This window comes from Lampetra fluviatilis, chromosome 27, assembly GCF_964198595.1.
Source record: "Lampetra fluviatilis chromosome 27, kcLamFluv1.1, whole genome shotgun sequence".
Classification (NCBI taxonomy): Eukaryota; Metazoa; Chordata; class Hyperoartia; order Petromyzontiformes; family Petromyzontidae; genus Lampetra; species Lampetra fluviatilis.
In genome coordinates, this window is record NC_136301.1 from 6,878,372 (window position 1) to 7,022,240 (window position 143,869).

Here is a 143,869-nt window from a genome sequence, read left to right on the forward strand (position 1 = left end):
CGGCCGGGCGTGGTGCCTGGCCAGCCACTCCCCCCCCCCCCCCCTCTTGTGCCACAGTGCCAGCCTTCATAGGTTTGCTACTCGCTAACAGCACTTGCCCCAACAATCTGTCCCGGCTATACGGGGGGTAGTGCGGGACGACGACCTTTGTCTTTGTTTTGTGTCACGCGCGTTTTTTGTGTGTGCGAGAGCCGCCCACCTCCTGGAATCACGATTCCGTATTAGAGTCGCAAACTCTCCGCGAATCGCGATTCCGTCGTTAGAGTCGCCCCTGGGCAGGAATCGCGATTCCGTTAATAGGGCAGCGCGCTGGGTAAGCGAATCGCGATTCTGTGGCTCCTCCCCCACCTCCTCGCTGAGTATAAATAGAGAGAGCCTCAGCTTCGTGCGCCACAGTCGAGCTGCGTTCCTGCTTCAACAGTGTTTGAACGGAACCACCACTTCGACTCTCGCCGCCTCAACGCTTCGTAAACGAGCAGACGTCAATAACTCCTGTTCACAAGCCAACCCTTTGGGCCTGTTTGTTAAAACAGCTCTTTGTTTATTTGTTACGCTCGCAAACGAGAAGCAAGAAGCACGATGACTTCCCAGGTTCGCCAGAATTACGCGCAGGATGTGGAGGCGGCCATCAACCGTCAGATCAACATGGAGCTGTCTGCCTCCTACGTCTACCTCTCCATGGTAAAGCACACAAATAACCCAGCTGTCCACGTAGGGGGAAGAAGCCCTCTTTATCGCGTGGCGAACGTCAAGGGCGTGTGGTGAGGCAATGGCGGGCTTTGTTAGAGGGGACGGGCAAAGCGGTGTTGGCGTGTTTCGGGCGACGGAATTCATTGGGGTTATCGAGGCGGGTTTCGTTCGTTTGTTTGGTTGAGGAGGGTTTCGTGTGTGTGTTTGTTGTTTTATTGGCGAGCGAAGAGGCTGTGGCGGTGTTGGTGAAGATTAACTTTTAAGGGGAGGAAATAGGTTTTGGTGGGGTGGCAAGGGCTCGTTAACCGAGCCGTGCCACCATCTGGAACGAAGTTTGTTTTTTTTGTTTCGAGGTGGATGAGGTGTGTTGTACTGGTGGTGGTGGTAGTAATGATGAACGAGGGGGGGGGGGGGTTGTGGTGGTGGTTGTGGGCGATGAGGTGGCGATGAGGGTCGGTGGTGACCGAGGCGGGTGCGAAATGGCGGCCGTGGAAAATAAATAAATAACGGCTGATGCGGAGCGCGTTAGTTAAAATTTACATTTTTACTAAAACTTAAAAATAAAAAAATCTTGAGTGGTAGCGCATTGAATCGTCTACCATTCTGCTTTGTATCGTCGTCTGTGAAATGTGAACGTTGTTTTGACGCGTTCCCGTCTTTTTTTTGTTGTTAAATGTAATTTTACATTCGTTTGCGTTGCGAACACGCAGCATTCAAAAAAATCTCTCCATCGGCTCTGCCCATCGACAGCAGCCGCTAAAGCTTTCGTTATTTTGGTAATTTCCCCTCCCCCACTTCCACCCAAGCCACTCGTGCACATGAAGGACTAATCGTCGTCTCACAAAGGGTTGCGACCGACCCTCCGGTTAAACAAACTCTAATCCACTGCTGGATGAATCCACCACCCTTCCATCTCGACGATGCATTGTCACCTTACTTGAAGGTCACGACTCGATTGAGATACATTTGGGGTTGTGGATGTAATTTAGGACAGTTGGGGGGGCCAGGGGGCTAATTGATAGACAACGAGCAGAAATTACCACGTGGAAAATAAAACGTCTCTCGGTGGCCGGAGAGAAATATTTGCGAGCAGAGTAGTTTCTTCAATAAATGAAGCTTACCAATGTGGCTAATTAAGCAAGTGTTTGTAGTTAAACGAGAGTTTGTAGATGCCTCGGGCCAGCTGGCCTGGGAAGGGTTTAGGGGGGCATTGAATGGAGCGAGATGGGCGTTGGCTTGCCACGGAGAGAGGGTTCGCGTGACAGGCAAAGAACACTTTGTTACTTGGGCAAACGTGGGTCAATAATAGGTGGCGTGTGGAAACGTGCTCGAAATGACCGCATAGGGGAGAAGCTGTTTACGCTTACAGTATGTAATTAAAAAAACTCGTCTAGCTGGCTTACAGCAGAAATGTTTTTATTTCAGTCATTGGCTGGCTTTTTGGAGAAAATGCCCCTTAAGAGTTGGAAAGGGGGGTGAGGGCAGAGCGTTTTTGCCTTAAATAGTTGGGAGATTTGTCCATGGATACTTAATGCAAACATTCGTGTAATGTTTCTGCATGTAATTCCATGGGTAGCCACATGGGGGTGACTTGTGATTTTAGTCAGAAGCACAGGTCTATTGCTGTAGCGCTTGGCCCGCAGCATACACACCCAAGGTGGCGTCTACAATAATAAAAGCTCGTAAAATGACTGAGAGCGTCGTGAATAATCCTGTTGTTGCTTCGTATTTGCAGGCATACTACTTTGACCGTGATGACGTGGCGCTGAACAACTTCTTCAAGTTCTTCAAGGAACAGTCCCACGAGGAGCGCGAGCATGCTGAGAAGCTGATGGCCTACCAGAACAAACGTGGCGGGCGTGTTGTCCTCAAAGACGTGAAGGTATTATTCAAATATATTTTTTGGTGAAGTTTCGCCTACACGTTGACTTATCCCGCACCTCAGATTAGCACGGTTAACTACATACGGTGCGTGCAAAAGAAGGCCTGCATGCATCTTAGTAGCGTTAAAGCTATTGCACAAAGCGTGGGGGGGGGGGTTGTGGTGTTGAAGGTAACGTAGAGACGTTTCACATTTCCCTTGTGTGGGTGTGCGTGTAGAAACCTGAGCGTGACGAGTGGGGCAGTGGGCTCGAGGCCGTGCAGCTGGCGCTGCAGCTGGAGAAGAACGTGAATCAGTCGCTGCTGGATTTGCACGCCCTTGGCAGCAAGGAGAACGACCCTCAGGTACGCTGCTGGAGGGATAGTGGAACACATGTGCCTCTCAACCTTTCCCGTTCTGATGACGTACTTCGTTTTGAATCTGGTTTAATGTTTTGATTAGCATCTCTTAACAATGCTTTAACTATGTCTTGTGGTTTTTAATGTTCTGCAGCTCTGCGACTTCCTGGAGAGCCACTACCTCGAGGAGCAAGTGGAGGCCATCAAAAAGCTTGGGGATTTCGTCACCAACCTCAAGCGCCTTGGAGCATCGCAGTCTGGCATGGGAGAATATCTGTTCGACAAGCTCACCCTTGGCAGCAGCAGCTAAATCTCCATCATAACGTTAACACATGACAACGCGTTAATGTTTAGTTGCTTTGCCATATTTGCTTCCTAACGTAGCAGGGAGTTAAATGTCGATTCTTCATCCAAAGTGCTTTTGTGATGGTTCTCCCCCCCCCCCACCACCTCTACCAGTTGCTTTCGCTGCATGTCATGTGTGTAACATTCTAAGCAAAAATAAAAATTGACAAGCATGATAAATTGTGTTGTGTTTGACCAAGTATGCTTTAAGTATGGAAATTTAATTATGAACGTTGACTAATTTAGTTTTTTTTATGACATTTTAGCGATGTCCTTTTGACTGTCCAGCATTGAAAGAGATACCTATTAATGGTGCCACACGAGATGTGCAGACATTTTGGGGCTGCCTACAGCATTGCCATATCCCATGTGCAATGGCGTAACTAAAAGGGTGGCCTTCAATGTGCTGCCCCCCCCTCCCCGACAATACTCAAATGTGAAAACACTCCTTACAAGGTGGTGGTGTGGACCTCACTGATGTCTTATTGCAAAAGTGGGGCCTCCCTCTGAAAATTAGTGAAGAACACGGCACTACATGCTTGGCCAAGATGTGACCAGTCCAAATGTCACTTCGGCTTATCGTGGCAGACTGATCCACAAATGGTGTGATGTGGCCCACGACCTTGTTAGGTGTGTAGTGCAACAAATATAATTACATTGTTACGCTGATGTGCATCAGATCATTGCGATTCAGAAAATGGAGCACATCCACCTCACCAACCAGAGTTGGCACCAAATTACTGAGTTTTTTTGGATTGAAGGGATTTCAGGATTAGGCCAACCATTCAAAATTAAATTCGGGGACTGAAAAGCCATGCCCCAAAAGAACAGAATTAGAGATGCCACGACGAATGGCAGGACCGCTGGGATTTCTGCGTTCGATCAGGACCAAACTACTTTGAGGGTGTTAAATTTGATCAGGTATGTCCTTTAATTTTGTCTCAATTAAAATGGCACCCGGTGCTTTTTTTTTAATCAACCCTCGTAAGTTGGAGCTTCTTTCGCAAGCCGTATACGTGGCCAATCGTGCTAATCGGCATACCTGTCCAACCCCCGAGTGCCTCCCTTATTACAGACCAATTCAGAACGAAGGCAAAATGTTAAGGTTAAGTGTCTCGTGGCACTTTATATAGCACATCACTCCCATATGTTTCAATAAGCAAAAGGTGTCGGGCTGGACAATGAGTGCATTTTTTTAATCCTTTATATTAAGTTCACTTGCGCGCTTACGACCGTGCAAATCTTTCGGTCGTTTTTTAACCCTCTTCCCGTGATCCAATCGAGCTGACATTTTGCACACAGACTCGTTGTGCGTGATAATTTATTTTCGTGAAATTTTTTTTCATAAATTTTCAACTTTTTAGGAAAACATTTTTTTTCATTTAATTCAAAATACCAATGTGATAAAAATGAAACTCTTATTCAAGAAAAACAGAAATGAATAATAAAATAAAACCGATGCCACGCATATAAAGGATTTATAGTGAAAAACTTTGTTTTTACGGGTTAATTTTTTCCCCTCCAAAATGAATCTTCACATGTCCGACAGGCAAGGGATACGCAGCGTGCTGACGTCTGTTTTGGTTGTGGTTTCCTCTAAGTGTTAATCCCGCTGTCAAATCTCTATAGCTGTCAACCCCTTACCAGTGCCCTACCTAAAGACCAATTAAGACCTCATTGGCCACCCCGTGCCCTTATAAATCTCAATTTTCATCCTAAAAAATCCCATCGCAAGGGAAAAAAAGTTGCCCGTATTGCAACAGGTGTACGGCGTATGGACCTGAAAACTCTAAAGAATACGGGGTAAACCCTATGGGTTGGTAGCTATGCAATCAGAGGTGCGGGGTTAACTCGTTAGCAACAAAAAATACACGGTAACTGTAAAAGGAGCAAGGCCGTGCGTTTTGGAGTTGTAAGCAAGCACGATTTATTCACAAAGTCACGTACATCTAGGAAGTGAACAACATAACGTACTGCTGGGGTCAATCCACCCAATTTAGTGGAATGTATACACAAGCGAGTGGCAATTTTAACCAATAAACCATCGCGACGATCGGCAAAATCACTGCCGTCGCATCGAGTGTCACCTAATCAACATCGTTAGGGTCACTGTGTCAGAAGCCACGCCACGTAGACACGATCGCGTGAATTGGCCGTACTTCGAGCAATCACCACAAGCAACCTCGGCAGGTGTTCGTACAACGGTATAAAATGAAGCGTCGCGCGCAAGCGGTGTGTATTAATTAATGCCACCGAACGCGTTGACACAGAACGTTTTGAATCACGTGCAATTGTGGGGCACACAACGTGCTACTTTCCGACGAAGACCCAGAATGCCACGGGCAGCCACCACTCGTTACAAAAAAAACTCACAATTGTCGTCATTCCGTACGAAACGCACCGTTTGCACGGAACGGATGTTTGGCGCTTTGCAGTTACGGGTGTTTTTTTAAATCCTTTATATTAAGTTCGCTTGTTTGCTTAGGACCGTGCAAATCTTTCGGTCGTTTTCTAACCCACTTCCCGTGATCCAATCGAGCTGACATTTTCCACACAGACTCGTTGTGCGTGACAATGAATGCTCGTGAAAATGTTTTTCCAAAATTTTACACTTTTTAGGACAAAAATATTATATTTAATTACCAATTGCTTAATGGTGCAATGCAATCATCTGACCCATAGGTGGCAGCCATCTCAAGCCAGAGGACGAGAGGACTCTAGCCGCCACGCATATAAAGGATTTATAGTGAAAAACTTTGTTTTTACTGGTTATACTTATTTTGCGAATGGACTTCTTTTGTTCAAATAGGTGTCGTTAATTCAATGGAACGTCGCTTGGGAAAAATTGACAAGACAACTACAAATGCCGACGAGGTTTCCCTCGTTATTCGCGACGAGGAACGCGTTCCGGAAATGCTCGTGAAGAGTAAATTTGGCGGATAATGATATTAGCCAATGAAAATCTTTTAAATGAATTACCTTAAATAAATGCATAGCTAAGCTTTATCTCTCATCATTGTATCTCTTCATCACTTTATCTCGTCGCATTCTCATTACTTTATCTCATACCTTTATCTCTCATCACTTTATCTCATCGCATTCTCTCTTATCGCTTTATCTCTCATCACTTTCGCTCTCTCTCGACGCAGTCGCGTAGCATTCCAGATGCGATTCGCGGATGGCCAACATCGCGGATGATAGCGGGTTCGCGAATAACGAGGGAATGCAATCGGCCATTAAAAAGCGTATCCTACTCGCCGACGGAATGAAACAGCAACGAGTCCTTTGTATTTTGTCGAAACAAAAAGCGTTTTAGGATGCAGCGAATGGGTTCAACGTCAGAAAATCAGCGAATCGTAGTGGATTCTACCCCACTTGCTGTCACGACCGGGACGCAACAGGAAAACAAAATAATGCGTCGAGTACACACGTTGAGCCAGTACTGCAGTTGGCTGACGATGAGAAACAATCAACATTTTTGTAAAACCATAAGTTATTCAACGTTTTTGTTGTTGTTTAAAGAAGACCCAGCACGATGCAATTCATTACCGCCAGGCACCATCGACGGATCACCCGTTACAACAACACCACCCGTTTAGCGCACAGGTGAAACAAAACATGTGGCAACACGAACCACCACCCTGACACACGCCTCAACAACACTCCCACGGCGCCTTACAGGAATTTAGCTTTCTTGCCACGCCGAAGTGCGCTCGACGTTTCCGCGGACGTGGAATGGCGCTCGGAGCCACTGAGTTCGTTGGTACCTTGAAAGCCACCCGAGAGACCGTGGGGGCCTCTATAGAGTGTCGCCTGCCTCAAAGTCGCTGTGGATTGAACGCTGCTGCTGCTGCTGCTGTAAATATAACGATGGTCGTGTTAAAAACGGCGGGGGCACACCACACGGCAGAGGTCGCAACCGGGTACCCGATACCCGTTCCCTACCCGATACCCGGCTACCCGTACCCGGCCGGGTACGGGTACCCGTTTGCGACCCTGGTGCGGCCGGGTACGGGTAGGCCGTGAGTCACTGGTGAGTCACCGTTTGTCACTCATTTCCCAACGTCTTGTCTCTTCTCACGATTCAAGTTCCTAGAATCAACCCACCTGCGCCTGCAACATGGCTTCATCCCAGAGGTCGCAATCAGGTACCCGATACCCGTACCCTACCCGTACCCGGCCGGGTACGGGTAGGGTACGGGTACGGCCGGGTACGGGTACCCGTTTGCGACCCTGGTGCGGCCGGGTACGGGTAAGGAATCAAAACCCGTTTGCGACCTCTGCCACACGGAGAAGCCAAGCAAGGCAGTGAGACGACCCTGGCTTTGATACGATTTACGGTACCCTAGTTACTACAATATTGCAGATTAATCAGCGGTTTTAACTCCAGCTGGACTGGCACCTCCGGGAGGAAGCAACACCGCTAACAACTTAGTCCCAGCGTTTCCATCCGTTGGACAATCGTGCGCCACCGGTGCAAAGTTGTGCAGCTGCGGGCAATGGAGTACAAAATTGTGCTTTGACTGTGCAGCCGTGGCCTAAGGGGGCATCGCCGGAACGTCTAATTTTCGTGGCGCTAACGAGAGCAAAGCGAGTGCTCGCGTGCGAGATGTTTATCGCGCTGGGCGGCGGGGGGGGGGCAGAGTGAAAGTCACTCCAATGATTGCTTGCTATTCATTCGCAAGAAGATGCACAACTTGGTTGTAATCAGAGATATCCAGGCAATCACGTTTTTGTGGAATTACGTTTTAAAAAAAATGATTTTTGGGAACGGCTTGGTGGCACGAATGATTGCTCGAGCATTGACCGGGCCTTCGACCGCCTCGCTCATTCCGCTCGCTTCGGAGTAATGTTTTAAACGAGTAAGACGTCTTTTGATGCCGAAGTGCCCGATGACGGTGTGGTCATTAGTATTTGCTCTCTGTTAGGGGATTTATAAACGATTTGGTTTAGAGCAGTAGTTTAAATGGAAATGTCAGGCTTCCTCAGTCGTTTTGCTTAGGCATCACAACGAGCAACTTGGGAACGGACAGGCCTGGCTTCCCCACGCTGTGGGTGTTGCTTTGACCATACTTCACCAGGCTGGTTAGTGCGGGCTGGTGCAGGGGGTGCCAGCCTCGAACCAATTGAAAATTCACTCGCCACTTATGTTAAGCCGTGGCCGGGAATTTAACTTAGGTCCCTGGGTTAACCAGGGGGCTCTCTCCAACCGTCACTGGCTATTGGCTTAATAAAAGTGGTTGTGCAGTTATGGGGAAATACTCTCCATACTGACCTCCATATTTATATATCTAATAAGCAGAACAAAAATATTACTCTTAATACAATGAACTTAAATACAACAGCTGTCATTATGCGTTAACTACTGGCAGATGGCTGTGTGTCACGACTAATGTGGAAAGCTGGAAAAACTTGAGTAATTACAGTAATGCTGAGTCTGGGGTCGGGCCAAAACCATAAGACGATGTAGTTTTGGCCGATAACACTCAATTAAAACCACGTCGCATCAGTGCAGGGATCACGTGGCTTGCTTGAGCCACAGGGCAAAGTAACTGTTGCAAGTTCATTGTCAAAAGAATAGTTCCGTAGTTTTTTTGTTTTCAAAGTTTGGGGTGCACACCGTTTGTGTGTGCAAGGTTCTCGCTGATGCGTGTCACAAATTCACAGCTTTGTCGCGTTTTGATCGTTTTTCCACCCCCCATCGCTCTGTTTGAAAAATATTCTTAAAATTCTGACAATGCCAGGAATTAAAGGAATTACACAAAGGAATCTTTCCTTTGGAAATCATCTCCGGTTTTTTTGTCATTTGCCCTGCTAATCCGAGCATTTGAGAAAGTGAAAAAAACATCGGTATATTTAAATGCAATGATGTTAACTGTGAATGTGGCATTTTTATAACTGCTGATGAAAATATTTTTCGGTGAGGTACAAAATCTAACGCAGTTGGATATTAACACTATCGCAACGATAATTTACATCCGTAAAGCTGTTGTTCAACACTGGCGTCTATAACATGCTTGACATTTGCAAAGATTAATTGCTTGCAAAGATTTAATTGAGCTACGCTTGCAAAGTGTGTGTGGATGTATAATTGCTTTTAGATTTGGACGAATTTACATTTCACGGTTTTGTTATTTTGACAATCTTCTGAAAAACATTCATCTAGCCGCACGGGAAAGTATTTCTTCTTCCGTTTAACACGTGGTAGGCTTACACGACCAATTTTAGCCGTAATTGTTAAGGGTTGTCACGTAAACAAAACGTGCTAATTAGTTACTAGTTCAGAACACCTGTATGTCGGACAGTAAACCCACAACATTCACAATTCGACGTTTCGCCGGTAATTACAACCAGCCTCGTCAGGTGACAGCCATAATTGTGGAGAAATGCTCCTGTTTCTGTCTGTTTGGCCAATATTTCTACATTTGAAGCTTTACATCAACAGCACCTTAACAACTCTTGGAACCTCCCATTTCAACCAGTCTACACAACAAAGGCTCATTCCTTGCAGCGTGTTTCAGCCGCACCGGACCTCACAATGGCTCCTCCCACCCTCAACCAGTATATATACAAGGACTGTTTTCTTGGAATTTCTCTTACTTGATGCAGCAGTCGTGCTATGACGGTTCCACCTTGAGACGGAAGCTTGTGTTGCCTCCGAAACGTCGTGATTTTTATTTTATTTTTTATTTAACTTTTATTAATTTATTTATTTTACCTACGTGACTTTACCGAAAAAAACCTAAGAATATGAATTTTCATCTTCTTGTTTTTTTCGGTAAAGTCACGTAGAATGGAAATAAAAAAATAATAAAAATAAAACATAATAAAATAATTCTCACGACGTTTCGGCCACAACGCAAGCAGCCGTCCTCAGGTGAAGAACAGGTCTGTCGAGAAGACAGAATATTGGCCAATATTGTTCACGATGATTATATGACACAGAGGTTCAAGGTGGAGTGAGTTCATGGTCTCAGCTCGGTCACAAATGAATGCACAATAATAACCCCTGCACTTAATTTGCCTATAAATTGCCGGATCTGAGAATTTCAAACAATGGTTTCACTGTCATGAAATGATCATCACTCTCAGTGGCCGGGCGGGTAAGCGCTACCCCCTACCGTGCTGACCAGAGATCACTTTAAGGGATCTCAGAGGTAGCTATTATGTAACAAAAGAGTTGCCATATCAATTAAAACACAATTTGCTCAGTCAACAAGCGCTGGACTATCATTCTACGAGTGGCGCAAATTATTCTCATTTCGTGTCAAGAGTAAAAGCCAAGCTCAAAATGTGTTAAATATACTGGGGGAAATATAATAATACGATTCTGTTTTTTTTCCGTACGTAACCCGTGATCTGTTCAATTAATACCAAGGTCATTAAATTTGCCACAATCGATGATGTTGCCTTTTATAAAGTTACAAGTTAAGGAAAATGCAATGTTTTCACCCGTAATATCAATGTTTACTTTGGAAGAAAATAGGTGAAGAGCGTTTTGAATATATTATTTTACATTTAAATTGTATTAATAACCTCGTTTTCCATCATGTTTTTGTTTATTTTAATGTATAGTTTTGTATAGATTAAATATAATCATTTAACTGTAAACATCGTGTTTTTAATAATTGGCATATAGGGTGGCTTTATTGCATTTATGTTACACAGCGGCTTTTTTTAAGGGTGTATATTAGCGATTTTTTTTTACTTTTCAAATCTTTACTATTTGCTTATTTCCCTCCACTGCTTGATCGCTGGCTTTTGCTTTCAACAAATAGCGTGGAGTCGCCACCTCCACGCGACGAGCAAACGAACTTGACCGGTGTGCGTTTTTGTTTTTTAATGATTTTTCATAAATTGCCATTGGACATTCAGAAGAAAAAAAAAACTCGTATTCATAAATGAGTGACTGTTTCAAAAAGGTTACTTTGGCCTGTGTCTTTTCAGCCCAATGTTAACGCCCTCACGGCGGCTTTACGACCCACGGGGGTTCCTCAAAAAAAACAACGAACTCGTACGAAACTTAGCGCGTTGCTTTTCACGCGAGTTCTTGTTGTTGTTGTTATTTTTCCCTCCCAACGCCTTTCGCTCACGTCGCACACAGGGAACCACACACAGAACGGGGGCCCAAACCTAGCCGCGAGCGTCGCGACTCCGAATCGGCGGCTACGCATCCGTGCCGGGGTCCACGCTGCTCGACCACCTCGGAGGCGACGTCCGGTCGAGTGGCCGTGGGTGGGTTTCACTCGCAGGCCAGCTTGCCGTCGAAGCTCGAGAGGGCGATGGAGAACGCTTGCAGGGCGCACAGCGGGTAGCTGTAGTCCATGGTGAAGATGTCCTCGGCGACGCGGCCAAACTGCATGATGATGTACTCCGCTGCAGGTGCAAAAACAAAGACAGAGAATCCGAGTGTGCCGTGTAGCCTTTTGAAACAGTCTGTTGTTGGGGCCGGGTGCTGTTCGCGGGTAGAACCTTTGAAGGCCGGCCGACACAGCGCATGGTGTGTGTGGGAGACAGGTGGCCAGCACCACGCTCGGCCACCTTTGCGGGCGAACAAAGACAAAGATCCCCGCGTACTTGCGTAGCCTTTGAACAGAATGCCCGGACGAGTGCTATTCGTGAGTAGCACCTATGAAGGCAGGCTGACCAGGGCAAACGTACGGTGGTGGGGGGAGCAGGGGGCGGGGGTGACCAGTATCTCGCCTGGACGCCTGTGCCGATGTTTACACACCGCACCGGGTGCTCATATAAAGCCGAGTCGAACGATGGCAGGCCCGTTACTGGTTCAGATATTCGTCACCGATGATGGCCCTGAGTGGGAATCGAACTCGGGTCTCCGTTGCTCGAATTGATCTTGATCCCGACTTTGCAGCCTCCTAGACAGAGTTATTCTAACGTTTTTCCGTGGTTCATTTCCATAATTGACTGCATAATGACGACGCCATCAGCAAATATACGATGGCTGATGCTTTCTCCATTTGTATTTATGCCGTAAGTACCTGCATACATCGTTTAACGTGGCGTAATCGAGGCACATTGTTAATATTCTTAGGTTTTTTCGGTAAAGTCACTTAGGTAAGCGTGCTGTGACGGTTCCACCTGAAGACGGAAGCTTGTGTTGCCTCCGAAACGTCGTGATTTTTATTTTATTTTACTTTTATTAATTTTTATTTTAATTTTTTACCTACGTGGTGACTTTACCGAAAAAACCTAAGAATATGAATCCTTGCAGTCACGAAAGCTTCAAATCTACACATTGTTAATCTTCCTTCAATAAAATGTATCCTGAAGTAGAATCTTAGCGCCAGATACAGCCACATTTGCCAGTGTCTCTTTGAACTTTGAACCTCACCCATGCATTGAATGTGCAGTGTAATTGATGGACTGAGTGTTGTCTTGGTGTGGCCTGGGACTGTTGTTGTTGTTGTTTTGCTGCCTTGTTCAAGCTTGCATTTGGTGTTGACAAATCGGCAGGAATTGTACGTACAGTACTTGTGTAATTCGTACTTCTAAACTTTTACGGATTTATTTTTAATGACTTTCCTTTATGATGGGACCTTTTTGGCAGCATCAAAGTATGAAGGCTCTGATACGTGCATTGTGTTTGTACTGTTCACCTTTTGGCGTTCTCTGGTCTGACACTGGTGAGACTAGGCCATGAAGAAGGTTGTCTCTGGTGTAGGCCAATGAGTTTAAAAGACTGCCATAATATATTACCAGAGCACTTTGTTTGCATGCTCACCACAAGTGCCATGTGGTTAATGCAGACTTGATTCCTTGCAAAAGGTTTCTGTTTGGTGTTTGAACATCTTAACACCTCCTGTTTTATTGTCAGAAAGGGTAAAAGCTATTCTTATTTTTCATACCTTGCCTACCTTTTCTCCATCTTGCACTCATATCGCCTTTTGCATTGTTTCTTAATGTAACTCGCCCTACTGGACATCTGTGAAAAAGAGCTTCATAGCTCATCGGATTTCTCCTGCAGTCTAAAGAAAGATTCTGATACGGACCAAGATACAGAAGCCTGCTATTCTAATAAAGCAAAAAAAAAACGCACTCATAACCCGACCCACGTGTTAGCGAATGTTCAGGGCTCTGACCTCTGACCTGCGGGGCTCATCATCATCGTCACCACCACGATCCATGGGCAGATTTGCCCCGTAGCTGTCCACTGCACATTTCGTCATTTGTTTCCACTTTCCTCTGTCTTGTTGCCAATACGCTCAAAGTAGTGGCCACATCTTTCCGTCGCAAATCTCCTTACGTCGTCGTCATCGTCAAGCCATTCTCTATTAGGCCTTCCTCTCTTTCCGATTCCTTACATTTTTCCGAACAACAAACAACAAACAACACTTTTACGCATCTACTACCGTCGTGGTGTACTTTGTATTTTAGCCAACGACGTGAGCTCACGGTCGTTGTAGTGCACGATCTGGAAGTTCTTGACGGAGGCCTGGGTGACGCGGCCGTGAAAGTTGAGCACGTAGGACTGCGTGTCGTCGTTCCACACGGGCGCCTTGTTGTGCAGCTCCACCGTGTGCTCCGTGTTCTTGTTGTGCCAGCGCGACACCAGGGTCTCGTGCTCCTGGGCGCCACACGCCACACAACGCACAGACAGGGGACGTCACACACGGTGGTGTTCTAAATTTAGATTTAAAGCTTTTGTGACTGCAGGGATTCATCTTCTTGGTTCTTTCGGTAAATTCACGTAGAAGGGAAATAAAAAAATTATAAACATTTATTTAGTTTTTTTATAATTATTTTATTATTTCCCTTCTACATGACTTTACCGAAAGAACCAAGAAAACGGTGGTGTTCTTTCTTGATTTGAAGCTTTCGTGACCGCAGGGATGCATACTCTTTGGTTATTTCGGTAAAGTCACGTGGGTATAAAATAAAATAAATCGCGACGTTTCGATCGCAACACAAGCGGTCGTCCTCAGGCGTAAAAAATATAATCCACCAGTGGTGGAACTGCTGGTGTTCTTGCTGTGCCAGCTTGACACCAGGGTCCTGGGTGGCACACGTCAAACAAAGAACCCCTCCCCCCCTTATCGCCTTCAACAGACCTGTTGGGGCAAGTGCTGTTAGCCAGCAGCACCTATGAAAGGCAGGTACGGGTACAGGAGAGGATGGGTGGCAAACACCTCGCCCGACCGCCTTTGTCTCCCGAGTGGCAATGTTTACACACCGCAACCAGGTACTCATTTGAGGCTGAGTCGACTTAGGGGTAGGCCCGGGACCGATTAAGATAATCGTCACTGGTGTTGGCCGTGAGCGGGAATCGAACCCGTGTGGTCGGGTTCATAGCGCAGCGCGCTGACCGCTACACCACCGCTGTTTGCGAGCACCTATGAAGGCCGGCACGGCGCACGAGGGGGTGGGTGGCCAGCACCACTCCCACGTGTTCACGTGGATTTTTCTCCGGGTCCCCCTGTTTTTCCCTCCACGTTAAGAATCAACATCACGCGTTTAGGGTATGCGGGTGCTCTACATTTCCACGTGATAAGCCACTTCGTTGAGCTATCATTTGTGATAGCAAGGTCGCTTCTGATGCAAAAGAGCTACATAGCTCAGTGGGGCCTTAGTTGGTGAATTAAAAATATTTAAAAAGTGTAGAAGTCTTCTTGGTTCTTTCGGTAAAGTCACGTAGAAGGGAAGTAATAAAATAATAAAAAATAAAACAGACCTGTTTCTTCACCTGAGGACGGCTGCTTGCGTTGTGGCCGAAACGTCGTGAGAATTATTTGATCATGTTTTATTTTTATTATTTTATTACTTCCCTTCTACGTGACTTTACCGAAAGAACCAAGAAGATGAATCCCTGCAGTCACGGAAGCTTTAAATCGAAATTTAAGTGTAGAAGTATTGAAGTTTCTCACGTTTCTGGGCTTGATTGGAACGCGCTCGTGACTCCGGTTCATTCCAGGGATGATCACCGTCATTTTCCTCGGTCCCTTGAATCCCAGAACATTGGTCTCCTAAACATCGGGCACACACACACACATCAAAGCATCATCATCATCAACAGCAGCAGCATCACAACAACAACAACGACACCAAATGTTGCGTCGACTGCAACGAACTTAAGGGGCCGTCCATAAATGACGTCACGCAATTTTGGACGATTTTTGACCCCACCCCCCATCGTCACACGGCGTCACAAAAAGCCAGACCCCCCCCTCAAATATGACGTCACAAAGCTCTGACCCCCCCCCCCAAATAAAACATGCTTCAAATCGCTTTAAACTATTGTCATTGTAGTGCGTATTTAATGTGGCGCTGCACTCTGATGTTGTAGGAGAAAGCATTTATTAAAAAGTCTATTTAATTAAGTAGAACGTGTTGTCTATATATATCGTGAAATGTTGACTGTGAGTTTGCTTGGGCGGTCAGACATTTGTGACGATGTGTGACGAAGGGGGGGGGGGGGTTTGAGAAATGTGACGTCACATCAAAATAGGCAAATAGTCCAAAATCGCGTGACGTCATTTATGGACAGCCCCTAAGAAGGAAACGGGAGGATTTCTCCACAAATCTGGCCGTCCGCCCGATGATGCTCGTTGTAATTACTGGCGAAACGTCGTACTCCGATGGTGTGCTGTCCTCGTAACAAATTGGCACGTTCTGTTTACGTGACCAACCTTACTAATTGGCTGTGTCGGGTGGTGGCGGGTTTAACGACACATTTATATATTCACGCGATCTAACCCACAAACCTCGATTATGGATAATATTGGTTGCGAAAGCCTACGCATTAAAGCCACTGATTTATAGTTTAATAAAGTGTGGCTTATTTTTGCTATTTGTCCATGATAATTGGTTTTTTACCCTTCTATCTGGCAACAAAACTGACACCTTTTTTACAGGGAGTCATGTTTGCATAGACCACAATACCTGCAGTCATAATGCAAACAAAAAACATAACTCTGATAATGTATGCACTGTCCTTGAAGTTGATTGGTCCACACCCGAGACAGCTTTCCTTAGAGCCTAGTCTCACATGGGTTGGACCAGATGACTCCAAAAGGCGCACAACTCAAAGACAATGCACCATCAGAGTATGAGAGCTCGAGGCAAGCATTTACACCATTGGAACCTCATTTGCCAGTAAAAAATATGATAATTGATTTTTTACCCTTCTATCTGGCAACAAAACTGACACCTTTTTACAAGGAGTCATGTTTGCATAGACCACAATACCTGCAGTCATAATGCAAACAAAAAACATAACTCCGTCAGTTTTGTTGCCAGATAGAAGGGTAAAAAAACAATTTTCATATTTTTTACTGGCAAATGAGGTTCCAATGGTATTTGTCCATGGTTTAGCACACACACGAAACTGAATGTGCTCCACATTCCATTTTGTTGTGGATGATGAAGGTCACATCGTCTGAGTAAGTCCGACACCGCAGTATTCTATGAGCACTTCTCCTTTGTAAAGAATAACAATGTTACGCACTTAAAAAGCTCAAATCACTGGGAGAGTAGTAAAAAAAATCCATGGCAATACCGTTACACGCGCATTATAATAATGAACGCGTTCGTTTTCGCAGGCAATGTCTCCGATTCACAATTGACTTTTGGATCAGTTTCACGTAACGATCTGCCCAAAGTTGTGTCGTTAAGAACCCTCCACCACCCAACACAGTCCAACAAATGACATTGCCACACGTAACAGGCGTTTTAACAACGCGCTCACCCTCCAGCGAGTTGAAGAACAATCGTCACCACCACATTTTTTGCAATCGGATACTACGTAATAATACTGCTCCGCTAAAAAACCCAATTACTCTATGAGAGTGAACGGTTACTTAGACAATAATAGCATAACCCATCACGAAAACTCCGGTCATCCTCGCAGAGGCTTTTGGCCAACCATCGAACAAAGATGGCGGTCACCGCATCGCGCGCTTTCAGATGCGCTTATGCGGCCGTCTGGAACGCTCTTCCTTCCGATATTAGGAAGCCACGCACTTTAAAAGTCATCCAGTTTGAAAACTAATTTCTACAGAGCTGCTTTTTGTGTTTAGTATCTTGTCCTTCCTCTGCACCTCCGCTGCCACGGTTTGGGCCATGCACAGGTGCGAAAGAAGTTCAACAAACATACGTACAGGCGACATTGCAGATATGTAATGTAGTATAGAAACTTGAGCCATCAACATACTTACATACACACGGATGTACGTACGTTAAGAAGGCTGTCTGTGGTGTAGGCCAATCAGTTTAAAAGACAATGCGCATATCAGAGCATGTTTGTTTGCATGTTCACCACGAGTATCGTGTGTGGTTAATGCAGAGATGATTTCTTGCAAAAAGTGTTCGATTTGTTTTTAAATCCTTTATATTAAGTTCGCGTGCTTGCTTGCTTGCTTGCGTGCTTGCTTGCTTGCTTAGGACCGTGCAAATCTTTCGGTCGTTTTTTAACCCACTTCCCGTGATCCAATCGAGCTGACATTTTCCACACAGACTCGTTGTGCCAGACAATTATTGTTCGTAAAAAAAATTCCCAAAATGTTACACTTTTTAGGCAAAAAAAAAATATTTTACATATATTCAAATAGAACGCATTCATGGCTTTGGCTGAACGTCAGAGTGTAAGAGCCCAGAGCGTAACCCCTCCACAGGCCGTGGCGGAGTAGCGCAGTTGGTAGCGCCCTCGCTTCCCATGCCAAAGGTCGCGGGATCGATCCCCGCGTCCTCCACAGGTGAATATATTTTAAAATCCTTTATATTAAGTTCGCTTGCTTGCTTAGGACCGTGCAAATCTTTCGCTCGTTTTTTAACCCACTTCCCGTGATCCAATTGAGCTGACATTGTCCACACAGACTCGTTGTATGTGACAATTAATTTTCGTGAAAAAAAATCCTAAATTTTACACTGTTTAGGGAAAACAAATTAAATATTTAATTACCAATTGCTTAATGGTGGCAGACAATCATCTGACCCATAAGTGGCAGCCATCTCAAGCCAGAGGACGAGAGGACTCTAGCCGCCACGCATATAAAGGATTTATAGTGAAAAACTTTGTTTTTACGGGTTTACTTGTTTGAACATCTTAAGACCACCTGTTTTATTGCCAGAAAGGGTAAAACATATATATATTTTTTTCACACTTTGATACCGGCAAAAAAACGGTCCCATGACTTGCATAATAACGTTACACAGAAAAAAACGACTCCAATCGGAAAAAATGTACCCGTAAAAACAAAGTTTTTCACTATAAATCCTTTATATGCGTGGCGGCTAGAGTCCTCTCGTCCTCTGGCTTGAGATGGCTGCCACCTATGGGTCAGATGATTGCCTGCCACCATTAAGCAATTGGTGATTAAATATATATATTTTTTCCTAAAAAGTGTAAAGTTATGGAAAAAAAATTTCACGAAAATAAATTGTCACGCACAACGAGTCTGTGTGCAAAATGTCAGCTCGATTGGATCATGGGAAGTGGGTTAAAAAACGACCGAAAGATTTGCACGGTCGTAAGCGCGCAAGCAAGCAAGCAAGTGAACTTAATATAAAGGATTTAAAAACGCCGATGCCCGCGTGACAAAAGACACCCACGCCCGCGGACTTTGACACTTACGTAGCATACGGCAGCGAGCTCTTGCCGCAGGTTGGATCCATCGCCAAGGATGCCAGTGCGGTCTGGCTTGATCCCGTTGTCGTAGACTGTGAACCTGGTGCCCATGACGTTAGACCTGCGCGTGCACACAGCGAACACAAAATGGGGGAACCCTGACCCACCCACCCGACCCACGTTCCGTCATTCTCATCCAGCGGGCTTGCCGAGCCGTAGTCCCCAAGGCCTCCCACCGCCTGTCGGCAGGGCCACAGCGCAGCCGGAGGGAAGTGGTTTGGGGGAACCGTTGCAAATACAGGGACTGCTCTACTTATAAACATTCCACTTACGAACGCTTTACAGATATGAACAAACCCGTCCATATGTCCGGTTGCCCGTTCGGACCGAGAGTCGTAAGTTCCAACTGCCGCGCAATAAATGGCGGTGGTGGCATCTACATCTGCAGAACGTGAAGAACCAGTGGCATCTACATCTACAAAACGTGAAGAACTAGTGGCATCTACATCTACAGAACGTGAAGAACCAATGGGATCTACATCTGTAGAATGTGAATAACCAGTGGCATCTACATCTGCAGAACGTGCAGAACCAATGGGATCTACATCTGCAGAACGTGAAGAACCAGTGGCATCTACATCTGCAGCACGTGAAGAACCAGTGGCATCTACAGCTGCAGAACGTGAAGAACCAGTGGCATCTACATCTACAGAACGTGAAGAACCAGTGGCATCTACATCTGCAGCACGTGAAGAACCAGTGGCATCTACAGCTGCAGAACGTGAAGAACCATTGGCATCTACATCTGCAGAACGTGAAGAACCAATTGGATCTACATCTGCAGAACGTGAAGAACCAGTGGCATCTACATCTGTAGAACGTGAAGAACCAGTGGCATCTACAGCTGCAGAACGTGAAGAACCAGTGGCATCTACATCTGCAGAACGTGAAGAACCAGTGGCATCTACATCTGCAGAACGTGAAGAACCAATGGGATCTACATCTGCAGAACGTGAAGAACCAGTGGCATCTACATCTGCAGAACGTGAAGAACCAGTGGCATCTACATCTCCAAAACGTGAAGAACCAGTGGCATCTACATCTCCAAAACGTGAAGAACCAGTGGGACATGGGAATCAAACTCAGCTCCTTTTCCTTGAAAAAACATACGCCTAACAAAGTCTCTTGGATAAACTGACACCCCCAGCAATACAAAATGTGGAATTGTCACCACAAAGTTGCTCATTTGAGTAAAGGAGGCGCTGGAATGACTCCGATTAAATGTTCATGGAATAAATCTGCCAAGTGTGATTTAATGAAGGGGGGCGGGGGGGGGGTTGGTTTAGTCGTGCAGAGGGTCGGAACCTCAACTTACCTGAGCTTGCCGATGTAACTCTCCCCCTCGCGGGACAGATTGGTAGGGTCCGTGGACAGCAGATAATTAGAAGTTTTACTTTTTTTCCGCTTACGACCAGCCAGCAAAAACACCTATGATATAAACAAAAACACATACACGCACAACCACACAGTTAAGGAACAACGTACATACGTACTGAAAACAGGAGTACACTCCGAATATGCAACTGGCGTCAGGGTCGGGATCGAAAGCCACGCACTCCTCCTTTCCTGTATACCAGGCGGAGGTAGTAGCAGTATTATCATGGGTCCTTTCTTGCCAGTATCAAAATATAAGCATTGGTTTTACCCTTTCTGGCAATAAAACTTTTGTGTTAAGATGTTAAAATACCGATCAGAAACCTTTTGAAAGGGATCATGCCTGCGTTAACCACGCATACTTTTGGTGAACATGCAAATAAAAAAACATGCTCTGGTAATATATGGCATTGTCTTTGAAACTGGTTGGTCCACACCAAAGAAAGCTGTCTCTGGTGTGGACCAATCGACCAGAGCATGTTTTTGTTTGCATGTTCACCACAAGTACTCTGTGTGGTTAACGCAGGCATGATTCCTTGCAAAAAGTTATTGATTTGTTGTTGTTTGAACATCTTAACACCTGTTTTATTGCCAGAAAGGGTAAAACCAATCCTTATATGTCATAGTCGTTAACATCTCCTAGCCACCGCGACGTCGCGTGCACGTTGTCCTGACGTTTTTTTTGCGGCGATTGCCTGCCTGCGCTGAGAGCTTCTTTCGCACCGCACGGAGCCAACCGTGCGAATTCACCAAAGGGTGCGGGAAATGATCGATCGACCCGCTGGGGGGGGGGGGAGTGGTGGTGGCGGCGCAGGTGTTTCGGCACTCGCCTTTTTGCCGTCGTCGCGATCCATGTGCAGGAAGTAGGTGGGGAACATCCCGCGGTCCATGCCCTTCTTGTCGCGCGTGATGCGGCACTTGACGGGTCCACCCTGGGGCGCCGGGCGCAGAGCGAACGCCTCGAGGTCACCCACCGCCAGCGGGGGCGAGAACCCCCCGCCGGGGCTCCCGTCGCCGCCGCGGACCCCGCAGGACGCCCCGTCCTCCTGTCACACGCGGGGAGAGAGAGGCAGGCACGGAGGGATGCGGCGGCGTGAGTGTGTGTGTTTCTGTGTGTGGCTGTGTGATTGTGTGTCTCTGTGTGTGTGTGTGGCTAGTCCGGCAAAACAACCCCCTATCTCCTCGTGGTGCCGGACGGGCAACGCTGTAGTGGGCAGTGCTGTGGGGGGGCGGGGCGAATTCCGATTGGCCTTTCCCCTCATGGCTTTGTAACCACCACAGCGGCCAAATGGGGGCTATGGACGGGTGCGAGGGGCTGGTAACCCCTCCACCTTCAATTAATTACCACTAAACCACAACGACAAAATTTAATAAATAAGTTTGTGCCGGAGGCCCCGGGGGGACAGGCATCTAAGATGTCTTCTGGCCAAGCCCCATTTGGAAGAGCCAGGAGACTGAATCCTTACCCTTGGGGCTCCTCCAGAAACAAACAAAAAACAACTATGTGTGGACACGTGGAATCTTCGAATGCTCACTGCAGAGGAGAGGCTGCCACTCCACTGTCAGGAGCTGGACTGGTACCGCCTGGATCTCTGTGGTATTCAGGAGGTCCGGTGGACTGGCTCTGGCTCCTGCCACCATGAGGGGTGGACAGTACTCTACTCGAGGCAGGAGACTGCCAAACAACAGGGTGTGGCTCTTCATCTGAATGAAATAATGAAGGGGGCGTGGGAGCGTAGCGGTGAGGTGTGGGAAGCTGTAAGTCCCAGGCTACTTTGGGCTCACCTTCCCATCAACTAGAGGTGAGGAGTGGTGGTCGTGGTTACTTATGCCCCCACTGAAGACGAACATCCGTGGAGGGACGCAGGCAAGGCCGATGAGTCAGATGTCTTTTATGACCTCCTGTCATAGGTGCTGGCTAAAGTGGCCCCTCGGGATAGAGTCATCTTGTTGGGTTACTTCAATGCCCAAGTTGGTCATGATGCTGGCACCTGGTCTGGAGTGATTGGAAGGCATGAGCCAGATCAGCTCAATAACAACGGTAGGAGGCTGCTAGATTTTTGTGCAGCCCATGGGCTTGTAATTACCAACACGCTGTTCTGGCATCGGCGCATCCACACAACATCATGGATGCATGCCGGGTCCAAACAAGAACATCTGCTGGACTACATAGTGACGGACCAGCGGATGCGAGCCCATGTCTTTGACACCAGGACCTACCGTGGAGCTGATCTGCCCTCTGACCATCGACTAGTCATCTGTAAGATGCGCCTGCCATTCTTCCACTCCGTTGGTGGGTGTACACCCAGGACCCCATTCCAACCTAAGGTGGCCTGGTCTCAGTTAGCTGATGAAAGTTGCAAGCGAGAATTTCATCATCGCTTGCGGCTGGATTGGCATCATCCACCACTCCTCCTGATGTCGAGGGTAAATGGGCGAGGTTTAGGACTGTGACTCATGCAGCTGCAATGGCTGCTTTGGATATGCGGTCCAGACCTCCCCAGAGACCCTGGCTGACAGAGAAGGTGTTCATGATGATTGAGAAAAAGTGACAGGCTCACTCTAATTGTCTACAGCATCCCACGTCAGAGAATGAGGAGGCTTACCGCAGCCTTCACTCAGAGGTTCGGAGAGCCATGAGGCGCTGCAAGGATGGGTGGTGGTCGCGGGTTGCTGAGGAGATGGAGTCTGCCTCAGTGACCCGCGATCACAAATCCCTATTTAGCTCTATCAAAAAGTAACCTGCAGCACCACACCTATTACCATCATTAAGGGAAAGAACGGTGATCCAATCTCCAGTCAAGCGGCATTATCTTTTTATCGGTTGCGTAACTGTGTGGAAGCTACCTGGTCTGTCGCTCCGCACGAAGCTTCAAGTCTTCTCGGCCACAGTCATTCCCTCCCTTCTCTACGCTTGCAAAACGTGGACCCCCCTAATGGAACATCTTCACCGGTTAGAAACATTTAGGCTGGATTGTGTGAGGAGCTCACAAATCCTCGAAAGATCTGGAACGTCCTGATGACGAATGCTTGTGTTGCGATCGAAACGTCGTAGTGTTTAGTTATTTTTTTTGAACCTTTCTACGTGACTTTACCGAAAGACCCAAACAATATGGATTGAATATTATTTCTTGAGAACTGCTTTTTGTGTTTTATTTGTTGTCCTTCTCCCGCACCACCGATTACCACGGTTGGCTAAGTACGGTGTGAAAAAAGTTCATACACACGTCCTGGGCCCCCCCCCCCCATCTCCACCTACCCCCTCACCCCAGAGTATTTGGCTGCTATAAATTTCCACGCGATAAGCCACTTTGTTGAGCTATCATTTGTGGCCAGGTCGCTTCTGAAAAAGAAGCTAAAAGCTCAGTGGGCCTTGACCTAGTAAGACAAAAACATAGTTCGGTTTTACTTGTAGATATTTTATAGTAATTTGTTTACCTTTCCTACACTTTGCACTCTTATCGTGTTCTTTCTTTTGTACCGTTTATTGTCGTAACGTTCTGAGGCTTTCGCGACCAATAGCATCCATAATACAGGTTTTTTGGCTTAGATGGCATACATATACAATTGTGTCATTAAACCCGCCACCACCCGACACAGTCAATTAGTAAGGTTTGTCACGTGAACAGAACATGCCAATTCGTTACTAGTACAGCCACAATTGTAAATGTTGTGGCTTTGCTCTCCAACACACGTTCCGTTTACGTGCCAAACCTTACTAATTGGCTGTGCCGGGTGGTGGCGGGTTTAACGACACATTTTTATATCTACGCGCTCTAACCCCAAAATAAGTATAACCCGTAAAAACAAAGTTTTTCACTATAAATCCTTTATATGCGTGGCGGCTAGAGTCCTCTCGTCCTCTGGCTTGAGATGGCTGCCACCTATGGGTCAGATGATTGCATTGCAGCATTAAGCAATTGGTAATTAAATATAATATTTTTGTCCTAAACAGTGTAAAATTTTGGATTTTCTTTTTCACGAACATTAATTGTCACGCACAACGAGTCTGTGTGGAAAATGTTAGCTCGATTGGATCACGGGGAGTGGGTTAAAAAACGACAGAAAGATTTGCACGGTCCTAAGCAAGCAAGCAAGCACGCAAGCGCGCAAGCAAGCAAGTGAACTTAATATAAAGGATTTAAAAATCACCTGTATCGTGGATTCATTTACTTAATTTCGTTCACGGCAATTTGCGATCACCGTTTGTCGGCACGTTATCATCAGGGTGGGGGTCCCTTCAGCTAACGCAGCGACCCGGGGCGGCGGCCGGGGCGGTGGCCACGTGTGGCCGCGTGCGGCCGCGCGGTTACCGCCAGCAACGCGCCTTGCCGTCGCGCGCGACCCCTCCGTGCGCGTGGGACGACGTCGGCGGGGCGAGGAGACTCTCGGCCGGATCGTCGGCGCTGCCCTCCTCCTCGAAGCCCTCCTGGCCCTCCTCGAAACTCAGGCTCCCCGTCAGGCCTGCTCGCCGTGCACGTGCGAACGTGCGCGGTCAAAGGGTCGACGGCGATGATGACGACGACAACGGAACAACAACAACAACAAACAAACAGTCGCCTTTTGCCACTTAAGTGGCGGTGATGTCACCACAGTGGCTTGTGCCAGGCAGGTCAAAGATTCACCACCACCACCAGCCATGCCAGAGAATCGGGTGAACGCTGATGTGTGGTTGTCCTGAGCAAACAATCTTAGTCACGTAGAATGGAAATAATAAAATAATAAAAATAAAACATAAGAAAATAATTGTGAGAATTAAATAAAATATAATAAAATAATTGTGAAAATTATTTTATTATGTTTTATTTTTATTATTTTATTATTTCCATTCTATGTGAGGGGGGGGAGGGGGTGGGGTTACGAAAGCTTTAAATCGAAAAATAAAACAATCTTAGCTTTTGGTGTAGATGTCAATCCAGAACAATTGTTATATTCTTCTTATTTATTATTATAGCGAAACTATTGACACCCTTTGCGCCCATCCCCTGCTGCACAAAGGCCTGCCAAGCCGTGTCGGTCATGATCAAGTTTAAACGTTAACTGCCAAATCTCTAAAATAATAGAATAGTTTTGAATCCCTCGACCTATGGGGAGTTGGACATGTGCCCGTTTTTGTGTATGACCTACAATCGAATCGGCCACACAAGAGTGGGTTACTTAATGAGAGGCACGGGAAAAAAAATTGACACGTAAGGATCGGAACCTCAATAAGGATCGGAGCCTCCAAATGAAATCACGACCCGAACCGTGACAACTGATGGGATCGTTGTGTGACAGGTCAGTAGCGGAACCCAGGCCATCCCACGCAAAACATGGCAACGTTGGGCATGTGATGGGAAACATTGGCCTCAAGTTGGCCCAACGTTCCATAATTACTGGGCTGGCGCAAGGAATCAATTTGGAGCCACCAGTCCAACTCCTCCATCTCCTAGCCCAGGGGGTCGGCAACCTGCGGCTCCGGAGCCGAACGAAAAATGTCTCTTCTTGTTATTTTGGTTGCCGACTCCTGACCATGGAAGTCCAGTTCACCGTGGAAGTCCAGTTCACCGTGGGAGTCCAGTTCACCGTGGGATTCCAGTTTACCATCGGAGTCCAGTTCACCGTGGAAGTCCAGTTTACCGTGGGAGTCCAGTTCACCATGGAAGTCCAGTTCACCGTGGCAACCTGCAGCTCCGGAGCCGCACGTGGCTCATTCGGGACTGTTTCACGACGGTATTTATGAAGGGCCGTATTCACCACCACAATGCATCGCGGTTCTTGAAATATTGTGTGGGGGGGAGGGGGTGGGGTTAACCGAATTCGAAAAAAAAATGACTCTTCTTGCCGTTTCGGTTGCCGACCCCTGCCCTAGCCTACTCGGTATTCCCGGTGCAGCTGCACCGCCTGCACACTTGCTAGCTACGCCGCTAAGGCAGGTGATGTGCGGGGTGGGGGAGGTGGTGGGAGGTGGGGGGGGGAGTGCGCGGATGCCCGCAGCGAATCGCACCGCGATGCGCGAGGGCGTCCCGCAGCTCCGGGTTGTGATGCGGGGAGCGCACGTCGCTCTGCGAGCCGGGCTCCATGACGGACCCCAGCGCCGGACACTCCCGCAGGGTCAGCACCTGCACGCGGCTGGTCAGTGGCGCCGCCTCCTCCTCTCCACACGAGGGGATGCCTCCTGCTACCCTCCCCGCAGAGACAAAATATCCCCCGTGTAGCCTTGACAGACTTTTGGGGCAAGTGCTGTGTTAGCGAGTAGCACCTATGATGAAGGCTGGCACGGGCACACGAGGGGGTGGGTGGCCAGCATCACGCCCGCATGTATACATAGGCCTCGGCAAGGTAAGGTAATTGTACCCTTTTTACCGGGTAAAAGGGTAAAGGTACAGGTGTCGACATGCCAAGGGGTAAGGGTAAAGGGTAGAGTAAAAGGTAGGCTCGTTGCTTTTTACCTTTTACCTTACCTGCTAAAGGGTAAAAGGTAGGGTAGAGTGATTGTATTGTGGTAAGGTAGAAGGTAGGGTAAAGGTAGGCTCGTTGTTTTTACACTTTTACCTTACCTTGCCGAGGCCTATGTACAGTACACACACACACACACAAAGAGCCCCCATATAACCTTGACAGACTTTTGGGGCAAGTGCTGTTAGCGAGTAGCAACTATGATGAAGGCCGGCATGGGCACATGAGGGGGTGGGTGGCCAGCATCACGCCCGCATTCACACACACACACGCAAGACGAAGATCCCCCATATAGCCTTGACAGACTTTTGGGGCAAGTGCTGTGTTAGCGAGTAGCACCTATAATGAAGGTCGGCATGGGCACACGAGGGTATGGGTGGCCAGCACCACGCCCAGCCGCTTTTGTCTCCCTCTGTAGTGGCGATGTTTACACCACCGCACCAGATACTCATCTGAGGCTGGGTCGACCGAGGAGAGACCCAAAAGTGGGTCGGATAATGATAATCGTCTCTGGTGTTGGTCGTGAGCGGGATTCGAACTCGGGTTGTCGGGTTCGTAGCGCAGCGCGCTAACCACTGCGCCACCGCTACACACGCGTGCGCATATCCTCTTAACGGCGCGAGCATTGCGATGTTTTTAATATGGGTCCACGTGTTCGCAGACGCTGTGGTGAGATTCGGCTATAAGCAGTGGTTCTTATCAACATTTTTTTTAAGGTAAATCATGGAAAACACAAATCAAGCACGGAGCACGTAAGTTGCAACTTACTTACTTTGTTCCACCAAACCCGATGTATTTATCAACGTTATTCATTTTCTTTACGATTGATAACCAAAGGGGTGCAAGGCTGCAACAAAGGTTAAGATAGCACTCGGCGAGACGGACTCTGTCTCCGCCTCGCATTCAGAGCTTAGTCTTGACCCTCCATAAGGAAATCTGGTCTCATTTTGGAGGAAATCTCATTCTCATCACATTGTTCCCGTCGTAATCTGCCAATGTCTCAACTACCAAGAATGGGGCAGAGTACTGCTATTACGTGTAAGAGGGGTTCGACAGACCTGTTCTCCACCTGATGACGGCTGCTTGCGTTGTGGCCGAAACGTCGTGAGAATTATTTTATTATGTTTTATTTTTATTATTTTATTATTTCCCTTCTACGTGACTTTACCGAAATAACCAAGAAGATGAATCCCTGCAGTCACGAAAGCTTTAAATCGAAATTCAAGTGCGATCTTTCAATTGTGATCATGATATGGCGAGAATGGGACCTGTTATGGGAATGTGGAAAATAATAAAAATAAAAATAATAAAATAATTATCTTCTCTAGTGAGAATTCTTTCATTATGTTTTATTTGTATTATTCTCTAGTGAGAATTATTTTATTATGTTTAATTTTTATTATTCCCTAGTGAGAATTATTTTATGATGTTTTATTTTTATTATTTCCATTCTACGTGACTTTACCGGAAGAACCAAGAAGATGAATCCCAGCAGTCACGAAAGCTTTAAATCGAGGGTTTCCCTCCTTATTCGCGACGAGGGACGCGTTCCGGAGATGCTTGTGAAGAGCAAATTTCGCGGATAATCATATTTTCCTCCCAAAACCTACCTTTTTCATGAATGACCTTAAATAATACGTAAATAAGCTTTATCTCGCATCACTTTATCTCATTACTTTATCTCTCAGCATCTCTCATCACTTTATCTCTCAGCACTTACCTCATCACAGGTGGGGTTTTTTTTTTGTTGTTGACGAGATTCTGTGCAAGGGCGGCCGTACACACAAGACGTGGGTTGAAATCCTTTCGTTTGAAACTAAACTACTAAAATTAAACTTAAAACAATGTCACCAGGTCATGCCCACTGAGCTGCTACAGAGCTCTTTTTCATGGAAGCCACCTGGCCACAAATGATAGCTCAACGAATTGGCTAAATCATGTGGAAGTTCATAGCAGCCAAATAGGTTCTAAGCGATGGTAACACATACTCTTAATTTTTTCGTAAAGTCACGTAGGTAAAAAATGAAATTAAAATTAATAAAAATAAAATAATAAAAAATCACGACGTTTCGGAGGCAGGGATTCCAAGATGCAAGTTCTTAAATACAAGTTAAGTTGTATTTAAGAACTTGCATCTTGGAATCCCTGCCTCACTTGATACAGCAAATCTGGCTGTGACGGTCCCACCTGATGACGGAGACTTGTGTTGCCTCCAAAACGTCGTGATTTTTTATTATTTTATTTCTATTAATTTTAATTTCATTTTTTACCTACGTGGTGACTTTACCGAAAAAACTAAGAGTATGAATCCTTGCAGTCACGAAAGCTTCAAATCTAGATGGTAACACAGTTGGATATTTACGGTGCGAAAGAAGTTCAACATACATAAATGAGAGAGAGTGAGAGAGTTCGTGTGGATTGGCTATTTCTCCTCCTCTGTTGAAGGAGAGCACGTTATACGGGTCCGTAGTCCTGGATGCATGTGCACAATCGCACTGCTGCGGCTTGCGCGTTTAGTGTACACGCCGCACAACACGTTTGAAATCGACAGGAGTAAAGCTGGGACTTACGAACAAATCGACTTACGAACAGACCTCTAGGAACATAACTCGTTCGTAAGTAGAGGAGTACCTGCACACACACAGACACACACCGCACGTACGTACGCACGCACGCGGCTTGCCACCAGTGCAGCTTGAAAGTGGCGACAAAGGGAAAATTCTACTCTTAGGTTTTTTCGGTAAAGTCACGTAGGTAAAAAATAAAATTAAAAGTTAATGAAAGTAATAATGGAAATAAAGTAAAATAATAAATCACGACGTTTCGGAGGCAACACAAGTCTCCGTCATCAGGTGGGACCGTCACAGCTAAAATTACTGCATCAAGTCTTGATGCAGTATCTTCTCGGTTCTTTCGGTAAAGTCACGTAGAAGGGAAGTAATAAAATAATAAAAATAAAACATAATAAAATAATTCTCACGACGTTTCGGCCACAACGCAAGTAGCCGTCCTCAGGTGAAAACCAGGTCTGTCGAGGCGACAGCGTCTGAATGAAACAGCACACGAGCTTGGAGCATGTATATAAGCTGGTTTGGAAGGGGGGGAAGAAAGGGGGAGCCTTAACAAAAGAATATGCATATCAAGAGGAATTGATGCAGTAATTGATGCAGTTATTTTAGCTGTGACGGTTCCACCTGATGACGGAGACTTGTGTTGCCTCCGAAACGTCGTGATTTATTATTTTTATTCTTAGGTTTTTTCGGTAAAGTCACGTAGGTAAAAACATTAAAAAGTAATATAAAAAAAAAATCACGACGTTTCGGAGGCAACACAAGCTTCCGTCTTCAGGTGGTACCGTCACAGCCACGACAGCTGTATCAAGTAAATGAGAGATTGCAGGAGCTACCACTCCGTTTACCTACGTGACTTTACCGAAAAAAAACCTAAGAATATGAATCATTGCAGTCACGAGAGCTTCAAATCTAGAATGTATTATTTTATTCCCATTATTACTTTCATTAATCTTCTTGGTTCTTTCGGTAAAGTCACGTAGAAGGGAAGTAAGACGGCTGCTTGCGTTGTAGCCGAAACGTCGTGAGAATTATTTCATTTTATTGTTTTATTTTTATTATTTTATTACTTCCCTTCTACGTGACTTTACCGAAAGAACCAAGAAGATGAATCCCTGCAGTCACGAAAGCTTTAAATCGAAATTTACTTTCATTAACTTTTAATTTTATTTTTCACCCACGTGACTTTACTGAAAAACCCAATAATATCAATCATTGCAGTCACGAAAGCTTCAAATCTAAAGGGAAAATCGCCGCCGCGCACAACTCGGGGGGCGTCGTACCGGCCGGCTGGCTCACGATGTCGACGAGCGGTGCTTGCTCCTCGGCGTGCTGCGGCCTGCGGGCGCCCCTCGCGACGCCGCGGCTCCCGCCGGGAGCCTTCGCGTCGGCGGTCGATTGCACCGTGACCATGTCGTGACGACGCCTGCGCTGGGCATGCTCTACCAGAGCGCGCTGTACACGAGACACGAGGGCAAGGCGAAGATCCCAACCAACCAACCAACCACCCCCACCCACCCCCCCCCCGTGTTGCGTTCGTCAGGCTGATGCGGGGCAAGTGCTGTTAGCGAGTAGCACCCACGAAGGGCAGTACAAAACAAAGGCAAATATCCCCCATGTAGCCTTCATCAGGCTGTTGAGAGGCAAGTGCTGTTAGCGAGTAGCACCCACGAAGGGCAGTACAAAACAAAGGCAAATATCCCCCATGTAGCCTTCATCAGGCTGTTGAGAGGCAAGTGCTGTTAGCGAGTAGCACCCACGAAGGGCAGTACAAAACAAAGGCAAATATCCCCCATGTAGCCTTCATCAGGCTGTTGAGAGGCAAGTGCTGTTAGCGAGCAGCACCCACGAAGGGCAGTACAAAACAAAGACAAATATCCCCCATGTAGCCTTCATCAGGCTGATGCGGGGCAAGTGCTGTTAGCGAGTAGCACCCACGAAGGGCAGTACAAAACAAAGACAAATATCCCCCATGTAGCCTTCATCAGGCTGATGCGGGGCAAGTGCTGTTAGCGAGCAGCACCCACGAAGGGCAGTACAAAACAAAGACAAATTTCCCCCATGTAGCCTTCATCAGGCTGTTGAGAGGCAAGTGCTGTTAGTGAGCAGCACCTATGAAGGCCAGTATACACACACACTTGAATTTAAATGTGAGTTCGATCCAGACTCCGACGCCTGCTGCATATATTTGGAGTTTGCGTGTCTTTCTCTCCCTGTGATCGCGTGGATTTTTCTCCGGGTCCTCCGGTTTTTCCCCTCCACATTAAGAATCGACATCACGCGTTTAGAGTGTTTGGCTGCTCTATCTTCCACGTGATGATGATAAGCCAGCACTTCGTTGGGGAAAAGGATGCCGGGACGGAAGTCTGCAAGAGTGAACGAAGAGGGTACGGCTCAAGATGAGCAGCAGGGAGAAGAAAGATGGAACGCTGCACAGGAGGGGAGAAATTATTTTTAAAATAAATTTTACCAGGTAAGGCCCACTGAGCTATAAAGTAGCTATTTTTCAGAAGCGACCTGGTCACATATAATAGCTCAACGAAGTGACTCATGTGGAAATTTTTATCAGCCAAATACTCTAAACGCATGTTTCCAAATGTGGAGAGGGAAACCAGAGAGACACGCAAACTCGAACCCACGACATCCTGGAATCCAGGCGAGGTAGTTAACATCTCACCACCATGGCGAGAAAGAATGACCGGGCTAAGATGTCATGGACGATGGGAGGGTGAATGTGAGAGGAGAGGCGCAGGGGGAGGTTTTCAGAGTGGGCGTGGCCACACAAATCACGTGATTTGCGGGAGGTCAGAGATGATTTTATACTCTTTGGTTTAACACGTAGGCTTTCGCGACCAATATCCATAAAAACTTTTTTTGTTAGATCGTGTAAATATTTAGATCGTGTAAATATTTACACGATCTTATGTTATTATGTAATTATACAGGGTGCTTCAAAACAATGTTAACACTTACATGGGACTATCGTTTTTAATGGAAAAGAACCGATAATACACTGTAACATGAAAAAATATATATGTTAATCGTTTCAAAAAGTCCCATCATTATCAACGCGTGCCTGGAATCTTCTCCAGGTGGTCTCCAGAGCCCGGAGGGCGCATTTATCGTGGTGTTGTTGCAAATTCTCAGAAGTGTTCACATTTTTTCTCAGCACCCTGTATTTATACAGTAAGGATTTGATATGTTGTGTACCCTGTACACCTGTGCAGTGTGATGAGCTCGTAAATAAAGCGAATTGGATGTGCACAATTTTGACTTTAAACTTTCGTGACTGCAGGAATCCGTGTTCTTGGTTCTTTTGGTAAAGTCACGTGGATAGAAAATAAAATGAAAATCAAAAAAATATAAAATAACATGAAAAATAATCAATTGAAAATAATAAAAGGAAAAAAACCCACGACGTTTCGATCGCAACACAAGCAGGTCTTCATCAGGCGGAGAGAAAACAGGGGGCTTTACCGAAAGAACCAAGAATACGAATTGGACGTGGCCGGATGCCAAAGATGACTCCCGACGGATTTAAACAGTGGAATTCCCAACGACCGCTTGAAGATGGAGCGATGGTAACAGCTCGTGTTGCAAGGTGTTCGATATTATGGATCGTAGCATTGCGGGACCCCGTGCGATAGTTGATAGCTTTGGGAGGTGTGTGCATTCAGCAGCGGATCGATCACGGGCGATGACGTTCACGCTGCTGCTGCTGATGTGAACCTCACCTTCTTGTCGAGACGCTGAGATTGTACACTGGTGGTACTGTCGTCGTCTATGACGCTGCACACACACACGCGTACACACACACACAAGCACACGTACACACACACGTACACGCGCGCACACGCACGCACAATCACACGCGCGCACACGCACGCACACGTACACGCGCGCACACGCGCGCACAATCACACGCGCGCACACGCACGCACAATCACACGCACGCACAATCACACGCGCGCACACGCACGCACAATCACACGCGTACATACACGCGCGCACACGCACGCACACACACATACACACACGTAAACACACATACACACACGTAAACACACATACACACACACGTAAACACACACACACACACGTACACACACACGTACACACAAGCACACGTACACACACACACACACAAGCACACACACACACGCGCACACACACGTAAACACACGTACACACACGTGCACACACACACACGTGCACACACACACGCGCACAGGCGCACGCATGTAAAATTGAGTAAATTACGAATGAAAGTAACGTTTGTTGAAATTAATGACGTTTAAATTGGCACTTGTACACGAATCACGACTTTAAATACAACCAAGTCTTGCAATCAGTGAAAATAATTAAACGTGCAGAAACCCATGAATAGTATTAACTCTGTGTAAAGACCTGGTAATACATATAACTAAACGGCTGATTAACGGCATATATTTTCAATATCACAGCTTCTCTAATATGACTACTCAACGCTTGCATCTCCGTACACATCGCTCCATTTTTATCTCTCTCTCCGTCTTCCTGTAAACTCGACTATAGCCTCACTCCTCCGTCTCTTGCCAAACTCTCCCCCCCCCCCCCCAGCACGCCACACGACAAATCGTCAGCCATGTATGTTACCTATGTTGAACTTATTTCGCACCGTTACGGAGCCAACCATGCTATGCTAATCGGGAGGTGCTGTATATCCCGTAGTCGTTCGTGCAAAATGCCCCCGACTGGAGATGTGTGGCTGGGTGGAGGGGACAAAAGCTGTATAGCTCATCGGATTCCTCCGGTATAAATAAATATTCTGATGACTCTGCTCCACACAATCGCCAAGGAGCCACAGACACAAAGGTTTGGACGGCAGCAGGGCACCACCATCGATTGCCCAACATCTGCAGTCCTCTACATATGAAGATGGTTTGTACACACGTGGGAGGAAACCACACCGAAGCGTGCGAGGGGACAACACTCGATCCCATTAAAAACCGCATTATATTAGTCCGCAATTTGCTGTCCTGCATTCTCCTGGCAAGCCAGCTACATTGATGAGACACACATCCATCTGCTCTTTGGAAAGAAGGCAAAAGCAAATGTAAGGGCGCAGCCCTGAAATTGCTTGCTCACGTCACTGCTGGCGGAAGGACTCCCGCTAGAGAGAGCCTCACGAAGATCGCATTTGGCCGATTTTTCTACACCAGCCAAGACGTCTTGAAAGAGTTTCGATTTAAAGCTTTCGTGACTGCAGGAATTCATCTTTTTGGTTCTTTCGGTAAAGTCACGTAGAAGGGAAATAATAAAATAATAAAAAATTAAACATAATAAAATAATTCTCACGACGTTTCGGCCACAACGCAAGCAGCCGTCCTCAGGTGAAGACCAGGTCTGTCTCCCCGACAGACTTATTTTATTATGTTTTATTTATTTTATTTTATTATTTCCCTTCTACGTGACTTTACCGAAAGAACCAAGAAGATGAGTCTTGGAAGAGGTTTGGACTTACAATGTTTCCCTGCCGATCACTCAACTGTGCTGGAGCAATTCATGTATTTAATTTTACCAAGTAAGGGCCCACCGAACTATATGACTCTTTTGCAGAAGCAACCTGGGAGCAAATGATAGCTCAACGAAGTGGCTCGTCATCACGTGGGAATGTAGAGCAGCCAACTACTCTAAAAGGCGTGATTTTCTGTTACATGCTTTTATTTAACTCACTCTGTTGTTGTTGTATCTTCAAATCTTGTAACTCAATTTTAACCCACTTCCCAATGTGGTAGCGTCATCTGGTCCAACCCATGTGAGACTAGGCTCTAAGGAAAGCTGTCTCGGGTGTGGACCAATCAACTTCAAGGACAGTACATATATTATTAGAGTTATGTTTTTTTGTTTGCATTATGGCTGCTGGTATTGTGGTCTATTCAAACATGACTCCTTGTAAAAAAAGGTGTCAGTTTTGTTGCCAGATAGAAGGGTAAAAAACCAATTATCAACTACAAAGGGGTTTGATGAAACAAAGTAAGTTGGACTTATGTGCCCGTGTTTAATTTGTGCTTTCGATGATTCACCTCCTAACAAAAAAACAATCTGGCCCATGCCTCGCTTTCGTGACTGCAGGGATCCATACTCTTTGGTTCTTTCGGTAAAGTCACGTGGGTAGAAAATATAATACATTTTGATTCCGTTGCAAATGGCTGCACTCCCGTGCCCTGTTGCGGTCGGGTTGGGAGTTAGCTTCTGGGTAGGCGGACGGGCAGATTGATTTCGACAACACGCACGATCGCAGCAGATGTAAGCTGCTGAAACTGACGGACCTCGACGTTGTTATTGATGGTGAAGGGGGAACCACTTCAAACAGCAGTCGAGGCCATCACGCGTGGGCTGTGTGTGCCCTCCCCCGTCCCTCTCAAGCAAAAGGAGGGCCCCCAGTGGATGCGTTTTGCCGTTTCTGTTAACCAACCTCCCGGCTACACCCAACCTCTCTCTCGGCCCCCCCACCACCCCTTTCTCCACCCTTACCCGAGCCCCCCGTTTCGAGGACGCGCGATTTCACCGCTGCTGCTCCCGCTGCCGCTGCTGCTACATTTTGACACCTTCGGATGTTTTGTGACGAATTCCGTAAAAAATAAAAAAAACTTCAATATTTCAAGAGCCCCCAATGCACTGTGTGGTGAATACGAGACTGTGGTGGGTCCTGAATAAATAACGGTCACGGCCACACCGCACGCGGTTACGGAGCCGCAGGCTGCCGACCCCAGGTCCCCCGGTCTATCCACTACTGGATGAGGGCTGCTTCCCCACACTGTGAAAGGTTTGTTGGGGCTGATTGGCCGTATTGGACTACGCTCGGTCATTGCGGGTTGGTGACTGTGGCGAGCACAGGCGCAAGGTGCGTGGAAGTAGAGTACAACTACAGGAACACCTCTACTTACGAATATTCGACTTACGAACTTTCAGAGATACGAACAAACCCGTCCGTATGTCCAGTTGCCTGTTTGGACCGAGAGTCGTAAGTTCAACCGTCGCGCAATATATGGCGGTGGTGGCATCTACATCTGCAGAACGTGAAGAACCAGTGGCATCTACATCTGCAGAACATGAAGAACCAGTGGCATCTACATCTGCAGAACGTGAAGAACCAGTGGCATCTACATCTGCAGAACGTGAAGAACCAGTGGCATCTACATCTGCAGAACTTGAAGAACCAGTGGCATCTACATCTGCAGAACGTGAAGAACCAGTGGCATCTACATCTGCAGAACATAAAGAACCAGTGGCATCTACAGAACGTGAAGAAGCAGTGGCTTCTGCAGAACGTGAAGGACCAGTGGCATCTACATCTGCAGAACGTGAAGAACCAGTGGCATCTACATTTGCAGAACATGAAGAACCAGTGGCATCTACATCTGCAGAACGTGAAGAACCAGTGGCATCTACATCTGCAGAACGTGAAGAACCAGTGGCATCTACATCTGCAGAACGTGAAGAACCAGTGGTATCTACATCTGCAGAACATGAAGAACCAGTGGCATCTACAGAACGTGAAGAAGCAGTGGCTTCTGCAAAACGTGAAGAACCAGTGGCATCTACATCTGCAGAACGTGAAGAACCAGTGACATCTACATTTGCAGAACGTGAAGAACCAGTGGCATCTACATCTGCAGAACGTGAAGAACCAGTGGCATCTACATCTGCAGAACGTGAAGAACCAGTGGCATCTACATCTGCAGAACGTGAAGAACCAGTGGCATCTACATCTGCAGAACGTGAAGAACCAGTGGCATCTACATTTGCAGAACATGAAGAACCAGTGGCATCTACATCTGCAGAACGTGAAGAACCAGTGGCATCTACATTTACAGGAGATTATACAACTTTTAAAGCCACTCCCCGTGTTTAATGTACATGGTGTACAGCATGACGACAGTAGGAAAGTTGGACTTACGAACAAATCGAGTTACAAACAGACCTCTGGAACCTAACTCGTTCGTAAGCAGAGGAGGCCCTGTATATATATGGCACCTCATCGACTACGCCCACGGGATGAGAGTTTCGCCACATTCACGCGGTGACCCACCATATAGCCACCACCGCTCCTTCGTCGTGAAAATGCCCCACCATTTCAGACACCGTGTGTCTGAAATAAAAAATAAAAACGAGTGTGAAGGGTGCCCGTGGGATGAGTGTGTGGGAGTGTGGAGCCATTACGCGGGGTGGGAGAGCGTGGGTTTCCAGCCCTATTCATCGTTGCGCGTTTGTGAAATTGGTTTAAAACGTGAGGCATCGATCGACGGCGCGGCTTTGTGCCTCCCGCATCCCCTCGCTTTCGATGCCTTTCATGCAGGCAAGCAAAGCTGACAAACCCCGCAGGGTGGTCAGGAGAGAGGAGCACAGCGGATGGGTTTGTGAGTTAATTTTGGCGTGGACTTTGACGTGTTTTTTTTTTTACGATCAGTGGAAACAAGAAGATGTTCGGTGTATTCGGCACTTTGCTTCGTTCATTATTTCGTAAAAATTTTTTTTTTACATTTTTTAACTTAGCTTTATGTAAAACCCCCACCTCTCGCTCACTCTCTCGCTCACTCTGTCGCTCACTCTGTCGCCCACTCTCTCGCTCACTCTCTCGCTCACTCTGTCGCCCACCTCTCGCTCACTCTCTCGCTCACTCTCTCGCTCACTCTCTCGCCCACTCTCTCGCTCACTCTCTCGCTCACTCTCTCGCTCACTCTCTCGCCCACTCTCTCGGTCACTCTCTCGGTCACTCTCTCGCTCACTCTCTCGCTCACTCTCTCGCTCACTCTCTCGCTCACTCTCTCGCTCACTCTCTCGCCCACTCTCTCGCTCACTCTCTCGCTCACTCTCTCGGTCACTCTCTCGCTCACTCTCTCGCTCACTCTCTCGCTCACTCTCTCGGTCACTCTCTCGCTCACTCTCTCGCTCACTCTCTCGCTCACTCTCTCGCCCACTCTCTCGGTCACTCTCTCGGTCACTCTCTCGCTCACTCTCTCGCTCACTCTCTCGCTCACTCTCTCGCTCACTCTCTCGCTCACTCTCTCGCCCACTCTCTCGCCCACTCTCTCGGTCACTCTCTCGGTCACTCTCTCGCTCACTCTCTCGCTCACTCTCTCGCTCACTCTCTCGCTCACTCTCTCGGTCACTCTCTCGGTCACTCTCTCGCTCACTCTCTCGCTCACTCTCTCGCCCACTCTCTCGCTCACTCTCTCGCTCACTCTCTCGCTCACTCTCTCGCCCACTCTCTCGCTCACTCTCTCGCTCACTCTCTCGCCCACTCTCTCGCTCACTCTCTCGCTCACTCTCTCGCTCACTCTCTCGCTCACTCTCTCGCTCACTCTCTCGCTCACTCTCTCGCTCACTCTCTCGCTCACTTTCTTGCTCACTCTCTCGCTCACTCTCTCGCTCACTCTGTCGCCCACTCTCTCGGCCACTCTCTCGCTCACTCTCTCGCTCACTCTCTCGCTCACTCTCTCGCTCACTCTCTCGCCCACTCTCTCGCTCACTCTCTCGCTCACTCTCTCGCTCACTCTCTCGCTCACTCTCTCGCTCACTCTCTCGCTCACTCTGTCGCTCACTCTGTCGCTCACTCTGTCGCCCACTCTCTCGCTCACTCTCTCGCTCACTCTCTCGGTCACTCTCTCGCTCACTCTCTCGCTCACTCTCTCGCTCACTCTCTCGCTCACTCTCTCGCTCACTCTCTCGGCCACTCTCTCGCTCACTCTCTCGCTCACTCTCTCGGCCACTCTCTCGCTCACTCTCTCGCTCACTCTCTCGCTCACTCTGTCGCTCACTCTCTCGCTCACTCTCTCGCTCACTCTGTCGCCCACTCTCTCGCTCACTCTCTCGCTCACTCTCTCGCTCACTCTCTCGCTCACTCTCTCGCTCACTCTCTCGCTCACTCTCTCGCTCACTCTCTCGCTCACTCTCTCGCTCACTCTCTCAATCACTCTCTCGCTCACTCTCTCGCTCACTCTCTCGCTCACACTCAATCACTCTCTCGCTCACTCTCTCGCTCACTCTGTCGCTCACTCTCTCGCCCACTCTCTCGCTCACTCTCTCGCTCACTCTCTCGCCCACTCTCTCGCTCACTCTCTCGCTCACACTCAATCACTCTCTCGCTCACTCTCTCGCTCACTCTCTCGCTCACTCTCTCGCTCACTCTCTCGCTCACTCTCTCGCTCACTCTCTCGCTCACTCTCTCGCTCACTCTCTCGCCCACTCTCTCGCTCACTCTCTCGCTCACTCTCTCGCCCACTCTCTCGCTCACTCTCTCGCTCACTCTCTCGCCCACTCTCTCGCTCACTCTCTCGCTCACTCTGTCGCCCACTCTCTCGCTCACTCTCTCGCTCACTTTCTCGCTCACTCTCTCGCTCACTCTCTCGCTCACTCTCTCGCTCACTCTCTCGCTCACTCTCTCGCTCACTCTCTCGCCCACTCTCTCGCTCACTCTCTCGCTCACTTTCTCGCTCACTCTCTCGCTCACTCTCTCGCTCACTCTGTCGCCCACTCTCTCGCTCACTCTCTCGCTCACTCTCTCGCCCACTCTCTCGCCCACTCTCTCGCTCACTCTGTCGCCCACTCTCTCGCTCACTCTCTCGCCCACTCTCTCGCTCACTCTCTCGCTCACTCTCTCGCTCACTCTCTCGCTCACTCTCTCGCTCACTCTCTCAGTCACTCTCTCGCTCACTCTCTCGCTCACTTTCTCGCCCACTCTCTCGCTCACTCTCTCGCTCACTCTCTCGCCCACTCTCTCGCTCACTCTCTCGCTCACTCTCTCGCCCACTCTCTCGCTCACTCTCTCGCTCACTCTCTCGCCCACTCTCTCGCTCACTCTGTCGCCCACTCTCTCGCTCACTCTCTCGCTCACTCTCTCGCTCACTCTCTCGCTCACTTTCTCGCCCACTCTCTCGCTCACTCTCTCGCTCACTCTCTCGCCCACTCTCTCGCTCACTCTCTCGCTCACTCTCTCGCTCACTCTCTCGCTCACTCTCTCGCTCACTCTCTCGCTCGCTCTCTCGCTCACTCTCTCGCCCACTCTCTCGCTCACTCTCTCGCCCACTCTCTCGCTCACTCTCTCGCCCACTCTCTCGCTCACTCTGTCGCCCACTCTCTCGCTCACTCTCTCAGTCACTCTCTTGCTCACTCTCTCGCTCACTTTCTCGCCCACTCTCTCGCTCACTCTCTCGCTCACTCTCTCGCCCACTCTCTCGCTCACTCTCTCGCCCACTCTCTCGCTCACTCTCTCGCTCACTCTCTCGCTCACTCTCTCGCTCACTCTCTCAGTCACTCTCTCGCTCACTCTCTCGCTCACTTTCTCGCCCACTCTCTCGCTCACTCTCTCGCTCACTCTCTCGCCCACTCTCTCGCTCACTCTCTCGCTCACTCTCTCGCCCACTCTCTCGCTCACTCTCTCGCTCACTTTCTCGCCCACTCTCTCGCTCACTCTCTCGCTCACTCTCTCGCCCACTCTCTCGCTCACTCTCTCGCTCACTCTCTCGCCCACTCTCTCGCTCACTCTCTCGCCCACTCTCTCGCTCACTCTCTCGCTCACTCTCTCGCCCACTCTCTCGCTCACTCTGTCGCTCACTCTCTCGCTCACTCTCTCGCTCACTCTCTCGCTCACTCTGTCGCCCACTCTCTCGCTCACTCTCTCGCTCACTCTCTCGCTCACTCTCTCGCTCACTCTCTCGCTCACTCTCTCGCTCACTCTCTCGCCCACTCTCTCGCTCACTCTCTCGCCCACTCTCTCGCTCACTCTCTCGCTCACTCTCTCGCCCACTCTCTCGCTCACTCTGTCGCTCACTCTCTCGCTCACTCTCTCGCTCACTTTCTCGCCCACTCTCTCGCTCACTCTCTCGCTCACTCTCTCGCTCACTCTCTCGCTCACTCTCTCGCTCACTCTCTCGCTCACTCTCTCGGCCACTCTCTCGCTCACTCTCTCGCTCACTCTCTCGCTCACTCTCTCGCTCACTCTCTCGCTCACTCTCTCGCCCACTCTCTCGCTCACTCTCTCGGCCACTCTCTCGCTCACTCTCTCGCTCACTCTCTCGCTCACTCTCTCGCTCACTCTCTCGCTCACTCTGTCGCTCACTCTCTCGCTCACTCTCTCGCTCACTCTCTCGCTCACTCTCTCGGCCACTCTCTCGCTCACTCTCTCGCTCACTCTCTCGCTCACTCTCTCGCTCACTCTCTCGGCCACTCTCTCGCTCACTCTCTCGCTCACTCTCTCGCTCACTCTCTCGCTCACTCTCTCGGCCACTCTCTCGCTCACTCTCTCGCTCACTCTCTCGGCCACTCTCTCGCTCACTCTCTCGCTCACTCTCTCGCTCACTCTCTCGCTCACTCTGTCGCTCACTCTCTCGCTCACTCTCTCGCTCACTCTCTCGCTCTCTCTCTCGCTCACTCTCTCGCTCACTCTCTCGCTCACTCTCTCGCTCACTCTCTCGCTCTCTCGTTCTGCACGCAGCCCTTCTCGTCGTGTTGTCCCCCTCGTGTGGCCTTGTCTCTGGTGACTCAGAAATTCGTGAAGGCCGGCAGCCGTGACGGAGCAGCGTAGCAGCAATCGAAGTTTGCTGCACTGCCACCTACCTCTTCGATTTAAAGCTTTCGTGACTGCAGGGATTCATCTTCTTGGTTCTTTCGGTAAAGTCACGTAGAAGGGAAATAATAAAATAATAAAAATAAAACATAATAAAATAAAATTCTCACGACGTGTCTTTCCGACAGCTCCGTTCTTCACCTGAGGACGGCTGCTTGCGTTGTGGCCGAAACGTCGTGAGAATTTTATTGTTTTCTTTTTATTATTAATTTTTTTCCTTCTACGTGACTTTACTGAAAGAACCAACAATATGCCACTTACCTGCTCACCACATACAAGCCCCTGTGGCAACTCCTCCGCACGCGTTGACCCACCCATCCGAGCACCTGGTATCGTTGTTTGATGTTGTTGCTGTTGTTGTAACTCGCCGACCCCCCCCCCCATACTGGACATCTGTGGAAAAAGAGCTTCATAGCTCATCGGATTCCGCCTCCTGCAGTCGTCTCTAAATCAAGATTCTGATTCGGACTCACCCAGGCTCAACGCCTGCTTAGCTTTTGATATCTGATGGAGATCGTTAGCATCCCGGGTTATTTTTTCCCCCACAGCCTATATCAATAAGATTTCCAGAAACCATAAAAACTGCGCTTAAATCCCAGCCCTACCCCACCTCCCCCCCCCCCCAAAAAAAATCGAAAAGGTATCCAATGCCCGCGTCACGCGATCTTACCCCTAATCACACTCTTGGGGGGCTGAATGGATTCCAATGAACATTCCGGCACGGGTTTTTTTTTCACAGCCTCACACACGTGGGACAAATATCCTCGATCCGTGTCATCCGCAGCGATTTCGATGACGAAGATAGCCGTGGGCTTGTACCGCGATAATGTGTGATAAGTTACGTTATGCTCATTCGGAGGGGTGACGGAGATGGAGGGAGAGAGATGAGTGGTTGTTGGCATGGTAACCGCCCATAGCTACGGCCAGTCGCCATGGTAACAATTTACAACGGATGGATACGAGCCAACGCGTCGTTCAGTGTAACCTGTGCTGGTGTTCGTGCGTGTGCATCGTGGGGAGCGGTGGTGCAACGGTTAGCGCGCTGTGCTACGAACCCGGCCACCAGAGTTCAATTCCCGTTCAGTGACGATTATCCGGATCGATCCTGGACCTCCCCTAGGTTGACTCGGCACTCAAACGAGTACCTGCTGCGGAGTGTAAACGTCGCCGCTAGGGAGACAAAGACGGCGGGGCGAGGTGCTGGCCACCCATCCCCTCGTGTGCCATTCTGGCCTTCATAGGTGCTCGCTAACAGCACTTGCTCCATCTGTCTGTGAAGGCTTATAGCGGGTGGGGGATGTGCATCGTGGGTGCGGGTTAAATGTGTATCAGCTTAACGCAGTGTGGAAGCTACCTGGCCTATCACTCCATACGAAGCTCCAGGTGTTCTCGGCCACGGTGAGGCCCCCCCCCCTTCTCCGTGCTTTTGCGAAAACTTGTGCCCCTTTGCAGGAACATCCTACATCGGCCCTGCCTGCGATCCATCCTGGGTGTAACCAGACCGGATTGCATGAGGAACTCACATATCTTCTTGGTTCTTTCGGTAAAGTCACGTAGAATGGAAATAATAAAATAAGAAATATTAAAATAATAAAATAATTCTCACGACGTTTCGGCCACAACGCAAGGAGCCGTCCTCAGGTGGAGAACAGGTCTGTCGAGAAGACAGAGTCCGAATGACACACCCCACACCTCATTCGGACTCTGTCTTCTCGACAGACCTGTTCTCCACCTGAGGACGGCTGCTTGCGTTGTGGCCGAAACGTCGTGAGAATTATTTTATTATGTTATATTTTTATTATTTTATTATTTCCATTCTACGTGACTTTACCGAAAGAACCAAGAAGATCAATCCCTGCAGTCACGAAAGCTTTAAATCGGAACTCACATATCCTTGAACGATCTGGACACAGTCCTTCCAGTAAGCACCTCCGGCAGGCCAGCCAATACCATATGCTTAAGCGTTTTTTGTTTGTTGGAAATAGGGGGGGCTAAACAGGCACAGAACAGGCGAAAAAAAATATAGGTGGCTTGATGTGTTACGTGAGATTTGGAGCTGAGTGGACTTGCCGATGACAGGCGGCAGAGGTGTTAAGTTCGACCTCTGTGGAGGAGGCTCGTGAAGGACGCTGCTGCTGCTACTGGGCAGTTGGAGGCAGTCGCCCTCCAGCAACAACGGAGGGCGGAGGAGCGACGCTCACAACAACGAGCGGAGCGCATTGGGCGGATAAAAACACAACAATGTGGTACAGTGGGGGGCGCAGGTGGTGCATTTTCCATTCATCTAGGTCACTTAAACCCAATAACACCTTGGTTCGTTCCATTACCTCGCTTTTTAAATCCTTTATATTAAGTTAACTTGCTTGCTTGCACGCTTACGACCGTGCAAATCTTTCGGTCATTTTTTAACCCACTTCCCGTGATCCAATCGAGCTGACATTTTGCACACAGACTCGTTGTGCGTGACAATTTATTTTCGTGAAAATTTTTTCCCAAAATTTTACACTTTTTAGGAAAAAAGAAATGATATTTAATTACCAATTGCTTAATGGTGGCAGGCAATCATCTGACCCATAGGTGGCAGCCATCTCAAGCCAGAGGACGAGAGGACTCTAGCCGCCACGCATATAAAGGATTTATAGTGAAAAACTTTGTTTTTACGGGTTCATTTTTTTTAATATATGCCTGGGCTTAAATCGGAAGAGCAAAACAACGAATTCTCAAGTAAAAACAGCATAATTTGAAATATTTCCAAAAGGGATGCAATGTATATCATACGATGTTTACATTTTACAGGCCTCAGGAGAGGCGAGGAGAAAGGACACACCGCGCGGCAGACCAAGAGTGAGCTGCGTAGATAAAAAGCCATAAACACATCTGGCTCGGTCACCATAGTTCACTTGCAATGGCTGTGGCAAGGATTGCCACTCAAGAATTGGGACGAATTCATTCTAGGCGCTTGCAAGCCCCACAGCGGACCACGCAAGGCGCAAAATAATTGTCTCGCGAGACGCACAGGCCTCATCACATTTTACACGCACGGCTGAATGAGGGATTTCCCCACAGTCGAGCTGGTCGTTGGGGACTATTTGACCATATTTCACCTCGCTGGTCAGTGGGGGGGTGTGTTAATGAAGACGGGAAGCACAGACGTTCTTCAACTTTACTGCAGCCTCGTACCCCTTTGGTTCTCAATCGTGAAACCATGTATAATGTTAATGGCTGCAGGTATTGTGGTCTATGCAAACATGACTCCTTGTAAAAAGGTGTCAGTTTTATTGCCAGATAGAAGGGTAAAAAACCAATGATCATATTTTTTACTGGCAAATGAGGTTCCAATGGTGTAAATGCTTACCCCGAGCTCTCATACTCTGATGGTGCATTGTCTTTGAGTTGTGCGCCTTTTGGCGTCATCTGGTTTCAACCCATGTGAGACTAGGCTCTAAGGAAAGCTGTCTCGGGTGTGGACCAATCAACTTCAAGGACAGTGCATACATTATCAGAGTTATGTTTTTTGTTTGCATTATGACTGCAGGTATTGTGGTCTATGCAAACATGACTCCTCGTAAAAAAGGTGTCAGTTTTGTTGCCAGATAAAAGGGTAAAAAAACAATTATCAACTACAAAGGGATTTGATGAAACAAAGTAAGTTGGACTTACGTGCCCGTGTTAAATTTGTGCTTTCGATGATTCACCTCGTAGCAAAAAAACAATCTGGCCCATGTCTCGCACACCCCCAGAAAAGGGGTCATCTCGCTGTGTTAGAGCACATCACAGTTACAACGTTTGACTATTCTGCTGTGCCCTCTGCCGACAACATCGGCCCCTCCAGCAGCCTCTTCAGCAGTCGTTTGATACGTGCATTTGGACGGCGGCTCATCCGAGCGCAATCTAGGCTCAGGGCGTGCTTAGCCTCTGAGACGTGCCGAGATCGGGGGAGCAGCATTGTCGGGTGGTTTTGCAATTATAGGCGATGTTCAGACGATGAAACGATCTATGCAACAGCAACAACAACAAAAACCCCATTCAGCAGCTCCTGAAGAGCCTGCCTATATTTCAGTGCTCGAGTCGCCACCAGCAGCGTATATTTTGCAATAATGTACTCGGGCTGAATGCCTACACCATATTTTCCCGGTGTAAACTATAAACTATGCACTCTTTGGTGCTTTCGGTAAAGAAAGAACCAAAGAGTAATTCCTGCAGTCACGAAAGCTCCAAATTAAGATTGAACCACTTCTACGGGGAAGTTTCAAGTTTATCTATTTCTTTCTCTCTGGGTTTTTTGTTTTCTCTTTCTCTGCCTGTGTATTTAGTGTACTGTTTCTGTCTCCACTCGTTTTTTGTCGTTCTTATGTTCTGATCTGTCTGTGTGTCTCCGTTCCTCTTGTTTAATGTTTTGTCTCTCTTTGGAATTTTCACACTTAAATTCTAACTTAGCAATCTTTGAAATACGTAATCGACCAGGCTATGCGACGTGACTTTACCGAAAGAACCAAAGAGTAATTCCTGCAGTCACGAAAGTTCCAAATTAAGTTATAAACTATGTTTCTATTTTACCAGGCAAGGCCCACTGAGCTATATTTAGCAGCGACCTGACCACAGATGATAGCTCAACGAAGTCGGCTTATTACGTGCAAATGTACAGCAGCCAGACACTCGAAACGCGTGTTTCTAAATGTGGAGGGGAAAATCGGAGGGCCCGGAAAAAAACCATGCACGCGACCACGGGGAGAGAAAGAGAGGGAGAAAGACACGAAAACTCCAAATATACAACAGGTGTCAGGGTTGTAATCCCACGACCTCCGACACACCAGGCGAGGGAGTTAACATCTCGCCATGATGAGTTGTCCCTCATTTACAAGTTCGTTTACCGCCCACTCACATACACAGCGATGTGTATGTAACACGCATGCAAGAGGCATGCATAGGTGTAACAAGGACAAAGATCCCCCGTATAGCATCAACCGACTTCTGGGACAAGTGCTGTAAGCGAGCACCTATGAAGGCCGGCACATCACACGATGGGGTGCGTGGCCAGGACCACGTACCCTGCTGCACAAAAGACAAAGATCCCCCGTATAGCCCTGAACAGACAGTTTACTTGATACAGCAAGCGTGCTATGACGGTTCCACCTGAAGACGGAAGCTTGTGTTGCCTCCGAAACGTCGTGATTTTTATTTTACTTTTTATTAATTTTAATTAATTTTTTTATTTTTTACCTACGTGACTTTACCGAAACAACCTAAGAGTATAAGTTGAGGCAAGTGCTGTTTGCGAGCACCTATTACGGCCAGCACGGCACACGATGGGGTGGGTGGCAGACACTACGCCCGGCCGCCTTTGTCTCCCTAGTTGGCAACGTTTGCACACCGCACCAGGTACTCATTTGAGGCTGGGTCGTCCTAGGGCAGGGGTCGGCAACCAAAATAACAAGAAGAGCCATTTCTTTCCAATTCGGTACAAAATTCAGCATTTCAAGAGCCGCAATGCATCTGAGTACATACGTACTCATCGTCAAGAAGCAGCCCGTAAAGAGCCGCATGCGGCTCCGGAGCCGTAGGTTGCCGACCCCTGTCCTAGGGGGAGGCCCCGGGACCGGTTCAGATAATCGTCACTCGTGTTGAACCGTGAGCTGGAATCGAACTCGAGTGGCCGGGTTCATTGCGCAGCGCGCTAACCGCTACGCTCCCGTTCCCCTATACCAGGGGTCTGCAACCTTTAAGACATAAAGAGCCACTTGGACCTGTTTCCGAAGGAAAAAATAAACTGGGAGCCGCAAAACCATTGCAACTATTAAAACAAATATAACACTGCATATATTGTTTCTTACCTTATTGCTATATACAGGATCGTGCAGTCAGCTGTCAATCTGAATAAAAAAAGGACTTTTTCACTTAACAATGTAAAATATATTTTTGCAAATTAATAGCTAAATTACCTGGTTAATGGGATTTTTGCTCCTGAACCTCAGTGCACAGTGTCTGCACATCAGGGCTGTAAGACGTCACCTTCATTTTCACACAGGCTTGCAAGCTGTCATCTGTGAGGCGTGATCGATGTTTGTTTTTAATATAGTTCATGTTGGAGAAGACCTGCTCACATACATATGTGGAGCCGAAGATCGACAGGACTCCAAATGCATACTTTTTCATGTTTATATAAGTGTTGGGGATGGCATTCCATGTTTCGAATACAAGTTTGTCCTGTTTGGGAAGGTTTTCAATATCACTCCATTTATGATTCTGAGCTAGAATGGCCTTCTGACGGGCAACATCCTCAAGAGTAGCGGTCAAGCATTTGAACTTGGACACCCATATATCTTTGTCGGCTATATCGGCCAGTTCCATCTCAAGATCAGGTTGACTTACACCTGCAAATGCAGTCATATTCAATAGGGATGGATCGATCGCCAGGGGAGTGACAGGGAAGGATAATGTCGTTTTTTCCTCTCTGAACTCACAGAATCGTTTCCCAAACGAACTTTGCATTGTGGTGATTGCAGACTTGAAATATTCCAAATTTATCGTATCATGACTTTGTTTGAACTCTCTCAAAGAGGGAAAGTGAGACAGTGTACCTCTCTGTAAATCTTTGACAAACACTGTCAACTTGCGCTCGAATGCCAAAACCTCCTCCAGCATGTGCAGGGCTGTGCCTCCTTTCCCCTGAAGGGTTGTATTTAGCGTGTTTAGATGTGCTGTCATGTCTACCATAAAATGTAATTTTTCCAGCCACTCTGGCTGTTCCAGCTCAGCAAAGGTGAGCTCTTTGCTGCCCAGGAAGGTTTTTACTTCTTCCAAACATGTGACAAAGCAACGGCAACGTTATTGCCTGTCACCGGGCGGGCAGTGTGGAGCGGAGCGGCGACCTGTCAGCAGCGGCAACGCCAGAGCAGGTGTCACAGTGCGCCTCCTCCCCTCGCTAGCATCCGCCCCGGAGCCGCGGTCAAGGTTCAAAAGAGCCGCATGCGGCTCCGGAGCCGCAGGTTGCCGACCCCTGCCCTATACACACGCACCCTGCAGCACCCACGCACCCGGCACACACGCACCCTGCTACACAGCCGCATCCTGCTGCACACACGCACGCTGCTGCACGCACGCACGCACGCTGTAGCACACACGCATCCTGCGGCACCCACGCACGCTGCTGATGCACTCACACACACGCACGCTGCTGTTGCACTCACACACACGCTACCCTGCAGCACACACGCATCCTGCCGCACCCACGCACGCTGCTACACTCACACACACGCTACCCTGCTACACAGTCGCATCCTGCTGCACCCACGCGCGCTGCTGCTGCACTCACTCACACGCTACCCTGCAGCACACACGCATCCTGCTGCACCCACGCACGCTGCTGCACGCACGCGCACAAGTGCGGGGGAAGGAGGGGAGGGGGTTGCAGGCCGTGGTGGTTGCTGCGCGTTCGCTTGGGCGATGTGCAAAGCATTGCACCTCGCGGGGATGACGTCACCGCGGCTTTCTCAGTCGCTGTCTGTGCGGCCCGACCGCGAATTTACACCGTGGGGGTGATGGTGGGGGTGATGGTGGTGATGGTGGTGGTGGGGGGTGATGGTGGTGGTGATGGTGGTGGTGGTGATGGTGGTGGTGGGGGTGATGGTGGTGGTGGGGGTGATGGTGGTGGTGGTGATGGTGGTGGTGGGGGTGGATGGTGATGGTGGGGGTGATGGTGGTGGGGGTGATGGTGGTGGTGGGGGTGATGGTGGTGGTGGGGGTGATGGTGGTGGTGGGGGTGATGGTGGTGGTGGGGGTGATGGTGGTGGTGGTGGTGATGGTGGTGGTGGGGGTGGTGGTGATGGTGGTGGTGATGGTGGTGGGGGTGATGGTGGTGGGGGTGGTGGTGGTGGTGGTGATGGGGGTGGTGGTGGGGGTGGTGGTGATGGTGGTGGTGGTGGTGGTGATGGTGGTGGTGGGGGTGATGGTGGTGGTGGGGGTGATGGTGGTGGTGATGGTGGTGGTGGTGATGGTGGGGGTGATGGTGGTGGTGGGGGTGATGGTGGTGGTGATGGTGGTGGTGGTGATGGTGGTGGTGGGGGTGATGGTGGTGGTGGGGGTGATGGTGGTGGTGATGGTGGTGGTGGTGGTGGGGGTGATGGTGGTGGTGGGGGTGATGGTGGTGGTGATGGTGGTGGTGATGGTGGTGGTGGGGGTGATGGTGGTGGTGGGGGTGATGGTGGTGGTGATGGTGGTGGTGGTGATGGTGGTGGTGGGGGTGATGGTGGTGGGGGTGATGGTGGTGGTGGTGGTGATGGTGGTGGTGGGGGTGGTGGTGGTGGTGATGGTGGTGGTGGTGGTGATGGTGGTGGGGGTGATGGTGGTGGGGGTGATGGTGGTGGTGGTGGTGGGGGTGATGGTGGTGGGGGTGATGGTGGTGGTGGGGCTGATGGTGGTGGTGATGGTGGTGGGGGTGGGGGTGGTGGTGGTGGTGGGGGTGGTGGTGGTGGGGGTTGTGGTGGTGGTGGGGGTGGTGGGGGTGGTGGTGGTGGGGGTGGTGGTAGGGTGGGGGTTGTGGTGGTGGTGGGGGTGGTGGGGGTGGTGGTGGTGGTGGTGGGGGTGATGGTGGTGGTGGTGGTGGGGGTGGTGGTGGTGGTGATGGTGGTGGTGGGGGTGGGGGTGATGGTGGTGGGGGTGGTGGTGGTGGGGGTGGTGGTGGTGGGGGTGGTGGTGGGGGTGGGGGTGATGGTGGTGGGGGTGGTGGTGGTGGGGGTGGTGGTGGTGGGGGTGGTGGTGGTGGTGATGGGGGTGGTGGTGGGGGTGGTGGTGGTGGGGGTTGTGGTGGTGGTGGGGGTGGTGGTGGTGGGGGTGGTGGTGGTGGTGGGGGTGATGGTGGTGGGGGTGGTGGTGGTGGTGGGGGTGATGGGGGTGGTGGTGGTGGTGGGGGTGGTGGTGGTGGGGGTTGTGGTGGTGGTGGGGGTGGTGGTGGTGGGGGGTGGTGGTGGTGGTGGGGGTGATGGTGGTGGGGGTGGTGGTGGTGGTGGGGGGTGATGGTGGTGGTGGTGGTGGGGGTGGGTGGGGGGTGGTGGTGGGTGGTGATGGTGTGGTGGTGATGGTGGTGGTGGTGGGGGTGGTGGTGGTGATGGTGGTGATGGGGGTGATGGTGGTGGGGGGTGGTGGTGGTGGTGGTGGGGGTGGGGGTGATGGTGGTGGGGGTAGGTTGATGGTGGTGGTGGTGGGGGTGATGGTGGTGGGGGGTGGTGGTGGTGGTGGTGGGGGTGGGGGTGATGGTGGTGGTGGTGGGGGGTGATGGTGGTGGTGGTGGTGATGGTGGGTGGTGATGGTGGTGGTGGTGATGGTGGTGGTGATGGTGGTGGGGGTGATGGTGGGGGTGATGGTGGTGGGGGTGGTGGGGGTGGTGTTGGGGGTGATGGTGGTGGGGGTGGTGGTGGGGGTGGTGGTGGTGGGGGTGGTGGTGATGGTGGTGGTGGGGGTGGTGGTGGTGGGGGTGGTGGTGGTGATGGTGGTGATGGTGGTGGTGCCGGTGAGCCGGGCCGTGTCAAACACCGCTCACTCGCATCAGCCAGGGGGGTGGTCAATCGTGGATCGCACAGATGGCGGTGAACGTTATGAAGGTGACGACGGCGGCGGTGGTGGTGATGATGATGATCATCATAGGTGCTGCTCGCTAACGGCACTTGCCCCAGATGTGTCTGTTAAGGCTATACGGGGGACCTTTGTCTCTGTGGTGATGATGGTGGTGGTGGTGGGTGGTGAGGAGCGGTAGAGTGGTCGCGGTTAGAGCGCCAGTCCGCTACGAAACCCGGCGAACCGAGTTCGATTCCCGCTCACGGCCAACCGGCACCAGTGACGATTATATGAACCGGTCCTGGGCCTAAACCCTAGGTCGACTCAGCCTCAAATGAATACCTGGTTCGGTGTGTAAAAAAAACACATCGCCACTAGGGAGACAAAGGCGGCCGGGCGTGATGCTGGCCACCCACCCCCTCGTGTACCGTGCCAGCCGTCATAGGTGCTCGCTAACAGCACTTGTCCCAACAGTCTGGTACAGACTATAGGGGGAATATTTGTCTTTGTTGTTGGTGATGATGATGATGGTGGTGGTGGTGGTGGCGAGCCTATGAAGTTGGCGACTAATCATTGACACCAACTGTGAATCGGACGATCATTAAACGCACGCCACGACAGTTTAGACACATTTAGGCGCCCATACGCGTCCGCTTGCTCTGAATCTAACAGCATCTCACCGCGGGGCAGACTCCACGTGCCAAAATCCTGCAAACGGTGCCCAGCGCGCGCGCGTTGGACGCACGGCGCGCACGATTCTTCAATTAATTCGCCGGCAATTCTAGGGCCAAGCGGACAACACGGGCAAGCGTGTGTGGCACGATGCTTACCTGTTGTAGGTCCACCGACTGTAGGCCAGATTGCGTCCGGCCCCAAGGCTGTGACGAAATCAAAATTAGAATTGGCTCTGAACGTATCGTTTCAATTTAAACAAGCAAAAATAATAGCTGTACCCGAAGGAATGAAGCGAACCATTTTGTGCACGGTCGTCACAGATTGCACTCGCGTCCTCGCGTATGAGGGCGCATTGTAAAGGACATGAAGCCGAGCGTCGTCTCACCCCCGGTAAAATAAATTTGGCCCCCGAATGAATTTCACGTAGCTGCACAATTGATGGACGGTACCATTATCTCACGAGCAGAGCGGGTGACGGAGCCCGCAGGAAAAAAAAACCACCGCCCCCCCCACTCCACCTCTTCCTACCATCCCTTGCTCCCCCCCCCCGACGTTGGCTGAGGATCTTGTTGGTACAATCCGCCCAGCTAACCCCGTGCGTTCACAAAATAACGTGGGCGCTGTTATTTCAGGTGGACACGTGGCGCGCGTGCACGTGAACGTCCCAAATGGAGGGCTGGGAGTGTTCGCTTGTTGATCCGCACGATTTAAGTACACGCACCATCCAACGAGGCGTCGTTCAGATGGTTGTCATTGCATACATTTCACTTCACTGTATGGGTGAGCAACATTGGCAAATAAACATGTTGGAGTGTAAAACATTAAAGGGAATGGAATGAATAATAATTTATGATTATGTAGCGTCATTCATGCTAACTGCATCACACTATGCTGTACATTAATTATAGGGGTCACGGTGGAGAGATGTTAACTACCTCGCCTGGTATACAGGAGATCGTAAGTTCAATTCCCGACCCTGACGCCTGTATATTTGAGGTTTACATGTCTCTGTCTCTCCCCGTGGTCGCGAGGATTTTTCTCTGGGTCCTCCGGTTTTATCGTTCCACATTTAGAACACACGTTTACCGTATTTGGCTGCTATACATTTCCACATGATGGGCCACTTCGTTGAGCTATCATTTTTGGCGAGGTCGCTTCTGAATGAAAGAGCTCAGTGGACCTTACCTGGTAAAAAAATAACCCGTAAAAACAAAGTTTTTTTACTATAAATCCTTTATATGCGTGGCGGCTAGAGTCCTCTCGTCCTCTGGCTTGAGATGGCTGCCACCTATGGGTCAGATGATTGCCTGCCACCATTAAGCAATTGGTAATTACATATTTAAAAAAAAACATTTCCTAAAAAGTGTAAAGTTATGGAAAATGTTTTTCACGAAAATAAATTGTCATGCACAACGAGTCTGTGTGCAAAATGTCAGCTCGATTGGATCACGGGAAGTGGGTTAAAAAACGACCGAAAGATTTGCACGGTCGTAAGCACGCAAGCACGCAAGCAAGCAAGCAAGTGAACTTAATATAAAGGATTTAAAAACAAAATGAAACTGTAGTAATTTCGGCATTAGTATTTCAACCAGACGTTTGGCACTCCAAGGACGGGTGTATTGCAGTAAATCTGAAACTTGCAAGCGAAAAGCAGACCGCGACGTGATATATTCATTGCATCAATTCGTGTGCAATTTGTAAGGGCGCGGTGACACAGTCCTATTTCATTTAAACGTTATAATCCCTTGTTCATCATGACGTCCTTTCTACTTCTACGTCTCAACAGCGTCACGGAGATCACGTGACGTGAGGGTTGTTCTGCCTTTGTCGTGAGGGTTGTGAGTTGACGCCGAGGAGGGGGGAGGAGGCGCCTCGCCCCCCCATGTTGAGTGACGTCACCCGCTAATTATTATGAATGGAGGGGGGGTGTCCATTTGGAGGACGTCACCTGTTCATGAGTATTAATGAGGGGGGCTGGTCGATGTGGAGTGACGTCACCTGCTCATGATTATTAATGAGGGGGGAGGGTGCTCCATGTGGAGTGACGTCACCTGTTCATGATTATTAATGAGGGGGCCTGTTCGATGTGGAGTGACGTCACCTGTTCATGATTATTAATGAGGGGGGTCCATGTGGAGTGACGTCACCTGTTCATGAGTATTAATGAGGGGGGCTGTTGGATGTGGAGTGACGTCACCTGCTCATGATTATTAATGAGGGGGGCTGTTCAATGTAAAGTGACGTCACTTGCGCATGATTATTAATGAGGAGGGGTGGGGGGGGTGTCCATTTGGAGGACGTCACCTGCTCATGAATATTAATGAGGGGGGAGGGGCTGGTCGACGTGTAGTGACGTCACGAGCGTTGCACACAGACATTCTTGGCTCATGATAGTAGATAATAATAATGGGGGGGTGGGGCGTGTCCATGTGGAGTGACGTCACCTGATCATGAATATTAATGAGGGGGGAGGGGCTGGTCGATGTGGATTAACGTCACAAGCGTTAAGGACAGACATTCCTGGGGTGAATATCGTAGGTGCACCATTGTTGTTCTCTTTTAGCCCCGCTCCCGACGACCCATCAGGGCATCCCCTGGCTACCACATTCAGACAAGCCCCCCTCCCTCCCCCTTAACTTGTATTTAAGGGCTTGTCTCTTGGATGTTTTTCCTTACTTGATACAGTAAATTCAGCTGTGACGGTCCCACCTGATGACGGAGACTTGTGTTGCCTCCGAAACGTCGTGATTTATTATTTTATTTATTTTTGATTTAAAGCTTTCGTGACTGCAGGGATTCATCTTCTTGGTTCTTTCGGTAAAGTCGCGTTGAAGGGAAATAATAAAATAATAATTTTTTTTTTTATTTCCCTTCTACGTGACTTTACCGAAAGAACCAAGAAGATATTTTATTTTTATTATAAATTTTTTACCTACGTGACTTTACCGAAAAAGCCTCAGAGTATTATCGTAGGCGTGACTCTGCCTCCCCCTGCGAGTAGAGAAGCAAGCGGCACGATAGTTTGTTGCTAAGACCCCGGATGATGCCACGTTCCCACAAAGACAAAGATCCCCCGCATGGTCTGAACAAACTGTTGAGACAAGTGCTGTTAGCGAGCACCTATGAAGGCTGGCACGGTACACGATGGGGTGGGTGACCAGCACCACGCGATGTGGCGATGCTTTTTTATTTTTACACCGCACCAGGTACTCGTTTGAGGCTCAGTTGACCTAAGGGTAGACCCAGGACCGGTTCAGATACTCGTAGTACCTATGAAGGCCGGAACACCACACGAAGTGGGGGGTGGGGTGGAGAGTTGGTGGCCAGCAACCACGTACGGCCGCTTTTGTCCCCACGACCACTTTAAATCGTGCGGGCTCGAATTGCCAGATGCCCATAAACAACCCAACGTGAATCGCTCTTCAAATGGGGAGGAAGAGGAGGAAGGGGCTGTAGCAAGAGCAGCAGCAGCATCACGGTTTTAGTCCACAGGTTTATTTTGTGTGTGCTTTGTTCGTAGCAGAATGCCACGCTGGGTGCCCCCAAGGCCTATTGATTCGCGACAGGCGCTGTTGTGGAGAACCTCTTTTTGCGTGAGACCCTAAGTGCCTAAGAGAACCCGGGCCACCCATCTCTCCCGCAACGTTGGGCAACGTCGTAACACCACGATGGTTAAATCTTGACCGCTTGTGTCGCAATCGAAACGTGGGTTTTTTGCTTTTATTATTTTCAGTTTATTTAAAATTTGTATGTAATTTTACTATGATAAAACACATTTCGGGTTTTTTTTTATTATTTTAAAATTTATATTTTATTTTATTATTTTTTATTTTCTATCTACGTGACTTTACCGAAAGAACCATGAATATGAAATCCTGCAGTCACGAAAGTTTTAAGTCAAAATTTCACTTGGATAAATTATTTTCTTTGAACCTATCTACGTGACTTTACGGAAAGACCCAAATAATACCACAACACTAGTGGAACCTCATTTGCCAGTAAAAAATATGAAAATTGGTTTTTTACCCTTCTATCTGGCAACAAAACTGACACCTTTGCGCCTTTTGGCGTCATCTGGTCCAACCCATGTGAGACTAGGCTCTAAGGAAAGCTGTCTCGGGTGTGGACCAATCAACTTCAAGGACAGTGCATATATTATCAGAGTTATGTTTTTTGTTTGCATTATGGCTGCAGGTATTGTAGTCTATGCAAACATGACTCCTTGTAAAAAAGGTGTCAGTTTTGTTGCCAGATAGAAGGGTAAAAAAACTATTAACAATACCACAACAGTTATAAGCGACCTCAGCCCGACGAGCTCCGACCACGTGCCAACGTTGGCTCGATGTTGCCTTGGCTTTTGTTTCTCTCTCGGAGGGCAGTGAGCAACCGTGCAACGGAGCGTTACCTATGTCCTGTACGCTGAACTTCTTTCGCACCGTACGTAGCCGACCGTGGTAATTGGAGGTGCGATGCTGCCAGTGGGCTAGTGGCACCTCGCCTGGCACAAGCGCCGTGGTGACGTTCCCGTCACAAAGTGGCGAGTGGTGGCGGTTGTTGTTGTTGTTGTGATTTGGTGTAGAGAAGTCGCCATTCAACTGTTGATGCAGAGCAGCAACTACAATTTCACGTTAATGTGGTCAAGCACAGATGACGGTGTGAGGAGCAGCGGAGTAGTAGTGTATCATCATCGCTGTGATGTCTCCTTCGTATGTGTGGATCAGGAAATATTGCGTCGTTATTCGTTGTATGGTCAGTGCTGAGTCTATGGGCAGTGTTGAGTCTATGGGCAGTGCTGAGTCTATGGGCAGTGCTGAGTCTATGGACTTCAGTGCTGAGTCTATGGGCAGTGCTGAGTCTATGGCCAGTGGTGAGTCTATGGGCAGTGTTGAGTCTATGGGCAGTGCTGAGTCATGGGCAGTGCTGAGTCTATGGGCAGTGCTGAGTCTATGGGCAGTGTTGAGTCTATGGGCAGTGCTGAGTCTACGGGCAGTGCTGAATCTATGGGCAGTGCTGAGTCTATGGGCAGTGCTGAGTCTATGGGCGGTGTTGAGTCTATGGGCAGTGCTGAGTCATGGGCAGTGCTGAGTCTATGGATTTCAGTGCTGAGTCTATGGGCAGTGCTGAGTCTATGGGCAGTGCTGAGTCTATGGGCAGTGTTGAGTCTATGGGCAGTGCTGAGTCTATGGACAGTGTTGAGTCTATGGGTAGTGTTGAGTCTATGGGCAGTGCTGAGTCTATGGACTTCAGTGCTGAGTCTACGGGCAGTGCTGAGTCTATGGGCAGTGCTGAGTCTATGGGCAGTGCTGAGTCTATGGACAGTGCTGAGTCTATGGACAGTGCTGAGTCTATGGGCAGTGCTGAGTCTATGGGCAGTGCTGAGTCTATGGACAGTGTTGAGTCTATGGGTAGTGTTGAGTCTATGGGCAGTGCTGAGTCTATGGACTTCAGTGCTGAATCTATGGGCAGTGCTGAGTCTATGGGCAGTGCTGAGTCTATGGGCAGTGCTGAGTCTATGGACAGTGTTGAGTCTATGGGCAGTGCTGAGTCTATGGGCAGTGCTGAGTCTATGGACTTCAGTGCTGAGTCTACGGGCAGTGCTGAGTCTATGGACAGTGCTGAGTCTATGGGCAGTGTTGAGTCTATGGGCAGTGCTGAGTCTATGGACTTCAGTGCTGAGTCTACGGGCAGTGCTGAGTCTATGGACAGTGTTGAGTCTATGGGTAGTGTTGAGTCTATGGGCAGTGCTGAGTCTATGGACTTCAGTGCTGAGTCTACGGGCAGTGCTGAGTCTATGGGCAGTGCTGAGTCTGTGGGCAGTGCTGAGTCTATGGACTTCAGTGCTGAGTCTACGGGCAGTGCTGAGTCTATGGGCAGTGCTGAGTCTGTGGGCAGTGCTGAGTCTACGGGCAGTGCTGAGTCTGTGGGCAGTGCTGAGTCTACGGGCAGTGCTGAGTCTATGGGCAGTGCTGAGTCTGTGGGCAGTGCTGAGTCTACGGGCAGTGCTGAGTCATGGGCAGTGCTGAGTCTGTGGGCAGTGCTGAGTCTACGGGCAGTGCTGAGTCATGGGCAGTGCTGAGTCTGTGGGCAGTGCTGAGTCTACGGGCAGTGCTGAGTCATGGGCAGTGCTGAGTCTGTGGGCAGTGCTGAGTCTACGGGCAGTGCTGAGTCTACGGGCAGTGCTGAGTCATGGGCAGTGCTGAGTCTGTGGGCAGTGCTGAGTCTACGGGCAGTGCTGAGTCATGGGCAGTGCTGAGTCTGTGGGCAGTGCTGAGTCTACGGGCAGTGCTGAGTCATGGGCAGTGCTGAGTCTGTGGGCAGTGCTGAGTCTGTGGGCAGTGCTGAGTCTACGGGCAGTGCTGAGTCTACGGGCAGTGCTGAGTCATGGGCAGTGCTGAGTCATGGGCAGTGCTGAGTCATGGGCAGTGCTGAGTCTGTGGGCAGTGCTGAGTCTGTGGGCAGTGCTGAGTCTACGGGCAGTGCTGAGTCTACGGGCAGTGCTGAGTCATGGGCAGTGCTGAGTCATGGGCAGTGCTGAGTCTGTGGGCAGTGCTGAGTCTGTGGGCAGTGCTGAGTCTACGGGCAGTGCTGAGTCTACGGGCAGTGCTGAGTCATGGGCAGTGCTGAGTCATGGGCAGTGCTGAGTCTGTGGGCAGTGCTGAGTCTGTGGGCAGTGCTGAGTCTACGGGCAGTGCTGAGTCATGGGCAGTGCTGAGTCATGGGCAGTGCTGAGTCATGGGCAGTGCTGAGTCTGTGGGCAGTGCTGAGTCTACGGGCAGTGCTGAGTCATGGGCAGTGCTGAGTCATGGGCAGTGCTGAGTCTACGGGCAGTGCTGAGTCTACGGGCAGTGCTGAGTCATGGGCAGTGCTGAGTCATGGGCAGTGCTGAGTCATGGGCAGTGCTGAGTCTGTGGGCAGTGCTGAGTCTACGGGCAGTGCTGAGTCATGGGCAGTGCTGAGTCATGGGCAGTGCTGAGTCTACGGGCAGTGCTGAGTCTACGGGCAGTGCTGAGTCTATGGGCAGTGCTGAGTCTACGGGCAGTGCTGAGTCCACGTTCTTCTTCCATGCGGCTGATGTAGATGCAGAGCAGCAACTACAATTTCACATTCAGGTGGACAAGCCCAGATAACCAGCGGAGTGCATCGTCATCATCATCATCGCTGTGATGTCTCCTTCGTATTTGTGCATCGGGGCATGATTGCGTCGTTACACGTTGCACTGCCACGGTCTGTCCTGGATGACCAGAGTCGCACCACCACTACGACTGGAGAGTTGTTTTAGTGTTCCATTCGTGCAGCATGAGGTTACCCGCATCTACTGCCATGGTCAGGGGTCGGAAACTGCTTCGTGACGGTTATTTATTGAAGACAATCACCGTCTCGTATTCACCACATTGCATGTGTTGGGCTATGGAGACCGGGCGGATTTATTTTCTCTGTGATGATTTTTTTTTCTTGTACGGCGTATTTTTTCTCTCGTAACTTTTAGTTTTTTTTTATTTGCTACGTTGGGGGGGGGGGGGGTGTCTTCGTGTCAGCTGTGTAAGGGACTGGGCTTGTTTCTTGATGGGCAGCGTTGTGGGATGCAGTTGCACGAACGAAGCTCTATAATTGATAATCAACGATTTTTGGGTTTAGATCGCGTTATTTATAAATGTGTCGTAACCCTCCACCACCCGACACGGCCAATCAGTAAAAAAGTGTCACGGTGACAAAAGACAAATAGTTCACTGCTTTAGCCCACCGGTGTGTTGAAGCGTGAAACCACAACATTTACAATTTGAGTAGCACGACGTTTCGCTGGTAATTGCATCCAGCATCATCGGGCAATTCTGGCGGTAATTGCATCCAGCATCATCGGGCATCCAGCATCATCGGGCAATTCTGGCGAATTGCCCGATGATGCTGGATGCAATTACCAGCGAAACGTCGTGCTACTCAAATTGTAAATGTTGTGGTTTCACGCTTCAACACACCGGTGGGCTAAAGCAGTGAACTATTTGTCTTTTGTCAACGTGACACTTTTTTACTGATTGGCCGTGTCGGGTGGTGGAGGGTTACGACACATTTATAAATAACGCGATCTAAACCCAAAAATCGTTTATTATGAACAATATTGGTCGCGAAAGCCTACGTGTTAAACTGAAGCTCTATAAAATGAAAAAATCATTATTGGTCGGCTCTTGAAATTAAAAAAAATCCGAAACGGAAAAAAAAAACGTGACTCCTTCTTGTTATCTTTGTTTGTCGAGCCGTGGTCATCACCATCGTCCCGTACGAATGATGGAGAAGAAGAAGGAGAGGAGGAGAGAGGAAGCCTATTAAATGCCAAAAAAATAAAACACGAAATATTTTATTAAACGAGTTCGAGGAAGGAGGAGGAGCCAGCGAGCGAGTCGGGCGCGGACCAATCAGCGGCCACGAGGAAGCGCGGCCCAACGGACGCGGCTCGGCGCACCGCGACAGAGCGCGCGGGGGTCGTGAGGAAGCAGCCGTGAAGAGGTCGGAGGGTGAGGAGGGAGTGTGAGGGGGGAGGGTGTGAGGGAGTGTGAGGGAGTGTGAGGGTGAGGCGCGGGGGGGGGGGGGGGGTGAGGCGCGGGGGGGGGGGGGGGGTGAGGCGCGGGGGGGGGGGTGAGGCGCGGGGGGGGGGGGGGGTGAGGCGCGGGGGGGGGGGGGGGTGAGGCGCGGGGGGGGGGGGGTGAGGCGCGGGGGGGGGGGGAGTGAGGCGCGGGGGGGGGGGGGGGTGAGGGCGGGGGGGGGGGGGGAGTGAGGCGCGGGGGGGGGGGGAGTGAGGCGCGGGGGGGGGGGGAGTGAGGCGCGGGGGGGGGGGGGAGTGAGGCGCGGGGGGGGGGGGGGAGTGAGGCGCGGGGGGGGGGGGGGAGTGAGGCGCGGGGGGGGGGGAGTGAGGCGCGGGGGGGGGGGGGGGAGTGGGGGGGGGGGGGGGAGTGAGGCGCGGGGGGGGGGGGGAGTGAGGCGCGGGGGGGGGGGGGGAGTGAGGCGCGGGGGGGGGGGGGAAGTGAGGCGCGGGGGGGGGGGAGTGAGGCGCGGGGGGGGGGGGGAGTGAGGCGCGGGGGGGGGGGGGAGTGAGGCGCGGGGGAGGGGGGGGGGAGTGAGGCGCGGGGAGGGGGGGGAGTGAGGCGCGGGGGGGGGGGGGGGGGGGGGGAGTGAGGCGCGGGGGGGGGGGGGAGTGAGGCGCGGGGGGGGGGGGGGAGTGAGGCGCGGGGGGGGGGGGAGTGAGGCGCGGGGGGGGGGGTGGAGTGAGGCGCGGGGGGGGGGGAGTGAGGCGCGGGGGGGGGGGGGAGTGAGGCGCGGGGGGGGGGGGGAGTGAGGCGCGGGGAGGGGGGGGAGTGAGGCGCGGGGGGGGGGGGGAGTGAGGCGCGGGGGGGGGGGGGGAGTGAGGCGCGGGGGGGGGGGGAGTGAGGCGCGGGGGGGGGGGAGGCGCGGGGGGGGAGTGAGGCGGGGGGGGGGGGGGAGTGAGGCGCGGGGAGGGGGGGGGGGGGGAGTGAGGCGCGGGGGGGGGGGGGGGGAGTGAGGCGCGGGGGGGGGGGGGAGTGAGGCGCGGGGGGGGGGGGAGTGCGAGCGAGTGTGAGGGAGGGGGGGGGAGTGTGAGGGAGGGGGGGAGTGTGAGGGAAGGGGGGGGTAGTGTGAGGGAGGGGGGGGGGGAGTGTGAGGGAGGGGGGGAGGGAGTGTGAGGGGGGGGGGGAGTGTGAGGGAGGGGGGGGGGAGTGTGAGGGAGGGGGGGGGAGTGTGAGGGAGGGGGGGGGGAGTGTGAGGGAGGGGGGGGGGGAGTGTGAGGGAGGGGGGGGGGGAGTGTGAGGGAGGGGGGGGGAGTGTGAGGGAGGGGGGGGGAGTGTGAGGGAGGGGGGGGGAGTGTGAGGGAGGGGGGGGGAGTGTGAGGGAGGGGGGGGGGGAGTGTGAGGGAGGGGGGGGGGAGTGTGAGGGAGGGGGGGGGGGAGTGTGAGGGATGGGGGGGGGGAGTGTGAGGGAGGGGGGGGGGGAGTGTGAGGGAGGGGGGGGGGAGTGTGAGGGAGGGGGGGGAGTGTGAGGAGGGGGGAGTGTGAGGGAAGGGGGGGGAGTGTGAGGGAGGGGGGGGGGGAGTGTGAGGGAGGGGGGGGGGGAGTGTGAGGGAGGGGGGGGGGAGTGTGAGGGAGGGGGGGGGAGTGTGAGGGAGGGGGGGGGGAGTGTGAGGGAGGGGGGGGGAGTGTGAGGGAGGGGGGGGAGTGTGAGGGAGGGGGGGGGGGAGTGTGAGGGAGGGGGGGGAGTGTGAGGGAGGGGGGGGGGGAGTGTGAGGGAGGGGGGGGAGTGTGAGGGAGGGGGGGGGGAGTGTGAGGGAGGGGGGGGGGGGAGTGTGAGGGAGGGGGGGGGAGTGTGAGGGAGGGGGGGGGAGTGTGAGGGAGGGGGGGGGGAGTGTGAGGGAGGGGGGGGGAGTGTGAGGGAGGGGGGGGGGAGTGTGAGGGAGGGGGGGGGGAGTTTGAGGAAGGGGGGGGGGGGAAGTGTGAGGGAGGGGGGGGGAGTGTGAGGGAGGGGGGGGGGGAGTGTGAGGGAGGGGGGGGGAGTGTGAGGGAGGGGGGGGGAGTGTGAGGGAGGGGGGGGGGGGAGTGTGAGGGAGGGGGGGGGGAGTGTGAGGGAGGGGGGGGGAGTGTGAGGGAGGGGGGGGGAGTGTGAGGGAGGGGGGGGGAGTGTGAGGGAGGGGGGGGGGAGTGTGAGGGAGGGGGGGGGGAGTGTGAGGGAGGGGGGGGAGTGTGAGGGAGGGGGGGGGGGAGTGTGAGGGAGGGGGGGGAAGTGTGAGGGGGGGGGGGAGTGTGAGGGAGGGGGGGGGAGTGTGAGGGAGGGGGGGGGGGAGTGTGAGGGAGGGGGGGAGTGTGAGGGAGGGGGGGGGGGTGGAGTGTGAGGGAGGGGGGGGGGAGTGTGAGGGAGGGGGGGGGGGAGTGTGAGGGAGGGGGGGGGGAGTGTGAGGGAGGGGGGGGGAGTGTGAGGGAGGGGGGGGGGAGTGTGAGGGAGGGGGGGAGTGTGGAGGGAGTGTGAGGGAGGGAGTGTGAGGGGGGGGGGGAGTGTGAGGGAGGGGAGTGTGAGGGGGGGGGAGTGTGAGGGAGGGGGGAGGTGAGGGAGGGGGGAGTGTGAGGGGGGGGGGAGTGTGAGGGGGTGTGAGGGAGGGGGGGAGTGTGAGGGAGTGTGAGGAGGGGGGGAGTGTGAGGGAGGGGGGGGAGTGTGAGGGAGGGGGGGAGTGTGAGGGAGGGGGGGGAGTGTGAGGGAGGGGGGAGTGTGAGGGAGGGGGGAGTGTGAGGAGGGGGGGAGTGTGAGGGAGGGGGGGGGGAGTGGGAGGGAGGGGGGGGGAGTGTGAGGGAGGGGGGGAGTGTGATGGAGGGGGGGAGTGTGAGGGAGGGGGGGAGTGTGAGGGAGGGGGGGGAGTGTGAGGGAGGGGGGGAGTGTGAGGGAGGGGGGGGGAGTGTGAGGGAGGGGGGGGGAGTGTGAGGGAGGGGGGGGAGTGTGAGGGAGTGTGAGGGAGGGGGGGAGTGTGAGGGGGGGGAGTGTGAGGGAGGGAGTGTGAGGGGGGGGGAGTGTGAGGGAGGGGGGGAGTGTGAGGGAGGGGGGGAGTGTGAGGGAGGGAGTGAGGGGGGGGAAGTGTGAGGAGGGGGGGAGTGTGAGGGGGGAGTGTGAGTGAGTGTGAGGGAGGGTGAGGAGGGAGAATGTGAGGGGGGGGTGTGAGGGAGTGTGAAGAGGGGGGGAGTGTGAGGGAGGGGGGGAGGGTGAGGAGGGGAGTGTGAGGGGGGTCTGGGAGCGGTGAGCGCACTGCACTACGAACCCGACTACCCGAGTTCGATTCCCGCCCACGGCCACGGACACCAGTGACAGCGATAATTACCTGAACCGGTCCAGGACCTCCCTCGGTCTGCTCAGCCTCAAATGAGTACTGCACCTCGTGGTGTATTGGGGAGACAAAGGCGGCCGGGAATGGTGTTGGCCACCGACCCACTCCGTGCGTCGTGACATTTTTAAATAGATCACTTTGATTGTAACGAACATCTGTACCGTATAACATCTGTATCGTCGCCAGATGCCCATAAAAATACAGCACAACAGCTCATTCGGGGGCCCCTTGCTGCTGAAATAATAAAATAAATTGGCCCCAACAGTCTGTCTAAGGCTCGTTTACTTCCGATGAGCACGGCGCGAAAGAAGTTCCACGTCCACACAAAGCGTGCAGTCAACGCAATGATTTCAGTAGCCCCCCTGAAACTAACATTTGTGTGCCCCTCAGACATTTCGCCGCCCAGTTGCCATGGAGCCCGGTGCTCAGAGCTCGCTGCGGTACCGAGACAAGGTGGCGATCATCACAGGAGGCACCACTGGCATCGGTCAGGGTACGGTCCGCGTGTTTGGTAAGTCTGGTTTCCTCCGTGCCCATCGAGGGTGGAACACTATACAGCCCTTTGGTTCTTGGTTTTTTAAAGGATGGATTTATTTTTTTTGCCCTAAATGCCACGGCATATCAAAACAAGCTTGCTGTAAAAATATAAAAAAAAATTTTTTACAAAGGACAGGGACTCTACTTATGAACATTCGACCTACAAACTTTCAGAGATACGAACAAACCTGTCAAGTATGTCCAGTTGCCCGTTCGGACCGAGAGTCGTAAGTTCAACCGCCGCACAATACAATACATCTGCAGAACGCGAAGAACCAGTGGCATCTTCATCTGCAGAACGTGAAGCACCAGTGGCGTCTAAATCTCCAGAACGTGAAGAACCAGTGGCATCTACATCTGCAGAACGTGAAGAACCAATGGGATCTACATCTGCAGAACGCGAAGAACCAGTGGCATCTTCATCTGCAGAACGTGAAGAACCAGTTGCATCTACATCTGCAGAACGTGAAGAACCAGTGGCATCTACATCCGCAGAACGTGAAGAACCAGTGGCATCTACATCTCCAGAACGTGAAGAACCAGTGGCATCTACATCTGCAGAACGTGAAGAACCAGTGGCATCTACATCCGCAGAACGGAAGAACCAGTGGGATCTACATCTACAGAACGTGAATAACCAGTGGCATCTACATCTGCAGAACGTGAAGAACCAATGGGATCTACATCTGCAGAACGTGAAGAACCAGTGGCATCTACATCTGCAGAACGCGAAGAACCAGTGGTATCTTCATCTGCAGAACGTGAAGAACCAGTGGCGTCTAAATCTCCAGAACGTGAAGAACCAGTGGCATCTACATCTGCAGAACGTGAAGAACCAATGGAATCTACATCTGCAGAACGCGAAGAACCAGTGGCATCTTCATCTGCAGAACGTGAAGAACCAGTGGCATCTACATCTGTAGAATGTGAAGAACCAGTGGCATCTACATCCGCAGAACGTGAAGAACCAGTGGCATCTACATCTCCAGAACGTGAAGAACCAGTGGCATCTACATCTGCAGAACGTGAAGAACCAGTGGCATCTACATCTGCAGAACGTGAAGAACCAATGGGATCTACATCTGCAGAACGCGAAGAACCAGTGGCATCAACATCTGCAGAATGTGAAGAACCAATGCAATCTACATCTGCAGAACATGAAGAACCAGTAGCATCAACATCTGCAGAACGTGAAGAACCGATGGCATCTACATCTGCAGAACGTGAAGAACCAGTGGCATCTACATCTGCAGAACGTGAAGAACCAATGGCATCTACATCTGCAGAACGTGAAGAACCAGTGGCATCTACATCTGCAGAACGTGAAGAACCAGTGGCATATACATCTGCAGAACGTGAAGAACCAGTGGCATCTACATCTGCAGAAACGTGAAGAACCAGTGGCATCTACATCTGCAGAACGTGAAGAACCAGTGGCATGAACATCTGCAGAACGTGAAGAACCAGTGGCGTCTACATCTCCAGAACGTGAAGAACCAGTGGGATCTACATCTACAGAACGTGAAGAACCAGTGGCATCTACATCTGCAGAACGTGAAGAACCAATGGGATCTACATCTGCAGAACGTAAAGAACCAGTGGCATCTACATCTGCAGAACGTGAAGAACCAGTGGCATGAACATCTGCAGAACGTGAAGAACCAGTGGCGTCTACATCTCCAGAACGTGAAGAACCAGTGGCATTTACATCTGCAGAACATGAAGAACCAGTTGCATCTACATCTACAAAACATGAAGAACCAGTGGCATCTACATCCGCAGAACGTGAAGAACCAGTGGGATCTACATCTACAAAACGTGAAGAATCAGTGGCATCTACATCTGCAGAACGTAAAGAACCAATGGGATCTACATCTGCAGAACGCAAAGAACCAGTAGCATCAATATCTGCAGAACGTGAAAGATAAATTCTTACCCCGAGCTCTCAATACTCTGATAGTGCGCTGTTTTTGAGTTGTACGCCTTTTGGCGTCATCTGGTCCAACACCAATGGAGACTAGGCTCTAAGAAAAGCTGTCTCGGGTGTGGACCAATCAACTTCAAGGACAGTGCATATCATTATCAGAGTTGTTTCTTTTTGTTTGCATTTTGACTGCTTGTGTTGTGGTTATTGCAAACATGATGCCTTGTATAAAGGTGTCAGTTTTTGTACCAGTTGAAAGGGTAAAAACCTATTACTATATTTTGCCACTGGTATAGGAGATGTCTCATGATGTCTGGGGTATTTTGAGGTTTGGCAACGGCGCAGCATTCACAGGTCGGCTGCCTCGCACCTCTGCGTCTGTCTCACCTTCGCGTCCCCAATGTTCTTCTGCCAAGCGGTTACCACGGTGTACCATGAATACAGCGGCCTGAGTACCATTTTCCGGCACGGTTTAACATCTGGTCCGGGGTGCCCCATTCACCACCCATCACTGACCAGCGTGGTGAAGTATAGGCAAACTACCCCCCCACGAATGATATCGTCTGAAGAGGCTCTGCGTGCAAGCAGTAGATTGGTTAAGAGCTGTCAATTATTGCTATTTTCATCATTTTAGAATCATCTGCATCTGAACTCTACAGTATTTTGACATTTCTACACATCCGTCAATTGCTTCTATCTCTTGTCACAACCAAACTGCAGTCACCGCACGCACAGAAGATAACATTTTCACCGTTCTCTTTCTCGTGCATTTGTAATTCAGAGTAGTGGCGTTGCACATTAACTTGTTTCCGTGACATGGATTCAAAGTTAGCCTAAAGGCAAGGTAAAACTTCAAGCGTTGACCTTTGAACATGTTTTAAAAAATAACGAATCTTCCAATAATGGTTAAACAGCCACGGCTATATTACCTTTTATGTCTGCGTTGGAGACCACGTACCCTTGTCCTGATCATGTGACTGATTTTGTTTAGAATTTTCCCATTTTTACATACGTCGGGTTGCAAAGTCTACCTGGGTGAGGTGTTTTCTGGTCTCAACTCATTTTGTCTGCTCTTTTAGTTGAAATATATTTGGCCAAAGGTTGAACTGTCACACAATTACTCCAGAGCGTGTGGAATGGCCTTCATTACATGTAGGCTGCCACGGTCGTGAGATGTTAATGATCTCGCCAGGTATACAGGAGGTCGTGGGTTCAATCCCGACCCTGACGCCTGCTGTATATTTAGAATTTGCATGTTCTCCCCGTTGTCGCACATTTAGAATCGACATCACGCGTTTCAGAGTATTTGGCTGCTATACATTTTCACATGATAAACCACTTAGTTGAGTTGTCATTTGTGGCCAGGTCGCTTCTGAAAAAGAGTTATATATACTCCAAATAGCTCAGTGGGCCTTACCCTGGTAACATAAATAATAGTAGTGGTTAAATTTCGATTTAAAGCTTTCGTGACTGCAGGGATTCATCTTTTTGGTTCTTTCGGTAAAGTCACGTAGAATGGAAATAATAAAAATGAAACATAATAAAATAATTCTCACGACGTTTCGGCCACAACGCAAGCAGCCGTCCTTAGGTGGAGACCAGGTCTGTCGGGGAGACAGCGCGTTGTAGCAATGATCGGCAACGGCGTCTCCCCGACAGACCTGGTCTTCACCTGAGGACGGCTGCTTGCGTTGTGGCCGAAACGTCGTGAGAATGATTTTATTATGTTTTATTTGTATTATTTTATTATTTCCATTCTACGTGACTTTACCGAAAGAACCAAGAAGATAAATAATAGTAGTTATGTAGACATTCTCGCATCGACAAAAACCTCTTTCACAAGTAAGGGTATTTTAAAAGTATTTGAATAATAACGGTCTCATTTTGTTGTTAATTATTTTCTTTTTTACAGTTTCGCAAGGTGCCAAGGTTGTATTCTGTGCAAAGGACGGTCAGTATATCATCACCATCACACTACTCCTACCACGACTGATATATAGGGGTAATGGTTAGCACACTGGTCTTGCAATCAAGAGATCACCGATTCAATTCATGAAAACTATTTACTACTATAATGAGCCAAGAATGTCTGTGTGTCCCGCACGTGACGTCACTCCACGTCGACCAGCCCCCCTCATTAATAATCATGAACTGGTTACGTCCTCCACATGGACCCCCCCCTCATTAATAATCATGAGCGGGTGACGTCACTCCGCATGGAGAACCCCCCCTTCATTAATAATCATGAACAGGTGATGTCCTCCAAATGGACACCCCCCCCTCCATTCATAATAATTAGCGGGTGACGTCACTCCACATGGGGGGGGGGGCGAGGCGCCTCCTCCCCCCTCCTCGGCGTCAACTTACAACCCTCACGACAAAGGCAGAACCCTCACGTCACGTGATCTCCGTAACGCTGTTGAGACATCGAAGTATAAAGGAGGTCGTGATAAACAATGGATTATGACCTTTACATGAAATAAGTCTGTGTCACCGTGGCCTTACAAATTGCACACGAATTGATGCAATGAATATATCACGTGGCGGTCTGCTTTTCGCTTGCAAGTTTCAGATTTACTGCAATACACCCGTCCATGGAGGGGCAAAAGGCGAGTTGAAAATAATAGCATAGACACAGTAATTTAGGCAGGTGACATATCAAGTTTAAAATCGTTTAAAACGGAAAACATTCTTGTCTCATTTGTGAACCTATTTTGGCCCCTATGCCACTTTTTGTAGGAATCATGTGTGTATGGCGTGGTTTTGGCCACCCACCCCCTTCGTGTGCCGTGCCGGCCTTCATAGGAGCTGCGAGCTAACAGCACTTGCCCCAACAGTCTGTTCAGGCTACACGGGAGATCATTGTAAAGTGTGAGTTAAGGCATGTCTTCCCTATGCTTGCAAAACATAGACCCCTTGCAAGGCTTGATATATTCTGCCTGACTGGATTGTGTGCGAGAAGATCACAGATCATTGAAATATCTGACCACAATCCCTGTGTTGACTGGATTCATCTAGCGCAGTTGTCCAGCTCTCACATGCCCAAACAGCTTGTTTTTGGCCAATAGCTTGATAACAGTGGTGTCAAAATCGACCTCTGTGGTAGAGGAGGCTCATGAAGGACACTACTGGGCATTTGAAGGCAGTCGCCCTCCAGCAACAACGGAGGGCAGAGGAGTGATGCTCACAACGGCTGGGCTTGGTGCTTAACACGCCACCTCCTATGATCACTGTTTCATTGCTTTTATGGCTTTATTTTGGTGATTTCGAAAAGTTTTTTGGTTTGGCCATGTTTGTTTGTTGTAGTACGGAGTTAGACTGATGGCCTTAATCTAAGTTGTCTTGTGGTTGTTGTTGCTTGACTTGCATCCCACTGGGATTTTTGCACACAGCGTTGGTGTACGGTGCTTTTTCTGCAATATTTTTCTGTCTTTTCTTGGATTTTCTGTTTGCACATATTCACTTTAAGATGTTTTCTTGTTCATGTTTTTGTTTTTTATTTGTTGCGGTTGCACCCGATTCAAGAGCCGAATGGCTCACAGGGCTATACCTAATAAATGAACTTAAACTTGAACCTCCTTGCCATGCAGGCCTTAATAAATGCTTACTCACGACACTTTCACCCAACAGTCTATGTACGCAACACGAGGGATCTTTGTTTACCAGTCCAGGTATGTGTGCGTGCGTGTGTGTATGTGTTCCAGTCGGGGCAGGCAATGCTTTGGAGGCCGAACTCAACAGTGTGGGCCCAGGCGAAGCCTTCTACGTGGCGTGTGACGTCACAAAAGAGGAGCAAATAAAGGTGCGTCTTAAGATGCTGCGCGTTTTACTCGTAGGCTTACCGCGTATTGCACGATGTTTTTTGCCATCTGTTTGCTTGTCACGGTCGCACTTTATCTGAGCCTTCCAACTTAAAAAAGCCCCGCGGTGAAACGGGCAGCCGGTATTGGTGATGCGGACTTTGCGGCAGTGACCATTGGTCAATGTGCTACGCTGATGAGTCCGTATGATGACGAAACCAATTCACACAGTTGCGTCTATCATTTCACCACTGCTGCTGTCGGTCGGCCGAATTTTGCTCAAATTCGTTTTGATGGTGTCCGAAGCCAAGAGGACCACAATGCACTTCGTCAGGAAATGCTGATGGATTTATGCATAATGCCCAAGTCGCGGCTGTGTGCTTTGCTCACACATGCTTGCATCTTGTTTGGAACCCGTGGCGACACACGGATTATCTTGTCAATTTGGGGATTTGTTTGGAAATTGGCTGTGCAGGAGAGAGATTTCACCAGATTAAAGGCTTGAGTGTATTTATTTCCTGGCACGCAGTGATTTACCCCTCTCCCCGGGGCTGTTTGTTATCGGTCGCACTGATTCTTTATTATCCAACATCAGGGACTGAACGACAAGATATGGATAAGTATAGTTCACCCATTCACACCGCTGTTTTCTTAAGAGCTGTTGTCACAGGTGTACCCTGTGCCATTTGTCTCTGTCGCTGCTGCTGCTGCTGCTGCTGCAGTGACCTCGCGAGTTGTCGTGACAGGCTGTGCACCTGTGCCGTCTCGTTTCTGTTTCCCGTGTACTCTGGTGCATGTTGGGTCAACAGCTCCTCATTGTCCCTCTGCCTTTTAACGTACAGTCCCTTCTCCGATAACGCGGTCGTAGTTGCGATCCTGCAGAACAAAAAACATCGCGTTATAATGAATAGTATGCAATATGATGTACAGCGCAGGCCGTGATAACGCGTGAGATGCGTACGCGGGCTGAACGAGGACTTGAGGCGCGTGGGTAGCATCAAGAAGCATCCAGCAGCATCCCAATGCCTCGTGCGATGCTACGCCGAGGCAGCCGTACGACCGCTTATTCAAACCTCGCGCGGCGTAGTTCTGATCACTCGATCGGGGTATATCCAATTTTTTCGTTATATCCAATTCGCGTTTCGAAAAAAACCACACGTTACAGGAGAACAGACTGTACAAACACTTACCGAGAGTAATGCGAATGCGACGATGGACGACGACGATCAGGAATAAAATAACAGAGCGGCAGAGTCAATGAAGGGAACGCGTCCCGAAATCACGTCCAGTGCGGAGATGGAGCGATGAAATCGGCTCGTGCAGAGGTGCCTGGTGGATTGTTACATCGCGAGATCGTGATGGGTGGCGTCGGCTTTCGGGAGTGGGGGGGCGGGGGGGAATCCATCCAGCAGTGGATTGATTATAGCTGACATAATGATATAATTCTCATCAGGCATGATCGTAATTATAATGCACTTATACTGGGAGGAACCTCCTGGTTCCACCAGCCCTCAGGGGATTATTGTGTCTGTCCGTCCGTCGTGCATCCAAAAATGGGAGGGGTGGGGAGGGGCTGGGGAGGGAGGGGCTGGGTGGGGAGGGGAGGGTGGGGAGGGGTTGGGTGGGGAGGGTGGGGAGGGGCTGGGTGGGGAAGGTGGGGAGGGGCTGGGTGGGGGGTGGGAGGGGTGGGGCTGGGTGGGGAGGGGCTAGTCATTCCGTGGTGCCCTTATAAAACTCAACGTTTAACCTACTCACGCCGGCTTGTGCCCGCCCTCACAGTCGGGCATATTTGCGGAATACACCACGCCGCCGTTGACCCTGCAGGCCATTGACCGAGCAACCCAACGTTCCTACCAGCTCCCTCCAGCTCCCTCCACAGGAATGTGTTTTCTCCAGGAAAGCCGCAATGTGTTGTATTTAGGAGGGTCCTGCTACTGCTGCATTGGGGTTTTTATTTTAAGATGTTTTCAGTCAATTAATAATAAGTTGTGTGGAGAAAACCCACGCCTTTGCGCGAGGGGGCAACGCTCTATCTCCCGCAAAGATGGACTAAACAGATGGTGATTATCTTCTTGGTTCTTTCGGTAAAGTTACGTAGAAGGGAAGTAATAAAATAATAAAAATAAAACATAATAAAATAATATAATAAAATAATAATATAATAAAATATTTTTTTCTTATTATTTTATTACTTCCCTTCTACGTGACTTTACCGAAAGAACCAAGAAGATTAATCCCTGCAGTCACGAAATCTTTAAATCGAGATGGCGATTAGTCCACTCGCTGGACCGCCTTCTCCTGGCGAGCCAATGTTTGAAACTGAAATAAACGCCTGAATAATTGTGAAATCCATAAACCTCCCTGATTAGGAGCAGTTTGTTCGAGTTTATAAAATGTTGGCTGGGTCGTCATTAACCCTCCGTTCCCATGGGGGCTGTTGCTGTAAAATGACGGGCGCACACCACCAGAGGGCATGATAACCATGATCACACTGAGCGGGCTTATTGTACGAGTGTTTTACTTGTATTAAAAAATGTTACCTATTGTTTTTATCATCATTTGTAGCATGTAAATGATCATTGATGCATTATCATGCAGTAAAATAGTAATTACACTTAACAATCTCCATTCTTGCATATTCGCCGATGTCCGTGCTACTTGCCTTCACCAGTCCCCACTTTGACCAGCGTGGTGAAGTATGGTCAAAATAACGCCCCCCCACAGCTTCATCCGGAAGTTTGACAAAGGGTTGTTTCAGGTCAACAGTTGTAAAGTTGTGAATTTATATTCTGCTCAAGGGTTAACTTGGTCCATCATCATTGGAACCTCATTTGCCAGTAACAAAATATGATGATTGGTTTTTTACCCTTTTTTCTGGCAACAAAACTAACACCTTTTTTTACAAGGAGTCATGTTTGCATTGACCACAATACTTGCGGTAGGAATGCAAACAAAAAAACATAACTCTGATAATGTATGCACTGTCCTTGAAGTTGATTGGTCCACACCCGAGACAGCTTTCTTTAGAGCCTAGTCTCACATGGGTTGAAACCAGATGGCGCCAAAAGGCGCACAACTCAAGGACAATGAACCATCAGAGTATGAGAGCTCGGGGTAAGCATTTACACCATTGGAACCTCATTTGCCAGTAGCAAAATATGATAATTGTTTTTTTTACCCTTTTATCTGGCAACAAAACTGACACCTTTTCTACAAAGAGTCATGTTTGCATTGACCACAATACCTGCAGTCTGAATGCAAACAAAAAAACACAACTCTGATAATGTATGCACTGTCCTTGAAATTGATTGGTCCACACCCGAGACAGCTTTCTTTAGAGCCTAGTCTCACATGGTGTTGGACCAGATGACGCCAAAAGGCGCACAACTCAAGGACATCATGCCGATGACCTCAATAAAATAAATTCCACTGGATAGGAAGTTAACCAGTGGTTGTCCTATGAACATAATGGGCTCTGCCATAGTAACGTGGAACTTCCGTTCCACCACTGGCTTCACCACCGGCTTGGGAAGCTAATGGCAAAAGCACCGGTGAGTTATCATTTAAGAGTTTGTGGGTGCCCACACTGCATGTTGAACTTCTTTCACACCATACGCAGCCATCCACGCTAATTGTATGTGCGGGTGCTCATCTTGAACGTTCAGTAATGGTGACAGTGGTGATGCTTACGTACGTACGCATGCATGCGTGTGTTGCCTGCCTCTTTAGAACCTCATCGATGTGACGGTTCAGAAATACGGCCGCATCGACTGCCTTGTGAACAACGCTGGCGTGCGTGAGTACGGCACGGTGCACTGTCGGGATATGCAGTCGCTCTTTAACCACGGTAGATGCGTTCCTGAAAAGTTCCGCGTGAAGCGAACAAAACGCGTTAAGCGAAAACTATTTCCCCAATAAATAACGATGACATTTGTCGAGATACGATGGACTACGCACACGCAGTGAGATGGCGGGACAAGTAACTGAGGCAATACCCTTGTTGAACGTGGTGGTGAATGTAGTGGCCCCTAGTGGATGCAGCAGTCAATTATTTCCACAACAATGTGGACCCAAAATCATCGATTCTGATACCGTAGTTCGTCGGTCAACGTTTTTAATCCGTTCCACGAAAACTACTGTTAACCCAAATAACTGCTAATCGAATTAACTCGTGAGTTGAAAAACAAGTAAAAATCACTGATGAGTTGATGATGACGTCACCCTGCTGCTGCTCTATATAAGAACGGTAGACACAGCAGAGCCTCACCATTCTGGAGAACTGCCCGATGATGCTGGATGCAATTACCAGCGAAACGTCGTACTCAAATTGTAAATGTTGTGGTTTCACGCTTCAACACACCGGTGGGCTAAAGCAGTGAACTATTTGTCTTTTGTCAACGTGACCCTTTTTTACTGATTGGCCGTGTCGGGTGGTGGAGGGTTACGACACATTTATAAATAACGCGATCTAAACCCAAAAACGTTGATTATGAATAATATTGGTCGCGAAAGCCTACGTGTTAAAAAATCACTGAGTCTGCACAAGAGAGGCAGACGGCTTCCACTGCCAAAACACAAAACGCAATGAAACAAAGCCAGTCGGGGTCTAAACGCTCATAAATGGGCTTCGTTGATTGGCTGAGGGCGAGGCTCAGCCCCAGATTGGCCGAAATTGGGGTCCGCGTGCATATGACGTGAACGTACCGTTAGTCAAAATGTTAATGTTCGGCGAAACCATGGGGTCCTGTGGGAGGCGAAATGTTAACCGAAAAGCCGTTAACCGATACTGTTAACCGAGGGACCACTGTACGTGCGTAGTTTGATACATGTGTCGTGAGCTTAGCAATCGATATTAGCGAATCATCGCACTCATACTGAATGTAACCTAAATAAATAAGCAGATGTAATTCCACCTTGACAACGTTGTCTCCGAACACAAAAACAGTAGATTTTCATACATCCCGTCGGCCACGCTTCCTTCTGGGAGTGCATCTTATCTCAGCAGCATTGGTTCACTACAAGCAAACTCTGGACCGGTTTCAACATTCATTATCTTATCAGTAGAGTCAGGCTTCATCTTCTTGGTTTTTTCGGTAAAGTCACGTAGAAGGGAAATAATAAAATAATAAAAATAAAACATAATAAAATCATTCTCACGACGTTTCGGCCACAACGCAAGCAGCCGTCCTCAGACCAGGTCTGTCGGGGAGACAACATCGTCATTCAGACGCTGTCTCCCCGACAGACCTGGTCTTCACCTGAGGACGCTGTCTTTCCGACAGACCTGTTCTTCATCTGAGAACGGCTGCTTGCGTTGTGGCCGAAACGTCGTGAGAATTATTTTATTATGTATTATTTTTATTATTTTATTATTTCCCTTCTACGTGACTTTACCGAAAGAACCAAGAAGATGAATCCCTGCAGTCACGAAAGCTTTAAATCGAAATTCAAGAGTCAGGCTTGCTTGAACCAACGCTGTTGAACTGCTCAATGTTTAAGCGCGAGGACCCTGTCTGTTAGATTTGCGTCCTATTGCGACGGAAAACGACATGATACAGAGCACAAATGATCATTGAGCGTCATTGTGCGGAATGCATACATGCAAATTAATAAGGAGACATAACGCCTCCCTCCAATTAAAACTAAACTGAACGATTTTTACTTTACCAGGTACAGTCCGCCGAGTTATATAGCTCTTCCAGAAGCGACCTGAGCACAAATGATAACTCAACGAAGTGGCTTATCACGTGGAAATTTATTGCGGCTGACTACTCTAAACGCATGTTGAAAAATGTAGAGGGAAAAACTGGAGGACCCGGAGAAAAATCCACTCCACGGGGAGCACATGTAAACTCCAAATACGCAGCAGGCATCAGGGTTTGGTTCGTACCCCCGACCTCCTGTATACCAGGCGAGGTAGTTAACATCTCTCTAGTGCAGCACCCAATATGTTTTTTATATATGTATATGTTTTCCACACTCATTGCTCACCCGATGCTACTAATAATTTCATTGCAAGTGAATAAAGCGCCCAAAGTCCCATGACCATTTATGTCACTTGCAGCGAGTTCAACACAGGAGCAGTGTTTTCCACGCATAGTTTCAAAGTTGTCGAAAGCTATTGACTCGAGAAAAAAAAATCCGTTCTTGATAGGTGTGGATATCTTTAAAGTGGGCAAAAAAACTTAACTTTAGCAGTATTCCATTGGAACCTCATTTGCCAGTAAAAAATATGATAACTGTTTTTTTACCCTTCTATCTGGCAACAAAACTGACACCTTTTTTACAAGGAGTCATGTTTGCATAGACCACATTACCTGCAGTCATAATGCAAACACACAATACCTGCAGTCATAATGCAAACAAAAAACATAACTCTGATACATAACAATGCAAACAAAAAACATAACTCTGATACATAACTCTGATATCAGAGTTATGTTTTTTGTTTGCATTATGACTGCAGGTATTGTGGTCTATGCAAACATGACTCCTTGTAAAAAAGGTGTCAGTTTTAGCAGTATTTGCGCGCGTGCGCCATAGAGCTGCGTGATGTAAATACAATTTTTGTTGTAGGTTTACAAAAAGCAACATCCGCGTTTCAGACCCACCTCCTCAGAAGACAGACGACGTCACAGCGGAGGATTTTACTTCGCTTCTCAACTTGAACCTCGTCAGCTACTTCCTCGCTTCCAAGGTGACGGTGCAAACCTCACGGAGCCACGATGGCTTCAGATACAACGGCGCGTACAGAGTGGGGGGGGGATGCAGTTTTTGTGAATCGTTGTAATGGAGGGTTGTTTTGCCGGGACGGAATGTACAGCGCTGAATCGCATCAGAGCGTGGCTAAGGGAGAAACAAAATTAATCGATAAATGCCGACTGGGTAAAACAATTACACGGCCGTGTCAAAACAAGGATATGTAATCACTTATTAACGCAATAACCTGATTAACATAATGACCTTCTTTTCTAAAATATCTGCGGTGTAATTATGAATAGAGATGTGTGAAAGTGTATTCATTTGAAGTGAAATCACGAGAAAGACCCAGGTAATGCATTTTTTTTTATAGTTCAAAAATAATAGTTAATTATAATAAAAATGAACTAATTATTATTATTTAATTGGAAAGAACAATGCCGTTGCCGTAACGTCGCAACCAAGGTGATAATACTAATTTATGAATACAAACAATATTTATTTACCCAGCAAAGCCGCACACTGAGTTTCGAAGACCCTTTCCTTCCGGTGGGTACCTGTGTTGGGAGGTTTGGCCAACTGCCACAATCGCGCGCCGTTTGTTTTCGTGCCAATCTACCGTCATTACATTCGACGCTAAGTGGCGGTGACGTCACCACGGCGCTTGTGCCAGACTATGTGCACGTTAAGGCTGCGTGAACACCCACGCGTGCGTGTCTTGCACCGCCGCCGGCATTGCTATCGCGCAACGGCGCGTTTGCGCGTTATTCGTGCGTTGTTCATGCGTAGTTCATGCATAGTTCATGCATAGTTCATGCGTTGTTCATGCGTAGTTCATGCGTAGCTCATGCGTTCATGCGTTGTTCAAGCGTTGTTAATACGTTGTTCAGGCGTTGTTCAAGCGTTCATGCGTTGTTCACGCGTTGTTCAAGCGTTGTTCATGCGTTGTTTATGCATTGTTCATGCGTTGTTCAAGCGTTCACGCGTTGTTCACGCGTTGTTCACGCGTTGTTCACGCGTTGTTCAAGCGTTGTTCAAGCGTTGTTCACGCGTTCAAGCGTTGTTCACGCGTTGTTCACGCGTTGTTCACGCGTTGTTCACGCGTTGTTCACGCGTTGTTCAAGCGTTGTTCACGCGTTGTTCAAGCGTTGTTCAAGCGTTGTTCACGCGTTGTTCACGCGTTGTTCACGCGTTGTTCACGCGTTGTTCACGCGTTGTTCAAGCGTTGTTCAAGCGTTGTTCAAGCGTTGTTCACGCGTTGTCCGCGCCTTGTTTGCTCGCTCGTGTCGCGCCCGTCCGCAGTACGCGCTGCCGCACCTGCGCAAGACGGAAGGGAACATCGTCAACGTGGCGAGCCTGGTGGCCGTGATCGGGCAGAACGACGCCGTGCCGTACGTCGCAACCAAGGTGGGGGGGCTGTTGAGGTTCCGGAGTCTGAATGTTTATTTATCCTGCAGGAAGAGGAATCCGGTGAGCTGTAAAGCTCTTCTTCACAGACGTCCGGCAGAGGTCGCAACCGGGTACCCGATACCCGTACCCTACCCGATACCCGGCTACCCGTACCCGGCCGGGTACGGGTACGGGTACCCGTTTGCGACCCTGGTGCGGCCGGGTACGGGTACGGGTAGGCCGTGAGTCACTGGTGAGTAACCGTTTGTCACTCATTTCGGGTAGGGTACGGGTACTGGTAGGGAACGAGTACCCGTACCCGGCCGGGTACGGGTAAGGAATCAAAACCCGTTTGCGACCTCTGACGTCCGGTAGGGGGCAGGTCAGAACGTGGCCACAGCAAATGATACGATAACAACGCAATAGGAGTGCAAATTGTGGGCAAGGTAAACGAATCGCTTTAAACATATATCTACAAATAAAACGAAAACTATGATTTTACCTTACTAGGTAAGGCCCACTGAGCCGTTTGCTTCTTTGTCAGAAGCGACCTGGCCACAAACGGTAGCATGAGCGCCGCGGCATTTCCCGACCACGAATAGCCAAAACGCTTCCCCCACGTTCTCGCAAACCCGAGGCCTACATGACATAACATCTGTAATAAAAGTTTTTTTCGGGGGGAGGGGGGTTAGATTGCGTGGATATAAATGTGTCTTCTTGGTTCTTTTGGTAAAGTCACGTAGAAGGGAAATTAAAAAATAATTAAAATAAAACATAATAAAATTCTTTTATTATAAAATTATTTTATTATAAAGTTATTTTATAATGTTTTATTTTTATTATTTTATTATTTCCCTTCTACGTGACTTTACCGAAAGAACCAAGAAGATGAATCCCTGCAGTCACGAAAGCTTTAAATCGAAATATAAATGTGTCGTTAACCAGCCACCATCCGAGGCAACCAATCAGTGAGGTTTGTCACGTTAAACAAAACGTGCCGATTGGTTACTACTTGAGCACACCGGTGTGCGTTGGGGAGTAAACTCGGTTGGTATTCACAGTTCCAGTACGACGTTCATCTGATGTGATCAAAACCTGCTTAGCTTCCCTCGAGATCTGACATGATAACGTCCCTGGGTAACACCTTACACCAGATCTCCCTTGTATGTATCTTGAACTTCTTTCGCACCCTACGCAGCCAACCGTGCTAATCGGAGGTGAGGCTGTTGCGTCCCCACCTGAACGCGCAGTGTCACTTGCTGTTGCAACTTAAAAGTGCTGCCGATGACTGCTTTGGATGGCACGCGCCTCTGGTTAAAAGTCGCATTGTCAGACAACGCTGCCAGGTCTTCGTGGTTCTTTCGGTAAAGTCACGTAGAATGGAAATAATAAAATAATAAAAATACAACATAATAAAATAATTCTCACGACGTTTCGGCCACAACGCAAGCAGCCGTCCTCAGGTGGAGAACAGGTCTGTCGAGAAGACAGAGTCTGAATGACTCTGTCTGTGTGTATTTTATTATTTCCATTCTACGTGACTTTACCGAAAGAACCAAGAAGATGAATCCCTGCAGTCACGAAAGCTTTCAATCGAAATTCAACGCTGCTAGGCTTATCGCTGCGCCGGTGGCTGCCGTAATTGCAATTCAGTCACTCATGGAGATCTCCGGTACCCTTGAATGACAGTGTTGGCATTTGTAAATTGTCATGCCGTGGCAATGTGGAAATTCCAGACGAGCCTTAACTGGCAAGATTGTCAAATTAATAGGCCTCTGCCAAGCTGATAAATGTCCCGAATGAACAACTCAATACACTTATTGTATGCGAATACAATAAGTGTATTGAGTTAATGGGAAAACCGCACTTAATTAGCTTATAAAACGAGTGTGCCAGCTAAACGCAACATGCTATCGGGAATGTGTGCAAAGAGCATTACAAAGCGACACGTGTTTCAGAGTAAAACAATGTCAAGCCTCCTGGTACGAGCAGGAATTTAATTAAGGCCACTTTTACAAATAACAACGTGTTCAGTTTTTAGCAAAGTGCCTACATGTGGTTACTTGGCACATTGACATCCGTGGATTTTGTCTCGTGTGTCTCTTGGACACACAGAGCGACGTAGAAGTAAGGGAAAGGTTGCACATGGAAGCACACCTGATGATGGAGCTAGTGATGAGAAGGAAACTGGCACGAAATGTAGAATGGATACAGTAGGAACTATGTGAAGAGAATGGCTTTATGAAGACATAAGAGATTGGTGCACGAGCATATTGGCACAAGACAGAGGAAAGTGGAAACAAATGACGAAATGCGCGGTGGACACACATGCAGGCTATCCTGTCCATGGAATGTGATGCAGATGATGATGATGATGTCTCTTGTCTGGCAAGTGAAAATATCCAGTATAAAACACGACGGAGAAATACTCTATATATGTATAGAGTTCATATTTTTAATTTGCAATGAGTGTTATTCGCATAGGCCAGCCGATCATTAAAAAAGGACTATTGCTCGATTGAAAGCTTTCGTGACTGCAGGGATTCATATTCTTGGTTCTTTCGGTAAAGTCACGTGGAAGGGAAATAATAAAATAATAAAAATAAATTCTCACGACGTTTCGATTGCAACACAAGCAATCGTCATCGGGTGTGAAACCCACAGCAAGAAAATTTTGCTGTGGTTTTCATCCCTTGTGCCGTCAGGTCGAGCTCGACCTTGGCCTCTGGTGACATCCACGATCAGACTCTGCCATCCAAACTTGTCTCTCGCTGCCTCTCGTAGCTGGGTTAGTGTGTAAGGCCAGCGGTGTTTTTGATGTCTTCCATACACGTCCTCTGAGGTTGACCTATGCCCCTGCCACCTTCTCCATTCCCATTATGTAATTTTCGTTAAAAGTGGAAGTGTTGGTGCTGAATGTGGCGATTTAAAAATGTTACAAAAATGTAAGTAATGCAAGCCGCTTAATTTTTTAATTAGAAAAGCACACAAATTTAAAAGCACCTCGTTACTACGAGACTGAAAAATTGCCACTGTAGAACCTGTTGTACCAGAGGCTTACTTACCGGGCGCATTTATAAGCGCTTTAGCTTCACAGACACGGTGGAACAGAAGCATGTGTGGGCCCAGTAATTAATTATCATCTTCTGAAAACATCCGCAAATTTCCCGCTTTCCCCGAACAAATCTTGATAATAATAATAATAATTCGGGCTTGTATTAGTGCCCTTCGTCCAGTGAGCAAGCGACGATCATGAAGTAACACAGTGAGCATAAAACAAACCTGACATTACGAACAAGATGATGAAAATGAAAGGCAAGACCCTCATGATAAAATCAGGCAAAAAGCCTTCCTGAACAGGAAGCTTTAAGTCGAGACTTGAAGATTCCACAATTGAAGAAGATTTCCTGAACTCTCAGGGGCAGAGCGTTCCATGGTCTAGGGGCTACGCAGGGCCAGAACCCGGTTCCTCCATGGAGGAAGCCCAGCCGAGTCCCTGGAGAAAAAATAAATAATATTTAAAACTACTTAAAAAAAAACACGCTTTAATGAAATGTACCGTACGAGTAATGGCAGAACTCCACGACTCCAGGAAGTGGCCCCGAAGCTTGCCACAGCGTAAGGGGCCTTGGTGATTTACAGCCAACGTTAGTTGAGCGTGGACAATTAGACCCAAGCCGAAACATAACATGTAAAAAAGATTGTTTAAAAATACGTTTTTTATTTTAATGATAGAATATGGTATTGCCATCGGTATGACGTACGTATACCAAGTTTGCAGTCGATACGACATTGGGAAGTGGGTTAAAATTGAGTTACAAGATTTGAGGATATGACAATAGACGGAATTGAGGATACGGCAACAGAGTGAGTTTATCAAAAGCGTGTAAAAGAATGTTTTAAAACATATGTTTTAGATTTTTTATGATAGAATATAGTCTCGTCATCAGTATGACATAAGTATACCAAGTTTGCAGTTGATAGTGGGTAAAAATTTAGTTGCAAGATTTTTTGAGGATACGACAACAGACAGAGTGGGTTGAATAAAAGCGTGTAAAAAGTAGCATGAGATCCGCAGACCCCACAGAGACCTCTCGATGGAACGTTGGGGCTAAGAAATTCACGTCGGCAGGCGAAGAAATTCGTGAAGGTGAATGGCTTCGGTGTCGGTATATGTGGTCAAACGAAAAGCATTAGGGACGGAATGATAAATTGATTCATCGAATGATTACGATTTTTTTTATCGCGCAATACACGCATTGAATCATATGTACACAGTACAGTCCAATTCAATGCGTATATGAATATTAATGAAATTGCCCATTGGGAGATATGTGGGCTTGGGGAAGGGGTGGGGGGAGCGGGGTAATGAGGGGGTTAATTGGGGTGGGGGAAGGGGGTTGCCAGACAATACATCTCTGCACAATTTTGATTGACTAAAATTAAACTTGACTCTACCCTGCGTGCCTTTTATTTTATTTGCGTGTATATATTTCACAGATTCTTACGTGGCATGGTAAACATTGCGAGCGTTCCCCTACGCCCTCTGCCTTATCGGAAACGTGACGTGACGTGTGTGTGTGCAGAGCAGTAGTGCAGGGCAGTTAGCGCGGCGCTGCGCTATGACCCCGGAGACCTGAGTTCGATTCTCGCTCACCGCCACCGATACCAGTGACGATTATCTGAATGGGTCCCGGGACTCCCCCGGGTGGACTCGCCCTCAAATGAGCAGTGGTGTGTAAACATCGCCGCCGGGGAGATAAAGGCGGCCGGGCGCGGTGCTGGCCACCCAACCCTCTCGTGGGCCGTGCCGGCCTTCATAGGTGCTGCTCGCTGACAGCACTTGCCCCAAACAGTCTGTTAAGGCTACACGGGGGATCTTTGTCTTTGCCTCCGTCAGGGCGCGATCACGGCCATGACCAAGGCGATGGCGGTGGACGAGAGTCGCTACAACGTGCGCGTCAACAGGTACGGACGCACCTCCCCGCGCGCGTCACTCACACCGCCGCACGTTGGCCAGGTGTGGCCAGCCGGCCAGGTGTGGCCAGCCGGCCAGGTGTGGCCAGTCGGCCAGGTGTGGCCAGCCGGCCAGGTGTGGCCAGCCGGCCAGGTGTGGCCAGCCGGCCAGGTGTGGCCAGCCGGCCAGGTGTGGCCAGCCGGCCCTCCCGCCCTGTCGCTCTCCTCCTCCCGTGAACCGTAACGAGGGTCGACGGGTCGGCTAAACGGACGACGACAAAAATAATCAAGTTCGGAGACGACGATGAGTGAGTAGGTAACTCCGCGTTGTTGTTGTCGTTCCGTCCCTCCGGGGAAATTGGAGCGACTCCGCAACGGATGAGCGCCGGAGGTTTTGTGGAGGGTCAACGGCGCTTTATGACAAAGTGTTATTTCGAGGAGGAGCGTTTGCGTGCCTGCAATAATAACCAGACACACCGCTCCTATCGCCCTCCACGTCACACAACACCTCAGCTCAGTCCCTCAGCACGGAATCCACCACAAATATGGGGGCTCCGCGGTGGTGAGATGTGAGCTCCCTCGTCTGGTATGCAGGAGGTCGTGGGTTCGATGTTGGCCCTGACTCGTGCTGTATATTTGGAGTTTGCGTGTCTCTCTCTCTCTCTCTCCCCATGGTCGCATGGATTTTTCTCCAGCTCCTCCGGGTTTTTCCCTCCACATTTAGAATCAACATGCGCTTAGAGTATTTGGCTGCTATAAAAAAATGTCCACACGATAAGCCACTTCGTGGGGATATCATTTGTGATAGGCAGGTCGCCTCTGAAAAAGATCTACATAGCTCAGTGGGCCTTACCTCGTAAAATAAAAAAAATAGTTTATAGTTTCACAGTTTATACCAGAAAAATCTGTGTAGGCCGAGTTAAGCCTTAAGTTTCAAACAGACACACAGACACTTGCACCAAAGGCATTCGTCCTGAGTACATTTTGCACAAAAACACTGAAGTCTCTCACTTTATTTGACGGTGACTCTCAGGCGAGAGGACCGAAACGCATGCAGTTCTTCAGGAACTGTTGATGGGTGTCTGGCCATGCAAATGTTCATCTTTCGGCTAACAACGTGCCGCTGCTTGTACGTATGCTGAACTTCTGTCCCACAGTATGTAGCCAAACGTGCTAATCGGAGTTGCGTGGAGGTGCGCTCCGCCGCATACTTGGCCTCGGGCTGCGGTCTGTGCCAGATGGACAGTCCCAGCGAAGCTCATTGACAGCCAGTGGCGGTGCAAGTTGCAGCCTGTCGTCTGCAAACTTCGCACGTGGAAGCTGATGAGAAACCTTCTTGGTTCTCAGACCTGGTCTTCACCTGAGGACGGCTGCTTGCGTTGTGGCCGAAACGTCGTGAGAATAATTTTATTATGTTTTATTTTCATTATTTTATTATTTCCCTTCTACGTGACTTTACCGAATGAACCAAGAAGATGAATCCCTGCGGTCACGAAAGCTTTAAATCGAAATCTGATGAGAAACGTCGGCGCTCGGAGACGCAGACTGCGCGCGTTGACCCCCCGTTTCTCAACGGCGTTGACCCCCCCCCGTTCTCAACGTTGTTACCGTTGCAGCATTTCACCAGGAAATATCTGGACCCCGATGTGGCAGGAGTTCGCCAATGGAACCGACAACCCCGAGGCGACCGTTAAAGGTGGAGAGAATGCGCAGGTGAGAGATCGCACGCTACTTGACGCCAATTTGGATTCGTCCGTGAAGAATGAGGCCCGAGAGAGAGAGTATTTTGGCCTTCTCTTCCACGCTGGCTAGACGTCTTGAACGACGTTGGAGTATCTACAATGGACACGACCACCACACGTGACTTGACAATTGGACTAATCCTGGTGTGTACCCAGTTGTGCACGGGAATCGAATTCGGCGACCCGAGTTCGATTCCCGCTCACGGCCAACACCAGTGACGATTATATGAACCGGTTGTGGGCCTCCCCTAGGGCCACTCAGTCTCAAATGAGTACCTGGTGCGGTGTGTAAACACATCGCCACTGAGGAGACAAAGGCGGCCAGACATGGTGTTGGCCACCCACCCCCTCGTGTTCCGGCCTTCATAGGTGCTACTCGCTAACGGCACTTGCCCCAACAGTCTGTTAAGGCTTCAAGCGGGATCGTTGTTGTTGGTGTGTGTGTGTGCGTGCCCCGTGTGTGTGTGTGTGTCCGTGCACGCAATTTCGATTACTCATTGTCGCCCTTCCGACAAGCAAACCAGCATCAGAGGGGGGGATCTGTGATGTCTGTTTGCCCACCTGGACCCTTCTCGTCCCAGCTGCTGGGACGCATGGGCACCACGGAGGAGAGTGGCAAGGTGGCGCTGTTCCTGGCGGCGGACGCCACCTTCTGCACGGGCATCGACCTGCTGCTGACGGCCGGCGCCGAGCTCAACTACGCGCGCAAGAACCAGCGGGAGCCCCGCTCCAGCAACTACGACTGATGGGTCTTCAATGGTGGCGCCACGGTGGCTAGGATATGTTAACTACCTCGCCTGGTGTACAGGAGGTCGCGGGTTCCACCACCATCATCACCACGGTGGCTAGGGTATGTTAACTTCCTCGCCTGGTATACAGGAGGTCGCGGGTTCCACCATCATCATCACCACGGTGGCTAGGATATGTTAACTTCCTCGCCTGGTGTACAGGAGGTCGCGGGTTCCACCATCATCATCACCACGGTGGCTAGGATATGTTAACTTCCTCGCCTGGTATACAGGAGGTCGTGGGTTCGATCCCGACCCTGACGCCTGCTGCTGTATATTTGGAGTTTGCGTGTCTTTCTCTCTCTCTCCCCGTGGTCGTGTGGATGTTTCTCCGGGTCCTCCGGTTTTTTCCTCCACATTTAGACTCGACGTCACCACGCGTTTAGAGTATTTGGCTGCTGTAAATTTCCACGTGATGATTGGCCACTTCGTTGAGCTATCATTTGTGATAGCCAGGTCGCTTCTGAACAAGAACTATGTAGCTCAATGGGGCCTTACCTATTAGAATAAAATAGTTTAGTTTAAATTGGACTGGCAGAATGGGAACCAGGATAGCGACTCACCCCGTCGTCACCTCGGCTTGGCAAAATTGTCACGGTTTCGGGATGATGATTCTATTCAGTAACTCGATTCTGCACCCCGGTTCAAGCTGTCTTGATTATGTCACCGGTGTCGTTCCGTCTGATTCGTCACACGAGCAACATTTGCACGTGATTTGCATGAATCGTAAATTATTTATTCTCACTTGCTTGAGATTGTGGATTTTTCGTGATCCTAATAATGTGTTAATTTGAACACAAAAAAAACATGTCATCGTAACCTTACTGTTGAACATTCTATCGCAGGTAGTGTTTTGCTGCTGAGTTGGCACGGACAATACATTCGGCGATGTTGGAGTCTGATCTCTGTGCAGTGTTGTGGTGAGTCACGGGGAGGCATGTGTGGTGTGTGCACGTGACAATGCAGAACTTTGTAACCACGATTCACAAGGTTAAGCCACAAAGGCCTTGCACGCGCCAGTGCCATTGGCAACGTTTTCCATGTTTTGGAAAATTTACCTCGATTCCTCACTCGTAATTAAAAAAAAATGTACCCCGTTGCGTTTTTTGTCAAAGTATTTTCCATGAAGTAACCGGAGTGCCGAGTTGGAATTCCCCCACTGACAAAACTAGCACGGTCGTCCAGAGCAGGGGTTGGCAAACTCAAATAACACATCATCAACAACAACAACAACACAAACCCCCTGCTCAATATATCAAAGAGCCGCAACAATGCACGCGTTGAATCAGAGCCGGCCCAGCCACTAAGCGACCCTTGCAATTGCAAAGGGCCCCGTGGCCAGCAGAGGGCCCCCAAAGGTCTAGGGCCGGTTCTGCGTTGAATACACGACGGCGGTCCTTAATAAACATCGTGGATTCGCAGTCCTTAGAAAGGGCCCCGTCGCTTGCGGATTCGGAGCCGCGGGTTTTTGCCGGCTTCCCCTGGGCCAGATCCGCTCGGCTCGACAAGAGCCGTTCGGGCTGGCAGCTTCGCCCGTGAGAGCCGTTACGCGCTGTTGTTGTGTACGGGCCAAATAACAAACGGAAGACCGAGGTACGTCTCCCGACGACGTCTACACTCGATGGCCGATGGAATTTAAATTAAGCGGTTGTTTTTGTTCCACCCCCTTCGATGATGACGGTGATGATGGAGAGGAGCCGGCTAATTGACTCTGCTGTTTGACATATAAATACGCGTCTTGTCGACCCAGGAAAATCAACAACGCCGAGTCCAAAGACAGGGAGGTCACGCGTTGGGGACGTTTGGTCCATCAGCAATACCACTGTTATTTTTAGCTCTGGGGTGAAAGCGGAAAACACCCGCCGTCAGCACAGATTGAGAACGTACGATTGGCTCCACTTGTACTCCAGACAAGAAAGCACTGTCACGTGCAGTAACAACAACAACGACACCCGAGAGCCGGTGTTGGTTGGTCACACGTGATCGTGATGAGACGGTTAATCCTGGATAGCGCACACTGGGTCCAAATACTTTATTTTTAGCAAGGCTCCCGCGACAACGGAATGTGTCGGCTTTTGTAGGAAGCTGGTGACCACGAAGGGAACTCAATCCAGACGAGGGGGGCGGCGGTGGGGTCGTTGGAGAATATCGAAACTCCACGCAGAAAAGTGCCCGAGTCGGAATTGCAACTTGGACGCTTCTAACCGCGAGGCACGAGTGTTGCCACTGTAATGCGTGTCTTTTTGACTGAATACTGGTGGTTTAATTCAATAAAAAAGTCATTTATTTTACCAGGTAAGGCGGGCTGAGCTATGTAGCTCTTTTTTCAGAAGCGACCTGGCCATCGAAAATGATAGCCCAACGAAGTGGGCTCATCACGTGGGAATGTATAGCAGCCAAATACTCTTAAACGCGTGACGTTGATTCTAAATGTGGAGGGAAACGCCGGAGGACCCGGAGAAAAATCCACTCGACCACGGGGAGAGAGACACGCAGACTCCAAATATACAGCAGCAGGCGTCAAGGTCGGGATCGAACCCACTACCTCCTGTATAGCAGGCGAGGTAGTTAACATCTCCTAGCCACCGTCATGATGAGAAAGAGAGAAACGGAAACACAACAGTCTCCTTTTTCCTCCTCCGTCTGGCTGCTGATGTAGATGCGGAGCAACGAACTACAATGTCATATTTAGGTGGCGGTCAAGCACGGTAGCAGCGGAGTAGTAGTGCATCATCATCGTCGTCATCGCTGTAATGTCTCATTCTCATTTGTGGATGGGGGCATTATTGCGTCGTTACACGTTGCACTACCACGGTCTGTCCTGGATGACCGCGTCGATGACGAATGCCCTCAATGCGGCGAGCGAACGTCGATCCATCGATCTCCCGGTCTCCAGAGCAACAGCACAACGCAACTCTAATAATATACTGCAATGTTTTCCAACCCCCCCCCCCCCCCCCCCGGTTGAAATGCCTTCTCACAACACCAAAGGGGCCGTCCATAAATGACGTCACGCGATTTTGAACGATTTTGGACCCCCCCCCGCCTCGTTACACGGCGTCACAAAAAGTCAGACCCCCCCCCCTCAAATATGACGTCACAAAGCTCTGCCCCCAACCCTCCCCCCCCAAAAATAAAACATGCTTTAAATCGCTTTAAACTATTGTCATTGCAGTGCGTATTTAATGTGGCGATGCACCTGATGTTGTAGGAGAAAACATTCATCAAAAAGTATATTTAATTATGTAGAACGTATTGTCTATATTTATTTAAAGTTGGGCATGTTGATGTGACGTCACATTTCTCAACCCCCCCCCCCTCGTTACCCATCGTCACAAATGTCTGACCCCCCCCCCCCCCCCAGCTGCGTGATGTCATTTATGGACGGGCCCAAAGGCCACAAGATTCCCTCCCCCCTGTAGTATCAACAGACTCTTGTGGCAAGTGCTGTTAGCGAGCAGCACCTATGGAGGCCAACACGGCACCCGAGGGGGCTAGGTGGCCACCACCACGCCCGACCACCTTCGTCACCCCAGTGCTGATGTTTACACACCACACTAAGGTACGGTAACTCATCTTAGGCTGAGCCGATCTAGGGGATGCCCAGGACCTGTTCAGATATTCGTCACCGATGTCGGAATCGAGCTCGTGAGTGCAGTGCGCTGACCGACCCCACCACGCTCTCACGTACCCGGGAACACCCCCCCCCCCGTCCCACCAATCGATTCTTGCACACGTGATGTGATCCGTGTGTCGTAGTCATCAATGTTGGCTGAGCGCCACGGGCGTTTAGCGCGCTGCGCTCTAAACCCCGGTTACCCGGGTTTGATTTTCCGTCCGCGGCTGGCATCAGTGGCGAGCGAAACATTTGCAATCTTTGTCGAACTTCTTTCGCACCCTACGTGGTCAACAACCGTGCCAATTAGAGGTGGTACTGCACCACCACCGAAATGTCACCAAGCCCACACTGATCAGTGCGTCAAGCACTTTCTCTGTTGGTAAAAAAAAATAACAAACACACTCGAGCCATCACAACGGGATGGGCAGGCTTTCATCCAGCAGTGGAGTGAGATGGCTATCCCGTCTGTCAGTAACGTGGAGGTGGGGAGGGGTCACAATAACTCTTGTAAAGATGATCTGATGAAAATTAGACATTAATTCATATTCATGTTGCTTTGTGGAGGGGGGGGGGGGGTGAACCTGGCCGTATGCATCAAATGGGTTGCCCAAAGCTTGCAGATAACAAAACCCGCGCGGGCTTTATACAAACGTAGTGGCATCCACGGAGACACACGCTAGAACTTTGAGGCCGCACGTTAATTACAACACCCCGACAGGGTAACTACATAAACGTACGGGATAACGACATCGGTGGTAGCTGACTTCCACTAGCGACTAAACCACGATGGGCAACTACATAACCGGGTCAGGTCAGTAACGTGCTGCCTGACCGACGATGCTGAACGTGACGACCGAAGATCGAGGAGACTTAGCACGGCGGGTTGATTCCAGAAGACAGCCCGGATCGGGGCTCGGGACCTCCCTTTTATGCCCCTGAGCATTGCCTGGCCCCGCCCTAAGTCACGCCCCTTTCTAGATCCTGAAGACGGATGCTTGTGTTGCCTCCGAAACGTCATGATTTTTTATTTTACTTTTATTAATTTTATTTTTTACCTACGCGACTTTACCGAAAAAAACCTAAGAGTATGAATCCTTGCAGTCACGAAAGCTTCAAATCTAGAACTTCTAGATCCTCCCAGAAGGTTCTGGGCCTTATGTCACGTGTCCCTCTCGCCACCCATTGCCCCCCCTCGCTACCCTCTCCTGGTCACGTGCCCTCTCTCTGGCCGTCACCAGAAGCATGCCCTCTAGGGCCCGCTTCTATGCCATACACCCTCTGGTGCCAGAGAGAGAGAGAGACGCTAACATGCACAGTAACACTCTTCTTCCAATAGCTAGCGCTAGACGCCATAGTGACTCAATATACATGACGACACAAACATGCAATTGCGTTTTTCCCCAACAACTACCCCATTAATTGACCTCCGCCCTGCTAACAACGGATATTGGATGAATAGATAGATGTGTGTATGTCGGAAGTTGTCACAGATTCCATGCGTATGTATGATTGTTTTATTCCATGACGCCTGCCTGTGTATTTGGAGCTTGAGTGTCTCTCTCTCCGTGGTCGCGTGGATTTTTCTGCATGTCCGATTTTTTATCCTCCAAATTTAGAATCAACATGTATTTCTTTGCTGTACGTGTGCATATTTAACACTGATTTGTGTCTTATATTCTAGATTTCTCACGTGAAGATGCAGCTTTTGCTCCGACTGCAATCTCCCGCGTGGATGTTTTTCTCCGGGTTTTCCCTCCCCATTTAGAAACATGCCTTTTTAAGAGTATGTGGCTACCGTAAATGTCCACGTGACGTTGAGCCACTTTGTTGAGCTATCATTTGTGATAGCCAGGTCGCTCCTGAAAAATAGTTAGTGTAGCTCAGTGGCCAGACATTAACTACGTCACCTAGTGTACAGGAGGTCGTGGGTTCGATCCCGACCCTGACGCCTGCTGTATATTTGGAGTTTGCGTGTCTCTCTCATCATCATCACGGTGGCTATGAGATGCTAACTCCCTCGCCTGGTATACAGGAGGTCGTGGATTCGATCGCGACCCTGAAGCCTGCCGTATATTTGGAGTTTGCGTGTCTCTCTCTTATCATCATCACGGTGGCTAGGAGATGTTAACTACCTCACCCGGTATACAGGAGGTCGTGGGTTCGATCGCGACCCTGAAGCCTGCTGCTGTATATTTGAAGTTTGCGTGTCTCTCTCCCCTTGGTCGCGTGGATTTTTCTCCAGGACTCTCCGTTTTTTCTGCTCCGCATTGAGAATTAACGTCACGCCTTTCAGATTATTTGGCTGCTGTAAATTTCTACGTGATAATGATGATGAGTCAACTTCGTCGAGCTCTCATTTGTGATAGCCAGGTCTTGATACAGTAAATCTAGCTGTGACGGTCCCACCTGATGACGGAGACTTGCGTTGCCTCCGAAACGTCGTGATTTTTAATTGTATTTCTATTATTTGTATTTTTATTATTTATTTTTACCTACGTGACTTTACCGAAAAAACCTAAGAGTATAGCCAGGTCGCTTATAAAAATAGCGAATATAGCTTGGTGGGACTTATCTGCTAAAATAAAAAAAGTTTTAGTTTCATTCGGGCTGGCCGAGTGCCAAGTAGCAAAGCGACTCACCCCGTCGTAAGCGTTCACATAAGCCACTCAATTATATAATATACAGTATGCACATATTAAATTACGCACATTTTTCGACTCCCATTCACAGCTTTAAGTCTTGGCTAAAACGGTATTCACTTCACATTGAGTCGTCTTCACATTGAATCTTCTACACGGCCAGGCGATCTCTTTTCTGGACATCTGTGAATACTGGACACGTGTGAAAAAAGAGGGCTTTACAGCTCAACCGATTCCTCCGGGGTAAATGAAGATTCTGATTCTTACCGGGTGAGGAGTGTGCTCGCCTGGCAGTGGCACTTTCTGCCACCGCCTTAATCCAGCATCACTCACATTGCCGATCTGCACACAAACTTACTGCGACGTCGACTTCGACCGCATAGTTACTGCACCATATAGCCGATGCACCACGCGCACGCGACTTAATCAAGCCTGCGCTCGCCGCATATCGCACGCAAGTAACGGCCCGTTAATGCTCTTTTTGAATATGCATGAGTGAGGAGCCTGCCAAAATATTTCATCGGTACCTCTGCCAGCTCCGTCGGAGGCAAACTACGCCCTCGTTTATGCGAAGTGGGTGCTCCACGTGGCACATTCGATTCATTCAACAGTTGCCACACCGGTTCTTCATCCTCTCGCCGACAAAAGCCTTTAGCTGTTACAGGGGGGGAGTCGGCACCAACGATATAGCCACAACCAGCAGGAGCCATGAGCAACGCAGAGCTGGAAGAAGGCTCCAAGTCATCGCCACCGCGCACGGTAATTTGTGGTGTCATACTCAGCCTGCAGGCAACCGGTTTAAATTCAATTGTAACTTGAAAAATGTATTATTCCTCTCCGGTCGATAGATTCTCTATTTTTTCTCGCTCTCTCTCTCTTTAATGCCATCTCATTTGTATCGTTGCCTCGTTCGCACAGGGGTGTTTCGGCTCTGTCCGCTTACATTTTCAGCGTAGCCGTGGGCGCATGTCTCTCCAATGTAATTTCCTTTGGCTCGAATGATAAATAATCCGCGCGTTAAGTCAGCAATGTCCGCTGCTAATTTTCGAGCAACTCGCCGAACTGATGACACTGGCTGCATGGAACTGCCAGCGACAAAATTAGATCAAACGTTTTGTGGATTTCCCTACCGGCACACAGGTATACTGAAGCTAATATTAATAATGACATGGCACGTGTATGTCCCGTGACAATAATATGTATTTTATATACGCGTTGGGTGGACGAGAGTGTACGACACACAAATATAAAGATCCCCCGTATAGCCTGAACAGACTGTTGGGGCAAGTGCTGTTAGCGAGCACCTATGAAGGCGGCACGGCACACGAGGGGGTGGGTGGCCAGCACCACACTCGGACCGCCTTTGTCTCCCCAGTGGCGATGTTTACACACCACAAACAAAAAGAAGCAACTCTGATAATGATAATAATATGCACTTATCATTATCAGAGTTGCTTCTTTTTGTTTGCTTTTTTTACTACTTGTGTTGTGGTTATTGCAAACATGATGCCTTGAATAAAGGTGTCAGTTTTGTACCAGTTTAAAAGGGTAAAAACCTACTACTATATTTTGCCACTGGTTAAAGAGATCTCATAGTGTAAAAATACAATTACTTTACTACGCAAGTAAAAAATGTGTGTTTAATATTTACTTTTTTAGATGTAGGGCCCATTTATACTACAGGCCTCGCACTAGCTTAATCCGGCACTGGTTAAGAGATGCCGGTAAGTTACCCCTTTGAGGTGGTGCATTGAGCGAGTTTATTGACTGCTGTGAATTTTCACACGCGACGCTGAGGTCGCCTTGTCGTTTGTGGCCAGGTCGCTTTTGAAAAATAAGTTAACACCTCGGTGGGCTTTATCCTGGTAAGCTGAAACAAACACACAGTTTCGTTGTGTTTGTATATTGTTGTAAGTGCTTTGTTTAGCTTTCCTGTACTTGTGCACTTTTATCGTGTTCTTATATACTGTTTGTTGTCGTAACGTTCAGACCCCGTGTCCCTACCGGACATCTGTGGGGGGGGGGGGGGAAAGCGCTTTATAGCTCATCGGATTCCTCTTGCAGTTTAAATAAACATTCTGACACTAACACCATCACCATCATCGTCGTCATCACACACAACATACGTGGCCGTATCGTGAACCCGCTGTCGCTTGCGATTTTTTTGTACATGTCCAACGATGGAGTGGTAAGGACAACTCCACAAATTCTCCGCCTCTCTGTCTCTCTCCTGAAGCGTTGTGGGGAGCAGTCCATCGGCATTGCCATCTGTGTAACTCACTGCGCATGTGGCTATAACGCTCAAGCACAGGATGTAACCCGTATAATCGCCTTAATCGGAACGGGGGATTTATCCTCTATTGCCAAACTATTGCAAAGCCTTTTTTTTGGCAACCCTCTTGATCGATGTTGCCCCCGTTGTCCATAGGATACCGTTTTTAATTAGTAACAGCAATTGCCGACCATAAATACACTATGCACTTAATTGATATTGCAAGTCAACGCATTCGTTAATGACGCACTGTGGGCTGAAAGGAGAATACATACACGTGAAGACAAACAATTCCGACGTTTTTGGATCATGGCCCTTCCTCGGAGCACAAATGGAAAAGGAGCATTGCCCGAAACGTCGCATGTTATGAAGCGTGTCTAATTAAGGCCACGGCGTGATTGACTAGCGCGTTGACTTGGCAGTGTCTCATTCTTCACCTGAAGACGGCTGCTTGCGTTGTAGCCGAAACGTCGTGAGAATTATTTTATTTTATTATGTTTTATTTTTATTATTTTATTACTTCCCTTCTACGTGACTTTACCGAAAGAACCAAGAAGACGTTGACTTGTTGTTGATTGTTCACCACAGTCACACGCAGCAGCATCAGCAGCGGCAGCAGCAGTATCGCTAAAGTGATGTGAGATGTAATGTATCACTCGGTTGTATCGGCGGTTCTCCATACTGTCACAGTCTGGCTCAGGCGAAAGCGTTGGACCACGTTCAGATTTTTGTTAAAATTTCCCACTGATTCGCACGGTGACCCATAGACTGCCACGCAAACCCATAGACTCGCACGCAGACCCATAGACTGGTACATAGACCCATAGACTGGCACGGAGACCCATAGACTGGCACGCAGACACATAGACTCGCACGGAGACCCATAGACTCGCACGCAGACCCATAGACTGGTACATAGACGCATAGACTGGCACGGAGACCCATAGACTGGCACGCAGACCTAAAGACTCGCACGGAGACCCATAGACTGGCACAAAGACCCATAGACTCGCACAGAGACCCATAGACTGGCACGAAGACCCATAGACTGGCATGCAGACTTATAGAATCGCACGGAGACCCATAGGATGGCACAGAGACCCATAGACTCGCATATATACCCAAAGACTCGCACGTAGACCCAAAGACTCGCACGGAAACCCATAGACTCACACGGTGACCCAGAACTGCCACGCAGACCCATAGACTGGCACGGAGACCCATAGACTCGCACAGAGACCCATATACTCGCACGGAGACACCACTGCTGCGGCATCCGTCGTTTTTCAGCCAGTACTAAGGCTAGAGGCGCTCGGTTTATTGCCAGGGACGTGTTTGTTTGTACATTGTGCGGCGAACTGGTAACCGAATATGTTTTTTAAACATTTTTTTTTGGGGGGGGGGGGGGGAGTACAATACAGTTATTGCAAAACAACCCCCAGATGTGAACAACTCCGGATTTAGGGGATAGGTTCGTGTGGGTGGTGGTGGTGGGGAGGGAATGTGTTGTTGTTTCAGCTCCACCACGTGTCAGTCTTTTTTAAAAATATAAATGAGCTCTATGCGGCACGAGCGTTGAAACCCGATAGAATTGGTGGTGATGGGGGGCGAGAGACCGGGAGTGTGTGGGGATGGAATGGAGAGATAGGGGGGGGGCGGGTGTTTAATCGTTTGAATCTGGGTCGCGGTGCCCTTGGCTCTCATGTGGTGCTGCAATGCAATCGGCTCGGCCTGTTTGGGATCCGCGTGTTGCACACTCGAAATGAAGGACGCTGGGTAGGTGCTCGCCATTAACCACGTGACTGGTGTCCAAGTGCGGTTATTCAATAACCCTCCCAGCCACCTACAGGCCGAACTTGGTCATCGCATGCTGCTGGACACAAGTCCATTGATGCACTGCACAGCACATCAAGTTTCAAGTTTCATTTATTTGGTAAAGCCCTGTGAGCCATTCGGCTCTTGAATCGGGTGCAACCGCAACAAACAAACAAACAAAAACATGAACAAGAAAACATCTTAAAGTGACTATGTGACTATGTTTAAACAGAAAATCCAAGAAAAGACAGCAAAATATTGCAGAAAAAGCACCGTACACCAACGCTGTGTGCAAAAATCCTAGTGGGATGCAAGCCAAACAACAACAACAACCACAAGACAACTTAGATTAAGGCCATCAGTCTAACTCTGTACTACAACAAACAAACATGGCCAAACCGAAAAACTTTTCCAAAAATCACCAAAATAAAGCCATAAAAGCAGCAAGGACTTTCACAGAACCACACTTTACTCCCCCGTTGCTGCTGCACAAGGACATCATTAAACGAGTGGTCCCTTCCTAATGTGTCACACGTGGGACGCGCGATGGCATCTGCGGTTGCCAGAGGTGTGGACTCGAGTCATGTGACTTGGACTCGAGTCAGACTCGAGTCATGAATTTGATGACTTGCGACTCGACTTGGACTTGCATAACAATGACTTTGTCCCACCTATGAGATGTGGACTCGAGTCATGTGACTTGGACTCGAGTCAGTCTCGAGTCATGAATTTGATGACTTGCGACTCGACTTGGACTTGCATAACAATGACTTTGTCCCACCTATGAGATGTGGACTCGAGTCATGTGACTTGGACTCGAGTCAGACTCGAGTCATGAATTTGATGACTTGCGACTCGACTTGGACTTGCATAACAATGACTTTGTCCCACCTATGAGATGTGGACTCGAGTCATGTGACTTGGACTCGAGTCAGACTCGAGTCATGAATTTGATGACTTGCGACTCGACTTGGACTTGCATAACAATGACTTTGTCCCACCTATGAGATGTGGACTCGAGTCATGTGACTTGGACTCGAGTCAGACTCGAGTCATGAATTTGATGACTTGCGACTCGACTTGGACTTGCATAACAATGACTTTGTCCCACCTCTGGCGGTTGCACGCGGTGACTCAACAGACGCGCGGCTTTGTGCCCAACGTGACGGCGGCTTACTGGACGTCGGTCACGTGCCTTTGTGAACACACCCGGTGTGGGGCCGTCCATAAATGACGTCACGCGATTTTGGACGATTTTTGATCACCCCCCCCCTCCTCGTCACACGGCGTCACAAAAAGTCAGACCCACCCCCCCCCCGCTCAAATATGACGTCACAAAGCTCTGCCCCCCCCCCCCCCAAAAAAAACATTTTTCCATTTTGAAAATAAAACATGCTTCAAATCGCTTTAAACTATTGTCATCGTAGTGCGTATTTAATGTGGCGCTGCACTCTGATGTTGTAGGACATTTATTAAAAAGTATATTTAATTAAGTAGAACGTGTTGTCAATATTGATTTAAAGTTGCGCATTTTGATGTGACGTCACATTTCTCAAACCCCCCTCCCTCGTCACACATCGTCACAGAAGTCTGACCTCCGCCCCTAGGTGCGTGACGTCATTTATGGACGGCCCCTGTGCACATTGGGGGGGGGGCGGGGGGGAGGCTATGAGCGAATGGTAATCATAGTTTACCGGTATAAAGCGCGTTTCACCCAGAGGTCAAAAGGTGAGAAAGTAAAACAAAAAGTGACCGCAATTCTAAAGCCTGATATAAGCAGGTAGGCTCATGAGTTAACCACGGATACAAGTACCCCCCACCGCCCTCCCCACACTCCCAAAACACATAACATTAACAAGGAGAAAATGCGAGATTTACATATAATATATAATTATATGTCGGTTTAACACAGAGGTTTTCGCGACCAATAAAATTTTTTGGGGTTAGATCGCATAAGTATAAATGCGTCGTAACCCTCCACCAACCGACACAGCCAATTAGTGAGGGATTTGTCACGTTAACAAAACGCCAATTAATGATATATTTTCTTTTCAAAAAACGGGGTTACTAGTAGCAGCTGGATGTTGCCATGTGGTGGACCGTGGTTGGAACTCATTCGGCCTATTTGGGCTGGGTCCAAAACACACAAATGGGGCACCCGGAGAGGAAGAATATTTGAAGTTGTCTATATAAATTGTGTAAGTCTTTGAAGTTGTGTAAAGAAGCAATGAAGCGTACACATTAGACAACGCAACTCCTGTGTGGGTGGCTTTCCTGTAGACGGGACTGGTGGCCACGGGAGGTAATGACTGGGGTATCAGCTGTGAGTGCGAAGGGACTGGTGGCCACGGGATGTAATGATGGCGGTATCAGCTGTGAGTGCGAAGGGACTGGTGGCCACTGGAGGTAATGACGGGGGTATCGGCTGTGAGTGCGAAGGGACTGGTGGCCACGGGAGGTAATGATGGGGGTATCAGCTGTGAGTGCGAAGGGACCGGTGGCTACGGGAATGATCGAGACGGGAGCGTGGTCAGGTGACGGAAGCGGACGGTGGAGTCTGCCGGTGGAGCGAGCGTCCACAGTCAGCGAGAATGATCGAGAAGGGGGGCGTGGCCTCGTGTCGGTATAAAAGGGGGAGATGCGCGGGAGACTCGGGGCTGTTGCAGTGGGGGTCTCCGCCTGATGTCAAGTGAACGTGTCTTCAATGAAGTGGCATCTCAAGAGACGTGTGTCACGTCATTACACATTAAAAATGTATATACAGTATTTACATTTGGCATTCTAGGTGAGATTTGAGAACCAACATACAGCAGCGTTCTTCACTACTTTTCAGAGGGGGGGGGGCACTTTCGCCGACGATAAGACATCAGTGTGAGCAAGCTTGCCGCCACACATTTGAAACCATTGTTGTTGGGTTTGACAGCAGCACGATGATGATGATGGGGGGGAGGGGGGTGTTGTCACTTTTGTGTCTTGTCGGGGTGGGGGGGGGGGCACCAGGGGGGCCGCTAGTGGCCGCGCGGGGTCCTGTCATGAAGAGCATTGGCCTCGAGCCCGATGGGTGTGGGAGTTTGTAAGAACGGTAATTCAGGAGCTGCCATTGCCAACTTTGCAAAATTCCGGCGTGAGGTGTGTCTGCACCAGACACAGCAGTTGGCATGTCCGGCGGTGGTAACGCGTTCAGTGTTGTACACGGTACCTTTTTTTTTAAATACGAGAAAAAATGCAAAGTGAATCGGTTATCGCATCGTATTCTATTTTCATCGGGCGGTATAACCAAATGATTGCCACGAATGTTTGTCTAATTAGCACTCCTCGCACATGGCATGTACTCAAAACGGAATCGATGCCTATGCGACTTTACTTTTGCGACCAGATGAGAATGAGTGTAATCATCTCTTCTTCTCCAAGAAGGGGGAGACCTGGGATAGAGCACACAACAAAACACACAACGATGTACCGCACAAAAAATCATTTAAATGCGCTTAAGCAAAATTTAACAAGGTGGCCCAAAAGTTAGTTAGGACACACACCTGTATATTTATTTTAGCAAATCACAAAGGGTTGTGTGTACGTATGTTGAACTTCTTTCACACCATAACTAGGCAACCGTGCTAATCGTCGGTGCGGGTTATCTAATTAATTTGAGCAAATGTTCAAATTGACGACCATTGACATTAATGTATGCATGAATTATCTTTTGAAACGAATGTAGGATTTTAAATTTTGATTTAAAGCTTTCGTGACTGCAGGGATTCATATTATTGGTTCTTTCGAAAGAACTAAGAATATTAATGTAGGATTGTTTCTGTTAGTGACCGCTGCCTTCTTTAGCATGCGTTTGTGAAATGAATTCAACTCATTCGTCTTTGGGTATATTTTAATATTTTTAAGAGTCATCTGAAAATGAACAACAAAAATAGATATTAATGACGATCGATAAAACATTAACTCAAAGAATAAACATTTAAAATACGTGAAAGTTGGTGCTGCAAGAAACAAATGTAATGACTGAATATGTCCTGACTTTTGGGGCTATTCTGTACATTGGCCAGCCGATGTCGCAGAGCTGAGCCAATCGCCTGCTCACTTGAATTCCCCGACACAAGCTCGTGAGCACGTGGGACGACACATGGTGCAACCCAAGAACACGAACATACAACAACAACAAAAAATTAACCCGTAAAAACTAAGTTTTTCACTATAAATCCTTTATATGCGTGGCATCGGGGCGGCTAGAGTCCTCTCGTCCTCTGGCTTGAGATGGCTGCCACCTATGGGTCAGATGATTGTCTGGCAGCATTAAACAATTGGTAATTAAATATTTAAAAATGTTTCCCTAAACAGTGTAAAATTTTGGAAATTGTCACGCACAACGAGTCTGTGTGCAAAATGTCAGCTCGATTGGATCACGGGAAGTGGGTTAAAAAACGACCGAAATATTTGCACGGTCCTAAGCAAGCAAGCGAACTTAATATAAATGATTTAATAACGATGCCATAACGCGGCAGAATGTGTAGACAATTGAATAACTCAAGAGGTGCGGGGTCAAACTCGAAAGTCTGACCCAGACAGAGAGAGAGAAAGAGGCCTTCAGATGTTTCTTAGAAGTCACAGTGCATTTCATGTCGCAGATGTGCCAGGGGATTAGAGAGTTCTACACCGAGGGGACCGACAGCAGAGAACCGACGTGGGGCTGTAACAATGTCGTGTAAATTAGTGTAGTGTGTAGTGGTGTGTTGTATAGTGCAGTCTATAGTGTCATGTATAGTGTAGTTTGTGCTGTGGTGTAGTGTATCGTGTAGTGTGGTGTATAGTGTATTATATAGTGTAGTGTATAGTGTAGTGTGGTGTGTAGTGTAGTGTGTAGTGTATAGTAGTGTATAGTAGTGTAGTGTAGTGTGTAGTGTATAGTAGTGTAGTGTAGTGTGTAGTAGTGTAGTATGTAGTGTAGTGTGTAGTGTATAGTAGTGTATAGTAGTGTAGTGTAGTGTGTAGTAGTGTAGTGTGTAGTGTATAGTAGTGTCGTGTATAGCAACGTGATGCTGTAACAATGTAGTGTAAATTAGTGTAGTGTGTGGTGTAGTATAGTGTATAGTAGTGTATAGTGTAGTGTGTGCTGTAGTGTATAGTAGTGTAGTGTATAGTGTAGTGTGTGGTGTAGTGTATAGTAGTGTAGTGTATAGTGTAGTGTATAGTAGTGTAGTGTATAGTGTAGTGTGGTGTGTGCTGTAGTGTAGTGTATAGTAGTGTAGTGTATAGTGTAGTGTGCGGTGTAGTGTATAGTAGTGTAGTATATAGTGTAGTGTATAGTAGTGTAGTGTATAGTGTAGTGTATAGTGTAGTGTATAGTAGTGTCGTGTATAGCGACGTGAGGCTGTAACAGAGGCTGCAACAGCTCCACATCTGGGTGTCTGAAGCAGATTTTGAGTGACGCTGCTGCTGCTGCTGGTTAGTGCTCTACCGTGTGCCTTCGGTGCAAGTAGCGAGCCGAGGCGTGGTGGTGTCCCCCCCAATATATATTATAATTATATATTTTATAATTGTGTCCTTGCTGTAACCGTTACAATTTCGTAGCCGTCGACCCGTACAGTTTACCCCGTGTTCTTGTGCAGGGAAATTGCTATAAAATAGATTTCTATTTCTATGATTGTGGTTATGGTTGTACTTTATAAATCCTTAATCTCTGCCATTACACGCAACGAAACAAGAAAAGGTAAAAAAGAAAAAAACAGAGCAATGTAATACAATACACTATTAGACATTATTGTTAAAAATAAATAAAAAGTCAATCCCATGTGTTGGTGAATTTTTTTAAATATTTTAGGCAGGAAATGAGTTTTCAAATTTAGATTTTTTTTTTTCTGGGGGGGGGGGGGGGGGGGGGGGGACCCCCAGACCCCCAGACCCCCAGACCCCCTGGAAAATCTGGGTCCCCCCCAATGTTGACTCCATGGCTACGGCCTTGGGATGAACGTTGATATTTATACAGGGCACGGGGTGACCAATAAGGTCTGAAACGGTCTGTACTAAGCCAGGGCACTGATATGGGTTGTTGATAGCTTTGTAGATTTGAGGATGTTGTTTGATGATGACTCGCAGAGAATGGAATTACAGGGGTCGAGTTCAAGTTAATTTCAAGTTCATTTATGAGGTATAGCCCTGTGAGCCATTCGGCTCTTGAATCGGGTGCAACCACAACAAACAAAAAAGAAAAACATGAACAAAAAACATCTTAAAGTGAATATGTGACTAAGTGCAAACAGAAAATCCAAGAAAAGACAGCAAAATATTGCAGAAAAAAGCACCGTACACCAACGCTGTGTGCAACAATCCCAGTGGGATGCAAGCCAAACAACAACAACAACAACCACAAGACAACTTAGATTAGAGGCGAGACTGCACTGCAGGCGAGGCTGGTCGACACCCTCTGCTTCAGAATGAATGCTGGGTGCACCCCCATCCATTTCCGCTCCTGTGAATAAAAAAAAACAAAATTAAATTATTATTTCACTTTTTAAAAAAGTGTAACGCAATAATGCGGTGCAGTTGCATCATTGGCACACTCGTCGTCGGTGACGTCTTGATGACATCACGTGACGACGTGCACTGACGGAGCCAGTGGGGGGTGGGGTGGCACGTGCCCCCCCCATGATCCTATCGAAATCCCTCATTTCGATAGGATCATTTGGGTTTTTTAGTAATAAATCGGCATTTTGCGACCCCCACTGCCACTGTATAGCATATTATTCTGTGCCAAGGACTCTATGAGATGATAGGACAATAGTCTGAGTCCATAATTGGCAATAAGTAACGGCAAAGCGGCTATAAGCGACTAACAGAATTGTGCGCAGTTGCGTCTACAGTACACGACTTCCCTGAAGGTATTCACTTTCAGCGAGCGCGATGCCGATCACACGACGCGGTTCGAATTCGACCCTCGATCGATGGCTGCGCCATCGCCGCACACGCCTCGAATAAAAAGCAAGGGACAAGCCCTCACTTCTAGATTTGAAGCTTTCGTGACTGCAAGGATTCATACTCTTTGTTTTTTTCGGTAAAGTCACGTAGGTAAAACAATGAATAAAATATTTATTTTATTTTGACTCCATGGCTACGTGACTTTACCAAAAAAAACAAATAATATTAAGTCCTTACTTACTAACAACTCCTCTATCCCATTGGAACCTCATTTGCCAGTAAAAAATACAATTGTTTTTTACCCTTCTATCTGGCAACACAACTGACACCTTTTTTACAAGGAGTCATGTTTGCATAGACCACAATACCTGCAGTCATAATGCAAACAAAAAACATAACTCTGATAAAAGGACAGTGCATACTCTTAGGTTTTTTCGGTAAAGTCACTTAGGTAAAACATTAAAATTAATCAAAGTAAAATAAAATAAAAATCACGACGTTTCGGAGGCAACACAAGCCTCCGTCTTCAGGTGGAACCGTCACAGCCACGACAGCTGTATCAAGTAAATGAGAGATTGCAGGAGCTACCACTCCGTTTATATACATTATCAGAGTTATGTTTTTTGTTTGCATTATGACTGCAGGTATTGTGGTCTATGCAAACATGACTCCTTGTAAAACAGAAAAGGTGTCAGTTTTGTTGCCAGATAGAAGGGTAAAAAAACTATTATCAACTCCTCTATCATTTCTCATTGCTGGAGGGGTTGCCCCCCCACTACCTGTAAATCTTGGCTCAGCCATTGATGACGTGGTCACAGCTGGTGGTGGCCAAGGGTGGCACAGTCGGGTTTTTTACAATCGGGTTTAATTGTCTATTTATATGAAACCCGATCATCTGAGATTGGGAGAAATCCGGTTTAATTGGTTCTAATTACAGAACCGCACTTCGCCAACTTCTCAACGATGGGCTTCGTCCATTCCAAGCGAAGGAACTCACTGGCGGTGCCCACGATTGTGGAGGAGAAGCTCCTCGTGTTCATCACGACCAACCTGCCCGCCGCGTTCTACGACTACCCCGTGCCCGACGCCCCCCCCCCCCCCCCCCCCGAGTACGATGATAGCAGCACCGACGAGGAAGCAGCCTAAGCCTTGGGTCAGATCTTCTTGGTTCTTTCGGTAAAGTCACGTAGAATGGAAATAATAAAATAATAAAAAGAAAACATAATAAAATAATTCTCACGACGTTTCGGCCACAACGCAAGCAGCCGTCCTCAGGTAAAGAACAGGTCTGTCGAGAAGACGGCGTCTGAATGACACACCCCAGGCTTGGAGCGTCTATTTAAGCTGGGAGGGAGGAGGAAGAGCGCCTTGACAAAATAATTTGCATATCAAGAGGAATTTTAGCATATTTATGGGAAATTAAGATATGCGATTAGTACTACTTGTGAAATGCGTAGGAGGTTTGGCGCGGGGTTTAAAGTCAGAGTTTCGTATTCATTAAACCAGGTTTTAATTCCCCGAAATCGGGTTTAATTGTATTAAAGAAAAAAACGCGATGCCTGCCGCTGGAAAAATCGGGTTTTTTCAACTCATGGTAGTGGATGATGTGGGGGCGATCACATCCACAAAGCGCGCACGAGGTAACGTCGCTCTTGAGCGTCACCTGCAGGCGAAACAATTAATTTAAAACAAACAAAATTCCAAATACAGTACAGTATCACGCCACGGTATTCTTGTTGAAAGGCTGGTGGGTTTACTCTCCAACACGCCGGTGTGTCTGAATGACAGACCTGGTCTTCACCTGAGGACGGCTGCTTGCGTTGTGGCCAAAACGTCGTGAGAAATATTTTATTATGTTTTATTTGTATTATTTTAGTACTTCCCTTCTACGTGACTTTACCGAAAGAACCAAGAAGATGAATCCCTGCAGTCACGAAAGCTTTACATAGAAACGTAATTAATTGTACACGAAGCCCAGCCAAGTTAGAGCCTCACAAGTTTCCAAAGTTGAAGCAGTCCGCCACTGAGAAAAAAAAAGACATTGAATTTGGTTGTAACGGTTCCACCTGAAGACGGAAGCTTGTGTTGCCTCAGAAACGTCGTGATTTAATTTAGTTGTTTTTTCATTTTTGCTTACCTACGTGACTTTACCGAAAAAAACAAAGAGTATGAATCCTTGCAGTCACGAAAACTTCAAATCTAGAAAGACATTCTTCAACACACACTTACATGTAGGCTTTCGCGACCAATATAATCTATAAGAGGTTTTTCAGGTTAGATCGCGTAAATATATAAATGTGTTGTTGTTAAACCCGCCACCACCCAACACAGCCAACTAGTAAGAGTTGTCACGTAAACAGAACGTGCCAATTCGTCACTGGTACAGCACACCGGTGTGTTGGAGAGCCAAGCTGGCTGTCGCCTGATGAAGCTAGTTGTAAATACTGGCGAAACGTCGTACCCGGATTGTAAATGTTGTGGCTTGGCTCTCTCACACACCGGTTAGTGCTGTACTAGTGTAGTGGGTTCACTTGAGATACACACTAATTCAGGAGGCAACACGTTTCTTCTACGACCACAACGGGGTAACAACATAACCAGTAACCACAACGGGGTAACTACATAACTGGTAACCAGCACGGGGTAACTATAAAAACGGGTCAGGTCAGTCGGCACACTGCCTGACCCACGATGCCGAGCACGAAGACCGGGGCTGTCTGCTGGAATGGGTTCCATTCCAGCAGACAGCCCCGATGCGGCCCCGGGACCTCCCTTTTATGCCCCCCAGCGTAGCCTGGCTCCGCCCTCGGCCACGCCCTCTTCTGGAACTCGCCAGAAGGTTCTGGGCCCTACACCACGTGTCCATTCTGTCACCTTTGGCCCACATCCTTACTCTGTCACGTGCCCTTGCCAGCCAACCAGGCTGCTACATCCTCAGATGCCCCCTCTCTGCCAGCCACCAGAACCATGCTCCCCTAGGGACCCTTTTCCATGACATAGCGTAACCTTCTGGCAGGGAGGGCTCCTACACTCCCAGCTCTCCTCTCTATCAGTAACTGACGCTAGGTGCCGTAGTGACCCATTATATGTCACTCCACTCGTAATGAACTGGCCACGTTCTGTTTACGTGACGACCTTTACTAGTTTGCTGTGTCGGGTGGTGGTGGTGGTGGTGGTGAACGACACTTTTATATATTTACGCGATCTAACCCCAAAAAAACCTCTTATGGACACACTTGCATACCTGTCAACCCACTCCGTATTCTTGTACAGGGAAATGTAGTTTTTATGTCCATACTGCGTACAGCCGTTTAAATACGGGCAAAATTAGTTTTTTTTGTCAATATGTTTGTGTTTCCCCCTTGTGATGGGACTTTGTAGGATGAACGTTGAGATTCATAAGGGCCACGGGGTGACCAACAAGGTCTGAATTGGTCTGTAATAAGGTCGCCACTGATAAGGGGTTGTCAGGTATGCACCCGGTTTGTAAATACTCAGATCACAACGCAAATACTTTAAACAGTTTGGGCAAGTGCCGTTAGCGATGGGCACCCAATGAAGGCCGACACGGCGCACGAGGGAGGGGTGGCCGGCAAACACCACGCCTGGCCGCCTTTGTCTCTCACCCAGTCATGCTCAGGACCGGTTCAATTACTCGCCACATTATTGCTCGCGAGCGGGAATCGAACTCGGGTGGCCAGTTTTTGGGGGGAGGGCACAGTGCACAGTGCACTGCAGATACGCCTAACACATTTTTTTAGAGTCACCTGTCATGTATAAAACTTTAAAAAAATTCATACGAATCCAACACTATAGGTGTGTGTGGCCTTCATCCAGCAGTGAATTGAGCATGGCTGTACTGCTGGACATCTGTGAAAACGAGCTTGATAGCTCATCGGATTCCTCCAGTAGAGTGCATACATAAATAATTCTGATGGTGGGTTGGTGACATCATCCAGCAGTGAATTGAGCATGGCTGCTGCACTGATGGTGGGTTGGTGACATCATCCAGCAGTGAATTGAGCATGGCTGCTGTGCTGAAGGTGGGTTGGTGCCATGATCCAGCAGTGAATTGAGCATGGCTGCTGTACTGATGGTGGGTTGGTGACATCACCCAGCAGTGAATTGAGCATGGCTGCTGCACTGATGGTGGGTTGGTGCCATGATCCAGCAGTGAATTGAGCATGGCTGCTGCACTGATGGTGGGTTGGTGCCATGATCCAGCAGTGAATTGAGCATGGCTGCCACACTGATGGTGGGTTGGTGCCATGATCCAGCAGTGAATTGAGCATGGCTGCTGCACTGATGGTGGGTTGGTGACATCATCCAGCAGTGAATTGAGCATGGCTGCCGCACTGATGGTGGGTTGGTGCCATGATCCAGCAGTGAATTGAGCATGGCTGCCACACTGATGGTGGGTTGGTGCCATGATCCAGCAGTGAATTGAGCATGGCTGCTGCACTGATGGTGGGTTGGTGCCATGATCCAGCAGTGAATTGAGCATGGCTGCTGCACTGATGGTGGGTTGGTGACATCATCCAGCAGTGAATTGAGCATGGCTGCTGCACTGATGGTGGCAGGCAGCCTGCAACCACCTCGTGTTGTATCTGTGCCGTCTGACGCATGCGCAGTACAGGGGAGCCCCGGGGGGTGGGGGGTGGGGAGAGTCGCTGGTCGTGGATTCGACCCTCAGCCATTCATTGCCAAGTCAACTCCAGCGGTGCAACGCGGAGGGAAAGGAGCGAGAGAGAGAGAGGCAAGTAGCAGCAGGAGAGAGAGAAAGGAGAGGACAAGGGGGAGTGAGAGAGACAGAGAGAGAGACAGAGAGAGGAAAGAGAAGGCGGGGGAGAAGAATGGCAGGCGGCGTGGTTCTGTCGGCAAAGAATGCGGCCACCTCGATTCTGAGGTTGACGTCGCAGGCGGCGAAAGTAAGGATACCACCACTACCAACACCACCACCCCACCACCACTACCACCACCCCACCACTACCACCACCCCACCACCACCACACCACCACGCCACCACCACCACCACGCCACCACCCCACACCACCACCACACCACCCCAGCACCACCACTCCACCCCACCACCACCCCACACCACCACCACCCCACAACCACCACCACCACCCCACCACCACACCACCATCACCCCACAACCACCACCACCACCCCACCACCACCACCACCCCACCACCACCACACCAACACACCACCACACCAACACACCACCACCACCACCACCCCACCACCACCACCACCCCACCACCACCCCACCACCACCACCCCACCACCACCGCTGTTTGTTGATGGTTGTTGATGGTTGTGGTTCACAATCTTCTTCGTCTTGTGCGTGTGTCGGCGTGGTGATGCGGTGTGCGGATGTGTGACAATGGGGGGTGTTGGGGGTTATGGTGGGGTCTGTGTGTGTGTGCGCGCGTCTTCGCCTGAACAGCACTTGCCCCCAATGGTCTGTTAAGGCTACACGGGGGATCTTTGTCTTTGTGTGTGAAGGTTGTGGTGTGTGTGGTAATGGGCTGTTGTTATGGTGGTGTGTGCGTGCGTGTGTGCGTGTTAGTGGGGAGCGGTGGTGCAGCGGTTAACACGCTGTGCTCTGAATCAGCCGGCAGATTTTGGCTCACGGAGCAAGCGCACGTGGCGACACATTTCGAACCGGTCTTTGGGGCCCTCCCCTAGGTCGACGCGGTCTGAAATGAGCCAAGGGGGGTACACGCTTTGGTGTGTACACGTCAGCGCCGGGGAGACAAAGGCGGCCGGGCGTGGTGTTGTGGCAACCTCGCCGTGCCTCGTTGACGCTGCGACTCGCTCTTAACAAACAGCACTCGCCCACCCCATTCACCCCATCCATCCCATCCACCCCCATCCATCCCATCCACCCCCATCCACCCCATCCACCCCCATCCACCCCATCCACCCCCATTCATCCCATCCACCCCCATCCACCCCCATTCATCCCATCCACCCCCATCCACCCCCATTCATCCCATCCACCCCCATCCACCCCCATTCATCCCATCCACCCCCATCCACCCCCATCCACCCCATCCACCCCCATTCATCCCATCCACCCCCATCCACCCCCATTCATCCCATCCACCCCCATCCACCCCCATTCATCCCATCCACCCCCATCCACCCCCATCCACCCCCATTCATCCCATCCACCCCCATCCACCCCCATCCACCCCCATTCATCCCATCCATCCCATACATCCCATCCACCCCCATCCACCCCCATCCACCCCATCCACCCCCATCCACCCCCATTCATCCCATCCATCCCATACATCCCATCCACCCCATCCACCCCATACATCCCATCCACCCCCATCCACCCCCATTCATCCCATCCACCCCCATCCACCCCCATTCATCCCATCCATCCCATCCTTCCCATCCACCACATCCACCCCATCCATCCCATCCACCCCCATCCACCCCCATTCATCCCATCCACCCCCATCCACCCCCATCCACCCCATCCACCCCATCCACCCCCATCCATCCCATCCACCCCCATCCACCCCCATTCATCCCATCCACCCCATCCATCCCATCCCCATCCATCCCATCCATCCCATACATCCCATTGACCCCATCCACCCCATCCATCCCATCCATCCCATACAACCCATCCATCCCATACAACCCATCCATCCCATCCACCCCATCCATCCCCATCCACCACATCCATCCCATCCACCCCATCCACCGCATCCATCCCATCCATCCCATCCACCGCATCCATCCCATCCATCCCATCCACCACATCCATCCCCATCCATCCCATCCACCACATCCATCCCCATCCATTCCATCCACCCCATCCATCCCCATCCACCACATCCATCCCATCCACCCCATCCACCGCATCCATCCCCATCCATCCCATCCATCCCATCCATCCCATCCACCGCATCCATCCCCATCCATCCCATCCACCACATCCATCCCCATCCACCACATCCATCCCTTCCATCCCATCCATCCCATCCACCCCATCCACCCCATACATCCCATCCTTCCCATCCACCACATCCATCCCATCCACCCCATCCATCCCATCCACCCCATACATCCCATACTTCCCATCCACCCCATCCACCCCATACATCCCATCTTTCCCATCCACCCCATCCACCCCATCCATCCCATCCATCCCATCCACCCCATACATCCCATCTTTCCCATCCACCCCATCCACCCCATCCACCCCATACACCCCATCCATCCCATCCATCCCATCCACCCCATACATCCCATCTTTCCCATCCACCCCATCCACCCCATCCACCCCATCCATCCCATCCACCCCATCCATCCAATCCACCCCATACATCCCATCCTTCCCATTCACCCCATCCACCCCATCCTTCCCATCCTTCCCATCCACCCCATCCATCCCATCCACCCCATCCACCCCATACATCCCATCCACCCCATACATCCCATCCACCCCATACACCCCATCCATCCCATACACCCCATGCACCCCATGCATCCCATCCACCCCATCCACCCCATCCCATTCACCCCATCCACCCCATCCATCACAAGCAGCCTCTGAAAAGGCTTGCACCGGGGGTGGAAATCTTTGCCCATTTACGGGGCCCTTGGTTTATTGCGCCAGTTGAGGTTTGCGGATGTGGTGGTGGGTTGGTGGCAGGGTGGCGTGGTCGTGATGGGTGTTAAGTGTGTTGTGGTGGTGGTGTGTGTCAATGTCATGGGAGCGGTAGTATGGTTGTGGGTTGGCGTAATTGCGCCACGAAGCCGGCGACCCGAGTTCGATTGCCGCTCACGTTTCAATATTTGAACCGGTCCGGGGCCTCCCCTAGGTCGACTCGGCCTCAAATGAGTACCTGGTGTGGTATGTGTAAAACATCGCCACCGGGGGAGACAAAGGCGGCCGGCGTGATGCTAGCCACCCACCCCTCTCTCGTGTGCCTTGCGTGCCTTAATAGGTGCTCGCTAACAGCACTTGCCCCTGTAGCTCTGTGTAGGCTACATGGGGGTCCTTTGCCTTTAGTGGCATGTGTGTGTGTGTGTAACGTGAAGCCTCGGCTGTTGCGAGTACACGTCGCCGGGAGTTCCACTTGCTGGGACTCGCCAATGTTGTGTACACGTCACTGGTACGTGGTTGTTGCAGTATAGCAGTGGCTCTTAAACTTGACCGCAGCCATTGGTTCTGAATTGTTTAAAATGTATGTTTGATGAAACACAGTAGTTGTAACGTTGATGCCCGTGCTTGATTTGTGTTTTTAAGATGATTTACCTATTAAAAAATAAGATCTGGTCACGTCTCGCACCCCCAGAAAGGGCATCTCGCACCCCCAGAAAGGGCATCTCGCACCCCCAGAAAGGGCATCTCACACCCCTTGGGGGGGGTGGTGGCGTGCACCTCCAGGTAATGCACCACTGCTGTGTAGCTTCTGTTGTTTTGTAGTGCCACGTGTCGGGTCGGCGTGATGTCCGACGTTTTGCCGCAACCCCGTTTTTTGCTGGGAGCTTCTTCCAAAACTGAATGTAAGAACGGCTCGCAAACTTCAATTGTAGTAGTCTGTGGTCGACTGCTGTTCGTGACCGATGTAGGCATCGTCAGGCAGGCAGGCTGCTGCTGCTGTTGTAAATCTTCTGGGAGGAGTTTAAACTACTCAACTATTTTATTTTGCTAGCGAAGGCCCACTGAGCTATACTGCTCTTTTTCAGAAGCGACTTGACCACAAACGATAGCTAAACGAAGTGGCTCATCATCACGTGGAAATGTATCGCAGCCAAATACTCTATATGTGATGTTGATTTCTAAATGTGGAGGGAAAATCCGGAGGACCCGGAGAAATTCCACGCGACCACGGAGAGAGAGAGAGACAAGCAATTTTCAAATATACAGCAGCAGGCGTCAGGGTCGGGATCGAACCCACGACCTCCTGTACACCAGGCGAGGGAGTTAACATCTAGCCACCGTGATGATTAGAGAGATGCAAACTCCAAATATACAGCAGCAGGCGTCAGGGTCGGGATGGAACCCACAACCTCCTGCACACCAGGCGAGGTAGTTAACATCTCCTAGCCACCGTGATGATGAGAGAGACGCAAACTCCAAATATACAGCAGGCGGCAGGGTCGGGATCGAACCCACAACCTCCTGTATATCAGGCGAGGTAGTTAACATCTCATCACCGTAGAGTATCCGGAAAAAGCCCATCTCACTAACTTGTTGCATACAAGAGTGATGGCAATCTAAAAAGCCCCTTTACGAGACACATTCACGAACATTTACGGGGTTAGGGGGGTGGAGGCAGTCGTCACCTCCCCTCCTTCCCGACAAGCCATGGGGAAAGAGCCGTCCGTCTGGAACATTCGTTCTGTTCTCTTCGCAATTCAAACATTTCACCTGGGAGGAACATCGCCACCGTTTGTAATGCCGTCCAGCCCAGGGTGCCTGGGTTCTCGTGCCTTGTACGGGAGGTTGACCACTGGGCACACACAACCGGTTGTCGTGGTGGGGGGGCAACTTGTTGTTGTTGTGTACTGGAAGGGGCAACGCAGCAATTGTGTCTATTGTTGTGCTCTACTTATGCAGGGTGCTTAAACAAATGTTGACACTCGTATGGGACTATCGTTTTTGATGGCAACAGAACGGATAAGAATTCACTGTAACGTGATAAGAAATGTAATTTACACCATTGGAACCTTATTTGGCAGTAAAAAATATGATAATTGTTTTTTTTACCCTTCTATCTGGCAACATCTGGTCCAACCCATGTGAGACTAGGCTCTAAGGAAAGCTGTCTCGGGTGTGGACCAATCCACTTCAAGGACAGTGCCTACATTATCAGAGTTATGTTTTTTGTTTGCATTATGACTGCAGGTATTGTGGTCTATGCAAACATGACTCCTTGTAAAAAAGGTGTCAGTTCTGTTGCCAGATAGAAGGGTAAAAAAACAATTAACAAATGTAATGTTAATAGCTTCAAAAAGTCAAAGGGGGTCTCCACTTGTTCACCGTCATTGTCAACGCGTGCCCGGAAGCTTCTCCAGGTGATCTACGGAGGCACATTTCTCGTGGTCTTGTTGCAAATTGTCATAAATGTAAAAAAAACATGTGAAGTACCTTGGTATGCCCACTACCCCACCCTGACAAAGAATCCAGAACTGACCGGTGCGAAGTGACATGGTCAAATGAACCCCCAAGTAGAGGTCCGGCCCTCAGCCAGTAGTGTCGTCGACAATAAAAAAAACCTACAGAACATTGTCTACTCTTTGGTTTTTTCGGTAAAGTCACGTAGTTAAAAAATTAAAATATTAAATCACGACGTTTCGGAGGCAACGCAAGCTTCCGTCTTCAGGTGGAACCATCACAGCAAAATGACTGTATCAAGTTTGCTGTGACCGTTCCACCTGAAGACGGAAGCTTGTGTTGCCTCCGAAACGTCGTGATTTAATAAATTTAAAATTTTCACCTACGTGACTTTACCGAAAAACCCAAAGAGTATGAATCCTTGCAGTCACGAAAACTTGAAATCAAGAACATTTTCTCGTTTTGTCCGAGGTGCCAAGTCGGCTGAAATGTCGAAATCTTTCCTTCCCAATTGGAGGCATTTCAGATGTTTACATTGACGCGTTATTGTGCGTGTGTGTGTACACTTTGGCAGCAAGAGTGGAAACTTGCTGCTATACGTCTCTTTGCCTGCTGTGTGTCTCAAACGACGTCTGATACCGTTCCAAGAATTTTTTGCGTCTCGCTCTGCGCAATCTCGTTCATTTTTCCAGCGTTGGTCTGGCGCTGTCTCTCTGCGTATCGTGTGTAAGTGTAGCTGTGCGTCTGCTCTGTCTCCTGCCTCGTCCCCAACTCTTCGATGCTGTAACGTCGTTTGTACTGTTCGGTACCGCTGTCGTTTGCTGGTCTGCTCATATATATTATTTTTATTTTACCAGGTCATGCCCCAACTGAGCTATACTGTAGCTCTTTTTTTTCAGATGTGACCCGGCTATCAAATGATAGCTCAACCAAGTGGCTGCTGATGGTCATCGCTAGGGAACGTACAGCGGCAAAAGTTACTCTTAAACGCGTGATGTCGATTCTAAATGTGGTGGGGAAAAACCGGAGGACCCGGGGAAATAAATCCACGCGACCACGGGGAGAGAGAGACACGCAAACTCCAAATATACAGCAGCAGGCGTCAGGGTCGGGATCGAACCCACGACCTCCTGTACACCAGGCGAGGTAGTCAATATCTCACAGCCACCGTGATGATGACTGAGAGAGACGCAAACTCCAAATATACAGTAGCAGGCGTCAGGGTCAGGATCGAACCCACGACCTCCTGTAGACCAGGCGAGGTAGTTAACATCTCCTAGCCACCGTGATGATTTTAGAGAGACGAAAACTCCAAATATACAGCAGCAGGCGTCAGGGTCGAACCCACGACCTCCTGTAGACCAGGCGAGGTAGTTAACATCTCCTAGCCACCGTGATGATGATGAGAGAGAGACGAAAACTCCAAATATACAGCAGCAGGCGTCAGGGTCGGAATCGAACCCACGCCTTCCTCTATACCAGGCCAGCTCGTTAACATCGCCTAAACACCGCATGTTCCGTCAGCCCACGCAGTTCACTCCCAAGCGCCACGTTCCCCATCCATCTCCAGGCGTGGCGCAGTACAACGCCAAAGCGTGTGACCGGCTTCGAACCACCACGTGTACTGTATTCGTGCTCATTCACCAAGAATCGATTCTCGCCTATCGACTCTCGAAAGGCGCGATTCGCCTCCGCGGCCGGGCGTGCCGTGAACTTGAGAATCGCAAACTGTCGGAATCGTGCACTTAGAATCGATTCGGAAGCTATGGGGGCTTGGGGTGTGTGGGGGTGGGCATGGGCGCGCGTTCGTCCAATGGGAAGAGGGGGGCGTTGAGGAGGGGCGGGGGGGGGGGCGCTTGGGGTGGGGGCCGGGCTGGGGGTGTGCGCGCACGGCTCGCGCTGATTGGCTGGCCGCATTGGGAGTGAATCAGCTGGCAAGTTTCCATGCCCAAGGGTTAACCGGCACATTGGGGTCTGTGCCGTGACCTCCGACTGTCACTTGGCGTGACCTCCTCCTGTCACTTGCCGTGACCTCTTGTCACTTGCCGTGACCTCATCCTGTCACTTGCCGTGACCTCTGACTGTCACTTGCCGTGACCTCTGACTGTCACTTGCCGTGACCTCTGACTGTCACTTGCCGTGACCTCTGACTGTCACTTGCCGTGACCTCTGACTGTCACTTGCCGTGACCTCATCCTGTTACTTGCCGTGACCTCTGACTGTCACTTGCCGTGACCTCTTGTCACTTGCCGTGACCTCCGCCTGTCACTTGCCGTGACCTCTGACTGTCACTTGCCGTGACCTCATCCTGGCACTTGCCGTGACCTCTGACTGTCACTTGCCGTGACCTCTTGTCACTTGCCGTGACCTCCGCCTGGCACTTGCCGTGACCTCCTGTCACTTGCCGTGACCTCTGACTGTCACTTGGCGTGACCTCCTCCTGTCACTTGCCGTGACCTCTGACTGTCACTTGCCGTGACCTCTGACTGTCACTTGCCGTGACCTCATCCTGTCACTTGCCGTGACCTCTTGTCACTTGCCGTGACCTCTGACTGTCACTTGCCGTGACCTCTGACTGTCACTTGCCGTGACCTCCGCCTGTCACTTGCCGTGACCTCTGACTGTCACTTGAACGTGGCCCTCAAAAGTGCACCTAGCCTGGCACACAATTTTAGATTGTTTGGATGATTTTGGCTGGTTCAAAATTTTCCGTGCCGTAAGCCACTCTGTTGAGCTATCAATGTGTGGCTTGACTCGGTAAGATAAAAACATGGTTTTGTTTGTACCATTTAAAAAAAAGTGATTTGTTTGTATTTCGTATACTTGGCACTCCTGTTGTGTCTTTGTATTGTTTTTTTTTATAACGTTTTGACCCGTCCCTACTGGACATCTGCGAAAAAGAGCTTGATAGATCATCGGATTCCTCGAGTATAAATACAGAATCTGATATTGGACATCTGTCAATAAGATAGTAGTAGGTTTTTACCCTTTCAACTGGTACAAAAACTGACACCTTTATACAAAGGCATCATGTTTGCAACAACCGCAACACAAGCAGTTGAAATGCAAACAAAAAAGAAACAACTCTGATAATGATAATGATATGCACTGTCCTTGAAGTTGATGGAGACTTGGCTCTAAGAAAAGCTGTCTTGGGTGTGGACCAATCAACTTCAAGGACAGTGCATATCATTATCATCATCAGAGTTGTTGTTTTTTTGCATTTTAACTGCTTGTGTTGCGGTTATTGCAAACATGATGCCTTGTATAAAGGTGTCAGTTTTTGTACCAGTTGAAAGGGAAAAAACCTATTACTATATTTTGCCACTGGTAAAAGAGGTCTCAAAGTGTCAATAAGATGTTTATAGCCCATCATCTGTCAATAACATGTTTATAGCCCATCGGATTCCTCCTGCAGTGTAAATCAGAGGTCGCAACCGGGTACCCGATACCCGTACCCTACCCGATACCCGGCTACCCATACCCGGCCGGGTACGGGTACCCGTTTGCGACCCTGGTGCGGCCGGGTATGGGTAGACCCGTGAGTCACTGGTGAGTAACTGTTTGCCACTCATTTCCCAACGTCTTGTCTCTTCTCACAATTCAAGCTCCTAGAATCAACCCACCCGCGCCTGCAACATGGCTTCATCCCAGAGGTCGCAATCGGGTACCCGATACCCGTACCCTACCCGATACCCGGCCGGGTACGGGTACGGGTACCCGTTTGCGACCCTGGGCGGCTGGGTACGGGTAAGGAATCAAAACCCGTTTGCGACCTCTGGTGTAAATACACACGCTGACTCTGCTGCTGGTGACGCCACCGCCACTTCGTGCGAGCAAACAGCACTTGCCCTGGCAGCATGTTAAAGGCTACACGGGGGTCGTTGCGTGTGTGTGTGCACCACATGGTTTGCAAATACACTTGGGCTAAACAGTCACTGTGTACCCAAGCATGACCTCTACAGCCATCACCTGGTACCTGTTCAAATGTCGACGATGAAGGCCTGTCCAATTTTGCAGTTTGCGTTTCACAATGTAAACACCATCTACACTGGCGGGTGGGGTGGCACGTGCCCCCCCCCCCCCCAATGATCCGATCGAAATCCGTAATTTATATCGGATCATTGTGGTTTATTCATAATAAATCGGCATTTTGCGACCACCACTGCCACTGTGTAGCATATTACTACGTGCCAGGGACTCTATGAGATGATAGGACAATAGTCTGAGTCCATAATTGGCAATAAGTAACGGCAAAGCGGTTATAAGTGACTCACAGAATTGTGCGCAGTTGCGTCTACAGTGCACGACTTTCACCTTCAGCGAGCGCGATGCCGATCACGCAACGCGGTTCGAATTCGACCCTCGATCGATGGCTGCGCCATCGCCGCACACGTGTCGAATAAAAAGCAAGGGACAAGTCCTCACTTACTACTAACAACTCCTCTATCATGTCTCATTGCTGGAGGGGTTGCCCCCCCTACCTGAACACCCTGGCTCCGCCATTGCACCTCTACAATAGTTGGTAAAATGAAATTATCTGGTGATGCTGCTGCTGCTGCGTCACCAGTGGTGGCACATTCGTCATCAACGCTGTGGCCTTTAAAAATCAAACTAAATATGACAAAATGCCACGTTTCCCGGCAGTGTCCCTTCTTCGTGGCACAGGTGTTGCTGCGTTACGTTTCGCAGTACGGTGTTGTCCATGTATCTTGAAGGTTATCTATGCAGACCTATTCTCGACACAGTCCTTTTAATCGTGACCTTTGTGGTGGTCCCCCCCCCCCGTGCATTCCCTGTAGAATTCTGTGACGGCGTTCTGTTTGCCATTGTGATGTTTCCTATTGCTTTGTTACCCTTCCTTGACAAATCACCACCCCCCTCCTCCTGTGATTGGAACGAATTGTCAAGATTGTGACGATTCGAACCAATAATGTATTATTATTTTTTTGAGTCTCGTTTTAACCCTCTCATGTTTACTCCTGATCAACTTTGGTCTGCTTTGCAGTTTTGTTTACACTGATGAAATGTATTTCCATGTTATTGCCGGAAATTATAACATAATTTTAACGTGGTTTTATGCTTGTATCATGAGCATCAGAATCGATGTTAATCGATACATCGATGTTACATGAGTGCCATGGTGGAGAGATGTTAACTACCTCGCCTTGTATACAGGAGGTCGTGGGTTCGATCCCGACCCTAACACCTGTATATTTGGAGTTTGCGTGTGTCTCTCTCTCTCGCCCCACGGTCGCGTGGATTTTTCTCGAGGTCCTCTGGACTTTCCTTCCACATTTAGAATCAACATGCGTTCAAGAGCATTTGACTGCTGTACATTGCCACGTGATAAGCTGCTTGGTTGAGCTATCGTTTGTGACAGCCAGGTCACTTCTGAAAAAGAGCTACATCGCTCAATGGAGCCTTACCTGGTAACATTAAAAAAAGTTTTACATCCCTGCTTTTTAGAATCGAGCGGATGCATTGGCAACGGGTATAAGGTGACACGGGACTTTCCGTCGTCGTGAACATTAAGACACGGGGACATTTATTTGCCAGGTGTTCAAACCGACCACGCGGACGCACGTGTCGTGACGGGGTACTGCAAAATCCGACCGTGTCCGTCCAGTGCTCGCAGAGTTGCATTTACTTGCGGTTGCTGAGCGAATACATTAAAGGGTCTCACTCATTGCATACAAAGTGCTTGCCACAAATGGACCGCAATACCTTGCTGCTGATCTCGTCAAGGAACATAAACCATCACGGGAACTCCGGTCATCCGCACAGCAGCAGCGGATTTTGGCTCGGCCATCGAACGAAGGTGGTCAACGCATCGCGCGCTTTTGTGTGCGCTTCTGCGGCCGTCTGGAACGCGCTTCCTTCCGACATTAGGAAGCCACTGGAGCTATGCACTTTTATATCCAGATTGAAAACGCATTCTTTAAACACTGATTTTTGTTTCGATTTAAAGCTTTCGTGACTGCAGGGATTCATCTTCTTGGTTCTTTCGGTAAAGTCACGTAGAAGGGAAGTAATACAATAATAAAAATAAAACATAATAAAATAATTCTCACGACGTTTCGGCCACAACGCAAGTAGCCGTCCTCAGGTGAAAACCAGGTCTGTCGAGGCGACATTCAGAGTGAGAATTATTTTATTATGTTTTATTTTTATTATTTTATTACTACCCTTCTACGTGACTTTACCGAAAGAACCAAGAAGACTGATTTTTGTGTTCAGTTTGTTGTCCTTCCCCCCCCGGAAACCTCCGATTGGCGCTGTTGGCTACGTACGGTGCGAAAGAAGTTCAACATACATACACGAGATGGTCACGTGGTGAACATCACCTTCTTCGTTGGCGACGTCGTGGGTGGGAAAGGAACCCCCGTGGGTTTCCGAGCGACGTGCGGGACACCATGTCACGCGAGCCTTCGCACAGCACACACCACATGCGGCAGAGACACTTTAAAGGTGTCGGTGGTAGACGACTGGGGTGCCGCAGTGGCGAGATGTTAACTACCTCGCCTGGTTTACAGGAGGTTGTGGGTTTGATCCCGATCCCGACCCCGACGCCTGCTGTATATTTGGAGTTTGCGTGTCTCTCCCTCTCATCATCATCACGGTGGCTAGGAGATGTTAACTACCTCGCCTGGTACACAGGAGGTCGTGGGTTCGATCCCGACCCTGACGCCTGCTGTATATTTGGAGTTTGCGTGTCTCCCTCTCTCGTCGTGGTCACGCAGATTTTTCTCCGCGTCTTCAAGGTTTTTTTCCTCCACATTTTGAATCGACGTATTTTAGATTATTCGACTGCTATGACTTTCCACATCATAAGCCACTTCGTTGAGCTGTAATTTTGTGGCCGGGTCGCTTCTGAAAAAGAGCTCTATAGCCCAGTTTATTTGTGGAACTGCCCAGACAGATGTTACTTTTTATAGCATCCAAGACGGGAACTATTGATGGCTGCAGACCGATTCCACGCGTGGGCGACGCTGCCCTCCCGTGCCTCCGTGTGGGAACACCCGAGGCATTGTGGGGCAGATTGTTTTTCCCAAGGCAAGCTGTCATCCAATACCCGGTTATCGGTGCTCGCCTTGTTTTGCGAGAGATCAGGTGAGGGACACAGCATGACCAGAATGTATAATGACTAACTTATCATCTGATTTTGCAACGGGTCGCACAGTGTTTGCCCAGTGCTTCTTTGAACACCTTACATATACTATGAGACATGTCCTTTACCAGTGGCAAAATATAGTAATAGGTTTTTACCCTTTCAACTGGCCATCTGGTCCAACACCAATGGAGACCTGGCTCTAAGAAAGCTGTCTCAGGTGTGGACCAATCAACTTCAAGGACAGTGCATATCATTATCAGAGTTGTTTCTTTTTGTTTGCATTTTGACTGCTTGTGTTGTGGTTATTGCAAACATGATGCCTTGTATAAAGGTGTCAGTTTTTGTACCAGTTGAAAGGGTTAAAACCTATTACCTTACATTTATTTTCACACTCTCTCTGATCTTTGTTAACCCATTCCCATGACGTAGCGTATGTCATCAGTTTTTTTTCCGACGACGTACAAGTACGTCGTCTTCCGACGTGAAGACGTACCAGTGAAATATCTTTCTAAAATAACTTTTTCGGAACGTCTTCAGGTCGGAAGATGTACCGAGGCTCCCAACAAGGCCATGCGGGAGGGTGCGTGGCACAGTTTAGCGCCACCTATCATAGAGTGCGGTCGTGTCACTAGAGTTCTCTGCGGTGAGTACGACGTCTTTGAAAACAATGGTGCTACGCCTCTCTAAATAAAATTAACGCTGCACCGCTTTGCGCGATCTGAGATTCATCGTTGAACGGGACTCCCACACCATGCAAACCTTGTAGACGTTTCGGAACGGGAAAGGGTTAATGTCCACATGTTTCTGATTCGTATGTCGTAACGCGTAAAATATCCATTAAGTTAAAACTAACTTCCGAGCGCAAAGGGATGTTGGAAGGCAATGCGGAATCCATGCATGTGCACGATTTCGCGTCGTCATTTAGTTACCGCTGTGATGAATGTAGCCCCTGTACAGTTGGCCACGGGATTACACGTGAATGAAATGCATACAACATTGACACACATCCTCTAGATTTAGTTCTGGGAACACGCAATTCCATGCATGGATGACGCGAGTCTAAATCTGCTACAATTGAGCAGTACATGCATTGTTACCAGAGGTCGCAATTGGGTATCCGATACCCGTACCCTACCCGATACCTGGCTACCCGTACCCGGCCGGGTACGGGTACCCGTTTGCGACCCTGGTGCGGCCGGGTATGGGTAGCCGGGTAGGCCGTGAGTCACTGGTGAGTAACCGTTTGTCACTCATTTCCCAACGTCTTGTCTCTTCTCACAATTCAAGTTCCTAGAATCAACCCACCCGCGCCTGCAACATGGCTTCATCCCAGAGGTCGCAATCGGGTACCCGTATCCGTACCCTACCCGATACCCGGCTGGGTACGGGTAGGCGGGTATCGGGTAGGGTACGGGTACCCGATTGCGACCCTGGTGCGGCCGGGTATGGGTACGGGTAAGGAATCAAAACCCGTTTGCGACCTCTGATTGTTACTTGCATAAAAGACATCTCTCGCCAGAGGTGTGGTGGTAGTGGTTTTTGGATGTACCTCGCTAAGTCTCGTCGCAGCCTGTAGGACCGTGTCCTGGTCCAGTGAAAATTATTTGAACCAGTGCTGGGCCTCCCCTAGGTCGATTCAGCCTCAAATGAGTACCTAGTGCGGTGTGTAAACATCGCCACCGGAGAGACAAAGGCGGCCGGGCGTGGTGCTGGCCACTCCACCCCTTTGTTGTGCCGTTCCGGCCTTCATAGGTGCTCGCTGACAGCACTTGCCCCAACAGTCTGGGAAGGCTATACGGGGGATCTTTGTTTTTGTCTTGGTCCTGCTGCTGACTGCTTGCTGCCTTATTGCACCTTTTTGTTTTTTGTTGTCTAATTTACTTCCCGTTGACTTTTTTTTTCTCAGTCGAATATGGCGCCTTTTTATTCCGAGAAAAAATCCTTTGGAAATGATAAATGGTGGATCCATTTGAGTCATTTGCATTCGTTCGCAATTCGAGCCCCCGGCTACTTTTTCAACACGTTGAGTATTTTTAAAAGCACTTTCAAACAAAATGGACTTCAGTGAGGTCGATGCCTGGACTGAATTATTCATCATATGCGCGCGTCATGTGTGGGATGTCACATAAACACCCAGTTAATGTGCCAAGTTGCGCCTAACTTTGATCCGATGGTTGTGACCACGTGCTCACGTTGGCCCAACGTTGCGTGCCTACCGGGTATTGCTCGTGTCTGTTCGAGAACCAACTCCTCGCCACGCTAACACACACACACACAGAGGCACGCATCGCTCAACCCACTGTTCACACGCAAACTTGCCCCACTCGCACGACAGTGAAACACACAGGTGCACACAAACCACACGCCCGCGGTTCACACGCAAACACGTCTATATTTAGATCAGCCCAAAGTTCACAATGCCAGCACCAGCCCCATATCTAGAGCTAACACTGTCAGCACCAGCCTCGTGTCTAGAGTTCACACTGCCAACACCAGCCTCGTGTCTAGAGCTCACACTGCCAACACCAGCCTCATGTCTAGAGCTCACACTGCCAACACCAGCCTCATGTCTAGAGCTCACACTGCCAACACCAGCCTCATGTCTAGAGTTCACACTGCCAACACCAGCCTCATGTCTAGAGCTCACACTGCCAACACCAGCCTCATGTCTAGAGCTCACACTGCCAACACCAGCCTCATGTCTAGAGCTCACACTGCCAACACCAGCCTCATGTCTAGAGCTCACACTGCCAACACCAGCCTCATGTCTAGAGCTCACACTGCCAACACCAGCCTCATGTCTAGAGCTCACACTGCCAACACCAGCCTCATGTCTAGAGCTCACACTGCCAACACCAGCCTCATGTCTAGAGCTCACACTGCCAACACCAGCCTCATGTCTAGAGCTCACACTGCCAACACCAGCCTCATGTCTAGAGCTCACACTGCCAACACCAGCCTCATGTCTAGAGCTCACACTGCCAACGCCAGCCTCGTGTCTAGAGTTCACACTGCCAACACCAGCCTCATGTCTAGAGCTCACACTGCCAACACCAGCCTCATGTCTAGAGCTCACACTGCCAACACCAGCCTCATGTCTAGAGCTCACACTGCCAACACCAGCCTCATGTCTAGAGCTCACACTGCCAACACCAGCCTCATGTCTAGAGCTCACACTGCCAACACCAGCCTCATGTCTAGAGCTCACACTGCCAACACCAGCCTCATGTCTAGAGCTCACACTGCCAACACCAGCCTCATGTCTAGAGCTCACACTGCCAACACCAGCCTCATGTCTAGAGCTCACACTGCCAACACCAGCCTCATGTCTAGAGCTCACACTGCCAACACCAGCCTCATGTCTAGAGCTCACACTGCCAACACCAGCCTCATGTCTAGAGCTCACACTGCCAACACCAGCCTCATGTCTAGAGCTCACACTGCCAACACCAGCCTCATGTCTAGAGCTCACACTGCCAACGCCAGCCTCATGTCTAGAGCTCACACTGCCAACACCAGCCTCATGTCTAGAGCTCACACTGCCAACACCAGCCTCATGTCTAGAGCTCACACTGCCAACACCAGCCTCATGTCTAGAGCTCACACTGCCAACACCAGCCTCATGTCTAGAGCTCACACTGCCAACACCAGCCTCATGTCTAGAGCTCACACTGCCAACACCAGCCTCATGTCTAGAGCTCACACTGCCAACACCAGCCTCATGTCTAGAGCTCTCACTGCCAACACCAGCCTCATGTCTAGAGCTCACACTGCCAACACCAGCCTCATGTCTAGAGCTCACACTGCCAACACCAGCCTCATGTCTAGAGCTCACACTGCCAACACCAGCCTCATGTCTAGAGCTCACACTGCCAACACCAGCCTCATGTCTAGAGCTCACACTGTCAGCGCCAGCCTCATGTCTAGAGCTCACACTGCCAACACCAGCCTCATGTCTAGAGCTCACACTGCCAACACCAGCCTCATGTCTAGAGCTCACACTGTCAGCGCCAGCCCCACCAGGGCATCACCAAATGTGCGAAGTACCTATTTTCTCCCGAACTAACATCGGTCGGTGAATCTTGTGCGTTGACCGTCCAACAAATCCGACGGACACGGAAATGGTGAATCTTTTCCAGCTCAAACGTCCCCACAGCTAAGCCAAGGTTCCCCCACCCCCCCCCCCCCCCCGTGATCTCGCGTACGTGTGTACGCCCGTACGTTGAACTTCTTTTGCACCTCGCGCAGCCAACAGTGCTAATCGGAGGCGCACTCCTCCAAATGTATTTGACTCATCCCAACGTCTCATTTTTCTCTCTGTCTTCTCCCCTTCGTCGACATCCATTCCTTTAATACAGGGGTCCCGGGTTGCGGACCGGTACCGGTCCGTGGCCTGGTAGGAACTGGGCCGCACAGCAGCAGGAGGTGAGCGGTGGGCGAGCGAGCGAAGCTTCATCGTCTGTATTGACAGATGATGAAGCTTCATCGTCTGTATTGACAGACGAAGCTTCATCGTCTGTATTGACAGACGAAGCTTCATCTTCTTGGTTCTTGCGGTAAAGTCACGTAGAAGAGAAGTAATAAAATAATAAAAATAAAACATAATAAAATAATATAATATAATCATCTGCATTGACAGCCGCTCCCTATCGCTCGCATTACCGTATGAGCTCCGCCTCCTGTCAGATCAGCTGCGGCATGAGATTCTCATAGGAGCGCGAACCCTGCTGTCAACTGCGCACACGAGGGATCTGGATTGCGCGCTCCTTACGAGAAGTCAGAATCCGACACTTATTTTAGTCCGCGCGTGGCTCGCCCCCATTATTTTATTTCCCACTTCCGTCCGCGCCTCTTTCCCGCACCGCGCACTTGTCTCAGTCACAGTGTTGGTGAGCCCACAAGCTCTAACCCCTAGTAGCCACAATGAGTAGAAAACAAACGTCGCTGGAGAGCTTCTGTGAAGAGGGGGAAAGACCCAATGATGTGACCCCCCCCCGGTCCGTGAAAAAATTGTCTTCCACGAAACCGGTCCCTGGTGCCAACAAGTTTGGAGACCGCTGCTTTAATAGTTTTTCTCCCCCCCCCCCACCCCCCGTCTCTCATCTGACATCGGAGATGTCCCGCGCAACTCCATTTCAGTTTTTTTTCTTGACTTTGTAAATGCCACTGTTATACCCCGTGTCTAATTCTCAATTCTTAATTTTTCTTTGAGCAGAAAATCCGGTGAAATACTTGCTAAGTGAAGATGCGTGTATATATGTGTAGGGGAAGGAATGTGTTTTTTCGTGAGATGCTTATTAATCGGTCGCAGTCGTACGCTACGAACCGTATAAATTACGCAACGACTATAGTTTATAAATCGGAAGAGGGCAAGGCGGATTTCGTGACAAAGCGAGTGTGCGTGTGGAGCGTGTTACTTAGGCGCTGCTGAAGGCAAAGTTGAACAGAGCAAGCGGCGACCATCGTACACTGTGGCTCTTGCTGCTCTGGGAAGCAATGTAACTCGACTCCGAACACACAACACGCACCGAACCCCACATGCACCTCGTGTACACGTGGAACATCAAAGACTTTCCTGTGCTGCGACCTAAGGCTGCGAACTTCCCAAACGATGGAGTCGCGCCGCATTGTATCTTGGCACCGCTCGGACCGTGAGCTTTGAAGGCGGTGGGTGAGTGAATCTGCAACTCGCCGGCTCTCGGACAAAGCGATTGCAATGTCGCACACAACTTACAACCGGTTCAATCAATCGATGAATCTTTTACCTCCTCAATAAAGCGGGCATCGGTGCGCATTGCAGCGGAACGGGAACGGTACCGGGGAGAGACATGAGAGAGCAGCAACGCGAATGAAAACGGAAACCAAACCCATCACGCCCTCGACGGCTGAACACCCGTTGCTCGCAAAGTCGTACAAAGGAAAAAGGATCGCAAACAGGTGCCGAGTAGCGAAAGCCGACTTACCCATTCGCAGCTTTGTCTTTTTGTTTTCTTGGGCCGTGCGACGTTCGTTCGGGTGCCGAGTGCCGAAGCTGGCTAAACCGAGCGCGTGTGTGCTGGGAAAGTGATGAGCTGGCATTTGATCAAAGTTCAGTCTGGTTATTCATTTAGCCGTTGAGGTACCCGCGGTGGACGTTTTTTTTCTTTTCGGTGGGAGTTGTTTGTCCGCGCGCGTGAGAACGCTGATGCGGCGGTTTTCTGCATCGCCCTTTGGATCGGGCCGCCCGAATTCGATTGCCAGCCGCGGATAACATCGGTGGCGAGAGATATCCAAAGTGGGCTGGGACCGCCGTAGATTGACTCGGGCCTTGAATGGGCTTCCAGTGAGGTGTGGCAAACTTCGGCGCCGGCCACACCGTGCCCTTCTTGCGCTTGCTTTCCGGCCTTTAGGGGTGCTCGCAAACAGCACTCGACCCAACCGTATGGGGGGGGAGGGTCATTGTACTGTGTGTAAGAGAGAGACGGGTGCATTCAAAGCGTGTGTGTACATGTGCGTGCATAATTAGCGGCTTGACTTAACGGGTGTGAAAACGCGTTCGGGCCTGTGCGTGCGAGTTCACGCCAGTTCGTACCCTACGTGCAGACTTGTTCGCACGTCTGACTTAGGTTCGCACATCCGAGTCTATTTTGTTTGGAGGTGGCGGCAACTGGAGAGACGGAGTCGCGCGTCATTTTAATAACCCCTTTCCCGTTCCGATGACGTGCGTGTACGTCATCGGTTTGCCTTCCGAATGGGAAGTGAAAGGCCCCGTGGGAGGGGCGTGTGGTACAGCTTTTTGGCGCCAGCTATCGCAGAGTGCGGTCGTGTCGCTACGGTTCCCCGCGGCTAGTACGGTGTCTTTTAAAAACAGCGGCGCTACGCCTCTATAAATAAAATGAACGCCGAGCCTCTTGCACATTCCGGCGACTGGGACACTGCACCCTGCAAACTTGCAGACGTTTCGGAACGGGAACAGGTTTCAGAGTGACCTGAAGCAGCGTACTCCCTCCAGCAAGCGTGCTCGCAACCACGCGGATGTACGATATGTGTAATAAACGACTGGACCACGATGTCTGGCTCAGTGTCCTTTATTATTCGGTTCGTGCTGTACACCCACACGGCTGTCTTTACTCTGTAGCTTCTCCACGGTGCTGACTCCAATGTCGGCCCGATCCACAACAGCAGCTCCGCTGCTGTTTCTCTCACACAGCCCCCCTTGGCTGTACTCGCTGCTGCTCTTCTCCCTCCGCAGCTCTCCCAGCTTCTTGCTCTCTCTCTCTCTCTCCGCAGCTCCTCCTGGCAGCCACACCGCTGCCTCTAACACGCAGCCCTCCTGGCTGTCTCCTCCCCAGCTGCACACCACTCCGCAGCTTCCTCTTATCTTCGGGGTTGGCTCCCGATGGCCGTCGGCGCCCCCCTCTCCACACTTGCCCGCGTGGCCTCACTCTTTTCCGCTCACACCCCGACTACCTTCCCCTTCCGGTTTACCCGCTTAAAGCCCCGAACCTTACCCCCACGTCACATGACTCCACCCCCCGTGACGTCACCTCCGGAAGGTCGCTTACGCCCGCATTACACCACCCTCCCCCGTAGAAAAATCCCAGCCGACCTCGGCTGACCAATAGCAAATCGTAATGCGGCGAACCGAGCTTCCCCCCCTAAAGGACACTAAGCATATAATGTAACAGCAAGAACAACAACAACGCAATCAACATCAACGATCGTACAAAAGCATGCAATAAATACAACTGTAAGAAGAAAATAACAAGACAACAACACTCAACGAAACGTAAGCGATTTGGAACGTGTGCGGGTCGCCGGCCCGTCCCGGACGGTCGGCGGCCCACTCGCAGAACGGGAACGCGATGAAAGTCGAGGAACGACAGGGGGTAATCCCCCTGTCGCAGCTGGAAGTCCACCGCCGTCCCGTGTCTCTAAAGAGTTAGTCTTGGGCTTGTCCTGTGACCGTGCCCGCAGCTGGGTCGGAAGGGCTGCAGGGCTCGAAGGTCCCGCAGACCTGGCAGGCGTCCTCCGAGCAGGGCCCCTCGTCCCCCGCAATGTCACGGCCGGCCTGTCTGGAACAGGTACGACAGGCGCTCTAGCAAAATCAATGGACGCAGGCAGGGGAGAGTCAGCAGCAACAGACCCCGGCAAGGCAACATTGGGGGATGACGCATCATGTAAGGGAGCAACATATGGTTTCAAGCGCGACGTATGCACAACCCAGCGACGAGACCCAATCTGGACGCGTGCTGTCTGTGGGTTGGGAACCGCAATGAGGCGTACGGGACCATGCCAGGGTTTGTGCAATTTCGGCGAGGTCCCCGGACGTACCTGTGGACAATGAAGCCAGGCTAGGTCCCCAACCTTCCAAGGGCACTCCCCCTCAGACCGTCGCGCATATCGCTCGTTCCGGGCCTGGGCTTTGGCCGTAGCCACGCGGGCATTCTCCCGCGCCTCCGTGACTCGGCGAACCGTGTCCTGAATGTATTCAGGAAGTGGTTTCCGAGGTCCCTTCACCCCAGTTCCCAATTGCACATCCACCGGCGGCACGTTTTCCCGACCATACATAAGGTAAAACGGCGAATATCCCGTAGCCGCATGAGGCGTCATCCTGTACGCCGAAAGCACCCCGGGGATGTGCAGATCCCAATCTGATTGTTGTTCACTCACGGTATGGCAAAGCATGGCAGACAATGTCCTGTTCAGCCGTTCAACCATACCATCCGTCTGCGGATGGTATGGGGATGTCCGTACTTTCTTAGTCCCAAGGCCCGCGCACACTTCCGCCAATAATTTAGAAGAGAAATTCCTGCCCTGGTCCGTGAGGAGTCTCTCAGGCGCCCCCTTATCCATAATATACCCAAACAAAAAGGCGTCGGTAATGGCCGCGGCCGACTGATCAGGCAACGGCCAGGCCATCGGCCAACGGGAGAGGTACTCAACCCCTACCAGCAAATATTTATTACCCCTCGCCGATGGTGGAAAAGGTCCCAATATGTCCAGTGCCACCAATTCATTGACTCGAGACACCTGAATCGACTGGAGAGGCGGCACGTAAGGATGTTTCGGCGGCTTACGTTGTGCACACGCAGGGCACGCGCGCACGTGCCCTACGACATCTGTCGCCATGCCGTGCCAAAAATAATGACGTTGCAACGTCAACAAGGTCTTCTGCACCCCTAAATGTAAGAGAGTGTCACAATGGAGGGTTCTAATCAACTCGAACCGCAAGGACGTTGGTACCACCAGGCGCCAACGTTCCTGGAACCCCTCCCGCCACATAAGCAGACCATCTCGGAGAGCGGTTTGCGGCCCCACAGCCGTACTCGGACTCCCATTGTCCTTAGCAGACCGCTTCCGCAAGGACACCAATGACTCATCCATCATCTGTTCCCGGATCCAGACAGACCGCGGCAGATTCAAAACCCCGTCAGCCGGTCCCGGTTCCATCGGAGTGTCCGACTTCTCGACGGCCAACGTGAGCGGCTGAGGGGGGTTTGGAATCGGCGAACACCTATGCGTCCCCAACTCACATTTACAAGGGGCGCGCCGCGGTAATCTGGAAAGTGCGTCAGCGTTCGCATGGCGCACACCCTTCCGATGTTGAATTTGGAAGGAAAATTCCTGTAGCGTGTCCAACCAACGTGCCAACTGTCCGGATGGCTGGTCAATTTTAAGGGCATATTGCAAGGCCGCATGATCCGTACGCACAATAAAAGAACGACCGTAGAGGTATGGTCGAAATTGCCGTAGGAAAAAAACAACCGCCAATAGTTCTCTGCGAGTGACACAGTAGCGGGTTTCCGCAGGAGACAAGACTCGGCTACCATACGCCACGACACGCTCTACACCCCCTTTAGACTGTGATAACACCGCCCCAATACCTGTGTCACTCGCGTCCGTATCAAGAATGAATGGGTGATCGAAATCGGGATAATCCAATGTTGGGGCCGTGGCCAACAGATCACGCAGACTCCGAAAGGCCGCCTCCTCCGGCTGTCCCCAACCAAACTTCCGTCCTTTACCCGTAAGGAGATGCAAAGGCCTCGCAATCGTCGCAAAACCCGGCACGAATCTTCGGTAATACGAGGCAAATCCCAAAAACCGCCGAACATCCCCCACGGTGGCCGGAGTCGGCCAATCCCGGACGCACGCCGTCTTTTCCGGATCCGTGGACACTCCCTCAGCGCTCACAATGTGCCCCAAATAGCGGACGGACCGTTGCAGTAGGTGACATTTCTTTGGTTTGAATTTCAATTTGGCAGAACGCATCCTCGTGAACACTGTCTCCAGCCGCGTCAAATGTTCATCGAATGTGCGGCTGAAGACAATGATATCGTCCAAATATATAAGACATGTCTCCCACTGCAACCCCGTCAAAACGAGCTCCATCAATCTTTGAAATGTAGCAGGGGCCGCATTCAATCCCATCGGGAGACAGTTGAATTGAAATAACCCCTGCGGCGTACGGAATGCGGTTTTCTCCCGTGAGGACTCGTCAAGGGGAAGCTGCCAAAATCCCGAAGAGAGGTCCAGTGTGGAAAAGAACTTAGCCCCCGACAATGCGTCGAGGGAGTCATCCATACGCGGCAGGGGGTACGCATCTGCCACCGATATCTTATTCAATTTGCGGAAATCAACACAAAATCGCAATTTGCCATCCTTCTTCTTAACCAAGACGACTGGAGCGCCCCATGGGCTGTTAGATGGCGATATAATGTCCGCAGCCAACATGTCTTCCACTGCCCCCCGTACGTGTTCTCGCTCCGCAGGACTCATCCGATGCGAATTTAATCGAATAGGGGCAGCATCGCCCGTCTCAATGTGATGGTAAAGCAAGGAAGTGCGGCCCAAATCCAAATCATCGGAGCTGAACACGTCGGAATATGTCAACAACAATTTACGCAGCGCACCACGTTGCTCCATGGACAGGGAAGAATTTTCGTCACATAATTGAGCAACCCAACGATCATCCGAACTCCTTGGCTCGGAAACCCCAGCAACAACTCCCCGGCTATGTGGACAATCATGGGTCGCAAACGCCGTAGTGGCATGTGCCACAACCGTACCGGCCGGGACACGGACGTTTTCTCCCCCCGCATTAAGCACCTGTAAAAACGGTAATTGATCCGGCCGGACGATGGTCTGTGCCCCCACTAACGCCAACCCGGTTGTTATCGTGGCGGACGGTGACAACAAGACCCCTACTGCTCCTAGCCGATCAGGCAGGGGCTTCCGATACCGCAAGGGTATAAGCATCTGTGTACCAGGTGGAATGTCCACAGATGCGACGGACAGCGCCTGCACTTGTACGGCCGAAGCAGGTCGCCCCCAGGGCGACGGCAGAAACGAGATTTGACGGCCCCCCGGCAGTTCAATACAATTCTCATTGATTTTGATCAAAATGGGCATCTTAGCCAAAAAATCGGTGCCTAACAAACAAGGAACCGCCAAAGATCTCGATATCAACACAACACCCGAGGCCGACACATCCCCAATAGATATCTTAGCATCCACCTGACCCACGATGCCCATGCTACCCCCGTTCGCAGCGACGCACGACCCATAAACCGGACGCACAGCCCCCGACGGAATGCCCAACAGATGGAAAATGACATCCGATATAATAGTCGCAGACGCCCCCGAGTCGACCAAAATGCGCACGTCCACACCTTGTATGGACCCCGGTACAGTGGACGAACCCGTAGCGGCCGCGACAACTCTCCGTGCCAATTTGCGCCACTGCGTAACTGAATGACAAGGCCCCGTCGATGGCCTTTCTTTAACAACAACAATAGGATCGCGCAACACAGGTGGTGGGTGAGGTGGAAAGCCTTGCCGAGTGTCTGGTGCGTGCCGACATGCCTGTTTCGGAGGATCTTTAGCCGACTTGACCGGTGCCGAGGCCTCCTGCTGCGGCGGAGCCGGGAAGCGGGCCCAGCAGTCTCTGGCGTAGTGGCCCCTACGCCCGCAGCGGAAACATTCGGCCTCGTTGCGCCGAAGCGCAGGCCTCGCCTCCTGACGGCCCCGTTCTGGTAGCACCGCGCGCGGTCTCGGCCCGCCGCGTCCCGTCCATGGAGCGGAGGCGGCCGTCAGTTGTTGAGGGCCCCGGTCATCCGGAACATAGACGGCCTGCGCAGGGTCCCACCCCAGCGCATCCCCTTCTTTGACGGGCCCCCCCGTCCACGCCGTCACTTGTTTCCAGCGACGGAGGTTGAATTGCGCATCGAGACACTTAGCAGCCATCCGGGAAGTTAGCTTCTCATGCCCACACACAGGCATGGGGATCCCTAGATCCCGAGACAACTCCAACATTTTCCCTAATATGAGAGGCTCAAGCAGGTCCTGTGGCGTCTCAGGATAAGCTGCCATGGCCAGCTCCAGCACCGCACCCCTGAACGCCACGGGCGACTCCTCTGGTGCTCGTTGTCGTTGAGCGAATCGCCGATGCGCATCATCTGGTGGCTCATAAGCATCGGCCATTTCTTGAAAAACACCACATAAAGTTGCCTTCTTATCGGTCGCTATGGAACGGAAGAATCGGACAGATTCGTCGTCCAGAAGAGTCGGCAACACCTCCAAAGCCTCCGCATCGGTCCATCTTGCTGTGCGTACCGCCGCCAAGAAGCGGCAGGCGAACGCGCTCCAGTCCCCACCGACGGAAAATTCTTTAACCGTTGTAAGGTGGCGACTCCGACTCCTCTTCCCGCCGTCTTCCAATGGTGGTGGTTGTGATGGCAAATTCAAAATGGCGTCGGCCCGCGGCGTGGCCAAGATGGCGGTTTGGCGCCACGGAGCGCGCAAAATGGCGGCCTCTTGCCGCGTGGGCAATGGCGGCGGCAGGACAGGCAACGTGGCGGCCCGCGGAGCACCACTTGCATCATCCATCGTCCCTGGCGCGACGAGATGGCATAGATGCGCCAGGACGTCCTTAAGTGCCTCCAGTTGTACCGCCATCGCTTGCCATCGTTGATCCGCGTCTGATAATGTCGACGGACCCGCCAACCCGCCAACATCCTCCACACCCGTTCCCGTGGTCGCCTCAGCCTGGCTCTCCTCCACCACCCCAACAGGATCCGTGGTTGGAGGGAGTTCGTCGTCGTCGGACGAAGAAGCCGATGCAGGCGCCGGATTAACTTTCTTCCTCACTTGTTTCGACATGCCGTTGCACTTCCGACACCAGTGTAATAAACGACTGGACCACGATGTCTGGCTCAGTGTCCTTTATTATTCGGTTCGTGCTGTACACCCACACGGCTGTCTTTACTCTGTAGCTTCTCCACGGTGCTGACTCCAATGTCGGCCCGATCCACAACAGCAGCTCCGCTGCTGTTTCTCTCACACAGCCCCCCTTGGCTGTACTCGCTGCTGCTCTTCTCCCTCCGCAGCTCTCCCAGCTTCTTGCTCTCTCTCTCTCTCTCCGCAGCTCCTCCTGGCAGCCACACCGCTGCCTCTAACACGCAGCCCTCCTGGCTGTCTCCTCCCCAGCTGCACACCACTCCGCAGCTTCCTCTTATCTTCGGGGTTGGCTCCCGATGGCCGTCGGCGCCCCCCTCTCCACACTTGCCCGCGTGGCCTCACTCTTTTCCGCTCACACCCCGACTACCTTCCCCTTCCGGTTTACCCGCTTAAAGCCCCGAACCTTACCCCCACGTCACATGACTCCACCCCCCGTGACGTCACCTCCGGAAGGTCGCTTACGCCCGCATTACATATGCATCCTCGTGTGCATTTCGCACGCTAGCTGTAAAGTAGTTTAGCAGGCTTAACAAGGTGAAGGTGCAGCCCTGCAATTGCTCGGCTCGTGCCACTGCTGCCAGAAGACACTTTCCACGAGCAGGAGCTCCAGAGAGCCCCTTGGAGGGTTTTAGTTTTAGTTTCGTTGGCCTACTCTTCTAAACGTCTTGGAAGAGGTGGGGAGGCACCCCCACAGTTTAGCCCACTCCCCACGCGACGTACCAGTCGATTGGCACGGGCGGAGAGGCACAGGCGATTGAGAGATTTGCCTGACCGTTGTCTCGGCTGCCACGCCGGGAGATCGAATGTAACCGGCGCGACCTCTTGGAGTCCAGCATCGCTTCGTCGTCGCACCGTGGACAGCATCCCCACTCGGAGGAGTGCCCGTGCCACTCGGAGGAGTGCTCGCGCCACTCGTGAGAGTGCTCGTGCCATTCGTGAGAGTGCACGTGCCACTCGGAGGAGTGCTCGCGCCACTCGGAGGAGTGCTCGCGCCACTCGGAGGAGTGCTCGCGCCACTCGGAGGAGTGCTCGCGCCACTCGGAGGAGTGCTCGCGCCACTCGGAGGAGTGCTCGCGCCACTCGTGAGAGTGCACGTGCCACTCGGAGGAGTGCTCGCGCCACTCGGAGGAGTGCTCGCGCCACTCGTGAGAGTGCACGTGCCACTCGGAGGAGTGCTCGTGTTTAGCGCCCGTCCGTGGTGACCGGCGGCGGTGGCGGTGGCGGTGCCGGCGGCGACCTTTCTGCCTGTGACGTGTCTCTCTTCTGCTCGTGGCGTTTTTCTCTTCTAGGTGCTGCCCAGGCTGGGCAACGTCGCGTCGGCGAGATGCCTGAGTTCGTCGTTCAAGGTGCGTGGTGTGTGGGTTTTCGCCCGATTTTGTGTCACTTGTGTCCCGCGCTGTATTTTTTAAATGTTTTATTTTTCTCTCGTCCGATTTTCCTTGGATTTGTATCCAGTTGTAACTATTGCCCATTCGCGTTGAAAAGACGGAAGAAAGTTGCACGCGGCGCTTTTAAACGGCGTCTCGTGTCGCAGGTTCAACCCCGGCAGACTTGTTGGGGCGGGTTAGAGGCAGCGTCGTTAGTAGTGACGCGCGCCCAGCCAGTTTGATCGCCGTTTGACAGCGTCCAGCGGAACTCTTTTTAGTTTTACCGGGTAAGGCCCACCACTGAGCTGGCTATCACAAATGATCGCTCAACGAAGTGGGCTTATCGTGTGGAAATTTGTAGCAGACAAATAGTCTGAACGCGTGGTGATGTTGATTCTAAATGTGGAGGGAAAAAACGCAGGACCCGGCGAAAAATCCACGCGACCACGGGGAGAACACACCAACTCCAAATATACAGCAGCAGGCGTCAGGGTCGGGATCGAACCCACGACCTCCTGTATACCAGGCGAGGTAGTTAACATCTCCTAGCCACTGTGGTGATGATGATGAGAGAGAGAGACACACATACTCCAAATATACAGCAGGCGTCAGGGTCTGGATCGAACCCAGGCCCTCCTGCATACCAGGCGAGGTAGTTAACATTTTGCCACAGTGGCGCCCCCAACCACTGACCCCTCCCTCCCTCGCAATGCAGGCAGTCGTTACAATTCGTGGGTTGCGGTTCAATACTAAAATATCTTTTCAAGAAGTAAATATATTTTACTTTTTTTTTATACATAAATGGAAGGAACCAAAAGAAAGGAAGACCTAACGGAGAACGGCGTGACGACAAGGACGACGTGAAGAGATTGGTGGCAGAAAGATGTGTGGCCACCACTTGAGCGTATTGGAGCTACGAGACAGAGAGGAAAGTGGAAACAAAGCGACGAAATGTGCAGTGGGCACCTACGGGGCTGTCTGCACCCATGGATTGCGATGATGATGATGATCTTCTTGGTTCTTTCGGTAAAGTCACGTAGAATGGAAATAAAAAAATAATACAAATGAAACATAAGAAAAAAATAATATTATATGATTATTTTATTTTGTTTTATTTTTATTATTTCGGTAAAGTCACGTAGAATGGAAATAAAAAAGTAATAAAAATTAAACATAAAAAAAAACAATATTATATGATTATTTTATTATGTTTATTTTATTTTATTATTTCCATTCTACGTGACTTTACCGAAAGAACCAAGAAGATGAATTCCTGCAGTCACGAAAGCTTTAAATTGAGATGATGATGATGATGATTTTTATTTAAGATCCCTTTTACGTGTCGTTTGTACTGCCTTGCTCCTCAAACCCCCCACTGTTTAATTTGTTTCGTTAGCCTGCATGCGACATCTGCGTAGGATTGTAATACGTCATCAATAATCATGTTTTAGTTTTACACGCTTGCCATTCAGTGCACGTGTTGTGAGCGTGAGCATCGATTTTTTTTCTTACGTAGAGTATAATGTGCACATTTTGAAGGTGCAATCCTAATCTGAAATGCAATACCTCTCCTTCAATTATCGTCAATTCTCGCGTCAGTCTTTGAGATGCGCTAACATTTAGACACAAAAAAACCTAAAAAACGTGAAGTGTATTTTTATTTTTCAATTTAAAGCTTTCGTGACTGCAGGGATTCATCTTCTTGGTTCTTTCGGTAAAGTCACGTAGAAGGGAAGTAATACAATAAGCACGGCTGCTTGCATTGTGGCCGAAACGTCGTGAGAATTATTTTATTATGTTTTATTTTTATTATTTTATTACTTCCCTTCTACGTGAACCAAGAAGTGTATTTTTATTGTAGAACCCACAGCTGACTCTGCGAGGTACTGGGCCGCCACGATGGCGGGATGTTAACTACCTCGCCTGGTATGCAGGAGGTCACGGGTTCGACGCCTGCCGTATATTTTGCACCTCCCGATTCAGCACGGTTGGCTACGTGGGGTGCGAAAGAAGTTCTGCGCGCGTACGTACGTACGCACGTACATAGGCGGGTGCGTGCGTGCCGGCTCCCTCCTTTAGGCGTCCGACTTACAAGTGGAGGTCACGAAGCACGGCGCCACGAAGCCGGACGTGGACAAGCTGGTGTTCGGGAAGGCGTTCACGGACCACATGTTCTGCGTGGAGTGGACCGCGGGTGGCGGGTGGCAGACGCCTCGTATCCAGCCGTTCCAGAACCTGTCGCTGCACCCTGCCTCGTCCTCCCTCCACTACTCCATAGAGGTGACGGCGGTGGACGGCGGGGGGGTCGTTGACATGGATTCTATAATAAAGTTTTTGTTGTTGGGTTAGATTACGTTAAATATAAATGCGTCGTGAAACCCGCCGCCACGCGGCCTATCCGTAAGGTTCGTCGCGTAAACGAATCGTGAGTAAAACCCAAACGGGAGTTGAAACCCGGAGCGTTGGCGATTGGAGTACGACGTTTCGCTGGCGCTTGCAACCGGCTTGCTCAGGCGATGGCCAGAGTTGAGGAGGAGCAGAAGAAGTCCTCTCGTTTCGGTCTCGAATAGAGGGGAGTAAATATGACGTCATCACGGTGAGCCTATCAGGTGCGAAGACCAGAGGGGGCGGGGGTCAACGTAGCCGTCGTGTAAGGGGCCGTCCATAAATGACGTCACGCGAATTGGACGATTTTTGTCCCCCCCCCCCCCCCCCTTCGTCACACGGCGTCACCAAAATTCAGACCCCCACCGCTCAAATATGACGTCACAAAGCTCTGCCCCCCCCCCCCCAAAAAATTAAACATGCTTCAAATCGCTTTAAGCTATTGTCATTGTAGTGCGTATTTAATGTGGCGCTGCACTGATGTTGTAGGAGAAAACATTTATTAAAAAGTCTATTTAATTAAGTAGAACGTGTCGTCTATATTTATTTAAAGTTGCGCATTTTGATGTGACGTCACATTTCTCAAACCCCCCCCCCCACCTCGTCACACATCGTCACAAATGTCTGACCCCCCCCCAGGTGCATGACGTCATATATGAACGGCCCCTAAGTAAACACTGGGTCATATTAATCTGAGAATATGCCACACATATCATTGTTTGGGTTCTTCACAGTTCATCGGCATACGTAAATGTACGTACATTACGTCGATCTGAGAGGTGTCCAGAGAATGTGCAGTTGGATCCTGTGCTCGTCCGTTGCGGTTCATCGTGCCGATTCAGCCGTCCGCCGCCGTGGTTAAGTGTCGCCGCTTCATTGCCGTCTCCCGTGCAGCTGTTTGAGGGCATGAAGGCGTTCCGTGGCGTGGACAACAAGGTGCGGATGTTCCGGCCGATGCTCAACATGGAGCGGATGCACCGCACGGCGTTGAGAGCCAGCTTGCCCGTACGTACGCACGCACGCACGGAGGTCTCCCCTCCCCCCCCCCTTCTGCCGCTGGTCCACTCCCTCGCCGCCACGTCCCCTTCCCCCCCTTCCCCCTCGCGTCCCCTTCCCCGTGCGCCCCCTTGTACGAAAATTCTCCGGCGGATGACACCGCGTCTCCGTCGCACATCTGTCGTGACCACATCAAGAAACATCCTTTAAATTTCGATTAAAAGTTTTCGTGACTGCAGGGATTCATCTTCTTGGTTCTTTTGGTAAAGTCGCGTAGAAGGGAAATAATAAAATAATACAAATAAAACATAGTAAAATAATATATTTTAAATAATATATAAAGAACCAAGAATATCTTCTTGGTTCTTTCGGTAAAGTCACATAGAATGGAAATAATAAAATAATAAAATAAAACATCATTAAATAATTCTCACGACGTTTCGGCCACAACGCAAGCAGCCGTCGGGGAGACAGCGTCTGAATCAGACACTGTCTCCCCGACAGACCTGGTCTTCACCTGGGGACGGCTGCTTGCGTTGTGGCCGAAACGTCGTGAGAATGATTTTATTATGTTTTATTTGTATTATTTTATTATTTCCCTTCTACGTGACTTTACCGAAAGAACCAAAAAGAAGAAACATCCTTTTTTACTTTTACCTAAAACTAAACTATAAACAATTTCTTTTTTTACCACAGTATCTAGATCTTTTTCAGCAGCGACTTGGGCCACAGACGCTAGCTCAACGAAGTGGCTTGTCACGTGGAGATGTGGAGCAGACAAATCCTCTGAACGCGTGACGTCGATTCTAAATGTGGAGGGTTACCGCGTGGATGTTATTTTATATTGGCAGATTCGTACACGATTATTCACCAATGACTCTCCCATATTCATAAATCACCTCTCGCGTCGTACGCCCCCCCCCCCCCTTCCTTCCCGCACAGAGCTTTGATACGGCCGAGTTGTGCGAATGCATCCGTAAGCTGGTGGAGGTGGACAAGGACTGGGTTCCCCACTCGACCAAGGCCAGCCTCTACCTCCGCCCGACCTTCATTAGCACAGAGGTACGAGTCGGAGGCGCGGTGGCAGCGCATTATCGGCCTGCGAGGGGAGCTCCCGCAGCGGGGCAACGGTTCGACGCGCAAACCTACACCGTGCGTGTGTGCGCGCGTGTGTGTGCTTGCGTGTGTGTATGCATGCGCATGTGCGCGTGTTTGCGCGTGTGTGGGTGCGCGTGTGTGGGTGCGCGTGTGTGGGTGCGCGTGTGTATGCGTGCGTGTGTATGCGCGCGTGCGTGTGTGTGTGTGCGCGTTATTTTTTGCCTTTGTGTCGCGCGCAGCAAACGCTGGGCGTGTCGCGGCCGGGCCGGGCCCTGCTCTTCGTGATCCTGTCTCCCGTCGGGCCCTACTTCAGCACCGGCGGCTTCAGCCCCGTGGCACTGCTCGCCGACCCGCAGCACGTCCGCGCCTTCAAGGGCGGCGTCGGCGATTGTAAACTCGGGGGGTGCGTCGTTACATCTCACCCGGCGCCCGGGGGTGGCCATAAGAGATGTTAACTGCCTCGCCTGGTATACGGGACGTCGTGGGTTCGATCCCTACCCTGACGCCCGCTGTGTTATATATTTGGAGTTTGCGTGTCTCTCTCTCTCTCTCTTTCCCCCCCGTGGTCGCGTTGATTTTTCTCCGGATCTTCCGGTTTCTCCCTCCAGATTTTCGAATTGACGTCGCGCGTTTAGAGTAATTGTCCGCGATACATCTACACGCGATAAGCCACCTTTTTGTTGGGGCTAGCATTTGTGGCCCAGGCCACTTCTGAAAAGCGCTGTATATCTTAGCGGGGGCCTTACCCGGTAAAATAAGAAATAGTTGAGTTTAGTTTGTCTTTCTATCTGTCTATCCGTATGCCGTGTTCTACAAGAGGCTCCTGCTCAGCCCTGGCACATTACTCCACCGGATTATCGATTGCCACGTGCAAGACACGGCCATGTCCCTGCAACTGGCGTACCCGGGCTCTACGACGCGAGCCGTGACGTAGCCGACACGCTGGCGTGTGGCGTCGTATCATGGACGAGGCCAAATTTATTACAACTCGCGCCTCTACGGGAGGTCCGCCAAAAACATTACCAAGCTGCAGCATGGGCAGGATTCCCTGGCGCGCGTCGTCACGCGTGCCGCAAGATCCGACCGTGCCCCGTCCAGTGCTCGCTGAGCTGCATTGCCTTCCAATTGCCGAACGAATACATTGCAAGGTCCCGCTCGTTGAACGCCGAGTACTTGCCACAAACGCACCACCAACACCCCGCTGCTGATCTTTTCAAGGAGCATAAACCATCACCGCGCGCACTCCGGTCATCCTCGCAGCGGCTTTTGGCTCGGCCATCGAACGAAGGCGGTCGCCGCATCGCGCGGCGCTTTGAGATGCGCTTCTGCGGCCGTCTGGAACGTTCTTCCGTTCCGAAATTATGGAAGCGACTGGAAGCTACGCACTTTTGAATCCTCTGTATAGAAAACCAATTTATTTAGAACTGCTTGTTGTTGTGTTTAGTTTTGTTGTCCTACCCCCGCAGCTCCGATCAGCGCGGTTGGCTACGTACCGTGCGAAGTAAGGTCAGCACACACACACACGACACACGACAATACTCTCGTACAATCGAAGGTAAAGTTCGGTGTTCCGCGTGTGACGCCGTGCAGGAACTACGGCCCGACTATCTACGTCCAGAACCTGGCCATTCAGCAGGGCTGCCAGCAGGTGCTGTGGCTCTACGGAGACACTGAGCAGATCACGGAAGCCGGAACGATGAACCTCTTCCTTTACTGGATCAACGAGCAAGGAGGTTTGGACTTGAGCCACGCTCTTTCATTCGCCGTTCGAAAGCCACGCACGCTGACACCGCGATACAAATTTGCCAAATATGAAAAAAAAACGACTCGCAGATTACTCGACTGGCAGACTAACGTCTGATTGCAGGCCGAGTCGCCATGTGCTGCACAGGGACAGCTGCCGCTGGGGGTGGCCTGCCAGGGGGGGTCGGGGCGGGGGGGGACGCGAGTCGCTTACCGCGTGCGAAGTGCTCGGGGAAGCCCCCGTGGCTTAAAGGGCGCTCGGTCGACAGCACGAGTTGTTGTTACAGGCCATCGTTACTCCTCACTCACCTTCATTACTCCTCGCTCGCTCGCCGTTGTTAATCCTCGCTCACTCGCTCGCTCGTCGCTGCACGCGACTTCTGCAGAGGAAGAGCTGGCGACTCCACCGCTGGACGGCATCATCCTGCCTGGGGTGACTCGCCAGAGCCTGCTGGACCTCGCTCGGCAGTGGGTACGTGTCTGGGCAGTGGGTACGTGTCTGGGCAGTGGGTACGTGTCTGGGCTGTGGGTACGTGTCGGGGCAGTGGGTACGTGTCGGGGCAGTGGGTACGTGTCTGGGCAGTGGGTACGTGTCGGGGCAGTGGGTACGTGTCGGGGCAGTGGGTACGTGTCGGGGCAGTGGGTACGTGTCGGGGCAGTGGGTACGTGTCGGGGCTGTGGGTACGTGTCGGGGCTGTGGGTACGTGTCGGGGCAGTGGGTACGTGTCGGGGCAGTGGGTACGTGTCGGGGCAGTGGGTACGTGTCGGGGCAGTGGGTACGTGTCGGGGCAGTGGGTACGTGTCGGGGCAGTGGGTACGTGTCGGGGCAGTGGGTACGTGTCGGGGCAGTGGGTACGTGTCGGGGCAGTGGGTACGTGTCGGGGCAGTGGGTACGTGTCGGGGCAGTGGGTACGTGTCGGGGCAGTGGGTACGTGTCGGGGCAGTGGGTACGTGTCGGGGCAGTGGGTACGTGTCGGGGCAGTGGGTACGTGTCGGGGCAGTGGGTACGTGTCGGGGCAGTGGGTACGTGTCGGGGCTGTGGGTACGTGTCGGGGCTGTGGGTACGTGTCGGGGCTGTGGGTACGTGTCGGGGCTGTGGGTACGTGTCGGGGCTGTGGGTACGTGTCGGGGCTGTGGGTACGTGTCGGGGCTGTGGGTACGTGTCGGGGCAGTGGGTACGTGTCGGGGCTGTGGGTACGTGTCGGGGCAGTGGGTACGTGTCGGGGCAGTGGGTACGTGTCGGGGCAGTGGGTACGTGTCGGGGCAGTGGGTACGTGTCGGGGCAGTGGGTACGTGTCGGGGCAGTGGGTACGTGTCGGGGCAGTGGGTACGTGTCTGGGCAGTGGGTACGTGTCGGGGCTGTGGGTACGTGTCTGGGCAGTGGGTACGTGTCGGGGCAGTGGGTACGTGTCGGGGCAGTGGGTACGTGTCTGGGCAGTGGGTACGTGTCGGGGCAGTGGGTACGTGTCGGGGCAGTGGGTACGTGTCGGGGCAGTGGGTACGTGTCCAGGGCAGTGGGTACGTGTTGGGGCAGTGGGTACGTGTTGGGGCATGGTTGAATGACGACAAACTAAACACAAATCGGTTAGAAAGAAATGAGTTTTCAGTCTAGATGATGTAAAAGTGCATAGCTCCAGTGGCTTCCTAATATCGGAAGGAAGAGCATTCCAGACTGCCGCAGAAGCGCATCTGAAAGCACAGCGCGATGCGGTGACCGCCGCCTTTGTTCGATGGTTTAGCCAGAAGCCGACAGCTGCGAGGATGACCGGAGTTCGCGTGACGACGGTTTATGCTCCTTGATGAGGTCGGCAAGGCATTGTGGTTCATTTGTGGCAAGCGCTCCGTGTGCAATGCTCTGCGTAGGTTCCCTTTCGGGCTTCTCCGAATTCCTCCGGGCGGCCAATGCGCGTGAACGTGCACACTTATGTCGAGCTACCTTTGACGCCGTGCGTAGCCGACCACGCCGATCGTCGGCGCGACGACACGCAGTCTCGCTGGCGAGGCAGGCGCCCGCGCGGAGGAAGAGTTTTCTAAACAACTCCGTGTCGCTCGCCCCCCCCGCCGCCCCCCCCCCCCCCACCGAGACGCGTCTTCATCCTGACAACGCTGAGCTCGTCACGTGCGTTGCTGACGACGGCGACGTCGATGTCGTCATCGCCGTTGATGTCGTTGTTTGGTCGTCCGCGTCGCTTTGCGTCCAGGGCGAGTTCAAGGTGTCGGAGCGGTACATCACCATGGCGGACCTGCAGAAGGGGCTGCGGGAGAAGCGTGTCAAGGAGATGTTCGGAGCTGGGACCGCGTGCGTGGTCTGTCCCGTCGACAGAGTGCTGTACAACGGACAGGTGAGCACCCGATCCTGGTGGGCGGGCGATGCGGTTATGGCGGAGCCGGCGTCGTGCGGCGTCAGAAGTCATCCAGTCGGGGCACGGGGTCAGAACGTTACGGTGGCAAATGATTGCAAAGGCGCGATAGGAGTGCAAAGTATCGGAAAGGTAAGAAAATCACTTTAAAAAAATAAATAAACATTACAATTTATTTTAAGGCCCACTTAGCTATATAGCACTTTTACGTTAACGACCTGGCCACAAATGATAGCTCAACGAAGAGGCTTAAAAGCAGCCAAACGTTCTGAACGCGTGATGTCGATTCTAAATGTGGAGGGGAAAAACCGAAAGAACCGGAAAAAAATCCACGCGGCCACGGGGAGAGAGTCACGCAAACTCCAAATATAGAGCAGCAGGTGTCAGGGTGGCGATCGAATCCACGAC

General features: G+C 50.2%; 4 protein-coding genes across 7 annotated transcripts in view; 3 read left to right on the forward strand and 1 right to left on the reverse strand.

Moving 5' to 3' along the window:
* Window positions 1–383: 383 nt before the first annotated feature.
* On the forward strand, window positions 384–3,435 carry LOC144942351 (ferritin, heavy subunit-like). The gene is made up of 4 exons (XM_078869175.1): window positions 384–681; window positions 2,426–2,572; window positions 2,791–2,916; window positions 3,065–3,435. The coding sequence occupies exons 1-4, from the start codon at window positions 580–582 to the stop codon at window positions 3,218–3,220; spliced, it is 531 nt and encodes a 176-aa protein (XP_078725301.1). The 5' UTR covers window positions 384–579; the 3' UTR covers window positions 3,221–3,435.
* Window positions 3,436–9,389: 5,954 nt separating this feature from the next.
* On the reverse strand, window positions 9,390–53,217 carry LOC144942452 (tubby-related protein 3-like). Its single transcript, XM_078869322.1, has 12 exons — window positions 53,198–53,217; window positions 52,267–52,314; window positions 33,012–33,066; window positions 30,561–30,732; window positions 26,256–26,429; window positions 24,597–24,733; window positions 21,100–21,315; window positions 20,211–20,323; window positions 18,842–18,956; window positions 15,138–15,236; window positions 13,669–13,840; window positions 9,390–11,631 (listed from the first exon to the last, which is right to left on the reverse strand). The coding sequence occupies exons 1-12, from the start codon at window positions 53,215–53,217 to the stop codon at window positions 11,498–11,500; spliced, it is 1,455 nt and encodes a 484-aa protein (XP_078725448.1). The 3' UTR covers window positions 9,390–11,497.
* A 7,311-nt stretch (window positions 53,218–60,528) lies between these two features.
* HSD17B14 (hydroxysteroid 17-beta dehydrogenase 14) lies at window positions 60,529–87,689 on the forward strand. Of its 3 annotated transcripts, none has more exons than XM_078869162.1 (10): window positions 60,529–60,618; window positions 64,368–64,488; window positions 68,351–68,389; window positions 70,143–70,240; window positions 73,968–74,034; window positions 76,844–76,935; window positions 78,240–78,344; window positions 83,227–83,294; window positions 84,899–84,995; window positions 85,606–87,689. In XM_078869162.1, the coding sequence occupies exons 2-10, from the start codon at window positions 64,389–64,391 to the stop codon at window positions 85,768–85,770; spliced, it is 831 nt and encodes a 276-aa protein (XP_078725288.1). In that variant the 5' UTR covers window positions 60,529–60,618; window positions 64,368–64,388; the 3' UTR covers window positions 85,771–87,689. The 3 variants fall into 3 exon arrangements, with proteins under 3 accessions (XP_078725288.1, XP_078725290.1, XP_078725289.1); XM_078869163.1 differs by having other exon boundaries at window positions 60,533–60,610; XM_078869164.1 differs by lacking the exons at window positions 83,227–83,294; window positions 84,899–84,995; window positions 85,606–87,689 and having other exon boundaries at window positions 78,240–78,602.
* Window positions 87,690–92,680: 4,991 nt separating this feature from the next.
* The window catches only part of LOC144942350 (branched-chain-amino-acid aminotransferase, cytosolic-like), a 55,056-nt gene continuing 3,867 nt past the window's right edge, over window positions 92,681–143,869 (forward strand). Inside the window, exons 1-9 of one of the 2 annotated variants that reach the window (XM_078869174.1) lie at window positions 92,681–92,829; window positions 134,802–134,858; window positions 136,959–137,159; window positions 138,159–138,269; window positions 139,203–139,322; window positions 139,598–139,761; window positions 140,949–141,091; window positions 141,488–141,573; window positions 143,303–143,443. In XM_078869174.1, the coding sequence (XP_078725300.1) occupies window positions 92,779–92,829; window positions 134,802–134,858; window positions 136,959–137,159; window positions 138,159–138,269; window positions 139,203–139,322; window positions 139,598–139,761; window positions 140,949–141,091; window positions 141,488–141,573; window positions 143,303–143,443 (1,074 nt within the window). In that variant the 5' untranslated portion in view covers window positions 92,681–92,778. Of the gene's footprint in view, window positions 92,830–107,751; window positions 108,007–134,801; window positions 134,859–136,958; window positions 137,160–138,158; window positions 138,270–139,202; window positions 139,323–139,597; window positions 139,762–140,948; window positions 141,092–141,487; window positions 141,574–143,302; window positions 143,444–143,869 lie in introns of those variants that run through there. The other variant, XM_078869173.1, reaches the window with a different exon arrangement.

Excerpts from the sequence above, each read along its gene's own strand:
- LOC144942351 (XM_078869175.1), top strand. The coding sequence starts at position 580 with ATGACTTCCCAGGTTCGCCAGAATTACGCGCAGGATGTGGAGGCGGCC. Across the intron at positions 682-2,425 it reads CCTACGTCTACCTCTCCATG|GCATACTACTTTGACCGTGA; the intron begins GTAAAGCACACA and ends TCGTATTTGCAG. Across the intron at positions 2,917-3,064 it reads GCAAGGAGAACGACCCTCAG|CTCTGCGACTTCCTGGAGAG; the intron begins GTACGCTGCTGG and ends AATGTTCTGCAG.
- LOC144942452 (XM_078869322.1), bottom strand. The coding sequence starts at position 53,217 with ATGTATAGCAGCCAAATACG. Across the intron at positions 21,316-24,596 it reads GGGTCGCGCGCGACGGCAAG|GAGGACGGGGCGTCCTGCGG; the intron begins GCGCGTTGCTGG and ends CGCGTGTGACAG. Across the intron at positions 20,324-21,099 it reads ATCGCGACGACGGCAAAAAG|GTGTTTTTGCTGGCTGGTCG; the intron begins GCGAGTGCCGAA and ends TTTATATCATAG.
- HSD17B14 (XM_078869162.1), top strand. The coding sequence starts at position 64,389 with ATGGAGCCCGGTGCTCAGAGCTCGCTGCGGTACCGAGACAAGGTGGCG. Across the intron at positions 70,241-73,967 it reads CAAAAGAGGAGCAAATAAAG|AACCTCATCGATGTGACGGT; the intron begins GTGCGTCTTAAG and ends CTGCCTCTTTAG. Across the intron at positions 76,936-78,239 it reads GCTACTTCCTCGCTTCCAAG|TACGCGCTGCCGCACCTGCG; the intron begins GTGACGGTGCAA and ends GCCCGTCCGCAG.